This window comes from Cynocephalus volans, chromosome 8, assembly GCF_027409185.1.
Source record: "Cynocephalus volans isolate mCynVol1 chromosome 8, mCynVol1.pri, whole genome shotgun sequence".
In the NCBI taxonomy this organism is placed as follows: Eukaryota; Metazoa; Chordata; class Mammalia; order Dermoptera; family Cynocephalidae; genus Cynocephalus; species Cynocephalus volans.
The window spans coordinates 36,515,469-36,639,163 of NC_084467.1; the positions used below are offsets into that span (position 1 = coordinate 36,515,469).

The following is a 123,695-nucleotide window of genomic DNA, read 5'->3' on the forward strand; positions in this document are numbered from 1 at the left end:
TGGCCTTGGTGTTTTCAGCACCACACTCTCCCAAGTGAGCCATGGGCCAGCCCTCAAAAAGCTAAAATTTAGGGCCAACCGCATGGCGTGGCGCACTCAGGAGAGTGCGGCGCTGGGAGCGCAGCTGCACTCCCGCCATGCAGGTTCGGATCCTACATAGGGATGGCCGGTACGCTCACTGGCTGAGCACGGTGCGGACGACACCAAGCTAAGGATTGCGATCCCCTTACTGGTCACAAAAAGGACAAAAAAAAAAAAAAAAAAAAAAGCTAAAATTTAAAGAGCAGACATTTACTACCTGGTTATTCTTAATTCCATTATAACCCAGCTGGAGCCTCCTTTTTCAGGTAGCAGATGACCATGACCAGTCCTAGAGTGTTTTGCACATAACTACACCCATGTACAGGACAGAGACCCACCCTGCCTCCAGTTGATTGCTGGAAAAGTAAAACCCACAAAGTAATGGATTTGTGTGGTTCTAAACATTCTGGTAACCTGTCTGTTTTCCCTCCCTCTGTAGCCAACTTCAGGACTGATTGATCATGACTTCTATAAAGGAGCAGGCAGCAATTAGCAGGCTGTTAAGTTTTTTACAGGAGTGGGACAATGCTGGCAAAGTCGCAAGGAGTCACATCCTCAACAATTTCATTGAAACCAACCAAGGCAAGACTGCCCCTGAATTGGAGCAGGAGTTTTCCCAGGGAGGCAGCTTGTTCCTGGTACGCCTGACCACCTTTCTTAGGATCACGTATCCTTTGCTGAACAGAAAAAATTTATATCTTCAAAAAAGAAAAAGAGAGAAGATTGTCAAGGAGCTTTTTTCTTGATTCTCTCTTATATTTTAGAACTGGACATCTAATGATAAAAATTATCATCCCAAAAGTCAAGAACTCCCTCAACTTCCTGTCTTCCCCACCTATTGTTGCGTCCTCATTCTCACCCCTAACCTTTTTCACTCCCATCAGAGTTCAAGTGGGTATTCCTTCTGTCTAGGGCTAATCCTCTGTTTGTACTACACTTGAATCCCCTCCCATCTAGTTATTCTTTCCCTCCTATCGCTTTCACCTTTGCCTCATTTACCAGCTTTTTCCATCAGCATTTGTATATGCTAAAATCTCTTCTACCTTAAAAATAAAATTAAATCCCCATCTCAAACCTCTATTCCACCCAGCTCCTGCCCTTCGTGGTGAAGCTCCTTGAAAAGGTTGTTGACTCTCTTTGTTTCCACTTCCTCTTCCCCCTTTTCTCCTCCACCCACATAGTCTGGTGCCGGAGACCAGCTCCGCAGGATTCGCTGGACCTGAATAGGTGGTGTGGCATCGGCAAGGAAAGAAAGAGACGGACCACACATGTCTAGTGCAAGTGTGGACACCAACCACAAAAATCTTGCTTTATTTATATTTTTTACTTAACCTTTTACATGATGATTTATCTTTTAATCAAAACATTTATTATTTTATCTCTATAGAAAAAGAAAAATCAGAATGTTCCAAAGCACTCATGCTGTGATAAAAGCACCCTCACATGCATCAATAGTTCACCCCAAAGCCTGTGGCTTGTGGCCAGGAAACTATACAATAGCAGCATGCTTGGCATTAAAGAGCGTCAGACTTTTAGTTTAAACTATAATTCTTAACCTTCTTAACTTACAATTTAACCCTTTTAAAATCTTACTTATACTTACTACTCTTAATTTTAATAACATTGATTAGTTATGGTTAATAATTTAATATTGCTTATACCCTATATTGATCATTTTAATTTAAAATCAAAATCACAATGTTTAGGGCCGGCCCGTGGCTCACTCGGTAGAGTGCGGTGCTGATAACACCAAGGCCGTGGGTTCGGATCCTATATAGGGATGGCCGGTTTGCTCACTGGCTGAGCGTGGTGCTGACAACACCAAGCCAAGGGTTGAGATCCCCTTACTGGTCATCCTTTTAAAAAAAAAAAAAAAAAAAAAAATCACAATGTTTATACCTTTTATTTCCCTGCCAATAGACTCTGGGAACAGCACAGGGGACAAAGTGAAAAGTTAAATGATCCTACTCAAACTAACAAAAACACACTATATCATTCTTATTATTACTAAGGAAACCACATGTTCTTGGTAAATCAAGTGAAACTGTGGGAGTGGGAGAAACAAAGAAATCTGTAACTGGTTGATGATCAATTAGTTATAAACATTACTGCACCGAGACCCACCGTCTTCCTGGGGGAATACGGATAGAAATCTAACATAACAACTTCATTCCACACGTACAAGAGCATGACCACAGCCACAATGAGTTAATGCACATATCACTGACAAGGAAGATTAATAACAAAATTAAATGGAGCCAACCCATACCGGGAACATGCATCAAAAACACCTTTAGTACTGACGATGCCTTTTTAAATAAACCAATTAATTTTGATGTATTATTAACGTGTCCTTTGAGAAATTCTAGGGAATTTCCCAAAGCCATACTAAGCCAAAAGGTTAGGCTGTTTAATTCTGGGAAGCCGTGTCAAGCAATCAAAGGTGAACAAACAAGAACTTCCATGGAGCCGCGCCACACACACAGGACCCCCTGTAGCCTGCAGAACAAGCAGTATCTCCTCAGCCTCCCATGCCGTTCCCTATAGCAGGATGGCTCACGGCAGTCTGGCTTCTTTTTTTTTTTTTTTTTTAAAAGATGACCGGTAAGGGGATCTTAACCCTTGACTTGGTGTTGTCAGCACCACGCTCAGCCAGTGAGCGAACCGGCCATCCGTATATGGGAACCGAACCCGGGGCCTTGGTGTTATCAGCACCGCACTCTACCGAGTGAGCCACGGGCCGGCCCGTCGGCAATCTGGCTTCTGTTCCTCCCACTCCACTGATGCAGATCTTGCTAAGGTGACCAATGGTTGTCCAGTTGCAAAACCCAGTAGTCCTTATATGTGAACTCTCAGTGGAATTTGTCAATCTTTCCCATTTCTCAAAACATTCTTCCCTTGGTTTCTATGATACCCATTCTCTTGGTGTTCTTTCTTTCTGTGTGCTCCTTTTCTTCTTCAGCCATCCCTTAAATATTTGTGTTCCTTGGGACTCCATCAACATCCTTCTTCTCTGCTCACTCTCAGGTTCTCCCTGAGTGATCTAACCCATTGTCATGATGTCAACACCACTCCAATTTGAAGACTGTCAAAGGTATATTCCTGCCCCAGTTTCTCTCTGGAATCTGAGTTCCATACCTATATATCCAACTACCATCTCCACTCATATGCCACAGGATGACTCTCACATTTCTGACTTGGTAAACTCGGGGAATAGGGTGCCATTATGTGAGAAGAGGAGCAAGCTTTCGTGTAGATAAGTTTGGTTTGGGACATGTTGAGTTTGCAATGCCTACTGCTCAGGAGCTCTGGAGGCAGATAAGGGCTGAAGACAGATTTGGTTATCTCAGAGGTGATAGTTCAAGTTATAGGTAGATTTGAGGATATTCCGGCTCTGTGTGCCTATAGCACTCTATGGATTCATCTCAGACACGTTTATCATATGTTTTTCTCCTTGCCTGAACCCTCTTTCCTTCCCTAAACTCCCTCCTTATTTGATCAACTTCTAATCCATTATTCAAGTCTCAATTTATTTTATTTATTTATTTATTTTTTTTTAAAGATGACTGGTAAGGGGATCTTAACCCTTGACTTGGTGTTGTCAGCACCATGCTCACCCAGTGAGCTAACCAGCCATCACTATATGGGATCCGAACCCGCGGCCTTGGTGTTATCAGCACCGCACTCTCCCGAGTGAGCCACGGGCCGGCCCCAGGTCTCAATTTAAACATCGCTTTTTCAAGAAGCCCTTTTCTAAGCCCCAGACAGTTTATGTTCCCCTCTTATATATACTCATAGCACTTCCTCTATCTTTATTTTCATAATATTTATCACCTGCTTAATATCTCTCTTTCCCCCACTGGATCACAAGATCTATGAGGGCAGGCATTGTATCTGTTCTACTCATCTCTGTGTTTCTGACACCCAGGACAATGCTTGGTGCATGTTTGCTAAATAAAAGAATGAATGAACTAGAAAGTCTGCAGCTAGTCAGAACTGAAGGTTTAAGTAAACACAGCTCCCTTTTTCTTACATTCAAGTCATTGATAAAATTACTAATCAGAATCAAGCCTAGGACACAGGCCAAAGGGATACCACTGAATATATCTCTAGGTTCATCCTCATGTTTCTCAGACATTATTGTGCATAAAAGAGGTTTAAAACACATATTAACAGTCTACCTCCCCACCCCAACCCCCACAGTTCTGATTTAGTAGATTGAGGGTGGGGCCCTGGGCTCTTCTTTTCTGACAAGCACCCTGGGTGACTCTGATGCCAGTAGTCCACAGATAAGATTTAAGAAACACTGGCGCCTATAATCTGGCTCTTGTCCCCTCAACTCATGACACTAACCTCACCAAGGTTATCAGCAGCCTCTTTGTTGCCAAATCTAAAGTTCCCTTTTCCTTCCTTGTCTTACTTGACAACATTTTCCATTTGACCACAGGGTGAGAGGAGTGAGGCTGGGTCATATGGGCACAGGGTCAGATCCTGTCTTTATTTAAAACATTGATATTTTATTTATGATGGATTTTTATATTAATTTTGATTTTTTTAAATGAAATATTATTTAATTACTGAGTTTTTTTGGTGCCCTTTTCAATTTCAGACCCAAAGCAAGTGCTCCCTAGCCTCACCCTGCTTGGCCACTGCCCCTTCTTAAGCTCTCCTACCATCACTGTTGCAGGATCTTTCCTGCCCACCCCTTAAATGTCGGTGTTGCCAAGAATTCTGTGTTTGGCCCACTCTTTTCTTATCAGTCATTGCACTTATTACAATAGTCTTTGTATCATTCTTCTCCCTCTCTCAAGTGCCAATCCTAGTGCCTGACATTTAGTGGACACTCAGTCCATGCTTATTGAATGACTGAATGAACCATGCTTTTAATAAACAGTTGTAGATTCAGTTTCTACACCTAGAATTATTCATAATTTCCTAACTTTTTGTTACCTTGTCATACAGAGAAAATAGAATGGCTGATAGGGCTGGCTGGTTAGCTCACTTGGTTAGAGCATGGTGTTGGTGACACCAAGGTCAAGGGTTTGGACAATTTGGATACCCTTACTGGCCAGCTGTCAAAAAAAAGGGGATCCTCTTACCGGCCCGCCACACCCCCTCCAAAAAATTTGACAGGCTGAAGTGATATAGTGTTTTTAATTAGCAGTTCCACTCCTCCTCCCCAGCCCTCCATTTATGGAGGATTTGAGAGAAAAACAGATCAATCTAACATCATTATCCTTCCCCCCCCCCCCCCCCCCCGCTGGCTGGTACAGGGATCCAAACCCTTGACCTTGGTTTTATCAGCACCATGCTCTAACCAACAAACCGAGCTAACTGGACAGCCCCTGGTATTATCCCATTTTATAAATAAGAAAGATGAGCCTTTGGGCCAGCCCATGGCTCACTCGGGAGAGTGCGGTGTTGAGAATACCAAGGCCCCGGGTTCGGATCCCATATAGGGATGGCCGGTTAGCTCACTGGCTGAGCGTGGTGCTGACAACACCAAGCCAAGGGTTAAGATCCCCTTACCGGTCATCTTTTAAAAAAAAAAAAAAAAAGAAAGATGAGCCTTGAAAAGGTTGAGTAACTTACTAGTAAGTGTCAGAGGTAAGGTTTGGGCTGGGTCTGTCTGGCCCAATGCCTATTTGCCATCCACTGTACTTCAGTGTCTCCCACTCAGTGGACAGTGCAGACCCCCAGCTCCACCTGCAGCACCGTACAGAGGGGCCATCTGCATAAATATCCCCACCCCCTCCACTTGTCTACAAGCAGGAAGGCCTGATAGGGATAGCTCAGACTCTAAGCCAGACTGCCCTGGTTCAAATCCTGGTTCATCAGTTCACTTTGAGACCTTGGGCAGGTCACTAACCTGTCAGAGATTGTTACCTCATGTGACCCATGAAGCAAATGGAAATACTAACAGCACCCACTGGAGGGCCATGGTGAGGACTATATGAGACAATGCAAGCCAAGCAGTCAACACAGTGCATGGCACACAACAAATGCTGGTACTTGTTAGCCTCTACCCATAGTGGTAACCTTCTGGAACTAATTGCTGGAAACAGTAGACAGAAATGTGTATAGTAACTATGAAAACAAGATTACTGGCCAGCTGCAAAAAAAAAAAGAAAGAAAACAAGACTAGCCCTAGGACAGAGGAAAAAGAAGGTGACAAAAGTTGGTCATCCTAGCTAGTATCTGAAGAAAGGGGAGAGAATGCACTGAGGCAGGAACAGGGGCAGGGTTGGGGGGAGGAGGGGAGGGACAATGTACAAATAAAGAGACTACCATGTGGGCTGTTAGCCTGGCCCCCAGCTATGGTGGCAACAGGCAGGGGAGCCTGGCTCCAGAGCAAACGTTGTCTTTGCAGTAAAGAGCCTTTCCTAATGAGCCAATCTGTCTCTACGTCTATTGGCATCCTGGGAACCAGGGTGCAGCAAAGATAATTTGTCTCACACATCCCCTCCCCAACAAAGCACCATTACCTCCAACCCATTACATTAGCCTTTATCAGTCTTGGAAGCTCTCAGTCATCCTCCATGAGCTGCAATAATTTCAGCTAATTTCTTAAGTGTTCTAAGAGCCTGTGATGTGTTATGAGCCTAGTAATTGTTGACTGGTTCCTTTTCTGTTGTGGCTTGATTTCATACCTTGTATCCGAGCTGATGCATGCTCTGGGTGCTTTATTACAGTGAAGCTTTTTGCAAAGGCTCACATTAAAAAATAACATTAAATACTGAGGTTGTTTTAAATCAGAGTTTAATTTTTCCACCATCTCCTATTATTCTTATTAGGAAGCTGCACAATTCTTCATAAGGATAGTGACCTCCAGTGTAAAACTTTGAGCAAGTACAAAATTGAGAATTAATGATGAAGCTGATTCTTTTTAGAGAAGTCTAAGAGTGAGGCATAAAGTAATGAACTGTGCTGAGACCAAGGGTGTAATGGGCATGGCTTAGAGAGGCTTGGGAAATTGACCTCCAGGTTTCTCCATGTATCTTTGATTTTTCAGAGCCTCCTTGCTCCCTGGGGCGCCTGTCAGAGCCAAGGTGGCTGAATTACCCCAGAGGAGCTTCCTGGAGAACAACCAACAAGCCAGCACCCCCACTGCCCCCACCCCACATATGTTGTCATTTCCCCTTCAGCTAGTGGCCCTTCTCAGGGTAAAGGGCACAATGCAGCTGCTTGGTCATCTTGGGCCGTAGGTGGTACCAGGAATCAGGCACAGGGTCTGGCTTCTGTGTGAAAAACTACCCTGAAACTTCCTCTTTAACTTGTCACACAGCTATATGACTGGTGCATGTTTAGAAAAGCTTCTAAGGTCCATTGGCATCTTCTTATCAGCTGTAAGCAGGTAAGTTCTGTTCTAGAGAGATTCTGGGTTCTCAGTGGCATGTCAGGCTCGTGGTGTCCTTGGCATTCACACCATAGGGGACCATGGATTCTAGTTACCAGTGGGTGCCCAGTAGCCCTTGGGATGGGCCCAGAGGTAGTGTCGGGCACAATCCTGTTCTCCTTGCTCCTCCATCCCATGTTCTTCATTGGCACTTCACTGGTCAGCACCTCCTTGTTTGTGAATTACAGAAAACAAACTCATACTAGACTCAGGAAAGGAAATTTACTGGCTCACTAAACTAAAAAATCCAGATGTGGAAATACATATCTCAGGCCTGACTAGATCCAGGGGCTCAAACAATGTCATCATTACTCTCTCTCTTTTCCTCCATTTCTCAGTCTTCCCTTCTGTATTCATAGGCCTCTGTGTGCTGTGGTCCTCAGGAGCTCCAGACATGCAGCCTTATAGCTCAGCCATACTGAAAACAGAGTGTATCTTTTCCACGGGCTCCCAAGAAAGCCCTAGGGTTTGAGCCTTATTGGGCCAACTTAGTTCACATGCTGAGCCCCGAACCAATTTCTATAGTCCAAATGATGACACCCTGTCACCTTCTCACCCCACCAAAACCACATGGCCCACGAGCAGCAGAGTGGTGATTCCCCAAAGAACACTTGAGGTGCTATGACAAGAAGAAGGGGAATGGATGCTGGAAAGCCAAAAACAAGAAGTGTCGCTGTATTTAATTCCAGTATTTCCTGCTGGAAGGAAGAATTTCCAAACTCTTGTGTCACTTTATCTACAGACAGTTCCCGGATAGGAGGGCAAAGTATGTGAAGAAAGGACCTTGGGATCCTTTAGAATTATCAATGCCAATGAACTTGACAAGTGTTTTATTTTTACTCTTCTATCCCTCTGGTCAGCAATCGGTACCTTATAGAATTTCTTGAGGTTGGAGGTGTCCTAACACTCTTGGAAATACTTGGGCTGGAGAAGACCAAGGAGGAGGACAAGAAGGAAGCTGTCAAGCTACTTCAGGTTATTGCAAACTCCGGCAGGAAGTACAAGGAGCTCATTTGTGAAAGCTACGGTGGGTACCGTATATGGCAAGCCTGTCCATTCCCATGTTCCCCTCGGGGCCTGGGTGAAATGGTGGCAGCACCCACCACTGCCAGAGGAAAAAGCAGTATAGAACTGGTGGCACAGGAAGCATTTTGTACAGTGGACTCAATTAGCTCCCGTCTGTGTCACCACTGGAAGACCTGGATTTATGATTTTCCTGATTCATCATTTGCTCAAAGTTTTCAATGGTGGTCTTAGAAATACTTCTCCATTTAAATATATCCTCTTTCATGCACCCATTCAACAAAGACCTATTGAGCTTTGACTAAAATATTTGTGAAACTGAGTTATAAATAACTCTAGAAATAAATTTGAAATAAAATTATTTATTTTTTTTTTCTAAAAGATGACCGGTAAGGGGATCTTAACCCTTGACTTGGTGTTGTCAGCACCATGTTTTACCAAGTGAGCTAACCGGCCATCCCTATATAGGGATCTGAACCCGTGGCCTTAGTGTTATCAGCACCACACTCTCCCAAAGTGAGCCACGGGCTGGCCCATGAAATAAAATTATTGAATACCTACTGTGTGCTAGGTATATGCTATGGTGCTAAGAACATATGGATGAATAAAATACAGTCCCTGTCCCACGAAGAGCTTAGTCTTCTGAGAAAGGTAAATAATCCAGTATTTCTGGTATAATCTATCAAGTGCTCTGACTGAGGCATGTAAAGGAGACGCCGTCCCCCACACCTCCCTTTTGCAAAGCACTTCCCACCCTGCACTTTCATCATGGCTCTCCTCTCTGTCTCCCCATGGCCTCTCTGAGCCTCAGTGTCTTCATCCATAAAATGGGACTAACACCTCCCTCTCAGTATAGTTTCTGGGATTAAATGAGGTGGTATTTGTCAAAACATTTTGTAAACTGCTGAGCACTATACAAGTGTTATCATATAGCAATAAAAAAATGCATATTTGGGAGCTGGCCAATTAGCTCACTTGGGAGAGTGTGGTAACACCAAGGTCATGGGTTTGGATCCCCATACTGGCCAGCTGCCAAAAACAAACAAAAAATGTGTGTTTCATTTGTACGTTTTGCAGAGTAATTTTATTTTATTTATTTATTTATTTTTTTTTATTTTTTTATTTTTTCAAAAGATGACCGGTAAGGGGATCTTAACCCTTGACTTGGTGTTGTCAGCACCACGCTCAGCCAGTGAGCGAACCGGCCATCCGTATATGGGATCCGAACCCGGGGCCTTGGTGTTATCAGCACCACACTCTCCCGAGTGAGCCACGGGCCGGCCCTTGCAGAGTAATTTTAAAACACAAGTTTTGACATGCCCATGTTGACACAAAATCTTCTGGCCACATAAGGTGAACAAGACAGTGATGCATCATGAGAACAAAGCCTCAGTTTTGCTTTGATTGAAGAGGCTTGGTTAAAGAGATCTTAATTCTATTCATATTATGTAATCTTGAATGGAGATTGTTTTCATAAATCCTTTTCAGTCCAACATTTCCTCTCTTCTTCATTCAGGTGTACGATCCATAGCAGAATTTTTGGCAAAGTCTAAGTCGGAAGAGACCCAGGAAGAAGTGCAGATTCTATTGGATTCTTTGGTCCATGGTAATCCCAAGTACCAGAATCAAGTATATAAAGGTCTAATAGCTTTGCTGCCTTTTGCATCCCCCAAAGCTCAACAGCTGTCCCTGCAGACTCTCAGGACTGCCCAGGTGAGCCAAGCTTGCGTGCTCCTGTGGTTCTGATTCAAGTGCAGTAATCTCACAATTACCTTCCACAGTTGCACTCCACACAGGCATGAGAAACAGCTCAGCCTCCTACTGCATGTCTCCTGTTCAATCAGCGTTACTTCCAGAAGGCCACAGCAGGGCAGAGAGTTCATGTCTCCCAGCAGAGTGATTTGTCCTGTTTACTTAAGGATCAGAAAGATGCTGGCAGGCTTAAAAGTGGTTGAGACAAGCAACAAGGATGATCAAAGGATTGTAGAAACGATTAAAGGAGTCAATGTGATAGGGAAAGAATCATGGTGCATCTGTAGACAGCATGTAAGTGAAGAGGCCAGATCTCCAGTGCTTGAGAAAGCTCCTTTTTTCTTGTTGGCTTCTGCCCTTCTCTCAGACAGTGCCTTAAAATGCAAGCAAAGGGGCTGGCCCGTGGCTCACTCGGGAGAGTGCGGTGCTGAGAACACCAAGGCCCCGGGTTCGGATCCCATATACGGATGGCCGGTTCGCTCACTGGCTGAGCGTGGTGCTCACAACACCAAGTCAAGGGTTAAGATCCCCTTACCGGTCATCTTTAGAAAAAAAAAAAAAAAAAAAAAATGCAAGCAAAGTCAGATTTGGGGCATGGTGACCATACGAAGACATCATGTGTAGTGAGGAGGGGATAGAAGCTCAAAAAGTGGTTTTAAGCTGAGCCATCAAATGCCTTCAGAACAGCTCCAGAGGATGGCCTGGAGGCAGGGAGGCAGCTAAGAAATCAAAGAAATGATAAGGCCTGAACGGTGGTAGTGGCAGTGGGAATAGAGGCAACCAGGTTGGACAGACATTTCTGAGGCAGAAGGCCTGGGACTTAGGGCAGTAAAAGAAAAGGAATCAAAGATGACATACAGCTTTGGACTTAACCAGCAGGATGAATTGTGCACCACCAAGGAGAGCAAGAATAAAGAGGAGAAATCAGTTTGATTTGAGAGGAGTTAGGTTTTGACCCAATAAACTTGATGGGCCTTGCTCCAGGTTCCCAAGTGCCCAACTGAGGAGCAGGCCAAACTGGTTGCAGAAGATATAATCGGGTGACTTGTTTAAAGAATACTGAATCCCCAGCCTCCCTCCCGTGGAACCTGACAGTTCTCAGGTGGCCCTTGGTAATACAAGAGTAATTCAGAAAGTTCATGGAAAGATTCTCATATTACCTTTCAATTCTACTTTTCCACATTTTTTTTTTCTTTGTGGCTAGCCTGTACAGGAAATGAACCCTGGACCTAGATGTTATCAACATCATGCTCTAACCAACTGAGCTAACCAGCCAGCCCTCCATGAACTTTCTGAATTACCTTCATACTTTTTCCTTTTAAGCTCCCCAAGTGATTCTGATTCCCAGCTTGATTGAGGAATCACTGCTCAACACAGCTAGTAGAGATAACCATTGGACAATAGAAAATAAAAGTACAAGGAGAGGCCCAAGATGAAGACATCAGTTGTATTTCACAAGGAGAGAAGCAATAACTAAATAAGATCACCAGGTAGAATGTGCGGAGCAAGAAGGGAAGAGAAGGAATACCTCCAACACTTAAGAGATGAGCTGAGGAAGAAGATCCAACAAAACAGATCTGATTGTCATTATTATTTCCACAGTATCCATTTATGAAGTGCCTCCTGCATGTCAGGCACTGTGTTAGGGCTTATTTTCATTATCTCTTTTAGTCTAAACAGTAGCAGATGGAGGCAGATATTATTATCCCTATTTTAAAGATGATCGAACTGAGCCTCAGGGAGGTGTGTTAAGTGACATATCCAAGGCCATACACTAAGTAAAGGTATTACCAAGTGGGGATTTAAATCCAGCTCTCTGTAACTTTAAAGTTCTTATTCTTTCCACATACCACTCAGCCTCTTTGAAAAAGATTAATGAAAGTGATAGAAGGAAAGTAGAAAATATGGGGCTGTAAAAATCAAGGGAAAAGCGTTTCAGTAAGGAGGACATGATCATCTGAGTCAAATACAACAAAGAGATTAAGTAAGGGTGAAATAGAAAGACGATCCCTGCAGGAAAAGTTTTGGTGAATTAGGGCACTGTCCTATGGCAGGAAAAATTAAATTGCAGCAGCCTGTCAAAGGATGAATGGGGAATGAAGAAGTGGCTTCTCTTGGGAAGCTTAGATGTTGTATTATTCTGTTTCTATTGCTTATAACAAAATACATGGAACTGGGTAATTTATAAAGAAAACAAAATTTATTGCTTACAGTTTGGGAGGCTGGGAAGTCCTAAGGCCAGGGAACACGTGCGGTGAGAGCCTTCTTTGATGGTGATGCAGGGGTCTCACATGGCAGAATGGTGGGGCAGAGAAAGAGACTCTCACTTGCTCGACTTTTAAAGTCCTCAGAAACACAACCCTGACCACTGTTATCAATCCATTCACTATGCCATGGTCTTACAATCTAATCACCTCTTCAATTACCCCATCTTTCAATTACTATAACAGATTTCCCACCCTCAACAGTTACAGTGGGGGGCCGGCCTGTGGCTCACTTGGAAGAGTATGGTGCTGACAACACCAAGTCAAGGGTTAAGATCCCCTTACTGGTCATCTTTAAAAAAAAAAAAAAAACCAAACAGACAAACAAAAAAAAACAGTTACAGTGGGAATTAAGCTTCTGATGTATGAACTTTGGAAGGTACAATTAAATCAATCCACAGCAGATGTAAAGGAGGAAAAAAGGAGCAATAACAAAGGAGAAAACAGAGTTGAAGGGTAACTTTCTTAAATATGGGTGAGCTTGAGGATGTTTAATGCTAAAGGAGAGGAACCAATACATGGGAAAAATCTGAAAAGGTAAGAAAGAGGAATTGACCGCTGGGGTGGGGTTCCTGAGGAAGAGAAGATTTTACAATCTGGGATGAGTTCCACTTCCCTGCCCAGTGTCCTTCCTCCCCCCAACCAAGATAGACCTTGTTCTGGCACCTCTAGCAGGTGACCAAGTAGCATTGACTTAATGCCTCCAGAGCCTGAAGTTTCAGAGGCAACCTCGGCAGATTCCCAGTCAGATTTTTGGCCACCCATCTCTGCCCCTCCTCTCTAGGGGGTGGGTTCCAGGCCCAGTGACTCACCACTGCTCTCCCGCCCTCCCTCTTCCCATTCACCTGGGTGCCTAGCTGTTGGAAGTCTGCATTTCATTTCTTCCTGGTGGACAAGATCTAAAGAGTAACCACCTTGTCCTGTTGTCTGTCTTGTCAGTCGATCATTGGAACCACACACCCCAGCATCGTGGACTGCGTGCTAAAGGTACTGGACACGATGCACCTGGAAGTCCAGTATGAAGGTAGGGAGACCTACTCCAGATCAAGGAAGGTGGCAGCGAGCACCAGGCAGATTAAATCTCAGAAGTTTTCTCTTAGTCACAAAAAGCCTTGTTGTTGAGTGTCCTGGATGGATGGCCTTAGCAGATAGAAGATGCTGGTTCAGTATCCATCAGTGAGTTATTCAGAAAGTGACAGTCGTGTTCCGTGCTTCCAGTCAGCCACATGGTGCTTTAACAGTTATTACAATGCTTCTCCTCTACACAGAAATCATCCAGAGGAATGTCCTTCTAAGAAACTAAGATAATGGTAGTATTAATAAGTTTTCATTTATTGAGTGCCCCTATGTGCAACCGCTTTTTATACATCATTTCATTTAATTCTCAAAATAACCATGAGAGTACAAAGCCTAGTACATATTAGGTATTCAAATATTTAAATGAATGAGTGATGGAGATAGATATTTTTATGCTTTATGTATTTCAAGATAAAACGTTGAAGCACAGAGAGATTAAGTATGCTTCCCAGGGATGCACAGCTAGTTTGATTCAAACCAGATTTGTCTGACTTTAAAGCTTATGCTTTTAACATAAAGAACGTGGCAGGTATTTAAAGGATGTATTTCCTTCGCTTTTCCCATAATAGTTCAGAGAAGGGAGATTCTATTTTCAACAGGAGGGATCAAGCAAGGGTTCACCGAGGTGGTGTCTGAACTGAGCCTTGGAGAATGGGAAGGATTTTGGACGGTAGAAAGGAGCAGAGGGGAATGGTTCAGATCCCTGTACCAGCCAGCTGCCAAAAAAGAAAAAGAAAGGAGCAGAGGGGACATTCTGGAAACAGGAATTGTAAAAAAAACGAAGACATAGACATAGGGAAGTACAAGATGTGTCTGGGGAATGACGAGTAGCTCATTTGGTGGAGGTTTGGCAGAGGTCTAGTTTTAGGAAAACCTAGAAAGGGAAGCTAGGGCCAGATTGAGGAGCATTTTGGATGCCAGGTACAGTACTGGCACTCTCTCCAGTAGGCAGCATGGAGCCACTGAAAAGTGAACTAACTTTTCAGTGCCCGGGGAGGGCAGAGGGAACACAGTGCTTCAGGAAGATTGCCCGGTAGCACTGTGCCAGCTGGGATAGAGCCACAGGGAGGCTGGAGGCTGGAGGCCAGTTGGGAGGCCTTTTGGGTTGTTCAGACAACGAAATAAGAATGTACTGGTCTAGCTGGATACATAGACCCTGGGAAGAGAGAATTGACAGGACAGGGAACTGCCTGGGTATGGAGAATAAAGTGGCATATGGAAGTGGAAATGGGCAGGGCCGAGGAGACCAGGACAGAGTGGCCCATTAAGGCAGGAATGGGCTGGGTACTGGTGCATATAGGGACTCCTATGTCCAGGACGACAGGCTGAGCTCCAGGTCCAGGAAGCCTGGGAGGGGTGGAAGAAGCAGACAGGTACTGGAGTTCGGACGTGCAAGTGAGGTCCTGGGGAAGATCAACAAAGGTCTGGAGACTCACTTTCAACTTAGATTCATTTTTGGCAGCAGTATTTAAACTGAATGTCAATCAGGTTATTCCTTCAGCAGCATTATCAATTTTGTATTTGTTTGTGCCCAGACATGTGTGCAGATATGGGCCTTGTATGTCGAGAAGTAAAGCTATGTTGACATCTATGGGTTACCAGCTGCAGCAGAGGTCCTAGCTGAGGAAGTGCTGCCAGTGAGGGGTGGAGTGGTAGCAGGACCTACCTAAAGCTCAGACCCAGTGGCAGAGAGTTGTTGCTGGCACTGGAGCAAGGGGTGACCTGGCAGTAGAATCATGTTGGGAAGCTTAATCAAACAATCCCAAAGAGACTAGGTTGGGTAGCATTGAGACCTTCCTCGCCCTGTCCCACCTCCGTGTCGCACACATGGCCACTCTTACTCACCCATGGCTTCTCAGCTTAAGCATTTCTTCCCTGACCTTGCCTTCAACCCCTGCCCAAATGTCAGTCCTCCTTCCTTTGAGCCACCCTGTCCCCACCCCCCTCCAGTACCTCCTCCATGTATAGACTGTACACAACTTCAGTGCAGCTATGGTGGTTTTTATCCTTATATCTTCAGCACGATCCCTAGCATATGTTAGGTCATCATTGCATGTTTGTTGAGTGAGTGAGCGAGTGAGTGAATACTGCTCATACCCACTGCACTAGTGAGTACTTAGCTGTGTGCCTTTCTCCTCCAGACCTCTGAGCAACTCCAGGGCAGAGAGATGGCCTGATTCATCTCTTTTTCCAACACAGGACCTAGAACATGATGGGTGCTCTGTACAAGTTCACTGAATAAGTTTACAGGAAAAAAAAAAAAGACTTATGCTGATGAACTCCTCCAGAGTTGGAACTAGCCCCAGCTTCTTCCAGTATTGGCCTAGTTTAGGGTCCCTCTGAACTTATTCAGTCAGAGCTAACACTATGGCAGAGGCAGCAGGAACATGACACTTTGTCACTGCCTTTTTGTTTTGATGTCTGTTCATGTGATAACAGTGAAACTGCGCCTCAAAACAATTTCAGATATGCCACACTCATAACAGGTGCTCAAGAAATGTCTCTTGCTTTTTGTTTTTTGGTGGGATTTTTTTTTTTTTTGGTGGTCGGCCAATAAGGGGCTCCAAACCCTTGACCTTGGTGTTGTAACACCACACTCTAACCAGCTGAGCGAACTGGCCAGCCCCAGGAAATGTCTCTTGAATGGATGAATTATTCTCTTTTTACCAGGCATTTCAAAAATAGTCTCCACATAATTCCAAATGTACAGAATGCGTATGTAATGTTTGTCCACTAGGGGGAACTGTTTCACATGATTAGTGCAGAATTGAAGTGAAGGGAGAGAATAAGGTATTCGTTCCCCCTGAAATTCCTTCCAAGGCAGGAGTGGGAAAGACTGACAGGCCTTAGGTGTGGTCCTAACAGTGGGTGACCAGAGAGGACCAGAGAAGAATCTCTTCGAGTTTGAGAACACCAAATTGCAAATTGCACAACGAGGGATGGTGGCAACAGAGTAGAGGGGAAGCCTGTGACTGAGAGAATCTGGATGAGAGTGATGAGTTAGCAGGGAATATGGTTTGCACGGACTGACCTTAAAAGGGTGGGGCTTGTTTGTCATTTTAAACAAGTATTTATTGATTGTCTGTGGTGTGCCAGGAACTATGCAAGATACTGGGTTTATTTGTGTTGGCTGGTATTGAGGAGGAGAAGAACAGATGGTTTGGAAGGGGAGAGTCTGGGCTCCCTCCCATGCTGCGTGGGGGTTAGGGGGAGATTGACATCCTTCCCCTGAGAAGGCTACAGGGAAAATGGAATTCTCAGGGAACAGGCCAGTGAAAACAGGAGAAGAGGCTTAGAGTGCCTGGTGATTGTTAACCTTGCAGCAGGTGACCGTAATGGAAGGGCCAGCTGATGGCCTCACCTCCTCCCCACCCCCACATCCTCCAACCTACCTGACCGGTCAGCTATGTTCTCTGCCCTCCTTCCCATCACAACAGAGAGTCCCTGTTCCTGTCACAGTCCCCCCTCTTCTACTTCTGCTTGTTCTCCAAAGCACATCCCTCAAAGACTTCTCTTCTATAGCTAACCTCTTCCTTTTCTCTGTTGGATCATCTCCAGTGACATGAAAATATGCTCTGTATCGCCCACCTTAAAAAAGAGCCTATATTAGTCTTTTTGTGTTGCTATAACAGAAATACCTGAGACCAGGTAATTTATAAAGAACAGAGGTTTATTTGGTTTATGATTCTGGGACAGCTGCATCTGGCATGGGCCTCAGGCTGCTTCTATCCATGGTGGAAAGTGGCAGGCAGCCAGTGGGTACAAGCAGATCACATGGCGACAGGAAGCAAGAGAGAGAGGGGAGGTGCCAGGGTCTATTAAACAACCAGCTCTCGTGGGAAATAACAGAGCGAGATCTCACTCAGGCCCCCACCCCCAGGGAGAGCATTAATCCATTCATGAGGGATCCGCCCCCATGACTCAATCAGTTTCCAACACTGCCACATTGGAGATCAAATTTCCACATGAGTTTTGGAGGGGACAAAACATCCAAACTCCATCAGAGCCCTTCCTTGGGAATCTGTGGATTAAAAGAGACTTAAAAGACATATCTTTAAAAAAAGACAAAATTGTAGTATTAGGAATGCATACCTGCTTGACCCTAGGTTCTCCTCCAGCTTCTTATTTTTTCATTTTCTTCCTTCTTGACCTCTCAGCTGCTTTTGACCCAGCTAACCACTGCCTCGCCTTCTCTTGGCCTCTGTGATGCTACTTTCTTTGAGTTGTCCTCCTGCCCACTGGTTTCACCATAGTCTCCTTTGCTAATTTCTCTTGTTTCTCTCCCAGACTGTTGGGTCAGCCCATTCTCATCTCTTTATCTATATTTTCTCCCTAAATGATTTTCTCTGGTGCCATAGCTTTAAATTATGTATACACACACAAACACACATACTGTTACAGGGCACACTCAGCTCCAGCTGAGGCTCCCGCAAATTGATACCAAACTCACAGGTCCAACTGCCTGCCTCCAGACAAAAACAAACCACTCAAAAGTCGAACGTTGGTAAAAATGGAAGTCAGCTTTTATTCGGGAATACTGGTGACCTGAGGAGAGATGTCAGGCTCACCCATCTCTCCAGTAAACCTGAAGGAGAATGGCCAGGCTAAAGCCATCTCAAAGACTCAGGTTTGCTGAGGGGTTTTTAAAGAGGGGAATGAGGGGATGAGACATGGGAAATGAAAAGCAGGAGGTAGGGACACATGAGCAGTGAGGGCTTCATGCAAGGCCTCAGGTGCAAGGTCTCACCAAGACTCCATCTGGTTTCTGCTACCATCCTTACTTCAGGGTCTGGGTAGTACCTGCAAGTCTGCAGATCTAGGCTGGCTGGAAAACAACTTTACATTCATGTAAATAATGTCATCTTGCCCCATAACCAGTGTCTAGCTAAACAACCATGCTAGTTGTGGAGCTAGGCTAACGTCAGAATCCTGCCGACTATGCCAAATTGTGGTGGTCTGCTAATGTCTGGAATCCTGTCAACATTGCCAATTGTGGCACTCTTAATCCTGTTCATGACATCGATTGTAAAGCTAGGTGACCACGCCAGTTGTCGGGCTCTTTTACCTGCCGGTAATCCTGTACCAACTGGGCCAATTGCCAAGCTCGGGCTGGTCTGGAGCTCACAGACCCCTCAAGCCCATTCACAGACTGGGTCACAAACCCTTCACAGGCCAGGCTGGGTCACCAGACCCCTTACATGCAAGTCTATGAGCTAGGTAACTCGCAAAAAGGTCCTTGGAAGCTGTAGGTTGGAAAGCATGGCCGCGCAAGGCAGGTGCCTGAGGGAGATGCCTGCCCACCTGCTTCACTAAAACTCCTCCTCTGTCTCTTCTCTCTCTCTCTTTGAAGAACACAAGAATAGCAACAAAACTAAAAAGATACATTGGCGCACATGCGCACTAACTCCACACACACACACACACATAGACACACGCACAATTTGCTTACAAAGGGCATGCTAGAACCACACCCGACTAGACCCGAGGCGAGGGCCCTGACCAAACTATTCTATTTTCCCAACAACCAGGTTCAAAATATTAAATAACCATGGGGAAAGAGGGAACTCAGAGAAATGCATGCCAAGAAAAAAAACTGTCTTTTTAAAATTTGTCTACAGCCCATTCGGTTTTAGGTCCCAACATGGCTTCGGTCCTGCTCACTCCAACAATACACATAACAAATCTGTATCTCTGGCCCTGATCTCTCCCTGAAATCTCCATGTGGTTGTCTAAGAGTCTTATGGCCAAAACAAATCTCTTGATGTTCTTCCCAAAACCTGTTCTTTCTCCTATTTCCTCTATCTCAGTAAAGGGTACCATCACCAACCCAACTGCTCAAGTGAAAAGTGTAAGACTAATACCAGATTAACTTTCTCTCATCTCCCACCCCATTCCATGCTTACCAAGTCTTCTAGGCTTTATCTCCACTTACCTTCTCTGTCCCCACTGTGATTACCCTAGTCTAATCCACTGTCCTGTCTTCTAATTTATCTTCCTGGTTCCAATCTATCCCTCTGTAATCCATTCTCCCACTGCAGCCAGAATGATTGTTTTTGTCTTTCTTTTCCAAGAATGATGAATTTTTAAAATATACATTACACAATATCACTCCTTAGCTTCCCATTGCATCTAGACTGAAATCACCAGGTACTTGCCATTGCCTGCAAAACATGGAAGGCTCTTCCCCTGGACCTTGGACTGATGGATTATTTGTCCAATTTCAAGTGTGAGCTCAGATGTCACCTGTGAGAGAGGCCCTCTCTGACCACCCTTTCTAAAGCCTCCCCACTCCCTCCCACCACCCGCCTCAGTCTATCTCCATTATATTACATCATAACACTTATCTCCTTTGGATATCACCTTGTTTGTTTGTTTTTTTCTCACTTATTTATTGGCTGTCCTCTGCTAGAAGAGTTGGGACCACGTCTTTTAGTTTATCTTTGTATGACAGAGCCTAAACAGTATTGTACTAGCAAAAGTAGGCCCTTAAATATTTGCTGAATGAATTGGGATGAATGAATTGTGTATACCCTAATTTACACTGACAATTGTCACACTGGGAGTAGAATTTGGAATTCTTAGTATTTTCAGCCCAGATGTCCAACCATAGTCCTAATGGCTAGGGTGAGGCTGTGTCTTCCAATTACCTATTGCTTGTGACAAACAACCCCAAATTTAGTGCCACAAAACCACCGCTATTTTATTATGCTCATATATTCTGTGGATCAGAAAATTGAACAGGACACAGTGGAGATGGATTGCCTCTGCTCTGTGACGCCTGGGGCCTCATCTGGGGAGGAGCTGGCCACAGCTAGGACTGGAGCAAAGCTAGTGAGGATCAGGATCGTGGATTTTTCCTTTTGCTTGACAGCACTCTCACTAATCTTGTCTTCACTTAACATTTTGATATGTTGTTCATATGGAAACTTTTTGCATTAATTTTTGATTTTTTTGAAAAGATTGCCTTAAAATAGTATTTATTTTCATTTCTGAGTTTCTTGCCCCCCCTGAATTTTGCACCCGAGGCACATGCCTCTTTTGTCTCACCTTAGGCCCCGCCTGGGGGCCTGGGATCACTTGGGGGCTTGGAAGCAGGATTCAGCTGGGCCTGTCAACTGCAGCACCTTCACAGAGTCTCTTTATGTAGCCTTGGCTTGCACAGCTTGGTGGCCAGGTTTCAAAAGGGGCAGCCAAGAGCAAGCTTCCAAGATATTCTAGATCAAAGATGCATGGCCTTTACTGACCAAGCCACATGAGTCACACAGCATCGCTTCCTGACCAGATTCAAGGAACACTCATAGACCCCACACCTCAATGGGAAGAGGGGTGAATAAAACTTCTGGCCAAGTTTCAAAACCACTACAATGGGATGTGTGGGACCTTGGGGACATACGAGTGGTAGTGGCTCTATCTGTCCAAGTGGGATAGGTTTCTCTCTCTTCCTCTTCCTCCCCTTTCTCAATATTTTAATGCAGTTTGCTGAAATATGTTTGTCTGCCAGAGCAGGGTTTATAAAATTATATCTCCGTCTCACCTGTGCAGTGCCCCTGGAGGACGGGTGGGGACAAGAGCGCCATGTTAAATGCCGTGGAAAATGCCCTGCTTCTGTGTCCCCACTGCAGGAGATTCTAATTGTCCACTCTTGTCGCATTCTTCACTTTGAAGTAAAAATAACTAGGGAAAGGGGACTAACTCGTATGTCTGCTAATTGCTTAGGTTTTTAATCACAGAGTTAGGGTTTTAGAATTTCTTTTAATGATGATCCCATTTAACCTAAGAAAGCCAAAATCAAAATTGAGGGAGGACTTCAGAGCAGTCCCTGCCTGGAATTTATCTCCCTTTATAATTGCTTTGAAGTGTAAAATGGCAGTTTCCTCCCAGGGAGGATTGCTGTTCCAGGAATTAGTGGCAGGCAGTGACTTAATCAGAACTAGCAGTCTAAAACTGCACAAGTAGTCACTCGTTGGTCTCCCTCTCTAGAGAAGAGAAATGTCAAAGCCATAGAAAGTTTTTTGGAAGAAGAAATTAATTCTGTTGGCAATTTGAAATGTGTGTGTGTGTGTGTGTGTGTGTAAATATATTAGTATCTTTTACAAGTAAATTATTACCTTAGGAACATAAAAATTGCTCTGTGTGAAAGCAGACCAATTATTCACTGTAAATTAATTTGCCAAATGCACATTTGCCAAAAATCAATTGTTCGAATGACTAATTTGTTGTGTGGCCAATTCACTAAATTCCCAATTTACTGAAAACATGTTTCCTTTAAGTATTTGTGAAGTTTATAGCAGTTTATGTTGGTTGTATTAGTAGGGCCTAAGAGAGCTGGGAAAAGCTGGGACTTCAGAGTTCTTAGGGACTTCACACTGTCCTCTGCCCCTCAGTACCCTCTTTCTGCCCCTCTTCGGCCCCTTCATCTCCCTTTGCCTGCCCCACCCTCTTTCCATGCCCTCTTCTCCAGGATAGATGTCTAGGCCATGCAGTATGGTGACCTCCAGCAGGTTACCTCTCCAGGTCCCCTCTCCCTGCTCCCACTCCCTGCCACTGTAACTACAGAGAGCTCGGTCAGAGACAAATGAAGAGTCCTTAAAATGCTGCTGTGACGACGAAATGGAAGCCATTATATTCAAACTTCGCATAAATCTACAAAAACTGTTATATCAGTCCATCTGTATTAGTTACCTGTTGCTGTATAACAAATTACCACAAAACTTAGTAGCTAAAAAACAGTAAACATTTATTATCTCACGCGGTGTTTGTGGGGGAGGAATCTGGGAGCAGCTTAGCTGAGGGATTCTTTCTTTCATGAGGTTGCAATCAACATGTCAGCTGGGGCTTCAGTCGTGGGAAGGCTTGACTGGGCCTGGAGGATCGGCTTCCAGTGTGGTTCATTCACACCCCTGGCTGGTTACTGGCAGGAGGCCTCAGTTCTTCTCCACATGGACCTCTCCACAGGGCTGATTGAGTGTCCTCACAACATGGCAGCTGGCTTCTCCCAGAGCAAGTGATCCAAAAGAGAGAGCAAGGAGGGAACCCCAATATCTTTTATAATCTAATATCAGAAGTTGTACACTGTCACTTCTGCCTTATTCTATTAATTAGAAGCCAGTCACTAAGTCCAGCCCACAGTTGAGGGGAATTAGGCTCTACCTCTTGAGAGAGAGCATACTAAAAACTTTGTGGACATATTTTCAAACCACCATACCCTCAAATAAAAATTGCTGGAAAATTAACAAATACACATAAGAGACAAGTTTATGGTAAAATGGAACTGTTTATGAATTTGGAAATTGGTCATTTGGAGAATAAAATTTTGTCCGATTGACCCAGAGCCTGGAATTAACTTGACTTGCTAATAAAATGATCATGTTTCATAGAGGGAGGTTGAAAGTATGGCTTATCAACCCCTAGTACATCAACGGCGTTATGGCTGAGCAAACTACTGCGGTAACATAGTGGAATCCTCTAAAGATGCCAGTGCAGGGAAACAGCAGCCCTAAGTAACCAAACAGGACAGACACGGGCAAGTCTTTGGATGTGTGACATCTCTTCCCCCACCTCCCAAAGACCTGAAGAGACTGGCAGTGGGCAAGAATCTCACTGTTAAGTTTCCTTAGGTTCTTAGTTTTGTAAAGTTACTTAGGTTCCTAATTCTTTTTTTATTTTTTTTAAAGATGACCGGTAAGGGGATCTTAACCCCTGACTTGGTGTTGTCAGCACCACGCTCTCCCAAGTGAGCCATGGGCTGGCCTCTTAGGTTCCTAATTCTCAGCAGCATGATTTATTTAGAAATTAATCACAGATTTGGTTCATTTCTTTCTTATTCATGAAAGTACTTTCTTAATTGAGGTGAGATTCCCATAACATAAAATTAACCATTTAAAAATAAACAATTGAGTGGCATTAAGTGTACACTCACAGTGTTGTGCAACTACCACCTCTGTGTGTTTCCAAAACATTTTCATCCCCCTGAAAGGAAATCCTGTACCAATTAAGCACTTATTCCCCTTCCGCTCCCCTCAGCCCCTGGGAACCATCAATCTTCACTCCATCGCTATGGATTTACCTATTTTGGATATTTCACATAAATAGAACCATATAATATGTGACTTCTGTGTCTAGCTTCTTTCACTTACCGTAATGATTTAGAGGTTCATCCACATTGTAGCATGTATCAGTATTTCATTCCTTTCTTTGGCTGAATAATAGTCTATATATGAATATACCACAATTTGTTTATCCGTTCATCCGTTGATGGACATTAGGGCTATTTCCACCTTCTGGCTATTGTTAATAATGCTGCTGTGAACATGCATGTATACATATTTGGGTGCTTCAAAAAGTTTGTGGAAAAAATGGAATTGAAAGATAATGTGAGTCTTTCCATGAACTCTTGTGTTTTTGTGGTGGCTGGCCAGTATGGGGATCTGAACCCATGACCTTGGTGTCGCCAGGCTGTGCTATATAATCAACTGAACTAATGGGCCAGCCCCCTCCATGAGCTTTTATGAAGTCCCCTCAAATTTGTTTGAGTACCTGTTTTCAATTCTTTGGGGTATACATCTAGGAGTAGAATTGCTGGATCATTTGGTAATTCTGTTTAACTTGTTGAGGAATCCGCAAAACTGTGTCCACAGTCGCTGCACCATTTTACATTCCCACCAGCAATGTGTGAGGGTTCCACTTTCTCCATATCCTGATCAACACTTGTTACCTTCTGGGGATTTTAAAATTATAGCCATCCTAGTGATGTGAAGTGCATTTCCCTCATGACTAAGGATGCTGAGCATCTTTTCATGAGCTTGTTGGTCATTCATATTTCTTCTTTGAAGAAATGTCAATTTAAGTTATTTTTCCATTTATTAAATTATGTTGTTGGGCCGGCCCGTGGCTCACTCGGGAGAGTGTGGTGCTGAGAACACCAAGGCCCCGGGTTCGGATCCCATATAGGGATGGCCGGTTCGCTCACTGGCTGAGCGTGGTGCTGACAACACCAAGTCAAGGGTTAAGATCCCCTTACCGGTCATCTTTTAAAAAAAAAGAAAAAAAAAAATTATGTTGTTAGTCTTTTTGTTGTTGAGTTGTAAGAGTTATTTATATAGACCCTTATCGGTTACATGGTTGCTCCCACTCTGTAAGTTGTCTTTTCACTTTCTTGATAATGTCTTTTGTTGGCTTACATTTAAGTGATTGCAGTTTCTCATTCAATTCATTTATTTATTCAGCAAAAGCAGGCACTGGGCTGAGCACTGAGTGTATAGTAACAAATGAAATAAAGTCCCTGCTCTCGTAGAGCTTTGTCACACAGTAATAATAATAGTAATGATAGCTAGTAATTGCTACTAGTGACTGACAATGACTATAACAGCCAGGCACTGTTCTAAGCTCTTTAACCATCAGATGTAATCCTTAGAACAACTCTGTAAAGTAGGTACTATTTTCATGCCCAGTTTATACATGAGGAAACTGAGGCACAGAGCAATTAAATAACCTATCTAAAGTCTTGAAATGATAACTGGGAAAGTTGTGGGTTGAACCTAGGCAGCCCCACTCCTGTGCGCATCCCCTCGCCACTGCACTATCCTGTCTCTCCAGCATTAAGACAAGACTTTCTTAATTTTTACTGGTTTTGAAAAGCAGACAAAACCTATGGACAGACATCATTAATATTACAGTAAACCATATTTTTAAAATTATGTTTTCTTAGGCCGGCCCGTGGCTCACTCGGTAGAGTGCGGTGCTGATAACACCAAGGCCATGGGTTCGGATCCTATATAGGGATGGCCGGTTTGCTCACTGGCTGAGCGTGGTGCTGACAACACCAAGCCAAGGGTTGAGATTCCCTTACCAGTCATCTTTTTAAAAAAAAAAAAAAAAAATTATGTTTTCTTAGCTTCATACCCTTCACAGATCTAAGCAAATATTACAAAAGGTAATTGTTAAAACTACAACTCTTGGGGCTGGCCGGTTAGTTCAGTTGGTTAGAGTGCAGTGTTATACACCAAGGTCACAGGTTCAGATCCCTGCACCAGCCAGCCATCGAAACAAAAAAAACAACGCTTGCTTCACAGAACCTTGCGTCTTAGATTTGCTCTTCTCAGCTGGCATAGGCAGTAGTTTCAGCCTTTCCAGCTATATAAGAAGCCACCTGTCCTACGTAACTTCACTGAACAGAAATCACAGGATTCTGACACTAAAGGAGAGTGTCAAGTGAAAATCTGCTATCTTTTTTGTGTGTGTGTGTCAGCTGACTGGCATAGGGATCCAAACTCTTGATCTTGGTGTTATCAACACCAGGCTCTAACCAACAGAGCTAACTGGCCAGCCTGCTGACTACTTTTAAACGATGCATTACTTCCTCCAAAATTATATGAGCACTTCAACTGTGAAAGTTTATTCAGCATTTATAAAGTTTTATAATACAGTCTTCTAGGGGAGGTTTAAGTAGAAAATTTTGGAGCAAAACTTTTTTCTAATTTCTCCATTTGCCTGGCCCTCATAACATCTGTGTCCCATCCTTGCCTGATACTGTCCCCCCTTTGGGGAAAGTGGTGCTTGACTCAGGTCTCAGGGTTACTTCAAAGCACCAGCTAATGGGCTGGTTGGCCCAATTGAAACTTACCTGAAAGAGCAGATAACAATGAAAGATACCCATAGTAATTCTTGATCCAGCAATATATATATATATATATATTTATATATATATATATATATATATACACACACCATCATAGCACATAACATTAATTTTGTTGCCTGGCTTTTAGGAAAAATAGTGCATAAAATATATTTTTAATGTTTCAACGTTGGGCTTTGAACAGGATGTGGTAAAACAGGTAGCAGAATGTACAGGAATCAGGGGCCGGCCCGTGGCTCACTCGGTAGAGTGCGGTGCTGATAACACCAAGGCCACGGGTTCGGATCCTATATAGGGATGGCCGGTTCGCTCACTGGCTGAGCGTGGTGCTGACAACACCAAGCCAAGGGTTGAGATCCCCTTACCGGTCATCTTTAAAAAAAAAAAAAAAAAAAAAAAAAGAATGTACAGGAATCAGACAATGTCAGAGCTGGCCAGTTAGCTCAGTTGGTTAAAGTGCTGATAACAGCAAGGTCAAGGGTTCGGATCCCCCAACCGGCCAACTGCCAAAAAAGAGAGACAGACAGAATGTAATTTGTCAGGAAGATGCCTGACACTGGTCTCTTCCTTACACGGTGCAACATGCCACACACAGTCATACTGGCGCCCTTCTGGAAAAGGAAGCAAACCCGTCTGGGGAAGTGACTTCTCAGATGTGGCCAGTAGGTGGCAGCCTTGTCTGGAAGTACAGAGAAAGAACTGGGGCACTGGTTTTCCAAGGTTGTGGGAGCAAATTGTAAAACAAATCTCATCAGTGCTGTGAACGCCTTGGAAATGGTGGCATGGAATAGCCACAGTCCCCATTTCTAAGGTTCCTTCTGCCAAAGGAATACTAACTCTGCTGCTACAGCTCTGTACCCTATTCACTGTGATTCCCTGGGCAAGTCATTTGTTCTTGGTTTCTTATTCAATGAGGTCATCGGACAGATTTCTTCTGATCATCGAGGTTTCTTCTGGTGCTGACAGGCTTTGAATTCTACAGTTCCTCTTTGGATTGGAGGAATGAATTTTTTTCTCTTACACTAAAGTTTCCATGGAGTGTGAGTGGCAAGCACCTTGCGTCTTGTTCACCACTGTTCCGTCAGCACTAGCCCTGTACCTAGCACGTGCTCAATCAATATCTGTCACATGAATGAGGACGGGCCCCGCTGAGCTGCTTCTCAGCTTCATTGGGCATAAATTCTCAAGCGCTCAAACCCTCCTGATCACACCCTCCTCCTTGAATATTTTCATCTCTTCCTTCCCAGATCCCATACTCTCCTGTCTTCCTCTGATCTTGCTGGAAATGGCTTCTCAGTCTTTTTTGTTTTTGTTTTTTTTTGAAGATAACCGGTAAGAGGATCTTAACCCCTGACTTGGTGTTGTCAGCACGATGCTCTCCCAAGTGAGCTAACTAGCCATCCCTATATGGGATCCGAACCTGTGGCCTTGGTGTTATCAGCACCACACTCTCCCAAGTGAGCCACAGCTGGCCCTGTCTTCTCAGTCTTTTACACATTCCTATTCCTCCCTGAGGTGTTGATTTTTTTTTTTTTTTTTTTTTTCTCTCTCAGCATTCAACCCCAGGTGCTTTTCTCTTCTCTTTCTTTGCTGTCTGTGGTACCTCATCCACTCCCATGGGCTTATAATTTTATCATCCTATAATGATAGACAACCTTTATGAAGTATTTACTATATAGGTATTGCTCTTGCTCTTTACTCATTTAATCCTCACAATGAGCTCATGATGTAGGCACTATTAGTCCCATTTTATGGAGGAAGGACAGAGTGGTTGAGTGACCTCTCTTCAGCTCAGACCACTCTCCTGAGCTCCAGACCCATGTTTCCATTTGCCTTCTGAACATCTCCCCTTGGATGTCACCAGCTTTGTTCAGAACTGGACTCCTGATATTCCAGCTCCAAAGCTTTCCTTCTCCAAGGTCCCAATCTCAGTGAAAAATACCCAGCCACCCAGAATAGAAATCTCTTCCTGCTTCCCACCTTTGACGAACTTCTAACAAGACCAGTCAATCCTAGCTCTTCAATATTCAGACCCGTTTCCTCTTCTCCATTCTGTCTCCACTGCTGTAATTCAGGTCTTCCTATTTCCACCTGTACTGGCCTCTAACCCAGTCTCCATCTCCCCGGGATGGTGCCCACACACAGTCTGTTTTCCCAGTCCACCACAGAGTGGAGGCAGAAGAGAGCAGGTAGTGGTGAAGATTATGGGCTTTGGAGTCAGTCGTTCTTTTTTTTTTTGGTAGCTGGCCAATACAGGAATCGGAACCTTGACCTTGGTGTTACAACATCACACTCTAACCAACTGAGCTAACCAGGCAGCCTCATATCATTCTTATTAGCTGTTTGATCTTGGGCAAGCTACTCCACCTTTTTGTTTTTGTTTTTGTTTTCGCATAATATATATTTTATTTATTTTTTTTTTTTAAAAGATGACCGGTAAGGGGATCTTAACCCTTGACTTGGTGTTGTCAGCACCACACTCCAGTGAGCAACGGGCCATCCCTATATGGGATCCGAACCCGTGGCCTTGGTGTTATCAGCACCACACTCTCCCAAGTGAGCCATGGGCCGGCCCTATATTTTATTTTTAATCACTTAAATTTCTATGAAGGTCATAAAAAATTTTTAAAGAATATGAAATTTTATTAATATTTTTTTTACATTCTAGGATGTTGTTGCAGAGCAGTTGGGAGGGAGGGGGAGAGGAGAAAAGGGAAGGAAATGGGATGGAAGGAGGAGGGAGGAGGTGGGATTGAAGCCTGTGGTACCCCCCTCATTCCCATAGGGGAGACTGGGGAGAGGGGAAAAGGGAAGGAAATGGGATGGAAGGAGGAGGGAGGAGGTGGGATTGAAGCCTGTGGTACCCCCCTCATTCCCATAGGGGAGACTGGGGAGCTTCCAGAGGTGGCTTGGTCATTGCTGGGCTGGGTGCAGATGTCAGGGGGGTGTGGAAAAGCTCTCTCCCCACACTGTCCCAGCTCAGGAACTGGGGTACTTCTTGCTGCAGCTTAGTGGTCGTTCCTGGGCTGGTTGCACTTGGGGGGCGGGGAAGGGCATGGCTGAGGCCCAAGGACTCCCACTGCCCCTACTTGGGAGAGCCCAGGGCACTTCCTGCAACATCTTGGTGGTTGCTGCTGGGCTGGCTGCACATGTCGGGGGGGCATGGCCAAGTCCCTCATCCCCCACCTTCGGCATTGGTTGCAGGTGTCAGGGGGCATTGCTGAGGCCCTTGGCCTTACCCACTTTCTGGCTTGGTAGCCCGGGGGACTTCTGGTCCCTCTACGTGTTATAAGTGTTCTTTTGTGAAATGAAACCTTTACTGGTTAATATGAAACTTTGTCTCTGGTTGCAGGTGCTTTGTTTTTTCTTTCAGTTCTGTGTTGGATTATTTGCTGTTCCCACTACTTAAACTCTGTGCTGGAACTAATGTGTTGTCCTTTGCTTACTTCTAAAATGGGGGAACTTCCTGTGGGGACCAGTACTTGAGCTGTGCAGTTGAGCTAAATTGCCGCTTTGCTGCTGATTCCCTAGGGAAGGCTTTTTGTGCAGCTCAGGTTTTAATGGTTGACTTTACAGGTACTTCCGGCTCTCTAGAGATCTGAAACTCTGGTCTGGGCCTGAGTCTTTTCATCAAACTGAACCCCATGCAACTCTATATTCCTGACCAGGCTCCTCTGAGTGGTCCTGTGCTGATTAGGGTGCAGATCGGCTGTCCTTGCTGTGCCCCAGTGTTCCCCCACAGGCCTGTCTCCCCCACTGCCCGTGCTGCAAACACTTCCCATGGGAAGGGCCATGCACCAGTCCCTTGCAATGACTCACCAGCCTCTAGGTGGCTCCTTTTCTTCAGTTGTTGTGGCTCCCCACTCCTGTGTGAGTCCACGGGAACCGTATTAGTGGCCTTGCTGCCCTGGGGGTCATCAAGGCCCCCTTCTCCCCTGCCGCCTCCAAGCAACTTTATCCAAAGGGCACAGCTGCAGCTTTTGCCAGCTCCTTCTCTGAGCACTCAGCAGCTCCAGGATGCAGCCAGGGCTCAAAACAGTCCAAGCAGTTTTTTCTTTCTCTCATTGTGGCTTCTCCTGCTTTCATGCACTCTGTAGGTCTCTCCTCTTCCCCTGACCTCTAGTGACCCCAGCTTGGCTGTCGTTGCTTTTTTATAGTTGTAAATTGGTTGATTTGTGGGGAAAAGTGATGCCGGGGATCGTCTATTCCACCATCTTGACCAGAACTCCTACTCCACCTTTTTGAGTCTTAGTTTTCTCTGGAATGAAGGATGAGAAGATGCCTGCTGTATAGGGTGGTTTGCAATGGAAAGTCCTTCAGAAGCTGGGGCTGTCCTAACTCCACAGGCTTAGCTCTCTCACTCGTGACCCAACACCCTATGTCCCATCCAGACCTCCCTTGCTCACCTGGCTGCAAATGTGACATGGCAGTATCCAATATGGCACCTGCCACATTCTACATTCCAACCCTTCCCTTTCGCCATGGCTTTGTCAACTCATGTGTCACCTTCCCCAAGCCTTTCCCTGATTCTCTATCCCCACCCCCTTAACCCTATCCACCTGCCTGTCCTCCATGGCTCTTATAACACTACATCATAAATGTCGGTCTCCTTGTTGGAACCACCCTCCCACCCCCACTAGACTGTATGTCCTTAAGGGGAGGGATTATATTTTAATCTTCCTCATAGCCCTAACACAGGGGCCTGGCACAGAAAAGATGCTCAATAAGTATTTTGTTAGATAAATGAATTAATCAATGAATAGATCAGTGACTGTTTACATTTGGAACAGTTGGGTGTCATCAGCACCACAGGCTTCAGGAAGAACTGCCAGAGATGGTTGTCTCTTATTGCCCCTTGCTTTCTGAATGAATCTGCTATGCTCAGTAACTAGCACAATGTATGAGGAGTTGTAACTACTGTGGTTCTTGTGGAGGTATTTGGGCAGGGACTGGCACTTTAGCTTTGGGTGTAAAAGGTGGCAACTGTGAATTTTAAAACTCAATCAAAAATGATTCAGTGAATAAATCTTCACTTTTCCAAGGAGCTCCAAGTGTTGCAGATACATAATTAATGAGAGATCAAACATTTAGTGTAAAGTGAGTAGGCAGAACTAGATACCTGTATCCTGGAGTACTTGGTCTTACATGGGCAAAAAAATGCTATTTGCGGTCAGGGAAATTTTATAAAAATATTTCCATCCATTCATTTCTACCCTGAATGTCCACCAAGTCATTTCTTGTCACAGGAAGAGCTCTCTTAGGCACAGGCAGACATTTTCCCAGGGTGTCCTGGCACTAAGGTACAACCAGCTTGTGCCTGGAAAGAGCCCAGCTGCTAATGAGAGATGCAGTGCAGCTGATAAAGCCAAGCTTGAGAGCAGTCGGATACCAGGAGGAACCAAACCACTCACATCCAAAATATGAGCTGCACTCAAGAAGAGGGAAGAAAGGTTTTCATAACCAAAAAGTAGGGGAACAAGTGAGAAAGACTTGGGGGTTTCAGGCACCAGTCCACACAGGCTATGGCTGCCAAGTAGCCTGAGATATCTCAGGCTGCAATTTTGTCCAGATAAGAGTGTTTGAGGATGGCAGGGAGGCTCGGCGTACTTTGTAACTACCCAGGGCTGGTTCCTTTCCCCCCATGATGTTGCTGGATCTGTGACTCCAAATCAGAACCACCTCTGGGCAATCAGAGACTGCAGGGGGTGGGCAGCTGGGATGGCAGGAGCTGGTCGAAAGGGGCCGACCAGAAGTGGTGGCTGGGTGGTCAGAGGAAGTGTTTCTGAATGAAGCAGCTGTTTCTGAATGAGGGAGGTGCCTAGAGAAAAGGGTCTGCCCCAGGAGGTCTGTCCCCAGAGTGCTGATGAGCACTGGAAGGGGTAGCTCAGGATGCCCTTGAGGATATTCCACATGGGAGTGAATCTTTGCTTCTGTGACTGGGAAAAACAGGCTGAGAAGACGGCCCGTGGCTCACTTGGGACAGTGTGGTGCTGATAACACCAAGGCCACGGGTTCGGATCCCATATAGGGATGGCCAGTTCACTCACTGGCTGAGCGTGGTGCTAACAACACCAAGTCAAGGGTTAAGATCCCCTTACCGGTCATCTTTAAAAAAAAACAAACAAACAAAAACAAGCTGAGACAGAACAGGCTTCATGTGGGCTTAAGGACTGTGCCCTCTGCTGTGCCCCATGGCTCTAGAGCCAGGGGATGACGCCTCCAGGATCTGGCACAAGGGCAATTTGGGGGGGTGGGCTCGTTCTCTCCATTCGTAGCCTTTCCAGACCTTTCCTTGGATTGATGCACCAGCGAAATCTGGTTCTCTCATTCCCACTGGAGGGCACTCTGAGGCCTGGACTGAAGAAGTCAGCTCCCTCTCCCTGTGGCTGCGTTTGTAGCCAATTCTGCTCAGCAGCCAGGCAGGAGAGAATGCACTGTGCACTACACAGGGACATAGGGCGGGCCTGCTGACTCTCTCCCCAGCCTCTCCTTCCCAGACCACTCCTCTCTTGGTAATTGTCAATTGCAGCTTTCTGACAAGGTTCTGAATCATAAGCACATGTTCATTGTCAGGCAGCATAAGTTTGTTTGGAATTAAGCAGGTGAAGATTCCAAGAGCTTAAGGCAGTCTCTTATGGAGACCCATCTGTGTGCCCTATAGATCCATGCAGTCCCTTTCACTGGTGACTTCACCAGGTGCCCCGTGTCACCCTCTGCGGAGGAAAGACCACATACATCCACCTTTCTATCGTGCCTGGCTCATACGAAGTGAGCATTCATGGAGTGTTGCTTGGTTCTGGGCTGGCCAGGAAAAATAAGATTTAGGCTTCAAAGAGTTCTCTCAAACTTGGCTGTGGGGGCTAGAGGGACAGAGCTGCAGTGGTTCTGGCTTTCCAGCCTGAAGAAGATTCAGAGCTGGTAATGGGCTGCAGTGGCCAGTGCAGAGCCTCCTCTGGGACCATCTACCACCAGGATGCTGCAGTTGCCAAGTGCAGTCCTAGGCTGTCATGACTCAAGTGGTCATTAGCCTGTGGGAATGCAGGATCCAGTCAGTTCTTTTCAACAACATTTATAGAGCATGCATGTGTGCCTGGAATGGTTTGAGGCCTCAGATAAACAGAGATGTGTTACCGATGTTCACTGGGGTTCACACACTAGTAGAGAGACAGACTGTTACTTACTGGATGATACCAGCATACCAGCAAGAAAACAGTGCTACGGGGTCAGAGAGGCAGGACATCTGCTCCTGACTGGAGAGTGGAGGCAGAGGGAGAACAGGCTGGAGACAGCTTCCTGAAAGCTAATTTTTGAGCTGAGTCTAGAAGAATGAGTAGCAATAGCAGCTAAAGAAGACGTGTTTCTGATCATGGTGGGCTAGTAGTTCCCCCTCCTGGGAACTACTAAAATATCTAAAAGAAGAAAAAATTATAGAAATTGAGACAGTTCAGACCTCAAGCCCCTTCTCGGTCTGTGATGCTGGAAACGTATGATTTGTTGAGCAGCGTGAGGAGCATGGAAGAGAAAGTACATAGGGCAGCAAAGGCAAGGTCTCCTGTTTAGAACTGGCTTTGTGCCGACAGGGAAAGATTATGTAAATTCTAAATATTTAGAGAGCAACTACAACCAAAAAAAAAAGTTTGCAATTACAGCAAATCTGTGTACCAAGGCTTTAAAACATCATTGAGATTGGCACTATACCTCTTGATTTGAGGAGAAACTAAAATTCTAAAAAATAAGAAACTTGGATAACTGGACAAGAAGTAACCATCCACTAAAAATAGCAAAATAATTACTTTAGTTGTAATTGGATACCAACAAAATTGCTAAAGATCTAACGAGGAATTAGAATAGTGATTGGGCCTTTCTAACTACTCTTTCTAAGAGTAACAGTGACTCTGTAAAATGAGGATAATATATGGACCTAATAGAGTTGTGAAGATCAAATTAAATAATGTTGTAAAATGCTTGGATAGTGCCTTAAACAGTTAATGCTCACTTTTTTTTAAAAAACAAATTAATGAGATGCTGGCCAGTTAGCTCAGTTGATTATGGCATTAGTGCTGATAACAGCAAGGTCAATCCCTGTACTGACTAACAAAAAGAAGGGGAAAAAAAATTAATGAGAATAATAGATTTTTTTTTTTTAATTTTTAACTGACACATAATAATTGTATATATTTATGGGGTACTGAGTTATATTTCAGTACATGAATACAATATGTGATGATCAAATCAGGTAATTATCATATTCTTCATCACAAAAATGTATCATTGAGAATAATAGATGTTAAACAGTTATCCAAATACACCTTTCCAGGTTCAGATCTCCATTCGCCATCACTTCAAACTTAACATGACTCGTGTAAATCTCACCCCATACCCCATCCCATTCCCCGAAAGTTCCTGGGTTTTCAACGCCTGCCATATTTGCTAAGGAGCCTATCAGTTAGCTACTGTATCTTTCCAAGTCTGATGGTGTCTATTTATTCCTGGGCTACAGCCACTGTGCCAGAAAACCCAAGGCTCTGGGTGGAAGTGGACCCAAAACAATTGCTAAGATGCTTTGGGGTGCTAAAGAGCCCTTGTTAGGAAAAGTCAGGCTGTGTTTTGGAAGGCCATGTTTTCTACAAGAAGGGAGACATTTATTGAGTTGCCTGTTTTTTAAACATGGACCAACTTATGTCTTGATAAGTCAAACACCAAATATTTAGCCTTGCCTAAGCAAGTCTTCAAAAAATTTGATTACCAACTCCTAACTGTTCCTCTCCACAGAAATCCTTAGTAAAAAACAAAAGATTGATCTGCTCTCAGGAGAAAGCAGAGTATACCTAACGGTTGTGCTGTCTTCCCCGATACTGGCCAGTCCCCCAGTACTTACAGTGCTTTTGTACCTACCAAAAAAAGGTTTCTTCTATTGAAGAGATGTCATTGCACAGAGTGACCCTAAAAGGGCAGGGTTGGTTTGTTTAAACAAGCATTTATTTATTGACTATCTGTGATGTGCTGAAAACTATGCCAGAGAATTACCTCAAATATGCTCTTTCTGGGTAAAATCTGACAGGGAAATAAAAAGTTAATTGTCGTTATTCAAACAGATAACACTGCTAATAGTTCTCATGTGTCTACATTGCATTCTGGGATGCACATGAGCTAAGCAGGAACAAGAACTTTGCCTAAATCCTGTCTAGCCTAGGAATAAATGGAGAGAGATAAGCCTCGATTCCTGAGCTGGGGGGAGCATGTGCCCAAATCCTGTCTTCCATGTAGCAAGCACGTGTGTTCAAGGTAGCAGACCCTGCCGTTTCACGGCCTTACCATCTCACCCTGCCCCCTTCCAGCTCTGCTTCTCTGTGGTTCCCTCCTCTTTACAAACTATTCAGTCCTCTCTTATCATCCCAGGTGCTCCCAAAGCCCCTATACTGACCTCTTTTATAGCACTTGTCACCATATTGTCACTGTCTGTTTGTGCATGCTCAAGGAAAATTGATCAAATGAATGACTTTACCCTTGTATTCCCAACACCTAGTGCAGAGCCTGGCACAACAGGCATTCAAGTGCAGGTTTGCCGAAAGGCTGAGTGAATGCTGGCTTGAATGAGCGGCTGGAAAGTTTCTACAGAAAAGCCCTGCAGGAAATGCCCCTCAATAAATTCCCTCCTCCTTCCTAACCAAATCTTTCCCCTCTTTTGTTTCCACCACTTCTTCACTGTGTACCTTAGACAAAGTGCTTTACTTCTCTGTGCTTCATTTCCTCAAATGTAACATGGGGGAGGCTAACCTCATTTGGCCGCGGAGAACTTCAGTGGGATACTGGATGGAACCTTAGCACAGTGCCTGGGCAAAGAAGGGCTCAGTCCTGTTCGTCAGAAAGAACATTTCTGCTGACTGCGGTCTACCTGCTTCCTCCCCTTCCCATTTCCCACCACACGTCCCACCCTCTCGCTCTGTTTCCCTCTCACTCCTTGTCTTTCTCCAGCCTGTCTCCCTTTAAAGACCCAGCCCTTCTCTGCTCCGCCAAACCTTCCGGATTGCCCCAAGCCGGCCCAGCGCTGACGTCCTATGGCTTCTTGGTGGGTGGGCTCACCATCCGACCCTTCCTCCTCCCCGTTCGGCTGGTTCTCTGAGCCCCCCGGGCCTCGGCAGCTCCTCCTCTTTAATCGCCAGCCCCGGGAGGGCAGGACTGAGGTGCTGAGCAGCAGAGCGCTTGGCGGGGTCGATGACGAGGACAGCGTGAAGAGAGCGACTCGGTGCAAGGGGCCCTCGGCTTCGCGGGCGGGTGTGGAGCTTCAGGCCTCCCAGGATCTCTGCCCTTCCACAGCCATCGAGCTGATGAAGGACCTGGTCAACTACGACGTGCGCCTGCCGCTGCTCAAGGGTCTCGTGGCACTGCTGACACCGCCGGTCGAGGAGACCTCCAGACTGCAGTCCAAGATCCTCAACGGTAGGTACCTGCTCAACCCGGGCTGCCCGGGCGGAAGGGGGCCCTGCCTCACGGCCGCTCCATCCCCCAGACTCCTCGGCACTGCAGCTCACCGCCCACCTGCCCGTGTTTCTGCAGCAGGCCGCGGCCGCCAAGGCCATCAGGTAAGCCGGCGGGGGTCGTGGGTGGCAGCAGCCAGCCCGGAAGCTTCGGGCGGGCGCGGGAGAGTCCCCAGGCGTCACCGGAGCCTGAATGCCCGGTCCAAGGATCCTGGCGCGCAGCCACTTGAGCATCGCCGAGGAGATGCTGCACCTGCGCGTGGTGCACAGCCTGATGGCCGCCATGGGCAACACGGACCACAGCAACAGCCAGCGGCAGGCCAGCCTCACGCTGGAGGTGCGCGGGCGGCGGGCGCCGGGCTGGGGTTGCAGGGCGCGGGGCGGCGCGGGCAGTCACACCGCCCCGGCCCGCCCCGCCCCGCCTACAGTACTTCGTGCAGGTGTTCCCGGTGGTGGAGGAGCACGTGCGCCGGTCCATGGGGGAGGAACTCTACCAGCTCTTCCTGGTAAGTGCCCCCTCCCCGTCCTGCCGCAGCTGCTGGCTGGGACGGATGGTGCCCGTCCACACCGTCCTACCGTGGCACACCCCGCACACAGAATGGGCCCGGCAACCAGCTGCAGCTGCAGCTGCAGGAGGGACCGCCCTAGCTTGGGCTCCTCCACGTACCGAACTCCCTTTCCCTTTCCTATCGTCGTCCCCGCCTCCCCCCGCCCCCCGCAACCACCCTCTGCCCAACTCCAAGTCCAGACTGCCCTGGCACCCCAGCCGGGTTCCCCTTGCTCCTGTCCTCAGAGCAACGCTGAGGATTTGTACATGAAAATAGATAGCATTCAGGCGGACATCTTGGCAGCCAACAAAGTCAATGTTACCAGAAGTGAGTAGGGAGTGAGGGGACCTGGAGGGCAGGCGCAGCCAGCCCCAGACTCATGCTGGCCTTTCCTGCCTGCAGCATTACAGCTCTGTGGCAGGACCTACAGCAGCATGAGCTCTTTCACTTTCCCTGTTGATCCGGGTCTGCTGGCCTACATCACACACTTGGAGAAGGAAGACATGGAATCAAAGGAGTAGCACAGCCCCAAAGGCAGACCAGGAAAGCCAAGGCTGTGTGACAGAGAAGCCTGGCAGAAGGAGCGAGCCTGGAGCAAGCTCCGGGTAACTCCACTTGGTCCTAGGTGGGATGCTGGGGGTTCCTCAGGCCAATGGGAGAAAAGGAGAGCTGCTGGCTGGGAAGAGTTCAATAAACAGTCTTGATATCTATCTGTTCTTTGTGTGTGCAGACAGGGAAGGTAGATCAAAAGAGAACTATGGTGGTAGGTTGGGGTGCCTCTGCTCACCAAATTAAAAAGCAGGTTCCAAGGAAAGGGTCACCAACACCTGGAAGGTTCAAGGGCATAGCCTGAATAGAGGGCCTCACCGCAGCTCCCGGCTGGCCCCTGCACTCCCTTCTCCAGCACACCATGCCTACCTAGTTTTTCTTCTACCTCTCCTGTTGCTTCTCATTCTCTTTTGTTGATTTCTCCTCTTCGGTCCAAACTGTTTCAAATTGGAGTGGGGCAGGACCTTAAGCCTCTTCTCTACTTTTACTCCCTAGTGATCTCATCCCTTCTCAGAGCTTTAAATACCATTTGTATGCCAATGACTCCCCCATTTCTATTTCCAGCTAAGCACTTCCACTTCATTGTGTCTAAAATTGAACTCCTATTTCTGTGCCACGTTCCCCAATCAACTGATGGCAACTAATCCTTCCTGTAACTCAACACAAAATAGTGGCATGCTCCTTGATGTCTCTCTTTAACATCCATTTCTATTCTGTTGACTCTACCTTGCAAATATATCCAGAATCCAAGCATATCTCACTAACTCCATTGCTAACACCATCGGCTGAGCTACCATCATCTCTATGTTACTCTGCTGTTCTCCCCTGTGTTCTCTTTTCAATACAGCACCCAGAGTGCGGTGCTGATAACACCAAGGCCACGGGTTCGGATCCTATATAGGGATGGCCGGTTTGCTCACTGGCTGAGCATGGTGCTGACAACACCAAGCCAAGGGTTGAGATCCCCTTACCGGTCATCTTTTAAATAAATAAATAAATAAATAAATAAAGATGACCAGTAAGGGGATCTTAACCCTTGACTTGGTGTTGTCAGCACCACACTCTCCCAAGTGAGCTAACCGGCCATCCCTATATAGGGATCCAAACCCATGGCCTTGGTGTTATCAGCAACACTCTTCCAAATGAGGCACAGGCCGGCCCTCAGAGTGGTCTTTTTAAACTTCAGATTCTATCATTCTGCTCAAAACCTTGCAGGGCTCTTTTTATTGTCTGTCTTTCCACCTGACTGTAAGCTCCACTTAGGGTAGGGATTTTTTGTTTGTTTGTTTACTCATATGTATACCAAACCCTTAAGACAACACCTGGCATGCTTGAATGAATTGCTGAGGTACTACTGGGAGGGAACTGTCCCTCCAGGTCAGAGGAAGTGAAGTCAGATGGCAGTAATTCTCCAGGCTGCCACAAGAGGGCATCACCAGCCCTGATATTGTTGGTCTAAGGCAGCCCAGCTTTTCCCCAAACTGATCTTGAGCCTCAGCTTTCCTCTATTTGGACTTAGGAAGGAGAGAAAAGTTAAATATAGTTATATTTTCCATAAAGCTTAATGGGTTTCCTATTTTAAAGAAGTGTTCTTTACGTTCAGATCAAGTCATTCTTACTGTTTTTAGTCTCGAAATGTCTTTTGTTTTGTACAAATGATGGTAAAAAATAGTACCCCAGAATTTTTTTGGAAATTTTAATAATTGGAAAACCCAAAAATCTGGAAACCACTGGTCTAATCATAGTTTAATAAAAACAATGGAACTGTTTCTGGCTGGTTCACTCAATTGGTTAAGAGTGTGGTGCTGATAACACCAAGGTCCAGGTTTCCATCACTGTGGCCAGCCACAAAAAAAACAAACATACATACACACAAAAAAACCAGTGGAACTTTATTTTTTATTTTTTTTAAAAATATTTTTTTTTAAAAATGGTGCTGGGAGAACTGGATATCAATATGCAGGAGAATGAAACTAGACCCATACCTTTCACCATACACTAAAGTCAACTCAAAATGGATTAAAGAATTAAATATACACCCTGAAACAATAAAACTTCTTAAAGAAAATATAGGAGAAACACTTCAGGAAGTAGGACTGGACACAGACTTCATGAATATGACCCCAAAAGCACGGGCAACCAAAGGAAAAATAAACAAATGGGATTATATCAAACTAAAGCTTCTGCACAGCAAAAGAAACAATTAACAGAGTTAAAAGACAACCAACATAGGGCCGGCCCGTGGCTCACTCGGTAGAGTGCGGTGCTGATAACACCAAGGCCGCGGGTTCGGATCCTATATAGGGATGGCCAGTTTGCTCACTGGCTGAGCATGGTGCTGACAACACCAAGCCAAGGGTTGAGATCCCCTTACCGGTCATCCTTTAAAAAAAAAAAAAAAAAGACAACCAACAGAGTAGGAGAAAATATTTGCAAAATATACATCCGACAAAGGATTAATATCCAGAATATACAAGGAACTCAAACAACTTTACAAGAAAAAAACAAGCAACCCAATTAAAAAATGGGCAAAAGAGCTAAATAGGCATTTCTCTAAGGAAGATATACAAATGGCCAACAGACATATGAAAAAGCGCTCAACATCACTCAGCGTCCGGGAAATGCAAATCAAAACCACACTGAGATACCATCTCACCCCAGTTAGGATGGCTAAAATCCAAAAGACTCTATGGAAAATGGTATGGAGGTTCCTCAAACAATTGCAGATAGATCTACCATATGACCCAGTTATCCCACTGCTGGGAATATACCCAGAGGAATGGAAATCATCAAGTCCAAGGTATACCTGTTCCCCAATGTTCATCGCAGCACTCTTTACAATAGCCAAGAGTTGGAACCAGCCCAAATGTCCATCATCAGATGAGTGGATACGGAAAATGTGGTATATCTACACGATGGAATACTACTCAGGTATAAAAAAGAATGAAATACTGCCATTTGCAATGACATTGATGGACCTAGAGAGAATTATATTAAGTGAAACAAGTCAGGCACAGAAAGAGAAATACCACGTTTTCACTTATTGGTGGGAGCTAAAAATAAATAAATAAATTCACACACACACACACACACAAAAATGGGGGTGGAAGAAGACATAACAATTGCAATTCCTTGAAGTTGATACGACAAGCGAACAGAAAGGACATTGTTGGGAGGGAGGGGGGAGAGGGAGGAGGGAGGGAGGTTTCGGTGATGGGCTACAATAATCAACCAAATTGTATATCGACAAAATAAAATAAAATAAAATAAATAAAAAATAAAACCAATATCAGAGAAAAAAAAAAAGATGACCTGTAAGGGGATCTTAACCCTTGACTTGATGGTGTCAGCACCACACTCTCCCAAGTGAGCTATAGGCTGGCCCCTAACAGTGGAACTTTAAAAAAGGAAATCTGAAGTATAATACAAATATCTAAACTATATAGTACATGGAGCTTGCTAATATATATTTATTTTCCCCAAATTTTTATTTTGAAAAATTCAAAGCTACAAAAATGTTGAAATAATACAATAAATACTTATATACCTTTTGACACATTTGCTTTCTCTGTGTGTGTGTTTTCTGAGCTATTTGAAAGATTCAGATATCATAATCAAACTAAATACTTACATTATCTTTCTATAAAGAATAAGGACATTCTCCTACAAATTTACAACACTATCATGTGGTAGTCTGAGTAATGGCCTCCAAATATGTCCACACCCTGATACCTGGAACCTATGAATATGTTACTTTATGTGGTAAAAGGAACATTGCCGATGTGATTATGGATCTTGAAATGGGGAGATTATTCTGGATTATATGGGTGAACACAAAGTAATAACAACGGTCCTTACAAGAGGGATGCAGGAAGATCCTGAGTTAGTGAAACGAGATGACAGAACAGAGGCAAGAGGGTTGCAGTGATGCAAGGAAGTAGTCATGAGCCGGGGAATGCAGGCAGCTTCTAGAAGCTAAAAAGGCAAGGAAACAGATTCTCCCCTGAAGCCCCCACAAGGAACACAGCCCTGCCTATAACTTCTGACCACCACAACTGTAGAATAAATGTGTTGTTTAAGCCACTAAGTTTGTGGCAATTTGTTACAGCAGTAACAAGAAAACTAATAGAATTATTAATTCAATAATATCATCTAAAATACAGTACATATTAAAATTTCCCCAATTGTCCCAAAAATGTACCTTTTGTGTTCTTCCTTCCTTTTTTTTTTAATTTATTTTTTTGTTGTTGTTGTTTTGTTTAGGATCCAGTTAAGGTTTGTATATTGCATTTTTGCATTTGGTTGTCAAGTACCATATATAAAGTTACTCTTCTGTTTTTGTTTTTTTGGCAGCTGCCCAGTACCGGGATGGCACCCTGGACCTTGGTGTTATCAGCACCACACTTTAACCAACTGAGCTAACTGACCAGCCCTCCTTATAAGTTTATTCTTAAAGTTAAAACTTATAATAATTACTTGCTATCTTCATACACACAAAAATTTGAAATCACAGATAAACCTGACATTTGCAGTCATATATCCATCTCATCCCTGAGTTTATTTATATTACTTTGCTTGAACAGAAAGAGAAAATGTTGATTTGCACAGTTTTTAACAGCTTGCTTTATCTCAGGGTACCCCATTAGCCTGATCTAGAGGTACAAATGGGAAAGAGGAAATGAGTTTCACAGCTGCATCAATAACAGTATCAAACACCAGATCCTATTCATTTACTAGGCAGGTTTTATCGATGATGCCAAATGACAAATGCCTATCATTAGACTTTGTCTTCGGTGACTGTAACAGCTTTTGGCAATAAGTAATTCTGTCACCAGTTCGTGTGAGTATAGTTGACCCTAGCCAAGAGTGGTTAGATAATTCACTTCACTTTGAGTTTACCAAACCATTATAATAATCATCAAATGTATTTCTCAAATTTTCTATTTTTAATGTTAAAATGTTCCCCAACAGACCAGACCAAGTGGGCTCCCTGTGGCTAAAAGTCTAAAACTCTCTTTGTTTTTTGGCAGCTGGCTGGTTCCAGGATCCAAACTCTTGACCTTGGTGTTATCAGCACCATGCTCTCCCGTGAAACTCTCAAACAGAACCAGACAGCGGTAGCAGAATGAGGGGTTAGACACGCGTCCCCCCCCCCACCGCCCCCAACTCTTTTACAACATATACGTATGTTACTGTTATGAAGCTTTTCTTTCCTGTAACTAAGCAGAAACCAGCTCTTGGAAGATAATGTCAAAGCAGTTACAGCTAGAAGCTTCCCAACTGACCTTCAACAGGCCACCAGGCACCAGCCAACTGACCCCCTTTATTTTGTGGCTCTGCTATAGCTCCTATGGGACATAAAATTGACAAACATTCCTTCTGATAAGCTGCTGCAACCTCCAAACCAGCTTTGGCCTGTTTAAAGAGACTGCAGAGTGTCTTGTGCCCTATAGTTACCTTTTGACATCAGGAACCAAATTTCTACCTCACTTTAATACTGAATCTCCACCCTAAAGTTAATATGGGGGTATGTGACATGTATGTTTACCTATTGCTCATGTACATGCCTTCCCTCATAAATATTGAGATTCCCCACATAAATATTCATAGACTCCCCCCAACATGCTAAATATGTATGTAAAGCTGACCCAGCAAGATAGAAATACCCCACCCCACCCCCCCACCCCACCCCCATGCCTTCAGAGCAGTACTTTCGGATTTCCCCGGTGGCTTCGTTCCCCGTGCAGATTACCTTTTCCCAGGAAATAAAGTTTCTCCTTTTCTTATCTCATGGTCTTTTATTAATATTAGCAAATGATCTATTTCTAGTTTTAAGGCTACATTACTATATCAAGAAAAAAATATATAAGCAGAAGTATCATACAAAAGTAGCCACTAATACTTCAATCTTTATTTTATTTTTTCGTTTTTTAAAAAGCAGTCAAACCTCCATGAGTGCAACACTTAGAGCCAGGGCCCCCGAGTAGTGTCTGGGCCTTGTCTGAGGTTCTCAGAAACTTCCTTGAAAACCGTTCGTGAACAGATATGCCCACGCTTGCACTTTAAAAACGTTTCAGGCAGGAGGTCTAGACAAAAGCAGGTTAACGGGCCGAGCCTGTGGCGCACTCGGGAGAGTGCGGCGCTGGGAGCGCGGCGACGCTCCCGCCGCGGGTTCGGATCCTATATAGGACCGGCCTGGCTGAGTGCCGGTCACGAAAAAGGCAAAAAAAAAAAAAAAAAAAAAAAAAAGCAGGTTAACGGGATAGGCTGATGGGATATTCCACAGGCGGCAAACATCGACCGGGCGGCCGTTCGGCGCCAGGCCCCCTGCGAGCCACAGGAGGCGGGTCAAATTAATGCTGGGAGTGTCCAACGTGTGAGCCTTTACTACAGGACAAAGCCGAAGCCTTCGGAACGAAGTGTGTCGGCCACCTCTTCTGAGTGCACATTCAGTGCTTGTAACCGTGCGGTTGCTACGGGCTGAAGCCTCACTTGGTGCCGCCGACCGGGCAGCCCCGGGCGAGCAGGCGGCTCCCCCGGGCCGAGTGAGAGCGCTCCTCCCTGCCGGTCCTCCGTCCTCCTCCTCCCTGAAGTCCTCCCCATCCTCCCTCAAGTCCTCCGTCTCCGTCCTCTCTGCCGGTCCTCTCTCTCCGTCCTCCCCTCGCGGTCCTCCATCCTTGTCCTCCCTCCCGTCCTCTCTCTTCATCTTCCCTCTCTGTCCTCCCTTCCGGTCCTCCGTCCTCCTCCTCCCTCTCCCTCCTCCCTCTCCCTCCTCCCTCTCCCTCGTCCTCCCCCCTCGTCCTCCCCCCTCGTCCTCCCCCCTCGTCCTCCCCCCTCGTCCTCCCCCCTCGTCCTCCCCCCTCGTCCTCCCCCCTCGTCCTCCCCCTTCTCCCGATTGAAGGCTCTCTTCTCTACCGCCTCCAGCGGGGGTCAACTCTCCCCACTCGGCGAGAACGAACTGCACAATCCCAAACACGCTAAAGTTAAACGAGAATACTTTTCTAGAGACCACCCAGTCGGCAGGACCGCAACACAACGCGCCGTGGGCGACCTCCAATGTCACGCAGAGAAGTCTACCCCCTCGAGCAGGAAGAAGCGCCCCCTCCACTCACGTCACTCGCTAGCAAACCTCTTTTGTTGGAAATGAGAGCCAACAAACGAATAAAAGAATTATGACCCTTTATTTAGAAAACACGGGAAACAAGCAGAACCCAAACCGCGAAAAAGCTAAGCAAAAAAGCAGAACAAAAACGTGGACACGTACGAAGGTCATAACTTTAACCAAGGTCGCGAATAATACCTAAAACTCGTCTTCTTTTTACTTACTTATAGCAGTCTTGCACAAGCAAGACCTCAAAAAATTAGGTTATGACTCAGAATTGTTCCTCTCCACGGAAATCTTTAGTAAAAGGCGAAAGATTTATACGATCTGAAGAGAAACCAGAGTGTACGAATAAGAGGTCTCATACGGTTCTCCAGTAACTGTAACTACTATAACAGCAATGGTAATTATTTACTCAAAAGAGCTAGTGACTTCTGCTCTTATCTCAGACAATTCTGTGATAACCGTTTCCATTTTTAGGTGGGAAAAAAAGGGAGAAACAAAAAGAAGACTCCATCCGTGTAAAGTGGGAAAGGTCCTGTGTGCACTGCATTGTGGGTAGGTAAATAGCGTTGAGTCACCAACCCCCGGTTTCCAGAAATACTTAAATAGTTCATTAGTTTCCCCGCTAGAGGTCAGGCTACCACGAGGGGCCAGAGCCAGGTTCACAGTAATATAGACGCCGGTCCAATTAGAAAGTCTGAGTTAGTTTTATAATTGGCACTCCAGATAAAAATTCTCTTGAATTTAAAAAAATATATAGCCTTGATAGCTCACCTGGTTAGAGCGCGGTGATGATAACACCAATGTCAGTGATTCGGATCCCCCTGCCGGCCAGCAGCCAAACAAAACAAAACAAAACAAAAAAAGGCTTGAAAATAATTTTCATTCATTCAACAAAAATTGGTTGAGCACTAGCTGTGTCAAACTCTGTGCTAGGCCCTAGGAGACAGGTATGTGTGATGAGCATTCATAGAATGTTCGGTTACAGAAGTACCAAGCATTAAAGGATCCAAAGAAGTAGGGCGGTGAGAGCATTCTAGACACAAAGGGACCCTACGTAGTGCGACCTGAGTGGCTGAATGGCAGGCATCACGGCCTGATGGGTCTTCCATGCCCAGCTAAGAACTTGGATTTACCTTGAGGGCAATGAGGAGCCAACTGAAAATCTTTGAAGGAGAATAAAATCAGATTTGTGGGGGTTTTTTGTTTGTTTGTTTTGTTTTTTTTCAAAAGATGACCGGTAAGGGGATCTTAACCCTTGACTTGGTGTTGTCAGCACCACGCTCACCCAGTGAGCTAACTGGCCCTCCCTATATGGGATCCGAACCCGTGGCCTTGGAGTTATCAGCACCACACTCTCCTGAGTGAACCACCAGCCAGCCCTAGATTTGTGTTTTAAAGCAGCAGCAGCACCTGGTGTTATAGCTAAATTGTGCCCCCCCTCCAAAAAAAAAATCATATGTCAAAGTCCTAATCTCCAGTACCTTAGAATGTGACTTTATTTAGAAACAGGGTTATTGCAGATGTAATCTGTTCAGATGAAGGCTCCAGACATGTGAGAATAAATTTCTGTTATTTAAGCCACCCAGTTCATGGTACTTTGTTAATGCAACCCTAGAAAATACATCTAATACACCTGGGCACTTCTTAGAAATGCAAATTATTGGGCCCCACACCAGACCAGATGAATCAGAAACTTGAGCGATCTGAGTTTTAATAAGTCCTCTAGGCGATTTTGAAGGAGGCTAAGTTGAGAACCACTGGACAACCATTCTGGCTAAAGTATGGAGGCTGTATATGGCGAGCAAGAAGTTTGGCAGATAACTTAGGAGATTGAGCAGTAAAGCCACAGAGGAATAAGTGTTGGCCTGACCAGAGGATGGCCTGGATTGTATAAGGTGAGAAGAGAAAAAGGCTAGGACAGGTCCTAGAGAACAGTGACAGAAAGAAGGGGTGCGGCAGGAGGCACGTGTGGATGAGAGTAGGAAGGCAGGAGGAAAACAGCACAGGAACCAACGGTAGAAAAGAAGTTTCAAGAAGGAAGTGGTCAGCCGTATCAAATGAGCAGTCAAGGGAGATGGAGACCGCGGAATTATTTTTTAACAAAAGGGCAGTCACTGGTGGCCTTGGCCAAGCTGTCTCCATGTAGTGGGAGATGATGAAAAGCCCCCCCTGCAGGGCGTTGGAGAGGGGGTGAGCAGGAGGTAGAGCATGTAACAGACAGTGGAGGCTACTCTTGAAAAGTTTGACTCTGAGAAATTGAACAGAGACTGCAGCTGGAAGGAGTGTGGGATTATAGGCAGTGTTTTCTCTTTTGTCTTTAATATTAGGAGAGTGTTAACGTGTTTAAATGCTGATGGGAAGGAGCCAATAGAGAAGGAGAAAGTGAAGATCCAGGAGAGGAAATAAACAATAGATGGGGCTGGTTGGGGAGTGGAGATGTGGGTGTTCCACTTTAGGTAAGAGGAAGGTCCCTGTGTCCCACTGACAAGTGGGAAGAGGGGAAGGTGGGAGCACAGGTCACCATAATGACGATCATTTATGAAGCTGATCCTCCATTCTGTCACTCCCCTGATGTTCCTCCTTCTCTGGCCCCTCTTTTCCTCCATCTTTCTTGCTTTGCAAAGCCCCAACCCTCTACCTTTTCAGCATCTGCCCTATGGCAACTGAACTGCCAGGAAAAATCAGACAACTGAGCCACACCTCTGGTGCAGGCCGCGGTGTTGCTTGGCATGTCTCTGGTTGTCCTCATCTCCCACTGCAGAGGCACTTTGTACCTTCTGCTCTCACCGAAACTATCCCGCCCCTCCTCGCTAGCTCTCACTGTCAGCTGATGGCCTCGTGATAGATCTCCTAGAGAAAGCAGAAACCATTCCCTCATCTTCCCACCCCAGACCTACCTTCTGCCCTCCTCCCGTCGAAGGCTTGTGGTGCCCCCAACCCCACAAAGACTTCCTAGCTTCCACCAGTTGCCCCTCAGCAGCAGCACCTGCTTCTCCCCTCTGCTAGTTTATCTAGGAAGACCAAGTCAGCTTCCAACAGAATGAGCAAGGGAGAAGGAAGGAAGAGAGCAGAGGGAAGGAACTTGCTAGACCCTCCAATCAAGGTGCTTTAATGAGAGAGCAGTCAACCACAAGGAAGAAAAAACTTTACTTCTGTTTTTGTTTCAGATAAAAATTCTGACCGAAATCTCTTGACCTTGGTATTATCAGCACCACACTAACCAGGTAAGCGAACCGGCCAGCCTTTGAGTCTTCATTCTGAAAGTTCCTGTGTCACATAAAATTTATTTATTTATTTATTTATTTATTTTATTTATTTTATTTTTTAAAGATGACTGGTAAGGGGATCTTAACCCTTGGCTTGGTGTTGTCAGCACCATGCTCTCCCAAGTGAGCTAACCGGCCATCCCTATATAGGGATCCAAACCCGTGGCCTTGGTGTTATCAGCACCACACTCTCCCAAGTGAGCCACAGGCTGGCCCTCATAAAATTTATATTAAATAAATTTGTTATGCTTTTCTCTTGTTAATCTGTCTTTTGTTATAGGAGTCTCAGCCATGAATCTTGCAGAGGGTGAGAAGATACTACTTTTTCTCCCCTACAGAGGCTCCGTGATGTCCCAGACCAGGCTGTTCTCTTGTGGCTGCTCATGCCACCTGCTCATAGCTGAAGCCAACTTCACATGTGTGTCTCTTCCCAACTCCATCTGCAGTGACTTTGAGGCCTGAAATCAGCCATGGTGTGAGTATTTATACCACAGAAATCAGCAGATAATATAAATCAGGGCTTCCTCTCCCCATCGCCGTGAAGAATTTGTTAAACTAACTTTTTTTTTTTTTTTTTGATGACCGGTAAGTGGATCTTAACCCTTGACTTGCTGTTGTCAGCACCACGCTGTCCCAACTGAGCTAACCGGCCATCCCTATATACGGATCTGAACCCGTGGCTTTGGTGTTATCAGCACCGCACTCTCCCAAGTGAGCCACGGGCCAGCCCTACAATTCTCTTTTTCTTTACCTTTGGATCATTTGACTACAGTGTGTCTTGGAAATGACCTATCTGGGTTGAATCTATTTGGGCACCTTTGACCTTCCTGGATTTGAATGTTCACGTTTTCCCCAAAACTAGGGAAATTTTTTTTCTTTCTTTTTTTTTTTAAGATGACCGGTAAGGGGATCTTAACCCTTGACTTGATGTTGCCAGCACCACGCTCACCCAGTGAACTAACCGGCCATCCCTGTATAGGGATACGAACCCGTGGCCTTGATGTTATCAGCACCACACTCTCCTGAGTGAGCCACGGGCCGGCCTGGATGAAAATTTTTTGATTATCATTTCAATTCCTTCATTGGTATTAGTCTATTCAAGTTTACTCTTTTTTCTTGAGCCACTTTTGGCATTTCATATTTTTTTCTCGAAATATGTCCATTTTTTTCTAGGTTTTTAAATTTATTGGTATAAAATTTAATTTAAAAAATTTTAATCCATGTTATGTGTGTTTTGATCTCTTTTTTATTTTCTGTTCTGTTCATTTGCATATTTTTTCCTTTTTATGACTTTTACCAGATTTGTCTAGCTTATTAATACTTTCAAACAGCTATGTTTTAAAAATCTTTTAAAGGGCCGGCCCGTGGCTCACTTAGGAGAGTGCGGTGTTGATAACACCAAGGCCACAGGTTCGGATCCCTATATAGGGATGGCCGGTTAGCTCACTTGGGAGAGCGTGGTGCTGACAACACCAAGTCAAGGGTTAAGATCCCCTTAGTGGTCATCTTTTAAAAATAAATAAATAAATAGATAGATAGATAGATAGATAGATAGATAGATAAACAAATAAAATAAAAATCTCTTAAAAATCTTTTTCACTGATGTCTGCCTTTATTTTTTCAACTCCCTTTTTTCTCTGGATCTCAACTTTGTAGCTGTTTCCCAAATAATGGAACAGAACATCAGTTAGGAATGTTTTCAGTTAAAGAGAACTGAACAAAGATAGCTTAAACAAATAGGTGGGTTTTCGTTTTGTTTTGTTTTATATTCACATGAGAAGTATGGATGTAGGTAGCTGTCAAGACTGATTCAACTGCTAGACTATCAAGAACCATCTTGGGTTCTTCCTGCTTTTCAACTTAGCTGTCCTGAGCATGTTGGCTTTTTAACCTGATGACTATCACCTACCTCACAACTCCAGAAAGAACATCCATGTCCGAGGGAGGAAAAAAGAGATGACACAAGCGAAGCATCTTCTATGTCATTCCCTTCTATTAGAAAACAACATATCTGCCCACTACCCCCCAGAACACTCCTGCTTCATCTCATTGGCCAGAGCTGTGTCACATGGCCAGCTCTAACTGCACAGGGGTCTGGGAAAGCAAGTACCGTATGAGGCTTTTTCAGTCTCTAATGTGGAGTAAGGAAGAAGGGAGTTGGAAATGGCTGCTGGATTAGCCACCAACAGTGTGTGTCAGAAATGATTGGCTCATTTCTTTTCAGTCTTCCTTGGTTTTTTTAAATCCCTTCCTGATGCCTTTTGGATTAATCCTCACCCTGATCTTATTGCTCACCATTTCATTTCAGCTGTAAACATTCTATTTGATCCATGTAAGGATTTCACCTATTAAATTTTTCAAACTCAGTGTTTCCTATTGATTATTCTGGCTTGTTCCTACCTGATGTTAGCTATATCCTTCTTTATCATTTGAAGATATTTATTATACTTATTTTAAACTGTCAGATCTGTTAATTCTGCTTCATCTAATATTAATTTCTCAGTTCATTGTTTTTCTGTTATTGCAAATGTGTTCCCCTAGGAGTTCATATTACCTTGGGTGTATTAGTGAACTTGTCAGGGGAAGGCTAAAACCCAGACCCTGGGAAATATAGGAGGAGGTAGGGAGGTAATGTTTATGGTCTAGTGGTCTGGCCCTGGGCTGGAGTGCAGGGATAGTGTTGCTGGTTTTCCGTCTCACCGTGGCAATGGGGCAGATAATGATCCTACCAGAGCCTTGGGGGGTGAGGATGCAGTGTGGTGGGGAAACAGTGAGCACAATGAAAAAGCTCTCTCTCCATCAGCCTCGCCCCCATCTCAAGGTGCCACACTTCCACTCTGGCTGCAGTAACTGTCTCCCCACAATTGGCTCCCAACTACCTTCTGTCTCCTCATGGGTTTCTCAGCTTTTACCTCGGATTTTCATATGCTTAACCTCTCTTCAGTTCTTTTTCTTTTTCAGTGTTGTGATTGTTAAACGGAAAACCTCCAGCAAACAAAAGTTGAGTTCAATCGACCCCATTTTCCATCACACGGCAACTATTATCATCAACTCTGGCCTCTGTTACAGTATTTCATCTATCCTCGTCCCTCACCTCTGGCCTATTGGATTATTGGATTATTTTTAAACAAATCCCAGACTTATTTCTGAGGCATCTCCAGGATTTGGAAGAGGTAGCTAGTACTAGCAGTCTGTCCTGTCTGTATTAGTTCACCACCTTTTTGTGTGTGTGTGTGACTGGCGGTACTGGGATCTGGACCCTTGACCTTACAACACCGCATTCTAACCAACTGAGCTAACCAGCTAGCCCTAGTTCACCATTGTAGTGAATTGAATAATGTCCCCCCAAAATTCATTGAAGCTTGAATGTGTCCCCCAAGTTTTATGTATTAGAAACTTAGCCCCCACTGTGACTGTTAAGAGGGTGGGAACTCCTATTATGGTAATTGAAAGGTGGAGCCTTGAAGAGGTGATTGGATTGTAGGACCATGCCATGGTGAATGGATTAAAAATGGTGGTCAGTGGCGTGGTTCTGAGTGCTTTAAAAGAAGAGAGAGGAGAGGCTGTCTTGCTCTCTCTTTTGCTGATCTCTCTGCTTCTGCCACCTTGAAATGTGAGACCCCTGAGTCACTGTCACCACCACCAAATGGACTTTGGAATTCTCAGCCTCAAAACCTGTAAGCAATAAATTTCATTTTCTTTATAAATCACCCAGTTCGATGTACTTTGTTTTATCTTATCTGCTCCATTTAGTAATTTCCCCCCAACTTTATTATAAAAAATTTCAAACACACAATAAAGTTATCCACCAGCCAGATTCAACATCTGGCCATATTTGTTTAACTTATATTACTGTTATATTTTTGTGAACTATTGGAAAATTCCAAACATTCAGATGCTTTAGCTTTAAGTATTTCAGCATGCATCTCTCAAGAATGGGAACATTTTCTCACATAATCACAGTATCGTTATTATAGTTCAGTAAATTAGAAGTATTTCCATAAAAGCCTTTCACTTCTAATCCGTACTCAAATTTCCTCAATTAAACTGTGATTTAATCAAGATTCATGGTTTGCATTTAGTTGTTTTTTATATTCTCTTTGAATCTAGAACAGTCTTTGTGCTTCTTGATATTGACTTTGTGATGAGATTAGGCCAGATGTCTGGCAGAGTGTCCTGCACCCTAAATTTGCCTAGTTATTTCTTTTCTTTTCTTTTTTTTTTTTTAAAGATGACTGGTAAGGGGATCTTAACCCTTGGCTTGGTATTGTCAGCACCATGCTCAGCCAGTGAGTGAACCAGCCATCCCTATATATAGAGATCTGAACCCATGGCCTTGGTGTTATCAGCACCGCACTCTCCCGAGTGAGCCACGAGCCGGCCCATTGTCTAGTTATTTCTGATGGTGTCTTTTGGTGTGTTCTTCCATCCCTGTAAAGTTAAGTCCAGAGGCTGGATTGGATTCCGGTTACATGTTTTTGGCAATATCATCTCCTGGATGATGCTGTGTACTTCATATTGTAACCTATCAGGAGACACATAATGTCAGGCTGTGGGTTGACCTACTACTGATGATGCTGTTTGATCACTTGGTGACTGCCACATTTTTGCAGGTAAGGGTATGCTTTCCCTTTGCGTAACTGCTAATGCAAATAATCTGTGGTGCAATATCTGGCACTATAAAAACATCTTGTACTCAGTAACCTATCATCTAGCATCCACTGAATCATTTATTTCATTGGGATTATAGTATAGTTAATTCCACAGAGTTTTTTTATATTGGTTACTATATTTTTCAGTTTTTTGTTTTTCTAGTTTTTAAAATGTCTTTTTAAAAACATATTGTTCTGTTCTTTCACAATGACATATTTGTTTTTACACCTTGCTATCTTTTTTATTTCAAGCATACTAATTAAATAGACTATTATTTTTATTACCAGTTCAGGGTGGGGAAAGCTATTTCTCATTCTCTCTCATGGTGATGTGTCTGTGGTAATGCGCTGGAGTCCCTGGCCTATGTTAGTGTCCTTGCCTAATGGTCTTGGGTTTGTTAAGGTCCTAGGGGTTTCACTATTCCTGAACCATGGGCCATTCAGGGGTCAACTCCCACTGCTGCCCTGACTTCTCTCTTCATTTTTGGCACAAGAGGAATTTTCACTTTGGGTTTCCTGTGGCTTTTGCTGTTTTGAGACCACTTGATGTTAATTTCTTGACTTCTGTTTCCTGTAACAGGAAGGTATTGGAATCAGAAACAATTTATGAGGTCTGGAGCTTTATCACCCATGCACAGCCAGAATAAATTCACTGGAATCTGCCCAAAGTTGAGGAAGTGGAAATAACCCCCCCTGCAAAAATCCATGTGCCCAAGAGTTCCCTCATTGGCCTAGGGGCCTTGGCACATACTATTCTCAGATTAGTCTGGAAAGCTCTCCACCTCCTTGCTCTCCATTTTGGCATACATGGCTCCTTTAAGTTCTCTAAACTTAAGTTACATACTACTTCACAGATTCTTCCCTGCCACTTTATCAAAAGTAGGTTCCTCCATTATTCTCTTATGCCAGCTCTCAGTTTTCCTCAGGGCAGTGACCACAATTCCTAATTTACTTATTATTTACTTCTTTTTGTCCCGCTCGTGTTAGAAATGCTTGGTGGAGGACAGGAACTTTGTGTCTATTTCACTACTACCTCCACCGCCCTAGCACCATGCCTGGCACGTGGTAGACACTCAATAACTATTTGATGAATCAGTGTCTGGAAGGCACCTTATCCTTAACCTCTCGAGTGAAGAAACATTCTCCCCTGTAATGCAAATACGGAAACCAGGAGTGAAGTTTCTAGCTTGTCCAAGGCCACTGAGCTAGACACTGAAGACAAGAATCGAACCGAGTTGAACCTACAGACGTAGGACCCCGGAGCCCTCACCCTCAAACACCACAAAGAAGTTTTCCAGTTTTCGGGAACCCGACAGTACCAGGAGTACCGGGTACAAAGGCGGAACTGAGGAGCTCCCAGCCTGCCGGGCTGGCGAACTTCCCAGCAGGCCCAGCGCTCGGGGGTGTGGCCAGACGAGTAGGCGGTCCTGGAGGCCAGAAGACTAGGCGGAGACTACGTATCCCACAAGGCTCCGCAGGACGCCGCTGACTGGCGGAAGCGAGGCCGGCGGCAGCGTGGTGACGTTGCCAGGGTCGCTGGCGCGCGGGATTTAAACTGCGGCGGTTTACGCGGCGTTAAGACTTCGTGGAGTCGGTGAAGTTGTGGTTTCTTGGCGTTTCGTGTTTTTCTTCCCGGAGCACCCTCCGAATGCCCATGGACGCGTCGCTTCAGGCCTGCCTGTTTCCTGGTCTCGTTATCAAGATCCAACGCAGTAATGGTGAGGGGCGGGGTCCCGAGGCCAAGGGGACGAGGGCGCGGTGAGACGACAGAAATTACTGTCCCGCCCCCAAACGGCAAAGCTCTGCAACACTGTTGGGGATTCCTCCATATAGGATCCGGGTCTCTGTACTGGCAGTCAGTCATCTCTACACAGTGGTAGGGACCTCTGCGCTGGCTGTGAGTCCCTTTCCCGCCCTCGTGAGTGAGGGGAGCTTCTCTGCGGTCATTAGACCTCCCAGGGAAGTTAGGGCTGCTAGGTTCACTTCTCTTCCAAAATTCTTCCCTGAAACTGCCCTACTCTTGTAGGGACCTCGGCCTCCTGTCCCCTCTACTCTCCAATAAATATTGCGCATTTGCAATATGTCAGGCTCTGAAATTCAGAGAAAACTAGACAGACCAGATCCCTGCTCTCGAGGAGATTGTAATTCAGTCCTTTTCTCTCCCCCTCCCCCTTTTCCTTTTCTGTCCTCTGTAGGCCAGGACAGTCCTCTCTTTTGGTTAAGCAGCTACTGCAGCTGTGGCACGTCATTGCCTGTGTCGTTAGGAGAATGGTCAGACGTGACTGCCAGAAGCAAGTTAGGGAAACCCAAGGGGGCCAGATCCTCAGTGCTGTGTTGAGGAACATTTCGCCTAAGTACTATAGTGACTACCCTGCTGAAACATACCTTCTTTCCCTTGTAGGCTCTCTTTTGAGTGGGTGTGAATCCTTATCCCATGTAGCTCTGTTTTAAGACCTGTCCCCTTCCCACCTTAATGTGGGATGTTCTAAGAGGGAAACCCCAGGAGGTTTATTTGTCTCTCTCAGTGTTTAAAAAAAATTTAAAAATTAAATAATAATAATAATAATAAACATCAGTCCCTTTGTTCAGGTAAACTCCACAATGGTTGCCTCCAAGGGATCCTAAAAGTGAAGCCCTCAGGAAACAGATGGATAACTCTGGTCTTTTCATACTATAGGCTTAATTCACAGTGCCAACGTAAGCACTGTGAACTTGGAGAAATCCTGCGTTTCAGTGGAATGGATAGAAGGAGGTGCCACGAAAGGTAAAGAGGTAGGTTCTATGAGAATGCCTCTACCACCTTTAACATCTTCCTACGTAAAGGATCTGTGTGGAAATGGAAACTGTAAGAGCCTAATTTCTTATGCAATGCTGTCTTCCCTAATCTTTTTAAAAATTTTTTTAAAGATGGCCAGTGAGGGGATTTTAACCCTTGACTTGGAGTTGTCAGCACCACACTCTCCCAAGTGAGCCAACTGGCCATCCCTACATAGGGATCCGAACCCGTAGCCTTGGTGTTATCAGCACCACACTCTCCCAAGTGAGCCACGGACCCACCCCATTCCTCCTTAATCTTAAAAATGGTCCACTTGGGTGCATTGGGATTTTATTTAGTCAGGCCTGTTCTAAATTGAAGCAATCAGCAGTTTCTGGTGTGCCTGTAGAAAGCAAAATGCACAGAATCCTAAAACCTTGCTCACCCAAGCTAGGTTCCGAGTGCACACTACCTGTGATATCAGTTTGGGGGGCAAAATTGATAACCCAGTTGAGGAGACAATAGTGTGTTTCTCAAACACCAAATAACAGAAGGCAACATGTGATGAATGGCAGAGATGAGTAATGCTGGAGCAGCTCAGAGGTGGAAACTCACTGAGGATGGGCTGGGCTTGAAGGGTGGAGAGTGAAGGCTTAGCTGAAGCAGCAAGATGGCACACATGAGGACTAGTGAAGAAACTGGCCACAGGCAGTGGAGGACTCAGGGTGCTTGGCAGTAGCAAAAAGGCTGAAAAAGGAGGGTCTTCAACTCTGGCACTAAGATGTTTAGGTTTTCTTCTGCAGGCAGTAGGGAGCCTTGGAAGAATTTTGGGAAGAGGAGAGATGTGACTAAGGCATTTATATTCCAGAGGCATTATGGTGTAGTGAAAAGATTACTGGGCTGGATTCTAGTCTGGCTCTGCCACTACTTTGTGTTATCAGACATGTTTCTGCCCCTCTCAGAAGTTTAGTTTTCTCATCTATAAAGTGAGGATGATTGTAATACCTACCTCATAGGGTTGTTGCAAGGACTAACTCTACAAATCCTTTTGGACTTGTTCCAAAATGCTAAACATTGTGTTGGGTGCTAGAGATACAGAGTTGAATAAAACAGACCCCTGGGGCCTCTTTCATGGAGCTGACTAAATGAGATAACATGTAAAGTGCTTGCTTATCATAGTCCCTGTAGTAGGTATGCAGATATTTAAGTGGTATATCTGAGAAATAAAGGATTGAATGCTCTCCATTATCTGCCCCTAAAGAATCAAGAGGTTCCTAAAATTCCTTTCAACCAGCAGCTCCTTGTGATTTATATTTTGTTTGTGTAGTTTGTTTAGAAATATATCTTGTCTTGGGTCTCACCTCAGATCAAATGTTGCCTTTGGAATAAGGTCCAAACTTCTTAGTGGGGCATTTAGAGCCTTTTCAAGATCTGACACTGATCAGGCTTTTTTTTTTTTTTTTTTTAAAGATGACCGGTAAGGGGATCTTAACCCTTGACGTGGTGTTGTCAGCACCACGCTCTACCAAGTGAGCTAACCGGCCATCCCTATGTAGGGATCCAAACCTGTAGCCTTGGTGTTATCAACACCACACTCTCCCGAGTGAGCCACGGGCCAGCCCAGCCTTTTTCTTTGTACCACTCTTCTTCCAAAGTATCCTGTGTCCTCGCAAATGGTGCAGCTCGCTACTCTGTGACCATGTCTAGTGCCTTTCTGCCTCTCACTCTTCCTGATAAGTTCACCCTGAATTATCAATATGAGAATCAGTTAATGTCAGAGCTAGGGTTAGATATTTTTCTGAATTTTTATGCTCTCTGTAGTTTGTGGGTTGGAAATGGAGGAGATATGTGTACTAAGTCTTTAGCTATCCAAGAAATGTGGACAGAAGTGTGGTTACTGAAGTACTTGCCAGCTTTTGCATTAAGTGATACCATCCTTGTCTATTCCATCCTACTCTGTTTTCTACCCCTTCGTGTATGTGACTTCTCTTCCCCATTAGAATTTGAGCTCACTGAGGGCAAGGGTGATATATGTCTTAATTCATCTTTGAATACCTTCTGCCAGAGACCAGCTCTGCAGGATTCGTTGGACCTGAACTGGGTGGTGTGGCGTCGATGAGGAAAGAAAGAGACGGACCACAGATGTCTAGTGCAAGTGTGGACAACAACCACAAGAATCTTGTTTTATTTATATGCTTTTACCTAATCTTTTACATATTGATTTATTTTTTAATCAAAACATTTTTTATTTTGTTTCTATTGAAAAAGAAAGGTCAAAACGTTCCAAGGCACTCATGTTGTGACAAGAACATCTACTCATGCGTCAGTAGTTCACCCCAAAGCCTGTGGCCAAGAAACTATACAGTAGCAGCATGCTTGGCATTAGAGAGCGTCAGACTTTTGGTCTGAATCACAATTCTTGACCTTTTAAACTTACACAAACTTATATTCTAAATTTTTATAAAATCTTACTTATATTTAACAATTTAATGTCTTATGTTTATATTTATTATTTTAATTTATGACCAAAATCACAATATATACAAAATGATTTTATATAATAAAACTTGATTATAACGTCCTATTATATTTTATACTACTATTAAAAACAATTATACTATAAACTAATCTAAACATAATCTATTAATATCAAAAACTTTTTAATATTTTTATTATTTTAGCTATTCATCTTTATAGTAAAACTTTCTAATTTTTTTACCAATTGACTCTGGGAACAGTACAAGGAACAAAGTGAAAAGTTAAATGATCCTACTCAAACTAACAAAAACGCAATATATCATTCTTATTATTACTAGGGAAACAACATGTTCTTGGTAAATCAAGTGTAACTATGGGAGTGGGGAAAAACAAAGAAATCTGTAACTGGTTGATGATCAATTAGTTATAAACATTACTGCACTCGGACCCACCATCTCCCTAGGGGAATGTAAATAGAAACCTAACATAATAGCTTCATTCCACAGGTACAAGAGCATGACCACAGCCACAATGGGTCCATGCACACATCACTAACAAGGAAGATTAATGACAAAATTGAATGGAGCCAACCCATACCTGGAACATGCACCAAAAACACCTTTAGTACTGACAGTATCTTTTAAATAAACCAGTTAATTTTGATGTATTTTAACATGTCCTTTGAGAAACTCCAGGGAATTTCCCAAAGCCATACTAAGCCAAAAGGTTAGGCTGTTTAATTCTGGGAAGCCGTGTCAAGCAACCAAAGGTGAACAAACAAGAACTTCCATGGAACCGTACCACACACATGGGACCCCCTTGTAGCCTGCAAAACAAGCGGTATCACTCCTCAGCCTTCCATGCCTTTCCCTATAGCAGGACGGCTGACAGCAACCTTCCCCCTGCATGCTACTGTCTTACTCGTACTTAATAAATGTTTGAATAGGCCAGTTAATAAATAGAAGTTGCATAAAACCCTCACCCTGTAGTACACAATTCAGCTCTGTCACATTCTGAAATACATATAACCAAGTTGGGACTAATTTGGTGTGTTTGAACCTGCTGTGAAGTTATGCTGGTGAACTTTTGAGTTATTCCTAGAGGGTTGCAGGGCACTGATGATGTAAATCTAGAATTGTGACCTCACTGTGGGCATGAGCAGGAAATAGGGAAGGCATGAGCAGGAAGCTGTGACTGGGGAAGAAGTTTCTGGGCCCAACAGAAAATGTAGGTAGACTTAGGGTTAGGTAGCATCTGTCGGGAACTTGTCCCTGCCCATAAGATCCTGAAGGGCCCTCCATTTTAAATATCACCAGACAATTAGAACTCAGTTCCTCCTTTGTGTCAGCTAGCAAGAGGTGCTTAGGGGGCTGTGCCCAGCAGTACTCCACTGCCCAGCAGAACAGTTCGGGAGCCAAGTGGCCTAGATCTACCGTGAACTACCTGCCTGTTTGCCTGCCTGTTTGCCTTCCTCTTCACCTCATTCTCATCACTGACATCTACCATTGGCTTGGAAATTAGAAACATCCATCTAGATGGTAAACCATTACTAAGGAATAATTATTTGTTTTATAGCTATTAGTTCTTAGTGGAACTTAAAGTTGGTAAGTCTGAATCTAGGGGTAGCGTTGGTTTTAGAGATGCATTTGGGTTTTTTTCATTTGTTTTGGTGACTGTCCAAAGGGGATCTGAACCCTTGACCTTGACCTTGGTGTTATAACACCATGCTCTAACCAACACCAGTCCCTAGAGATGCATTTGAGTTGAACAAACTGTTTCACTGAAACTTTTACTTGCTCCTTGCAGGTTGATTTTGATGATGTGGCTGCAATAAACCCAGAGCTCTTACAGCTACTTCCCTTACACCCAAAAGACAATCTGCCCCTGCAGGAAAATGTAACAGTCCAGGTAGGTGCCTGTCATTTGGCTGCAGCCAGTGCTACTTTGCTTGTTGGCTCTTTGCTGATTTGTTTTCTGGGACTACCTGGGACTTCAGCACAGCACCTGGGCCCAGAATAGGCCTGTGAGCATTGATAAGAGCCATATATTGTCGTTTGTTTTGTTTTTCAGAAACAAAAACGCAGATCAGTCAACTCCAAAATTCCTGCTCCAAAAGAAGGTAAATGGATTTCCACTGGCTTCTTGTCATAGAGCTTGTGCCAGGAATGATATTCCTGGTGCTCAAAGTTGTGGAAGCTGTGAAGTAGACTCACTGGTCCACTTTAGCAGGTGGCTTCTATATGGGCCGAATCCTACCCTGTGTTCCAAGAATCTTTCTCAGTGAGAAAGAATCCAACCTACAGCTATTGGCCAACCTCTAAGGGACCTGGTGCATTTGGGAAATTTGCTCACCGGCCTAGAAGCCTTTCCTGTAGACTCCAGAGCCTGGTGTTAGGAGAATCAGCTACTGGCAGGCTTGTTTTCTTTCCTCAGGGCTCAGCCTCCTCAGGGGAGCAGTGTGCCTTGGAGTGAGGCTGTGAAGAAAGCAGACATCTAGGTCTGGGCTGTTTGGAAGTGCAGTTGATGGTGCTGTGGAGACCAGGGGGGCAGAGGGGCTGAGGAGAATAACGGCAATGCCTCATGGTCTAGGGGAGGGTTGGCTTTCCCTGCAGAAGTAGTAAGTGTAAACCTACTTTGGCTACGGTAGACTGTGACTACAGTCCCAGACCTGGCTTTGTAAAGCATCTTAGAACAGTGAAGAAAGTCCAGGCTTTGTAATCTGACAGCCCTGGGTTCACATCCCAGCTCTGGCACTTCCCAGGGTGGAAGGTGGTGCCATTGTGAGCTTGATTTGGGCCTGGGTGGTGGGGTATTGGCCCTCTCTTGATGGTTGTAGCATATGGGCCTGCAGGAGAGATGGAAATGGCAGTGGCTCCATTTCACATTCCTGTCCCCAAGGGATATTGCCACAGCTCCTTTATTTTTATTTTTTGGTGGCTAGTGGGTAAGGAGATCCGAACTCTTGACCTTGGTGTTATCAGCACCTCACTCTAACTAACTGAGCTAACCAGCCAGCCCTTCACAGCTCCTTTTAATGGAAAAAAATCTTCATAAATGTGCATGCTATTCAACAGTAGAAATGAAACACAACATTACAAATCATTTGGGAAATATGAAAATTATAATAATTCATGCTCTTTATGAAAGACATGAATTATATAGAGCCATCAACTTAAACCTCTGATGCTCAGAAATTCAGTACAAGTTGATGTTTGCCTATGTGACGCTATGTTCTGTTTCCAAATTTATGACTTGATGTATTTCATAGGTGACAAATTGTCTCTCCCTTATGGAGAGGAATTACATAGATGGATAGAAATTGACAAGAATTAAAGTATAAATTGTTTCTCTCACTTTAGCATTCTTTAAGAGTCCAGAAAATCAGTATAGCTGATCCCATGGGTTTCTGCTGATGTGGCCCAGACCTGGCTTTGTAAAGCATCTTGGAACAATGAAGAAAGTCCAGGCTTTGTAATCTGACAGCCCTGGGTTCACATCCTGGCTCTGGCACTTACCAGTTGAGTGATATTGGACAAGTTACTTAATGTCTCTGAGCCTTAATGTCCTCTTCCATGAAATGAGGGTACCAATATTTACCTTATGTTGTTTTGAGACACAGGAAGATTTTACAATGGTAGATACTGATGTTGTTAAGATTAATAAGCTGGCAGGTTAGCTCAGTTGGTTAGAGCATGGGGTGATAACACCAAGGTCAAGGGTTCAGATTCCCTTACTGGTCAGTTGCCAAAAAAAATAAAAATATTAATAATACTTTTTCTCAAGGACTTGGATTAGGTCTGTCTCTCCAGAAATTATTTCAGATTGGCTGTAGTTCCCTCCATTTACTCAAGATATCTTTGCCCTCAGGAGCTCTTGGATTTGCAGGATTTGAACAAATAAGTTTTGAGGTCACTGGTACTTGGTTTAGTTTTTTCCTTTCCCTGGATGGAAGGAAAGGGGTGTTGGTTGGCTCCTTTTTTGGCGGCTGGGTCCCATCTCAGCTTGTGCAGAACCTTGGAGGTTTGCCCCTGTCCACTCTCCTCCTGCCCGTGTCAGCCCTCCTATCATGCAGCACTGATTGGCTGCTGCCCTTGGTTCTTCAGGTCTTCGAAGCCGCTCCAGTCGCATGTCCACCCTCTCAGAGATTCACATCAGCACTCGGGAGAATAATATGGAGGTGGAGCTGCCTGCACCTGCAAACTCCCGCAGGCAGTTTTCAGTTCCCAGTGAGTAATGAATGTGTTCTCCTTGTTTGAGGCCCTAGAGCAGGCTCCATATATATCGCCTGTCTCTGTGCTAGAAGGTCCAAGGATTCCCCCACTCCCCTGGCTTCAGTACTATTCTGTTCTGCCCCAGCCATGATTTCCTTAGATGGAAATGTCACTGAACCTTTTTTTTTTTTTTGGCAGCTGGCTCGTTTGGGGATCCAAACCCTTGACCCTGGTTAGAACACCATGCTCTCACCAACTGAGCTATCCAGCCAGCCCTACATTTTACCTTCTTTAAAACTTAATTGAAACATAATATATATATACAGAAAAGCGCACATATCATTGAGTACATAGTTCAATGAATTTTCAAAAACTGAACACATTCATATAATAGCCAAATCAGAGCATTACCAGCACCCCAAAAGTCCCACTCAGGCATACTTCCAGGTCCTAGGCCCCTACAATTTTTGTGGGGTACCTACAATCCTGACTTCTTTTTTTTAAAAAAAGGTGACCGGTAAGGGGATCTTAACCCTGGACTTGGTGTTGTCAGCACCACACTCTCCCAAGTAAGCCACGGGCTGGCCCTTACAATCCTGACTTCTTACAGCTTTTTCTTTTTGTGTACTTTATATAAATGGAATTTCAAAAATATTTTTAAGTGAATTATTAACCTTTAGTAAATATGTAAAGTGTGTGCAGATTTTATAAGATATACAGTCATTACACTTTACGCGTATCAAACTCAACTCTAATAAGATGAAGGTAAATAAATGAAAGGATCATTTCATTTCTCTAGGTATGGGAATTAATGAGGTGATATGGATTGTACTTTTCCACTGAATCAATACAGTTAATTGTTGCCCAAGTTTCCTGTCATCCCTGGCTTTTCAGTCTTTGCTCCTATTAACCACCTGGGTTTCCGAGGCTTTGGAGAAGTCAGAAAGTTCTGGCTTTTCTCCTAAATGGGTAGAAAGGCTTGGCCTGGCCTGAGAACCTACGCTTGGATAAGTCTGGAAAGTTCAGGCCTCCAAAGGCTTTTCCCTTCATGGCAAAGCCCATACTGTACTATTTACACACCTTTTAAGATACCTGACCCCTGGAGCCAGCCCTTGCAAAGAGGGTGGTTGACTTCAGGCTGTGGGCTAAGGTGAAGGGAAAAGCCCAAGCTCTGCTCATACCTGCTCAAAAGTCTGAGCCCTGGCCAAGCTGGCAGGCAGTAGCCCTCCTCCCGGCCCATGACCCACTAGGGCTCAGATGAGGACAGCTGCAAAATACCTGTTTGCTTCTCCAGTGACTCTTATTCCCCCACAGCTGGCCCCCCTAGGCCCTCCTGCCCTGCTGTGGCTGAAATACCATTGACGGTGGTCAGCGAGGAGGTGGAAGAGAAAGTCCATTCCATCCGAGGCAGCTCTTCTGCAAACCCTGTGAGCTCAGGTAGACATGCTGGGCTGCCTGCTATTCTGCTCCTAGCACAGGACAAGTGGTTAACATCCTGTCCCAAACCTAGCCTGCCTTAGCTGAGTTCAAACCCTGTTTGTCACATGGGGCATGTTTTCCTGTGACCATGGAATCAATCTTTCACAAGAGGTGAAAGATTGGGCAGAAGCCCTCTGACATAGTTGAGGTATTGTCACAGGTAAGATCTTGGCCAACACCTGAAGATCAGCCTAGAGTGACTATCAAGACCAAGCAGGGACTGTCTTACCTCTTTATGGTGTTGAGAAAAAAGCCACAGAGGCATACAGAGAGTTCAGGTTAGAACTGGAGTGCTATTATCACTACTCTGATCTCATATTAGTCAAGCCATTACTTTGTGGACTTGTTCATCCCAAGAGTCACATCTATTGCTGCTTCTCCTTGTATATATTCATTTAGTGATTTAAGAGCAAGGATCTAGAGAAGACCTGTTCCTGGGAAAGGCCCAGGACTCAATAAAACTGCCAGAGAAGAGAAGGCTGGCCTAGACAGGGAAAAGAATGGGCTTTTTTTTTTTTATTTTAAATCACCTAGTTCGGAGGAAATCATGTATTGTGAAGGAAATGGAAAAAATGAAGAACAAGAGAGAAGAGAAGAGGGCCCAGAACTCTGAAATGAGAATGAAGCGAGCTCAGGTACCTTTCTTGGGAGATTTGGGTAGGGGTTTTTAGAAAGGCATCCTTAACTGAAACCCTACAGGCAACAGAGACACAGTGGGGCCCCAACATGTCTGAGGCTCCAATTCTGATATCCAGGAAGTTTAACTGTTTTCTCATCATGATTCAGAGAACAAATTAGAAAATTTTCTGAAGGCCTTCAGATGAGGAATATATAATGCTTATTGTCTAGTACCCGGACCTATTACATGCTCTCAGGATGCAACAGCCAGAGGGGCTGCTGGGCACAGCTGCCTGCTTACCCCCACTCTCCTCACAGTTGTGTATATTGCCAGGGGCAGGATATGGGGGGAAATTGCAATAGAGTCCCCATAGTTGGGTTAATTGCTCTGGGGAAGCCCAGCCTGCTGCTGTGGCTCTTAAGATGTGGAACAGTGGCAATAGTCCTCGTTCCCAGGGTGGTTTGGTGCATGCCTAGGCCCTCCTGCTAATCTCTGTTCCCCAGGGCTTTGTACCTGGGTTCTCAGCCCAGAGCCAAGGTGGGGGTTTTGTCAGCTATGAGGGGTCCTGTGCATACAAAGAACTGTTGCTACCACTTAGCACTGAGACCTGAGAGCACTTACATCTTAACAGTCTTTTATACTTTGGTCTTTTTTACTCTGTCTCAAATAGGAGTATGAAAGCAGCTTTCCAAACTGGGAATTTGCCCGAATGATTAAAGAATTTCGGGCTACTTTGGAGTGTCATCCACTTACTATGACTGATCCTGTAAGTAAATCCAGAGGACCTCTACCTCTCTTCCTTGAGTAAGTATACAGTTGAGAGACAGAAAACTTCCCTTTACAGGAATGAGAGCATGCAGAAATCTTCACTCACCCTTGAGTTTGTTTTTGATACTCTTTGGTGGGCTGGAGCTAGTGAGGCCAAGATTGAGAAGGTCTGATCTTTACAAACTGTGCCCCACTCCCACTACATAGGTTGGCTAGATTCTTACTAATAATCTCGAAAGTGGTGCTGAACTTCCTGGAGGCAGCAAAGTGAGAAAACTGGGGGAAAAAATCAGAGTTACTTTCTTGTGCTCTGGAGTAGCTAAGGGGAGGGAATGTTGGTCCCTGACTGGGCCAGATATAGGATTGGAAGGGGAGGGGTCTAGACAAGCTCTTGACATTGTTCTGACTCTTTGCTGGTTGGTTGTCTCCTCTTGTCCTTTTGCAGACTGAAGAACACAGGATATGTGTCTGTGTTAGAAAACGTCCACTGAATAAACAAGGTAAGCCCTGTTCAATCAGACAGACTTCCCATTGAGGGTCCCTCTGTATCCAGAGAGCACTCCTTGTACTACTCTCCTTCTGCAGAACTGGCCAAGAAAGAAACTGATGTGATCTCCATTCCTAGCAAGTGTCTTCTCTTGGTACATGAACCCAAATTAAAAGTGGACTTAACAAAGTATCTGGAGAACCAAGTGTTCTGCTTTGACTTTGCATTTGATGAAACAGCTTCAAATGAAGTCGTTTACAGGTTAGTCCCTTGCCTCTTTTTTTCTTCTTCTTGTCTCCCTCCTGCCCACCTACTCCTTTTTGATGCAGGACACTACTCACAGACATGCTGAGTTCTGAGGCCCTTCCTGGCCTCCTCTTGTGTTTTCTATGGGTCAGCCATCAGAGTTCAGAGCTCTGGCTCCTAGCACAAGGAAGGCCTCATTTGGGGCCTGCCACATCCCCTTTTGCAGCATTAGCAGCCCATTCTAGAGTGGATCACAAGTGAGTTATTACCCTCTACGCTCTGAAGCAGGGCTGGGCAGGCTCCAGTGTCTTATGCAGCCACCTCTGTAGCCCCTGCGCTTAGAAGACAGGGAACTCTAGATATGCTTTGTCCAATATGGCACCCTCTAGTCTCATATGGCTCTAAATAAAAGTTAAATAAAATTAAAAATTGAGGGCTGGCCGGTTAGCTTAGTTGGTTAGAGCATGCTGTTATAACACCAAGGTCAAGGGTTTGGATCCCCATATCAGCCAGCTACCAAAAAATTAAAAATTCAGTTCCTCAGTCACACTGGCCACATTTCAAGTGATCAGTAGGCAGTTGGACAGCACAGTAAGGAACACTTCTATCACAGAAAATTCTATTGGACAACACTGCTCTAGAGCAGAGGTTGACAAACTATGGCCAGTAGGCCAAATCTGGCTCATGACTCCGTTTTTGTTTTGTTTTTTTTTAAAAAAGATGACCGGTAAGGGGATCTTAACCCTTGGCTTTGTGTTGTCAGCACCATGCTCAGCCAGTGAGTGAACCGGCCATCCCTATATAGGATCCGAACCCTTGGCCTTGGTGTTATCAGCACAGCACTCTCCTGAGTGAGCCACAGGCTGGCCCATGACTCCTTTTTATATGGCTCTCAAACCAAGAATAGTTTTTATGTTTCTAAAGGGTTATTTAAAAAAAGAAAAAAGTAACAGAGACCTATGTGGTCCACAAAGCCTAAAATATTTTAGGCCCCCAGACTTTCATCTTGTGTCTCCAGGGTCAGAGAAAGGGCTGCATGCATGGCTTAGAGTGTGGGCCATCAGCTTGCTCCTGGCAGGTCAGTGCAGCAACCCCCCACACACATACCAGTTGTATAAGAGTATTTGAGATTTGTAAATGGGTTGGGGTCAGGTGGTACCATTGAGTCAGGAGAACAGTGCTGTGCTTGGAAGGAGGAATCAAGGACCCTGGGAGCTCTGCAGTGGAAGGGCAGCAGGACCGTGTTCCAAGGAGCACATTTTCAGAACAGATACAAATAGTTCTCCCCTTATTCTCCATCCTTTCACCTAGGTTCACTGCAAGGCCACTGGTACAGACAATCTTTGAAGGTGGGAAGGCAACTTGTTTTGCATATGGCCAGACAGGAAGTGGCAAGACACATGTGAGTATTCAGGGCTGGCATGGAGAACCTTCTCTTGGTGCAACACTGGGTCCCTGAAAAGGAAGAGAACAGAAAGTCCCCTCAGTGCAGATGCCTTGTCACCAGATTCTCTCACCCTGCCAGATGCAGGGAGGGGCCTTAGTGGGTCCAGCCTCCTGGCTTTGATGTGGCCCACCATGAAGATGGAGTCAGCAATGCTCTGGCTTAGACCAAGGGTCCTTTATCATGGTCTTCTACCCCTTCTTTCTGCAGACTATGGGCGGAGACCTCTCTGGGAAAGCCCAGAATGCATCCAAAGGGATCTATGCCATGGCCTGTAAGTAATGTGTTCTGCTGCATCAGGGTTGGGCACAGAAAGGCAGGTTGCTTACTTATCTAGGCTCTCTCCCTCAGCCCAGGATGTCTTTCTCCTGAAGAAGCAGCCCCGCTACCGGAATCTGGGCCTGGAAGTCTATGTTACGTTCTTTGAGATCTACAATGGGAAGGTAGTGGGCAGGGACTTCCCATTCATGCTGTTGGGGCCCCTGAACTTTCTGAAATCATGAAGTTGGCTAGAAGTTGTAGAAGCCAAATAACCTGTTAGCTGTCAAGCACATGGCCCTGGCCTGTGTAGGAGGTTTCATCTGATGGTGAGCTAGCACTCAAGCTCAGCAAGTACAGCAGGAATACTGCTCGGGGCTCCCTCTCAGATGCAAGGTCTGCCTCCCTCGACCCACCTCTTTCATAACCTTCTTCTCCTAGTTGTGCATGTCCATTCTCATATTCATTATTTCCCTCTGTCCTCAGACCCCATCTCTCTCTCTCTTTCTGTCTGTATTCTCTGTATGATTTTGCAAAGTTACCTTCCCTAGAGTGGAATCTACATAATAAAAATAGCTAGTATTTATCATTAATAGCATATAACACGTGCTAAGCACTATTCTAATCATTTATCTCAACTTTACAGATGAGAAATAAGGCTAAAGTGGTTAAGTAACTTGTCCAGGCTCACACAGTTAGTAAAGTAGCAGAGTTGCACCATACTAGGGCAGCTCAATTCAGATCCCATTTCTGTCAGCTTGTGTTCTGTCTGCTGGCCCTTGTCTAAGCTGGGGCAGGCTTGGTAGGAGGGAGGAGTCAGGTGGAGTGCCCAGTGCCTGGTGGCCTTAGCTTTATGCCCCCTGCCTGGCACAGCTGTTCGACTTGCTCAACAAGAAGGCCAAGCTGCGTGTGCTGGAGGATGGCAAGCAACAGGTGCAGGTGGTGGGGCTGCAGGAACACCTGGTAAACTCTGCTGATGATGTCATCAAGATGATCGACACGGGCAGCGCCTGCAGGTCAGAGTTCTATCCAGGGGAAGGGACCACCTTCTAATGCCTGCTTCAGTTTTGTTTCCACAGAGCACTGCTTCTCCACAGCTTGGTAAGGGCTGTGAAAGCCTCTGCTTGAAGGGTCTCAATGGGGCAGATGACTCGGGGCCAGAGGCTCATCAGAACCAAATCAAAGCATCTTAAATCTAACCCAGGCAGGCTTTATTCACAGGCTGTTAGCCCAAAGACATGCTTCCTGGCTTATCTGGGATTCTCCTTATTCTTCCTTCCCTTTGTGGTAAAAGTCAGGAGCTCTGGGTCTGTTCTGGCTGGAAGTATTGGGGCTGTAGCTCCTCTGCACAGAAGTAGGGAAGCACTCTTCTATCAGGGCCCTAGGTGTGGTGCAGTGGGGTGTGGGCAGCTATGGAGGCCCAAGGAGGGGCTGTCCTCTGCCAGGCCCCTCTCCCTTCCCTGTGTGCCTTTGTAGCAGAGGCAGCTCATCCTTCTCCATATCCTTATGGGCCCCCAGGTCTGGCCAAGGCCCTAGCACAGAATCCAGTACTAATTTGGCCACCAGGAAAATATATTAGGTTCAGAGCTGGAGGGAGATCTGCTGCCCAGGAAGGGAAGAATGGAAGTCTGGTGACAGGAACACAGGACTTCTTAGCATCCTGACCTGTGTCCCTCTCTTACCAAAGAACCTATTGCTATGGACTGAGGTGGTTTGGACTCTGGGGTGCCATGGGGGCTGTTGACCCCAAAAGCTCATAAACTTTCTCTGCCCTCCTTTGCCACAGGACTTCTGGGCAGACGTTTGCCAACTCCAACTCTTCCCGCTCCCACGCCTGCTTCCAGATTCTTCTTCGAGCCAAAGGGAGAATGCATGGCAAGTTCTCTTTGGTGGACCTGGCAGGGAACGAGCGAGGTGCAGACACTTCCAGTGCTGACCGGCAGACCCGCATGGAGGGCGCAGAAATCAACAAGAGTCTCCTGGCCCTGAAGGTAGCAGGAATTAGGTGTAGGTAGTGGTCCTGCGAGCTGCTGGAAAGGGAGGGAGTGGTCAGCACAAGAGGAAGGAAGGGGCCTCAGTTGTTCCTGCTGCCCCCCACAGGAGTGCATCAGGGCTCTGGGCCAGAACAAGGCCCACACCCCATTCCGTGAGAGCAAGCTGACACAGGTGCTGAGGGACTCCTTTATTGGGGAGAACTCAAGGACTTGCATGGTGAGTATGCACTTTGGAGGTGATGGTGTAGGAGGAAACGGTTATTTTCCAAGGAGACATTTAATCCTGGCCCTGGGCAGGAGGCTTGGCACCTTTAGCTTCCTGGATTTCTAGGCTCTAAATTGGCCGGGCTTCTACACCCTGCTATTCAGCACTGGCCTCCTCATGGCCTACCCAAGCAGGAGGAAAGCATCTACTCCCTTTACTAAGTGTAGGTACAGCTTTTGGCTTGAGGGATGTCATTTGTCCCTTACCTGGTGAAAAGGGGGTTCCAGTATTCAGAAGGTGGACCTTTGGGTAAGCAGGCGAGGGAAGTCCTTGTCTCTTCCATGGCTTCCCTCAGGTTCATTGGCTCCCACCCTAGGAAATAAGCTGGAGCATGAGGCTACAGCCTTGAATGACTTTTTACCTCTTTCCCTATTTTGTCTCCTACCCCTTCTAGGTGAGGTCTGGCATCCCTCACCTCCAGGGAATATCCTCTTCCCTACCGTTTGGGGAGGGGCCTTTTCATGAGGAAGGTAGATTTTCTGACTAAGCTCTAAATCCTTCTCCCTGAGGCATCATCCCTTGGCCTGGGTGAACTGAAGTTTCCAGCAGGAGCCACAGAGATTTGAGATGTGACCTTGGTAGCAGGAATGTCTCAATAAAGGGATAAAGAAGCAAAAAATAATTATGTACCTTTACAAGCAGGGAACCAATTTTTAAGGCACCTTAATTTGTAGTGCCCATGGATCAAGCTGCCTAGCACACGTGGATGCTAAATGAGTCTCCCACCAATCCCATGTGAGTCTCAGTGGCTTGAAGAGACTCCTCCTGGAGGCCACTCCAGAAGCAGGCTGTCTAGTGCCCTTACCCTGTGATTCTCAGCCTTTAACCACCCATTATCTCTTTTGCAGATTGCCATGATCTCGCCAGGCATAAGCTCCTGTGAATACACTTTAAACACACTAAGATATGCGGACAGGTACTAGTACCTTCAGCCAGGTGTGATAGAGGGAAGGACAGGGGAAAGGAATGGCAGTGGGATGATAGGTGTGGAGGCTCTGGGGCCACAGTGCCTACTGTATCTCTGTGACTCAGTGAATCTGAGGCTTGGGAGTTCAGCCAAGCTAGGTCTGTTCCCATCCCCTTCAGGGCTTGGTGGGGAGTTAGCAGTGCAAAGGGGTCTTTTCCAGTCCAGCTCCAGTTTATGCCACCTCTCCTTGGCCAGAGGCAAAGCTGCTACTCCCTCCCCTTGGAGCCTGAAGGCTTGCAGCCTGAGTGGCACTGCACTCTTGTGGTGAGTGCCCAAAGGGCTGTTGTGGGATCTGAGACTTTCTTGTTTCCTCAGGGTCAAGGAGCTGAGTCCCCACAGTGGGCCCAGTGGAGAGCAGCCAATTCAAATGGAAACAGAAGAGATGGAAGCCAGCTCTAATGGGGCCCTGATCACAGACAATGTAAGGAGGCAGGGTGGGGCCACGCAAGACAAATGTGGCCTGCTGAGGTGTGAACCAAGCCATACTGTTGTGTCTCTCCTCTTGGCCCCTTAGTTCTCCAAGGAAGAGGAGGAACTGTCTTCCCAGATGTCCAGCTTTAACGAAGCCATGACTCAGATCAGGGAGCTGGAGGAGAGGGCCATGGAAGAGCTCAAGGAGATCATCCAGGTGGGGCATGGCTCTGACTCTGGCCAGAGTGCTCAGCACCATTCCTAGAACAGGAGTTGGGCCTTGCTCCCATGTACTTCAGGTTGGGGTGGCAAGAGGCAGCCCTCTACACTAGCATTTCTTAATTCTCTGCCTGTTAATCCAGCTGTACTTCTAGGGCAGCTAATTATCACACATCCTTCTCCAGCCTGGCATACATAGGCTTCCCTACATCCTCCTAGCTGGAGCCAGTCTCTCTCCTCCATGTTCCTGATTGAGGGTTAGAGGGTGATTCATATGCAGGAATCTTATCTTTATTTGGTGAATGTTCCAGCCTGCACTCAAACCAAGGACCAGAAACATCAAGTATAGGTAGTAGCCCTAAAGTAAGACTTGAGATCAATACTGACTCTTCTGTTTACAAGCTGATTTCCCTGTGAAAGTCATTTTAGCCTCACTGGGCCTGGTTTCTTCATCCCTAAAATAGGCAAGACAAGATGGTTGTATTTGAGGCCTAAGTAATATGCTTATAAAGCATCAGCACAGTGCCCAGCATGTGGTCAGTGTTTAAGTGGTAGATCTACAATCTACTGCCGCTACAATCCTGCTGTGGAAGAAATGAGGGTAGGCACGAAAGTACATCCTAACAGGGGGCACTCAGAGGATTGCAGAGCAGAAAGGAAGAACTTGGGGCACTTGTAACTGAGGAGGGAGTGTGAAGGATAAGTACTTAGGCAAGTCCTCCCCTGCCTGGAGTGCTCAGGGGTACAGAGGTTTGAAAGGACATGGCACTTTCAGTACAAATGAGAGGCTCACTATGGTCAGAGCAAAAGGTGTGAGCAGATAACAGGGAGGTTAAGGCTGTATACAGATCAGTAGGGACCTGATGCTAAAGAGCCTTGTATATAGTTTATACCAAAGGCCTGGACTTCATGAAAGCAACAGAAGCCTTTGAAGGGAGTAAGCACAATGGTGACAAAGTTATATCAGACATTTAGATATGCCACTGTGGGCACAGTGTGGAGCCTGGTTTGGGGGCTTAGAAAGAGAAAAGGTAGAGGCAGGAGGTTGTTGGAAAGAGTTCAAGAAAGATGTTGCCTAAACTGAGGTGTGCCCATGGCCATGGGATTGGAGTGAGGGCATGAATTTCAAGCACCATTTAGAGAGTGGAACTGGCAGGATTTGATGACAAGCGGGGGGAAAGAATAACATTGTCGCTCAGATTTCTGGCTTGGGCATCAGGACCAATGATGTCATTCATTTGACATAGGGGATAGAGACAACTTTAGGGTAGGAAGAGGATGAATTTGAGCCAAGGATTTCCCCTGGGAGAGTGTCAGGAGACAAGGCATGTGCCATGGATAGAGGTATGGGATCTTGCATAGGCATCTGCACTGCAGTGGGTAGGGTCCCAGGAATGATTTACTAAAGTGATTTGGTCATTACTGAACTGACAAGGTCCTCCCTGTGTTGTTGCAGCAAGGTCCAGGCTGGCTTGAGCTCTCTGAGATGACCGAGCAGCCAGACTATGACCTAGAGACCTTTGTGAACAAGGCAGAATCTGCCCTGGCTCAGCAAGCCAAGCACTTCTCAACCTTGCAAGGTGGGTGTGGCTGGACCAGATATGGGTGACAGTGGTGGTCTCTGCTGACTCCTAGGCAAGCGGGTGCTGACAGCTCTGTGAGTGAATGGGTAGCCTCTGAGACTCCAATTAATGCTACGTGTACGACCACTTTTTCCTCCCAGATGTCATCAAGGCCTTGCGCCTGGCCATGCAGCTGGAAGAGCAGGCTAGCAAACAAATAAGCAGCAAGAAACGGCCCCAGTGACAACTGCAAATAAAGATCTGTTCGGTTTCACGCCCAGCCTCTTACCCTCCCCCAGTGAACTTTGGGCATCTGGAAGGTCTGTTCAGGGTCTGAGCTGGGATAGGCTTTGATAAATGTCAAGTATGGAAGCATCTGGTCCCAGAGCAGCTGGGGAGGAAGTCAGAGTGACATGAGACACTATTTTCCTTTCCCTCAATTGTCGCTGTCAAGAGAGCAAGGAGAAAGCTTTCAGTTACCCTTCTGTGTTGCCCTTCTTTCCAGCAAGAGGGGAATGCTTTCTGGTGTGGAGTTTTCCCTGGGGCAGCATCTTGCCTGTGTGGACTGGCTGCTGGGCAAGGGCTCCCTGGGGTTGTCTTGGCCCTGGGGAGAGAGAAAGAGCCTTTAGTCCATCTCTCTGCTGGCTCTGGCCTGCCTTCCACACATTTAGTCCAAGTGCTGATATATCTTGTACTTTAAAAAGTTTCTGGTACCTCTTCCTTCCTTGCTGTTTTATGAGGCCCAAGAGGATCCCTACTGCTTTCTGTTTTATGTGTTTATACATCGTGTGTAACAATAAAGAAAAAAAAATAAAATCAGCCTTTTGAGTGGTATGGGGGAAGGGTCTGAGCCTTCTGGGACTAAGGACATTACTGTAACTTTGGCCACAGTGGTGCTGATTCTGTACTCTTCCATGGAGGCCAAATCTATGCCTACAGTTTCAGTGACATGCTGAAGACTCCAACCTGTGACTTATTCAATGTTTATTACTGTACTGTTTATTACTTACTAGGCCCCAGGCTCTCTCTTGGGGACAGGAACTATAAGTAAAAAGGAGATGGCACTCTATTACAGTTTGCTCGAGGCATGTTATTTTATTTTTATTTTATTTTATATTTTTAAAAAGATGACCAGTAAGGAGATCTTAACTCTTGACTTGGTGTTGTCAGCACCACGCTCTCCGAAGTGAGCGAACTGGCCATCCCTATATAGAGATCCGAACCCGTGACCTTGGTGTTATCAGCACCACCATGGGCTGGCCCTGCTCAAGGCATGTTAAAAGATTCTGCAGAGGTCAGCAAAGGGTAGGTTTGAGATGTTTGGGTGGGTGAAGTGGGCATTTTGACAACATGGCTTCTCCTTTGGCATGTTTAATTGTGATGTTTAATGGACATCCTTGCAGTTTATTTTTTCTTTTCTTTTCTTTTTTTTTAAAGATGACCAGTAAGGGGATCTCAACCCTTGGCTTGGTGTTGTCAGCACCACGCTCAGCCAGTGAGCAAACCAGCCATCCCTACATAGGGTCCGAACCCGTGGCCTTGGTGTTATCAGCACCGCACTCTACCGAGTGAGCCACGGGCCAGCCTGACATCCTTGCAGTTTAAGATGACACTTTTAAAATAAAATTCTCTCCTAATGAAGACTTGAGCCATGCCACTCAATGAGAGAATCAGCAGAACCTGTAGGATCTTATTTGGAATTGACATTTTTTTTTTTTTTTTTTTTAAAGATGACCGGTAAGGGGATCTTAACCCTTGACTTGGTGTTGTCAGCACCACGCTCAGCCAGTGAGCGAACCGGCCATCCATATATGGGATCCGAACCCGGGGCCTTGGTGTTATCAGCACCGCACTCTCCCGAGTGAGCCACGGGCCGGCCCCGGAATTGACATTTTTTATTGTAATTTTGTTCCTGTTTATTTTTCTTTGTTTCACTGGAAAGGAAAGATGATGTACAAGTTGCTTTGTTACAATAAAACTAAATGTGTACACACTAAAAAAAAAAAAAGATTCTGTGGAAACACTGACAAGAAAGCACTGACTTGCTGGACAGGAAAGGATCTGAACGTCAACACCAATTTGGTCTTGAAAAATTAGAAGTTTGCCAGGTAGACTGAGGGACCAAGCATAGTGCATGGACGGTTTGGGAAATGAATAACTCTAGATTCCATGTCATAGAGCATGAATTATCTGAATGGTTAATGAAATGCCACTAAAAGGTTTTAAGCTTAGGGACCAGGTAATCAGACATGTGTTAGGAAGGCCTCTGACAGGGAGATGGGCAGGAAGCTTGGGGCATGTAGGCTATTGCAGAAACTCCAGAGAACCATGGGGTCGGATGGACTAGGTTCTAGAACTCTCAACCTCAGTTTCTTCGTTTGTAAAATAGAGGCATTCTCTACCTCATGAGAGAATTGCCTGAGTTTGAGGTGCCACTAAATTCTGAATTTCTGGATGCTGAAACAGTAGTTTGACATACATGGCACTAGCTCTGTGGCCTTGAAAAAACTTCTAGGTACTTGAATTTTTCCTCTCATCTGTAAAATGAAGCCACCAACACCCACCTGACAGAATTTTGAGGATTAAAAGAAAGAATGCCACCATCCTGGACCTGACGACCTCACCCAAAATACTATATGAGTGCATAACCAGCCTCCCTGCTTGAATTCTTGACTCCCAGTGACCCATTCTCCCCAGTCAGCCAGATGAATCCTTATAAATTAATCTCCAGCTTGGAACCCTTTGATAACCTCCCCTTGCCCAAAGTTTAAATTCTGAATGCCCTACTGTGTGTGACCCATTAGGCCCTGCCTGGTCGGCTCATCTCTGTTGCTCCAGTTGGAATACAATTTAAGCAGAACAGTTTGGCGGCTAACAGCCCAGCTTCTTTTTTTTGGCAGCTAGCTGGCAATGGGGATCTGAACTTGCTGACCTTGGTGTTACAACACCATGCTCTAACCAACTGAGCTCACCAGCCAGCCCCAGCCCAGCTTCTGAAGCCACACTGTGGGGTGAGATCCTAACTCTGTGACTGCTGAACCTTTAGTGGGTTGTGTAATTTCTCTGTGCTAGCTGTGAAATGAGCATAATACTTGTATATAGAGTTGTCAGGGAAATTGAGTTAATATACACACAGCAGTGAGTACAATGTCTCACATTTAATAAGCATGATATAAGTGCTAGATATTTAAGCACATAAGGATAAGGATTTTTGTTTTATTCAATACTGTATCCAGTGTCTAAAACACGATAAGCTCACATATATGCAGTATTTTTGAACGAATGAAAAACTGCATCTCCTACCACTCACTGTTCTCCAACCACACTGGTCTTTACTTCTTGAATACGCCACGACTTTTTATTTTTTTTATTTTTTTTGTGGCTGGCTGTTTCGGATCCCCATACCTGTGACCTTGGGGTTATAAAGCTGTGCTGTAAGCAACTGAGCTAACTGGCCAGCCGGTTTGACTTTTCTTTCATAACAACTTTATTGAGATATGATTTACATACCATAAAATTCATTTAAAGTGTACAGTTCAGTGGTTTTTAGTATACTTGACTGGGCTACCATCATCACTATCTAATTCAAGAACATTTTCATCATCCAGAAATAAACCTCATATCCATCAGCAGTTATTCCTCAATCCTATTTCCCCCCAGCCCTGGGCAACCACTTATCTTTCTTTCTCCATGGATTTGATTTGGCTTTTCTGGACATTTCATATAAATGGAGTCATACAACATGTGGTCTTCTGTGTCTGGCTTCTTTCATTTAGCATATATTTTCAAGGTCCATGTTGTAGCGTGTATCAGTACTTCATTACTTTTTATGGTCAAATATTTCATTGTACGGACATATTGTTTATCCATCAGATGCTGAACAACTTGCTGATGAACATTTGGTTGGATTGTTTCTACTTTTTGACTATTATGAATAATGCTGCTGTGAACATTCATATACAAATTTTTGTCTGGGCACATGTTTTCAATTCTCTCGGGTATATTCAAGTCCTTTCCTTTTTTTTTTTTGGCAGATGGCTGGTATAGGGATCGAACCCTTGACCTTGGTGTTATCAGCACCACGCTCTAACCAACTGAACTAACTGGCCAGCCCCTTTGCCCATTTTTAAGTTTGGTTGTCTTTTCATTGTTGACTTGTAAGAGTTATTTTATATATTCTGGACACGAAACCTTTATCAAATATATAATTTGCAAATATTTTCCCTTATGTGAGTTGTCTTTTCACTTTTTCGATGATGTTCTTTTGAGGCATAAGTTTTTAATTTTTATGATGTCCAATTTGTCTTTTTTTTTCATTTTCGGGGTTTTTGGTGTCATATCTAATAATCCATTGACAAATCCAAGGCTGTGAAGATTTACCCCTATTTTGGGCCGGCCCATGGCTCACTCAGGAGAGTGCAGTGGTGATAACACCAAGGCCGTGGGTTCGGATCCCTATATAGGGATGGCCGGTTAGCTCACTTGGGAGAGCGTGGTGCTGACAACAACAAGTCAAGGGTTATGATCCCCTTACCAGTCATCTTCCTAAAAAAAAAAAAAAGAAATACAGGCAGTGAACAACACAAAATGTCTACCCCCATGTGTACTATATTTTAGTGGACAAGACAGATAACCAGCATGTAAAAACAATGTTACGCAGTATGAAGTGGGTAGAGAAAGATGAGGAAGTGTTGCTACCTTAGAAGAGGTCTCCCAGTGTATGGGGGTGTGTGACGTTTTGAGCGGAGACTTGAGTGAAGTGAAGGATGGATCCATGCCATTCTCTGGGAGAATAGCATTTGCTGCCCAAGCATGAGGGCCTGAGACAGAGCATGAAGGTAGGAAAAGCAAGATCAGAGTGACTGGAGTTGAGTGAGGGGGAGTGAAGACACAGAAGAAAGAAGGGATAATGTTGAGAGAATGTCTTCCTAGAGATGGGATTCCATCTGGAGTCAAGTGTAGGAGGGCCTACTCGACAGTTTACCTTCTTAAAATACTACCTTTCTGCTCCACATTCCTCTCCAGCCACCAGTCTAATTCTCTTTTCCGCTTTAAATTAAGTCATACTTCTCAAAAGAATTGTCTGCATATACTATATATATATATATATATATATTTTTTTTTTTTTTTAGCAGCTGGTCAAACCCAGTGATCAAACCCTGGACCTTGGGCCAGCACTATGTTCTAACTGCTTTAACCAACTGAGCCTTCTTGAGCATTCATTTTTTTTTTTTTTTAATGTTTCAAGTTATTGAAAAATCAAGTTTTTTCCCACTTCACAGCACAGAAACGACTCTTGCCAATGTTGCCAAGGACTTTCAGATTACTAAGTCCATTTATCACTTTTTAGTCTTCTTTTCAACTAGACTTCACAGCAGCGTTAGATCATGACAACACCCTGCACTGGCTTTCCTGGTGCCACTCTAATTGCTCCTTCTGTCTCCTTTGCCAGCTTCTTTTCTCTACCTGGCCTTGAAGTGTTGACATTCCTCAAGCCTTGGACCTCGGCCTCCTTCTTGCTTTTTTTTTTTATGCCAGGGGTTGACAAACTATTGTGTGCTGACTTGGCCCATGAGCTAAGAATGGTTTTTACATTTTTAAGTGCTTTTTAAAAACCCAAAAGCATATTTCATGACAAGTGAAAATAATTATATAAAACTCAAATCCCAATAGCCACAAATAAAATGTTATTAGAACATAGCCACACCCATTCATTTATAAGAGTATTTCATACTCTGATTTCTCTTCAGATCATATAAATCTTTCATCTTTTACCAGGGTATTTCAAAATGTTTGTGGAAAAATAGAATCGAAAGATAATTCGAATCTTTCCATGAACTTTTTGGTACCTGGTACTATTGTCTACGGCTGCTTTCACACTAGGTTGAGAGAGGTGAGTGGTTGTGACAGACCCTATAGGCAACAAAGACTAAACTAATTTCTTACTTTTTTTCTTCCTCATTTTATTTGTTTACGGCTGGCCAGTACCAGGATTCGAACCTCTTTTTCATCTTATTTTTATTTTATTTTTTTAAAAAGATGACCAGTAAGGGGATCCAAACCCGTGGCCTTGGTGTTATCAGCACCACACTTTCCCAAGTGAGCCACGGGCCGGCCCCCTTCATTTTATTCTTATTAAGCACTACATAACTTACAGCATAGCCTTCTAGCAGGGATAGATGACTGACCATAAGTGGGTTATTTTTCAGGGCCGGCCCGTGGCTCACTCGGGAGAGTGCGGTGCTAATAACACCAAGGCCCCGGGTTCGGATCCCATATACGGATGGCCGGTTCGCTCACTGGGTGAGCGTGGTGCTGACCACACCAAGTCAAGGGTTAAGATCCCCTTACCGGTCATCTTTTGAAAAAAAAAAAAAAAAAAAAAAAGTGGGTTATTTTTCCATTAGGAAAAGGCTCCCTTAATGGACATTCTTCAAACTTTTTGACATATAGTAACGATTAACTCCAGAGGCGCTCTGATCTCTTTCCATCAAACTCCACAGGTATGAAGAATGGGCAACCCTTTTTTCCTTGCCCATCAGTGAACCTATAGATGTACGCAGTGGCCATTCCCAGGAAGAACAAGCACGCTCCCATGAGGGCGATTCCAGGGAGAACCTCGAACCACATTTCAGCATGGTTACCTAGGCCAAAACCCTACTTCAAGGTCCCCTTACTTTCTTAATTTTTATAAGAAAAGTTTGTGTCCCTTTATGCTCTCCCTCGGTTCCGTTCATTCTGGTGGCTTTAGCTACCCTATATACCAACGACTCCCAAAATAACATCTGTCCAGATCTCTTCTATAAGGATGACCAGACATGAATATCCAGCTGCCCACCTGTCATCCCACTTACGTGACTCACCAAGATCTCAAAAGAACGTGTCCGGGGGGCGGACTGTCAGCTCAGTTGGTTAGAGCGCGGTGCTGGTAACACCAAGCTCCAGGGTTCATTCCCTGTACCAGCCAGCCTCCGCGAAACAGGAAAAAAAAAGTTGGGCTGGCCGCTTAGCTCAATTGGTTAGAACGACGTGTTTACAACACCAAGGTCAAGGGTTCGACCCATACCGGCCAGCCGTGAAAAAAAAACGGAAAAAGAACATGTCCAGAACAAATTCCGACTTTAGCTTACTCCATCTCAGTAAATAGCAACAATGTTCATCCAACCGATCAAGTGAGAAACGTAGGAATCAATGACACCACCCTCCTCCTCAACCCCATGTCGTCTATCACCAGACCCTGGAAAACAAAACCCACGTCCACCACCCTTTTCCAACGCACCCGCACCCACACCTCTCATCGTGGACTGCAGCACCCTCTGGAACGAGTCTTTCAAAACGTAAATAAATGAAACCGTACCGCCCCCCTGGCTGAGCCCTGAGTCCCTGCACCGTTACCGAAAGCGTGCATCTCGGGGGCCGCCGGCCGGGGGGCGCCCCCTCCCCGGCCAGCGGCGGCCGGCAGCGCCCAGGCCCGGGGCGCCGCAGAACCGTAAGTCACGCCGGCCGCTGGTTCGCAGGCTCGAATCCACGGCGCGACTCGCAAACGACGTAAAGGGGGCGGGGCAGCGTTTTAGAAGCCGGACCGAGAGGCCTTGCGTTTTCTCTTTCTAGCCAGCACCTAGCGATGGGTGAGTGTCGCTCTGCGCTGGGGCCAGGGGAGGTGGGTGCGCTCCATCCGTCGCCATCCTGCCTCGCCGCCAGGTTAGGGGTGCGGGCGCCCCTACCCCCGGCCACGAACAGCGATGAAGAGGGGAGGCCTTCGGGTTCTGGCCGCTGATTCCCGCTTCCGGGGGGTGCGAGGGCTCCGGGCTGCCGGCAGCACCAACATGGCTGCCGCGGGGAGAAGGTCGGGCGGGCCGCACGTGTATGATGACACCTCGGTAATGCTGCAGACTCCCGAGTACGCGGTGGGGAAGCCTACCTTGGAGAGCTGAGCGTGCGGCCCGCCCGGCGCGGGGTCTGGTGCTGGCCAGCCACGGGCACCGTATCCCAGTGGCTTAAGCTTCCGTCTCTGCACCCACATACAGGTATCTCTCGGGACAACTGGCACAAACGCCGCAAAACCGGGGGCAAGAGAAAGCCCTACCACAAAAAGCGGAAGTATGAGCTGGGACGGCCCGCTGCCAACACTAAGGTGGGTGCGTGCGCGGGCCTCGCTGCCCGGACGCTGTCCTCCCCTCCTCTCCAGCGTCGTCGGATCTCTATGTGTGCCTGTTGTGGGTCTTTTCCTGGGCCCTGTGCTTCCTTTGTATGGGGGCCTGGGCAGCCTCCCTACCTTTACGTGTTGGGTGAATGCTAAAGAGATAGCTGAGTCTCTGCTCTCATTCCTCTCCAGAGTTTAGGGTCTAAACGGAGACAGGTGCTGTGCGCTAGGACTTGAAGGGCTCCTGGAGGGGTGGGCTCTTCTCTGGAAACTCAGAAGCCTGGTATTTTTGTTGCATAGAGATTTAATTTTCAGGTCAGGTTTTTCCTCCCGGAGGTAGCAAGAGTGATGAAAAAGTATCCTTAGGCGTGGTCGTGGCCGTCTTGGTCACTTGTGTGCCACTTGCCAATGCAAGGACCTGTCATAGTTACACTGACTGTTGCCTCCATCCAACCCAGGTTCCCCTCCCTCTCTTGTCTTTCTCTCCCTTATAATGCAATTTCTGTCTCCTCGTGTTTTCCAGATTGGCCCCCGGCGCATACACACGGTCCGTGTGCGAGGAGGCAACAAGAAGTATCGTGCCCTGAGGCTGGACGTGGGGAACTTCTCCTGGGGCTCTGAGTGTAAGTGAGGCCCTTCAGGAATGGGTGGGAACTTGGCACCTAAACCTTTCTAAGCTTCCATAAGTGCTTTTAGCAGGAAGTCCGTGGCATAGACCAAGGTACTTGAAGTTTCTCCATGCTGAAAGACCTTTAGGTACCTAGAGAGTTCACTCCACCCAGACTGTCCTTCTCTGGTTTCTTAACTCTTGCAGATGTGGGATTAGGGCTGATTCTAGAGACTATGTGTGGTTGCTAAGCACCTGGAAAGATGAGTTTGGTGTTTGTGGAAGACTCTGATGCTCAGTTCCCTTGCCTCTCCTTAAGGACCCACTAGGGCAGAAGGACCTGGGGAAGTACAGTAAGCCTAGCTGGTCTCTGGTTTACATTATTTGATTGTGAATTTCTCCCATGAGCAGGTTGTACTCGGAAAACAAGGATTATCGATGTTGTCTACAATGCGTCCAATAATGAGCTGGTCCGCACCAAGACCTTGGTGAAGAACTGCATTGTGCTCATTGATAGCACACCGTACCGACAGTGGTACGAGTCTCACTATGCACTGCCCCTAGGCCGCAAGAAGGGGGCCAAGCTGGTGCGTGGTACTTCCCTGTAGGGGTTGGGGGGAGGGCAGCCTGACTCCAGCCTTCTTGTGATGAAAACTCTGTCCAGTTCTGCTGCTGAAGGGAGAGATGAAAGCCTGTAGTGCTGAGGAGGGCAGGCGTTGGAGTATGCAGGGTTTAAGAAGGTTCTAATGATCTTCCTTCCCTGAGCTAATACATCTGTATCCCCTTTATTCAGACACCTGAGGAGGAAGAGATTTTAAACAAAAAACGATCAAAGAAAATTCAGAAGAAGTATGATGAAAGGAAAAAGAATGCCAAAATCAGCAGTCTTCTGGAGGAGCAATTCCAGCAAGGAAAGCTTCTTGGTGAGATGGTTGGTGTGTTGGGGGAGGGGGTGTCACAAAGATATGGTGTACCCTCTGCATTCTACTCTTGCCTCAATTCATTGATGGCCGGCCATGTGGTCTAGAGGGTCCACCAGGAGAGCTTAATGACAACAGGATACAAGCACAAATGGGAACATTTGGTCACCCTGTTGGTGTGATACTGAAATGGGAAATATTGGGAGAGCATAGGTCCCCACTTGGGGCTTGGCCTCTGTGTTTCTTTTCTTTTTTTTTTTTTTTTTTTTTTTCTTAAAAGATGACCGGTAAAGGGATCTCTTAACCCTTGGCTTGGTGTTGTCAGCACCATGCTCAGCCAGTGAGCCAACCAGCCATCCCTATATAGGATCCAAACCCGTGGCCTTGGTGTTATCAGCTCCACACTCTCCCGAGTGAGCCACTGGCCGGCCCTTTGGCCTCTGTGTTTCAAGAGCATTTTGGGAAGTCCATTCCCAGGCTGAGGGGGCTGTCTCAGTGATGAAAACTGTGTCCAGTTCTGCTACTGAATTTTTAGTGATGAGAAAGTATGTCTGAGGAGACAGTGGGCTTCATGCTTGCCCCCAGGGTACCTGAACCAATATGGACTTATAAGGACAGAGAGGCTTGAGTGGGGGCATTTTGCTAAAGACCACTACTCTCTTGCAGCGTGCATTGCATCAAGACCTGGCCAGTGTGGCCGAGCAGATGGCTATGTGCTAGAGGGCAAGGAGTTGGAGTTCTACCTGAGGAAAATCAAGGCACGGAAAGGCAAATAAATCCTCCTCCTCCCTGTCTTAGCTCATGTAATAAAGGTGTTTATTGTTCTGTGTCCATGTTTTCTGAAATATTTGTTCCTCTGCTGTCTGGTTCTCTGTACTGAGCAAAACTGGTGAGGTGATGGCTGGGACTTCTTCCCTACCTCCTACAGTCCTGTCCAAGCTCGCCCCATTGGCCTCAATTCCCACCGCCCTCAAGGCCAGGCCCATTACGTGGGCTGTGCCTTTCTGTAGTGGGAATATTCTCACCAGGTGTCAGGGGGAACCAGGATTTTAATAGTTAAGTTTTTAACCTGGGTCCACGAGTGATCTGGAAATCTTAAGCAGGTTATACACATATTTATCATATCAGTGTCTTGTCAGCTTTGAAAGTCAAGTGTGGATATCTTTTTTCATTTGAACTCTGTAATTCCTAATTCCTCTCACCACCCAAAATTAATATTGTCAGTGACTTCTGCATTGCTGAATCTTCAAGGGTGGGTTCTTTGTTCTCAGCTTGCCCTGTCATCAGCCCATTCGTACTTGATATCTGCACATGGATATTACAATAGGACAACAGTCAACCTATTCAAAACTGATTCTATCTGCTCCCCCTGCCCCAGTGTTCCTCAGCTTTTCCAATTGCAGTAAATAGTTATCCTCATATAACTGCTTAAATCAAAATCTTGAGTCAACCCTAACCCTTATTCTTGCCCTCTGCATCTCGTTACCAGATCTCGTTTGTTCAGTGTCCAGTGCCACCTCTACCATTCTGCCCACTTTTTGGCCTAGATTATTTGCAGTAGCATCCTGCCCAGTGCTGTGGAACTTGATGTGACCTGGCCTTACTGAATATCATGTTCACTTACTACTCCCTGTGTTGGGAACACTTCAAATATCCATGTGGTTTATTCTCTCCAGGTCTTTAATTCTGTCCCCCCAGTGAGTTCTTGTCTGATGACAGTATTTTAAATTGCGGTCACCCCCTACATACTGTCCTACACTTTGTTCATTTTTCCTCTTTATCCCTTAACCTGACACAAATTTTGTTCATTTTATTTGCTTGTCTATTTTATCCCCAAATAGAATGTAACTGAGCGAATGCTGGCCAATTAGCTCAGATGGTTAGAACACAGCCTTACAACACCAAGGTCTCAGGTTCAGACCCCTTACTGGCCAGCTGCTGCCCCCCCCAAAATAGTAGCTTAGGGAAACAAGGATATTTGTTTCCTACTGTGTCCCCAGCACCTGGAAAAATGTATTAGGCACTCAAGATGTGAAAATTAACTGGGGGCGGGGGGGTCTTGAGATTTCATCAAATTTAAAATTGATGGAAACTACAATATATATAAGAGCTAAAGAAGTGCAAAGTCTAAGTGGATCATCAACTTGACTAAATCGCAGACAAATGGGAAAGGTGTTAGATCAACCCCTTTTTTGAGTACAAACACTGCTCTCAAGGACAAACGTTAACCCTCTAACACTTTACCATTGGCTCTGGCTCCTGCTTTCCCCACCCACATTGATCTTCCTTCACCACCTTGGTATTAGCTAATGTTTCCTGAGTTTTTCACGTTTGCTTTGTGCCGACCCTAGCAAAGCAATACTCAGCACCTTGCCTTTGTTTTCTAATTTAAGCTCTACAAGGCATCGATCTTTATTCCTCCTCGTCCCTCACTTCTGCTTTAGTTCTTTAGAAACTTGAAACCCATCCACTCCACTGCTTTCACAGATGACTTTCCTCGCCCTGGAGCAAGACTGTCTCCCCGTGTAAAACCTCAACTACCTTCTAAACAAATGGCTATCCTTGTGGAGTGCTACCGTCTCCATATTATAGATTTGGAAACTTAGGTTCAGTACTCCGTGGTCACACAGATGGAAAGAAGCAAGGCCAGCATTAGAATCCAGTCAGTTGACAATGCCAGAGGCTGCAGTCTACACTATAGTGGCTCCCGTCCTGTCTTCCTTCTTTGTTCTGGCATTTGTTATCCTTTGGCCTTAACATTCTATTTTGTTGTTAAATTTCTTTAGGTAGAGGATGGATCTTAGAAGGCAGGAATCTTGAAAGGATCTCAGTTTTACAACTCCCAGCTAGTGCTCTGTGGGGCTGTTTCCACAAGGCACTTCTACCCTCAGTGAGTGCTCCCTGCACTTCAGGCTCAACTTGGAGACAGACCTGTTCTGCCCCTGAAACTGTCCTTTCTCCCTATTTGGTTGGAGGGAAATAGAGAAGGGAAATAGTTTGGCATACTGAAGTGCAAATGCTAAAAGTCTAGGGTTGGTAGCATATGACTGCCTTCATGTCAGTTTAATAAGCCTCCAGGACAGATTCCCAAACCCCTCATCTTTGCTCTACTGTATACATTCCAATTCGATTTTATTTATTTAGCTTTTTTGTGTGTGTGTGTGGCTAGGGAGTACGGGGATCTGAACCCGTGACCTTGATGTTACCAAGACCACGCTCTCCCAAATGAGCTAACCAGCCAGCCCAATTTTATTTTATTTACATATATATATATTTTTGGCAGCTGGCCAGGTACAGGAATCTGAACCCTTGACCTTGGTGTTTATAACCAATTCAATTTTAAACAATTATAACTGCACAAGTAATAAATGAATATATTCACACTGTAAACAAAAACTTGTACATTACAGACAAAGCAAAAATCCCCCAGAACACACGCCCCTCTTCCAAGTAAGGTTATCAGGGTAAGGTACATCATTCCATTTTTCATGCTTGATTCAAACTGTGATCCCAACTAGCTGCACAGCATCACCTGGGAACTTGTTGGAAATGCACACTTTTGAGCTCCGTCCCAAATCTAATGCATCAGAAACAGTGGGAGTGGTGCCCAGCACTTGACAAGACCTTCAGTGCTGCTGCTCCCTCCAGTTTGGGAACCACCGGCCTAGCTCCCCGCTGCCGAGGAAGCTGCTGTGCACCTGGGCTCCAGTCCTCTGCCCGGCCTCCCTCCCTCCTAGCTTCTCCTCCCCCAAGTTTCCCATCCTACCTTTTCTCCCGCCAAAGTGGACACCCTCCCAGCCCCGGCTCAGGCCCTTCCCGCCATCTTCTCCTTCAAGGTCCGCCCTAAGTGCTCCGGCTTAAGGCGCACGGGGAAAGCCGCTCTAACGACGCTGGCGGGTGGGACCGGGCACGGCCGGGAGGTGGGCGGTGGGTGGAGGGAAGCAGGCAGGGGCAGCCCCCGGGGCAGGCACGACCTCAGGGCTCCAGGGCCTCCTCCCCGGACTCCGCCGCCGCCTCCTCGATGTCGCCGCCCTCCTCGGCCCGGAAGCGCAGCGGATGCGGCGTGCGCGGGGCGCCACGTGCGCGCCCGAAATCCCGGAGGCTGAAGGCGGGCGAGGGCGCTCGTAGGCCCAGGAAGCGGCCGAGCAGCGGGGTCTGGGCGGCGGGCACGGGCCGAGCCGTCGCCGGGGACGCGTCCACCTGCCGGCTCTGCTCCGGGTCGTCGCTCACGCTGCGGGCGGGAGGGCGGGCTGAGCGAGACTCGGCTCCGGGCACGGCCGGGGCCGGGGCGGGGCCGGGGAGGTGGCTCTTGGGGAGGGACCGAGTCTCTGGCGCCCCAGAGGGTGGACAGGGACTTGGCGCCTGCGTGCCTGGTCAAGTCCGGCCTCCGCCAGCGCGAGCCACTCACCGCAGGTTGAAGGTGGAGCCCAGGAAGGAAGGCCGCAGCGACTCGCCGGCCGTGGCCACAGTGTAAGGCGGCTGTGGCTGGTCCTCGTCCCAGTACGGGTCCTTCTCGGCGGGGGGCAGGTTCTGGTACATGTCATCCACGGACAACAGGGACACCTGGGCCAGCAGAGGAGCGGGCAGCGGGTCGCAAGGATCCTCCTCTCCTCACTTCTCTCCACGGCAGGGCTGAGAGCTGGAGGGGAGAGGGAGTCAAGGAGCTGTGCCCAGACCCCTGACCCCACTCACCTGCAAGTTGCGGTCTATGAGCTGGTTAGTCTCAAAGTCGTCATCATCCTCACCAAAGGGGTTGATGATTTGTTCAGCCACCTATAGGTTGCAGAGGCGGTGTCTTCTCAGAGCCCCACTCTTGGTCCCCATAGCTGGGGTGGACCCTGTGCCCATGTCTCTACAGAGCAGGCTGGCATGACCATCTGAAGTGCCCACCTTGAGCCAGCCAGCATAGAAGAAGAACTGCAGCAGAGTGGTGAGAGGCACGTACATGTCCAGGTCTCCCAGGGCTGATGCTGGCTCCTGGCCTAGCTCTCGAGGCTCCTGAGGTTTGGCAGCCCCTACCTCAGGCTCCACAAACTGGCGACCAACCAGGGAGAGGGCAAAGAAGGAGTATACGGCTATGGTCACCACCTGCAGAAGGGAAAGCCAGGCTCAGAGTATGATGCAGTGGGACAGGGAGAAATGCCATCCCTGCCTCTGAGGACTTGTGGGAGGTCTGACAAGTAATTAAACATGTATCAGGGTGTGGCAGCTCATGGGGAAGTGTCATCTCGGTGGGGGCAGGGGGGGGTTGAGGATGAAATCTTGGCTGTTCAGTGCCTCACTGGACTGAACTAGCCCAGGGCAAGTACCATCTCTACTTCTCAATAGCTCACACACAGCACAGGACATGCAGTAGGCACTGGGACTGGGAAGGTGAGAGGCAGTTACTTGGGTGTAGACGAGAGGGATGCTGATCCAGTCATAGTGGAACAGCATGCTGCACTTGGCACGGTACTTGTTCAGCTCCTGGTGGAACAGCAGGAATAGGACGTCAGAGGAGGTGAGGAAGGAAAAATGGGAAGAGAACAGGGGAACCCAGCACAAACTAAGCCTGGGGCAGGCCTTGATGCTCATTCTGCTCTCAGAGGTGTTATCAGGCTGGGAAGCAGTTTGGCAAAGTAGCTGCAAGCACGGACCCTGGAGCCAGAATGTCTGAGTGTGAATCCCAGCTCCACTAACTAGCTGTGTGACGTGGGCAAATTCTTCTTCTACTCTGTGCCTCAGTATCCATCTGTGAAAGGGGGATGATAAGGGGCTGGCTGGTTAGCTCAGTTAGTTAGAGCACAGCCTTATAACCCCAAGATCACAGGTTCAATTCCCCTTACCGGCCAGCCACCAAAAACAAAAAGCAAAGCAAACGAAAAATCCAAAGGCAATTTAAAATAAATTCTTTAGGGCCGGCCCGTGGCTCACTCGGGAGAGTGCGGTGCTGATAACACCAAGGCCCCGGGTTCGGATCCCATATACGGATGGCCGGTTCGCTCACTGGCTGAGCGTGGTGCTGACAACACCAAGTCAAGGGTTAAGATCCCCTTACCGGTCATCTTTAAAAAAAATTTAAATAGGGGCCGGCCCGTGGCTCACTTGGGAGAGTGCGGTGCTGATAACACCAAGGCCCCGGGTTCGGATCCCATATACGGATGGCCGGTTCGCTCACTGGCTGAGCGTGGTGCTCACAACACCAAGTCAAGGGTTAAGATCCCCTTATCGGTCATCTTTAAAAAAAAAAAAAAAAAAAAAAAAAAAAATTTAAATAAAAATAAATAAATAAATAAATAAATAAATTCTTTAGAAAGGGGGATGATAATAATAGTACCTATCTCAAGGGTTGTTGTAAGGGTTGAATGAGTTAATAAGGTACAGTGCTTCCAAAAGTGCGTGGTTCATAGTTGACACCATATAAGTGTTAAGTACTAAAATTATTCGTTTACAAATCTAGACGGAGGAGGGCAACTGGGCCTGGGCCTGGGCTAACTCACTTCCAGAAGTAGGCAGAGAGCGATGTCATCACGGATTCTCCCATCCCTCCGGGCTTGGGCCGCCAGGTTGGTGAACCAGACGCACGGGACCCAGTACTTGTTGAAGTCGGATTTCAGGATATCGAACTTTTCCCTCTTCCTGGGACATGAAACCTGCGGGGATAAGGCGTGTGGGGTGTAGATGCAGCCTCTGCCGCCAGGGGAAGCTGCTGCTCCACCACACGGCTGCTCTGCCTTGCACCCACCGGCAGTCCCGGGACTCGCCGCTCTGGGACACTGGAGCGCCCCCTGGAGGTTAGATCTCCACTTCCCACGAGTCCCCGGACCCGGGCGTGCCCCAGCGCGGACGTGCATCCGCGGTGGGCCGAGCCCCAGGAGCTCCCCACACCGCGCACCTGCGTCCACCACGTGCTCCATGGTGGGGAAGCGCTTGAGCACGCGGGTGCTGACCGAGCGCAGCACCAGCACGGACGCCAGGTTGGCGTAGCGGATGAGGGTGCGGCGCAGCAGGCGGCCGCGCTGGTCCACACCGTGCACGCTGGCCGAGATGACGCACATCAGCTGGTCCGGCAGCGGGATGCTTATGTACTGGGACCACCAGCGGTTCACCACCAGAGTCACGTAGAAACCTGGTCGGCCACCGTGGGTAGTGGGAACCGGAAAAGTGGATGGAGAGTCTGGGAGTCAGAGCGCCCCCAGCCAGAGGGCCTAGTCCAGGCCAAGCTGAACCATCAGGGGAAGGACACATTCGGCTCCAGGGCCCTGCCTCTTCCTCTGGTCTCGACAGCCAGGAGGAGAGAGGAATGCAAACTTCCGCAGGCAGTGGCCATGTAATGGTTAACGCTGAGATCTGCTTCCCAGAAGGTAGGGAAAGGACTGTCACCTCCCTCCAGTACCCAGAGTGGGGTTGTGAGGCCAGCAGGTGTCTCGTGCCTTGTGTGAGTGAGGGTCCAACAAGTGATGGGTAGAGCCTAGCCCTCTGGAAATTCTGGACCAGCACCCAGCTCCTGTGCCTGCTGTGCCTGCTCTGGTTGACCTCCAGGCTGTGCCTCTAGGTTGGGTAGTTTGGACCTTCAGAGCTGTGAACCCAAGCCAAAGGTCAGGGAGAACTAGAAGCAGGCCTTACCCAGTACAAAGGACAAGGGGATGAGGTCCGCAGAGCGGTTGCAGTATCGGGCCACCTTAGCATACACTTGTCTCTGCTCCGGGGTCAGCAGCAGCCTGGGGAAGGTCAGGTGTAGGCCTGAGTTAGAGGGACGTGGACAGCGGCAGCTTCCGTCCGGCAGGCCAGCCCTGAGACCCCGCGCTCACCGGTAGGTGATGCTGAGCAGCGTGTACAGGGCGGTGAAGAGCAGGAACTCCTTGTAGAGGAGTTTGTAGATACTTCCCCTCCAACGGAGAAGCAGGCCAGAGAAGCCTCCGAAGCGGGCTTCCGCCACTTTGAGAGTGTATGAAACTGTCATGGTGCTGGGACCTGGGGCAGGAGGTCACAAGAGCTGTTCCTCTCCTTCGCTTGTCTTCACACACACCCCAGCCTTCACCCTGTGTCAGTAGACAAGAGGGGAGGAAGCCGCAGAGAGGACAAAGCACACCCCACAGAACTCAGTTGTCCATGGGAGAAGCCAGGATGGAGTTGGGTCAGGGGAGGATGGGATCTATGTCCCTTCATGCACGAGGCTTCCCCAAGCTTCTCTATAACCTGATCCTGAACTGCCAAGGACAAAAGCCCCAAATCCAGTCCAGACCCACCGCTATTCCTTGGGGCCTTGCTCTGGAAACTGATTAGCTGGTCTCCTAAGGCCCAGGGCACTCTTACCCCCACCCCATTCCTGCCTACCTGCTCTGGGCAGCAGCCTGTGTTGATGAAGAACTGGGCTAGCCTTTGCCCCCCACCAACTTAAGTACCTCCTGGGTCCACGAAGTTAGGCTGGACTGAGGCTATCATTGATGGATTGAGGCTGTCACCCAGCTTCCCCTGGTCCTGGGAACTAGGTGTGTCTCTCTATCTCTGCAGGGCTGGGCTGGCCTCTGAGCGGCAAAAGTGCCATCTGCACTGACCCCACAGCTCACACAGATGTCACCATGTGCTGCAAGCTAGGATGAAAGGGATTACTGTCTCACGCTCCAGATGAGAAGATAGATGCCTGACACACGGTTATAATAATACCAGCTGCTGATCACAGACTGCTGACTAGTGACAGGCACTGCGCCAAGGGTACTGCTATATCATTCTCATCACAACCCCGAGGTAGGAATCATCCCCATTTCACAGATGAGGCTCCAAGAGGTAAATGACTTGCCCATGGTCACACAGCTAGGACATGGAGGCAGGATTCAAAACCAGAGCAGATGGACTTCAAAGGCTGGAAGTGGCCTAACTGGGCCTAGTGACAAGGATCCTGTGCACTGGCCACACTATCAGGCCTGTAGTCCAGTCCCTAGGGGTCCTGGCCAGGCCCTTCCCCATCCCCATGCCACAAGGCTGACAGCCACAGATGTGGGAGCTCAGGCCTAGGGATGCAGACTCCTCTAAGCCCTGTGTCCAACATCCTGGCTCCTAGGGGTGCCCAGGATCTTGAGTGGCCACTTCCACCTCTGGGCTTCAATTCTCTTCATCTGTCAAACAGAGGAAATAATATCAAAGGCACTGATTGAGTTAGAAATAGAACCTCAAAGCAGGAAGAGAACTGGGTAGCTCAATTCCCCACCCACACCAAAGTCAAGGGTTGGGATCTCCGTACCAGCCAGCTGCCAAACAAACAAAAATATTACCCACCTAGTGCTCAGGTCTCTGAAAAACCCGGGGAATGGTGGTCCTGCCTCTGACCTGTCCTGGGAAGCTGCTTCCCTCAGCACCGGGCTGGTTCTCACCTGCAAGTGTTTAAGCATGGAGAGGTGGTTGTGAGCATGGCTTGTGAGTCAGACAAACCTGGGTCTGAATGCCAGCTCTCTATAGCTTTGTACAAGTTACCTAGTTTCTCTGAAACTCAGTTTCCTCTTCTGCAATTGTGAGTGTTCACAGAAACAGTGCCTAGAGCCTGGACCACTACCGTAGGCATTTAGCTCAGGCGACTACTACTGTGAAAAGCCAGATGTGCTCCCCGTGGTTTCCATCAACTGGATCACTGTTGCCTCCCGGGCCTTCCAGAACCAGACGGTCCTTCGGAGATGAGGAGGCAGAGACCTTTGCCTCGCCTAATACCCTGCCCGTCTGTCCCCAGGCCAAACAGTGCCAGGTCCTGGCTTTTCTTTTTTCTTTTGACAGCTGGTACAGGGAACCAAACTCCTGACCTTGGTGTTATAAGGCCACGCTCTAACCAACTGAGCTAAGTGGCCAGCCCAAGGTCCTGGCTTTTAAGCTGGATACACAAGGTCCCCTGAGACTCCCCTGTCTGTACCCCATCACCAGCCTCTGGCCAAGCTCATTTGTCACTGCTTCTTCAAGGTCCCGCCTGCCGTGATATTCCCCAGGTCACTCCTCAGTGTTCTCTAGGTTTTCTCTCTTGTAGCAGTTAATCTCACTGGTCTATGATCTGTTTACAGGGAGGTCTCCCCTCTAGCCCGGGCGACACTTGAGGACAGGACTGAATCTGATTCATCTCAGTGAAGCTCGGGAGGACTTGAAGCCAGGCGAGCTTCTTTTCATTTTCTTTTTCTTTTGCTCTCTTCTCCCCCTCTTCCTTCCTTCCTTCTTTCCTTCCTTCCTCCCTCCCTCCTCCCTTCTTCCCTCTACCCATGTCTCTTTCTCCCTTCTTCCCTCTCCCTTTCTCTTTTTCCCTTTTAACATGAAAGACATCTAGTCCTGCTCCCCACTGCCTTTTATTTCTTTTTGCCCACCACCCTTTTGGTGAGAGTTCCCAGAAGAACCAAGGTCTGGAAACCCTCTCATGGCCTGACTAGAGTTACATCCTCCTTTGTGTGTGTGTATGTGTTTGTGTCCTGCAGTGTGTGTGTGTGTGTGTGTGTGTGTCCTGCAGTGTGTGTATGTGTGTGTCCTGCAGTGTGTGTGTGTGTGTGTGTGTGTGTGTGTGTGTGTGTGTGTGTGTGTCCTGCAGGTCTGGAAGACCCAGGACCTGACCTGGGGAGGAAGAGATACCAGCTCTGGGTCTTGGCCATCAAGGCTGTGCAGCCTCTTCCCAGGCTCTGATCTGCGGCTTTTCTAGAGCATCTGGGCTGCTTACCACTTGAAGATGTTCTAGTATGTGGGAAGCCCTGGGTTGGAGGAGCTCAGGCCCTGTCTCCCTGATGGCTCCCCCCACCCACTGCCACAGCTGCCCCTCTGGCTGTGTTCCATTCCCGCGCCCCGCCCCCAGCCGTGGCCCTCACACTCTGCCTGTCACCAGCATTCCGGATCCCTGAGCTGTGAGTTTCCCACAGAGCCAGGATTATGGGTGCATGACCTGAAACCTCTGCTCGAGGACGGGTCGTCCCCAGGCCTGCCCAGCCTCTCCCTCCTGAATCACCTTATCTCCCTCCTAACTGCTGACAGGTGCCCTTGGATTATGGTCTAGGAGAGGGAACCATTCCACCCATAAATCAACTGTCCCACCCTTCTTTATCCTCCTCCAGCTTTGCCTCTCCCTCTCTACTGGTCCTGCCTCCCCACACCCCTTTCCCCTGCTCACAGCTCAGAGCTGGGCATGTGGCTTGGCAGTTAACAGCATGGAGTCTGGAGCCAGACTGCCCAGGTTTCTGGAATCTGAACTTCCCCATGATCACCAAGGTCACGAAGCTTCATGACCCTGGGCAAGTTGTTTAACCTCTCTGTGCTTAATTTTCCCATGGGGAAATGGGGGTGATAATACCTATTTCATAGAGTTGTTGTGAATAATAAACGAGTTAGTAGTGTAAGGCGCCCAGAATAGCACATGGTAAGCGTGAGCGCGACTGTAGCTGTTGGCACATCTCTTATCTCTGGTCAGGCTTTAGTGCCACCACCTCTGCCCCCACTAAGAACACCTGAATTCAGTAGCCACTCCCCAGTCCTAAATTTGGCATCTCTCATTTTTTTCTTCTTTTGGGGGGATGAGGTGGGGCAGCTGGCCAGTACAGGGAGGCATCTCTCATTCTTGAAAGACTTTCCTCCCTCAGGCTCTGCGACCTGGCACTGTCAGTAGAGTCTGACCCTGAGCTGCCAAGGGGGCAGGCCTGACAGCATCCTCTGGGGGATGGAGACCTAGAGAGCTTGGAAAAAACCTCAGCATGAGCACAACCCCAGGTTGTGAGAGTAGTGGGGGGAAGAAAATGGGTGGTAATGAGAGGGACATGGAGCAGTGTAGGAGGAGGACAGGTGCAAGGACAGGGAATCAGTGACTGCCAGAAGAGTCAAACATTGGTGAATAGTGGAGTCGGTCTTGGGCTTAGATTGTGGCTCTGCTCCTTGGGAGCTGTATGTGACTTTGGGCAAGTTGTTTAATAATGTGAGCCTCAGTTTCCTCATCTGTAAAATGGGGATGATAACCACGTCCACATCATAAGGTTACTGTGAGCGATCAATAAGAGAAATGCCTACCCAGTGCCTGGTACATGGCAGAAGCATAAGATCCCTCGATGGGGAGCATATGTTATGCAGAGGGAGGAGGCAGAGGGGGCTGTCAGGCCATTTTGATGACAGCATCCATCTCCTGCTGTCCTGGCTCCCAGAGGAGGGCTCAAGAACCTTGTTAACTTCCAAAGGGGAGATGACAGGACAGTAGACCTCAAAAAAGGACAGGGACTTTCCCTGTCCCCTTACCAGCCAGCTGCCAAAAAAAAAAAAAAAAAAGGGAGACAGGGAGTTGGCTTAGAGCCCCAGCCTGGGTCAGAGGCCACCCAGCCAGTCAAGGAAGGCATAGAAAGAGAGCAGAAAGGCCCAGATGTGATTTCTTTTTATTCCTGAGTGCTGCCCCTTGGCCACAGTCCTCTGTGGTAGAGATTAGAAAGGTAACACCAGCAGGGTCAGGTAGCCCAAGCTCAACTTTAAAGTCTAAGAGTAGGGAACCTAAACTAGTCCCAGGTTCAGCGCCTATGTGCTTGGCAGGAGCTCCTCAGTTTAGGGGAGGAGGCTCTAGAGAACCAGCCTGGGGAGCAAATCAGCTTTCTCTCCAGAGGAGCCTGTCCTGCCCCTCCCCATTTCCCAGAACCCACACCCTGGCTATATTGTCAGACTCTGTTCTGGGTTCATTTATTATTATTATTATTACTGTAACAGTTAATCAGACTCCATTCTGAGCCCATCAGGTTCAAAATTGTTTCCCCTGGGAAGCCAGGCAGGGCCTAGCAGCCAGGGCAGCTTGGAAACTTTGCAAATCGGGGAAGGGGCAGGTAGAACTTTGACTCCTCCTCACACCTTTCAAAGCCTTTTTGGGTCTGGCCCCAGGACCGTTCCAGCTGCCTCTCCTCCTTTGCCTGCAGCTACTCAGAACTTTGGGTTCTTTCAAGAACACTCCTCAGCCCTCAGGTCTCAGCTTAGAAATCTCAGCCTAACTTGATGCCCCATCTGGGTGAGGTCCCACCTCTGGGTTCCCATAGGCCACCTATACCCACACATACCCTTCCCCCTACCCCACTGTAGCTCCAATTATAGTACAGCTTAGTTGTCAGCTTAGTTGCACAGGACCTGACATGTAGTGATTGCTCAGGAAAATGTCTGTTGAAAGAATGGAAGACTGAGTCCATGGCTAAACTCCAGTCCCTGTGCCCAGGATCAATCAACTCCTTTCTAGCTGAGACTGCTTGGGGGAGGAGAAGCCTTGATAAACTGCCATTGTGGATCTTTGGCTAAACCTGGCCTGATTGGAGCATGGATGGAGAGTGTCAAGACTGAGAAAGAACCAATTTGTCATTGGTAGAGATAGAGGTAGGAATTTTGGATAACTTTTCAACCATACCCCACAAGGACCTGTGCTTCGTGCAAGGGGACAGCAGATCCTGTGACTTCTGTGTACAAGTGCTTCAGCATATAATTGGAGCTGAACTTAAACAAGCTGTCTTAGTGAGCTGGGCCACTGGAGAAAGGATTTTCTAGGTGTGGGAACACAGGATTCTGAGCTGGCCAGAGAGGCCCTCTCAACCTAACGTAGCAGGCCTTCTGCCAATCCTCTCAGCCAAAAGACAGTGTGTTGGATCTTGCTAAACTTTGTTATAAAATTAAGAGGCTGTTATGGCCTGAACTGTGTTCAACTTATAAAAAAATTTATAAGTTGAAGTCCTAACCCCCAGTTGTTTGGTTTTAGTTTTGGCAGCTGCCCAGTACTCTTGACCTTGGTGTTATCGGCACCACACTCTAACCAAGTGAGCTAACTGGCCAGCCTGTGACTGTATTTGAATAGGGCAATTAGAGAGGTAACTAAGTTAAAATGAGGCCATTAGGGCGGACCCTAATCCAATATGACTGGTGTCCTTGTGAGAAGAGATTAGGACAAGAGAGGTGATACCACGCATGTACACAGAGACTAAAAGACCATGTGAAGTCAGAAGGAGAAGACCACCATCTACAAGCCAGGAAGACCGACCTCAGAAGAAATCAACCCTGCTGACATTTTTTTTTTTTCAGCATCTGGCTGGTGCAGGGACTTGAACCCTTGACTTTGGTTTTATAACACTATGATCTAACCAACTGATCTAACCGGCCAGCCCCTTGCTGACTTCTTGATCTTGGGCCTCCAGCCTCCAGAACCATGAGAAAATAAATTTCTCTTGCTTAAGCCACCCAGTCTGTGGTATTTTGTCACGGCAGCTCTAGCAAAGCAAGACACATTCTGCTTTCTTTTCCAGATATAAAATTGCAATATTGAGGGGTTGGGTGGTTAGCTCACTTGGTTAGGGTGTGGTGTTGGTAACACTAAGGTCAAGGGTTTGGATCCCCGCACTGACCAGCTGCCAAAAAAAAAAAAAAAAAAAAATGACAGTATTGAATGTGCCTTTTGAAGCTCTACGTGCCTCTGACCCATTTACCCTGGTGATTTGTCCTTACTAGCCCTGCCACTGCCATCTCCCCCCTGGAAAGTTGCTGCCCTGGAGGTATAAAGGTCAAACTCCTGAGCGTGGCACTTCAGGCCTTCCTGCCCACCCCCATCCCCCACTCCCCCTCTCTCATCAGCGCTACTAGGATTTCTTCACATCTCAGGCTGTTTTGGGTCTCTCTTCACTGGCTGTGAAGCGCAAGGTTGGAGAAGTAGGCCCTTGTGGGTCTGAAGAGGGATTGGGTGGGATCCCTCTGACAGCATATGCAGCGGGGATGACATGGAGATGAGACCAAAGGCTGGGAGACCAGCAAGGTGCGGTGGCAATAATCCCAATGAGAGAGACTGACCCAGACCAGGATGTGAGGGGAAGATGTACCCAAGTGGCTACATATCAGAGATATTTGGGAGATAGGACTTCACAGGAATGAGGTACTCAATAAATATTTGTTGTCTTTTCTTTCTAAAGTAAGCTCTTCATTTACTCTTCTGTTTACTTCCTTCACAGCACTTTTCACAGCCTGCAATTACATCGTTTGGTTCTTGCCTAGTGTCTGTTTCCATCAGCAGAATGTAAACGAAATGTGGGCTACAACTGACGAGTGTTCTTCAAGACAGTGCCTAGCACTTAGCAGGTGCTCTCAATAATTTTTTTTTTTGGTGGCTGGCCATCCCAGGATCCAAACCCTTGACCTTGTTAGTATAACATCAATAAATTTTTAAGGACTGAATGGCTTAGTAATTGATTGAATAATACAGAGGGAGGGCAGAGAGGTGAGACAGACGAGATCAGGAGGAGGCCTGTGATCCCGGGACAAACACTCCAGAGGAATTATGACCCCACCACTGTCTCTGGCTCTGGGAAGGGTGGACATTGAGCAGGGGTCTAGGGAACTAAATGGCCCCAGGACTAGCTGTCCAATTGCCCATCATTAGCAATTGAGAAAACCCAATTCCCATTCTTCACTTTCTGGCCTTCTGTCTGCTGACCCAGGGCAGTGGGTATTTTCAGGGGAGGGGAACATGGACTTCGCAGGAGCCCGAGTTCCCGCCCCTCAAGAGTGAGGAAGTGGGTAGCGGAAGATGCTGCCTGGCGCATGGGAAAAGCCTTGAATACCAGTCTGACCCCTAAGCCCAGCCTGGCAGCCCCAGGGAGGGCCAAGCAAGCCAGGCTGGGGAGTGTGCCATTCCACCCAGGCCCTAAAGGGGGCAGCACTGGGATGGGCCTGGGGGCTCCTGCCGAGGACGTAGGACACGCACAGTATCCCGCGCATTTAAAAGGGAGTGTCGGTGACGCGCCCAGGCAAAAGCGAGCGCCGCCCCTTCCTCTCCACTTCTGTCGGAACGCTAATCCATTTAGTTGCTGGGGAGACTCCCCCCACCGATGCCCGGCCCCCACTAGGACTTCAGCATACGCCCCGAAAGATGGGGAAAGAAAGGGGCCCCCACTAGCTGGACCAGCAGCCACCAAGACATGGTGGGTGGAGGTACAGGGATCAATCGGCCCTTACGTTCTGGTCCCACCTGCACGGTGACTAGCTGTACGGCTGTATCTTTAAGGCGTGACCAGGAGGCGGGGCCTCGAAGTGTGTTTGGTGGGAGGAGGAGCTTCTGGGTGACGTAAGGCCTGGGAGGGGACGTGGCTTCTTCGTGACTCACCGCCAGGAAGGGGGCGGGGCCCTCTGTGACGAGTGGACGGGGAGGGGGCAGGAGTTCATTGATAAAAACGCCGGGCTCCCTCGGGCGGGAACGCGGCATAGCAAATCCGGGCAGCTCCACGCGCGGCCGGGGCCTGGCGGAACCTAGAACAAGCCGGGTCCGCGCTGCGACGCGCCGCCCGCATGGAACCCGCCGCCGGCTTCCTGTCCCCGCGCCCCTTTCAGCGTGCGGCCGTCCCGCCCGCGCCACCCGCGGGGCCCGGGCCGCCTCAGAGTGCCCTGCCGGGACCTGAGCTGGAGATGCTGGCCGGGCCGCCGGTGCCGGACCCTGTGCGCCTCATCACGGACCCGCGCAGCGGCCGCACTTACTTCAAAGGCCGCTTGTTGGGCAAGGTGGGCCGGGGGCCGTCCGGGGGATGATGCCAGCGGGGGCGGAGGGGGGCCCGGCCAGCCTCCTTTCCGGCGCCGGGCCGGGCGGGGGCGCTTGACCCCGACGCGGGGACGTCTGAGGGCCAGACCCGGCCTCCCTCGGAACGCCCGGCCTGATGCCCCTTCCTCGCAGGGGGGCTTCGCCCGCTGCTACGAGGCCACTGACACAGAGACCGGCAGCGCCTACGCGGTCAAAGTCATCCCGCAGAGCCGCGTCTCCAAGCCGCATCAGCGCGAGAAGGTGGGTCTAGTCCCAGCGGACTAGGGGCAGGGTGGGGACGGTGGCGTGGGAAGCCTGGAAGGATGACAACCCCGCGCCCCCGTCGCAGATCCTAAACGAAATTGAGCTTCACCGAGACCTGCAGCACCGCCACATCGTGCGTTTTTCGCACTACTTCGAGGATGCTGACAACATATACATTTTCCTGGAGCTCTGCAGCCGAAAGGTGAGGGATGGTGATTGGGGCAGGGATGGGGATGGGGGAGAGAAGGGGGAAGTGTCTTAAGACCCAAAGCTGTGGCCCTGTCCCTTGTTCAGAGAGCGCAGATAGGGAGGGTCAGGGAGGGTGGAACAAGGGCTGAGGCAGTGGCTCTCTGCAGTCCCTGGCCCACATCTGGAAGGCCCGGCACACCCTTTTGGAGCCTGAGGTGCGCTACTTCATGCGACAGATCCTCTCCGGCCTCAAGTACTTGCACCAGCGGGGCATCTTGCACCGGGACCTCAAGCTGGGTGAGACTCCTGGGCCAGCAAGATGAGGGGGTGGGGAGGGAGAGAGGGAGGAAAGAATGTGACACACCTCTCTGTCCCCATCCAGGAAATTTTTTCATCACTGAGAACATGGAACTGAAGGTGGGGGATTTTGGGCTGGCAGCCCGGTTGGAGCCCCCGGAGCAGAGGAAGAAGTGAGTGTTTGAGGAAAGGGGTGGTGGCCATAGTCTGTGTGACACAGGCGATGTGCGTGACAGACAGTGAGTATGTGGGAGGTGAGTGCCTGATGTGTGCATGTGATAAGTGGGGAAGGGGTGATGGGCTGTTCATGTATGTGTGAAAGTGAAGGTGACAGCTGGGTTACTGGGACTGGTGGAGAAGGTTACATGGGTGTGTGACGCAGATGGGGTAGGTTACCTGAGTCCCTGAGACAATTGGGGGTGGAAGGATTCTTGGAGGTGTGTGACTGACACCATGTATGGATGGGGAAGGTGACATAGGCAGGTGTGTGTGTGTGTGTGTGTGTGTGTGTAAGAGACAGACTGAGAGTGTGGGAGTGGTGGGACAAGACCCGTGTACGTGTAAGAAGACCCTGCTGTGGCCAATGTGACTGGGTGTGTGTGACACAGATGAATGGTTATGGGGTATGTGACAGCTGGTGTTGGGGTGTGTGTGGCACAAACCATGGGAGGTGAGAGACAGCCTGATGGGTGTCTGACAGACGGGAATGGGGGAAGGGATCAGCGATCCACCGTGTGTTGACCCTGGAGGAGGGGGCTGGGCTGGGGGTCAGGGCCTCCCCCTGTCCTGCAGAGCAGCTGAGCAGCTGGGCCAGGCGGGTGGGCGGAGACTCAGCTGCCATCCCTGGCATCCATTGTCCCAGAACAAGCATGAGCTCTCTGGCCTTTGGTGACAGGCAGATGCTTTGTCTGGAGTCACAGCAGGGGTAGTGAAGGGGGTGCTGCTGGGCTGGGTCTGAGCCTTCCCTTCTTTCTCCCTACCCTCTTTAAGGACCATCTGTGGCACCCCCAACTATGTCGCTCCAGAAGTGCTACTGAGACAGGGCCATGGCCCCGAGGCAGATGTGTGGTCACTGGGCTGTGTCATGTGAGTCCGAGTCAGTGGCAGACAGATTGTGGGTATGTGGGTGGGGCATACCCTCCACTTTACTCCTGACCCCCTTATCTCTGCCCCACAGGTACACACTGCTCTGTGGGAGGCCCCCTTTTGAGACGGCTGACCTGAAGGAGACATACCGCTGCATCAAGCAGGTTCACTACACGCTGCCTGCCAGCCTCTCACTGCCTGCCCGCCAGCTCCTGGCTGCCATCCTTCGGGCCTCACCCCGAGACCGCCCCTCGATTGACCAGATCCTGCGCCATGACTTCTTTACTAAGGTCTGTGGCTCCCCCCGACATCCAAGTCCAGTCTGCATATTCCCAGGGGATTGAATGGGGGCAGGAGACAGGATCCCAGGGGCCTCTCTTCTCTGTTCACATGGTTGCACTCCCCAGGGCTACACCCCTGACCGGCTCCCTGTCAGCAGCTGTGTGACAGTCCCAGACCTGACACCCCCCAACCCGGCTAAGAGTCTGTTCGCCAAAGTGACCAAGAGCCTCTTTGGCAGGAAGAAGAAGAGTGAGTCTGGGTGTCAGTGGGTTGAGGGTGCAGAGGGGACGCGAGAGCGCAGGTGCCTGTGCACTCCTGGGGGGCGTGAGTGCTACACAGGCACCTGGGACGGCCTGGCTCTTTCAGCCCTGTGGGAATCAAGTGGGCTGGGCAGGATACTGAGGGCTACATCATCCCTCACCTCCAGGTAAGAACCATCCCGAGGAGCGGGATGAAGTCTCCTGCTTGGTGAGCGGCCTCATGCGCACGTCCATTGGCCATCGGGATGCCAGGCCTGAGGTGAGGTGCTCACGTGGGCACTGTTGCCCTGACTCACCCCCACCCTAGCAGCTGAGGGAAGCCCGGATAAAAGAGGCTGGTGAAGCATCCAACCTCGTGGTGGCCTAATTGGCTGTCTCATTAGCCAGGCGGGGCTGACCTGGGGTGCCCTGGGAGCCAGGGCAGGGCCGGGCCATGGACTCTCAAGGATTTGGGTTTCGGGGCCTATCTCACTCTCCCCTTCTTCTTAATCCTCCAGGCTCCAGCAGCTTCTGGTCCAGCCCTTGTCAGCCTGGTAGAGACAGCACCTGAAGACAGCTCTCCCCGTGGGACACTGGCGAGCAGTGGAGATGGTGAGGAGCCAGGGAGGATGACAGGTGCTAGAGGTTGCTGGGGCTGAGATTAAGGGCCAGAGGGCAGAAGTGGGCAGAGGGACATGTCTAGGTCCTGGGGAGCTAATGCCTAAATTCCAGTGCCTGGTCCTCTTCAGGGTTTGAAGAAGGTCTGACTGTGGCCACAGTGGTGGAGTCAGCCCTCTGTGCTCTGAGAAACTGCGTGGCCTTCATGCCCCCAGGTGAGGTTGGGGTCCGGTACATGTGAATGGTGGTGGGAGTTCTTTGGCTGGGAGGCCAGGAACAGGTCCTCACCCCCTACTCTCCTGTGACAGCGGAACAGAACCCGGCCCCCCTGGCACAGCCAGAGCCTCTGGTGTGGGTCAGCAAGTGGGTTGACTACTCCAACAAGTTTGGATTTGGATATCAACTGTCCAGCCACCGTGTAGCTGTGCTGTTCAACGATGGCACGCACATGGCCCTGTCGGCTAATAGGAAGTAAGTGCTATTATGGGGTGCCTTGGATCCAGGCTCTTGTACCCAGCAGGGCTGCACCTTGCTTTGTTCTCCTGGGCTCGGGGACCTGGGGTTTCTCAGGGGAGGGACATTGGTGCAGGGCTCCCTCTGACCTCTGCCTCCGCACTTCCAGGACTGTGCACTACAACCCCACCAGCACAAAGCACTTCTCCTTCTCTGTGGGTTCTGTGCCCCGGGCCCTGCAGCCTCAGCTGGGCGTCCTGCGGTATTTCACCTCCTACATGGAGCAGCACCTCATGAAGGTGTGTGGGCTGGGGTGGGGCACACTGAGGACCAGCACATCCTGATCCTTTCTGATTCCTTTTTTTTGGGGGGGGGGCTCAAAGCTAGAGGCTGAACCTGTAAGGGGACATCAATAGGGAGGGGGTTTGACTCATATCAGTGACCTATCCTGCCCCTGTTCCCAGGGTGGAGATCTACCCAGTGTAGAAGAGGTGGAGGTGCCTGCCCCACCCTTGCTGCTGCAGTGGGTCAAGACTGATCAGGCCCTACTCATGCTGTTTAGTGATGGCACTGTCCAGGTAAGTAAGAGCCCGTCCTGGAGTGCTGGGTGGAAGGTCTGGGAGGCCCAGGGTGCTGGGGAGGAAATTAGTCCTGAGGCCTAGGCCCTGATCAGTGTCACCCTCCTGTGCACAGGTGAACTTCTATGGGGACCACACCAAACTGATCCTCAGTGGCTGGGAGCCCCTCCTTGTGACCTTTGTGGCCCGGAATCGCCATGCTTGTACTTACCTCGCTTCCCACCTTCGGCAGCTGGGCTGCTCCCCAGACCTGCGGCAGCGGCTCCGTTATGCTCTGTGCCTACTCCGGGACCATAGCCCAGCCTAGACCCTAACCTGCAGAGCAGACGACAACCCAAACCCTCAGGCCTGAGGCCTGTGCCAGTGAGGCTATGGCCCTTGCCTTTGTGGCCCTCCATGTCCCTTTGGTGCCTCACTGGGGGCTCTGTGCCTAGTCCCCCAGGGAATCAGGGACCAGCTTTACTGGAGTTGGGGGCGGCTGGAACTCGCTGTCACCTACCTTGTCTCCGAGATAAGCCTGAGCCTTAGCCTCCAGCTCGGGGGCATTATTTATGGACCACTTTTATTTATTAACAGACTTTTATTTATTGGGATGTGAGCCCCAGGGGGGCCTCCTCCTGGGATAATAAACCGTTTTGCAGAACTTGGAGGCCTGCTCACTCGCAGTAGAGCCCGTGCACCGTGGCCACCGCGAAGAGCGAGGAATTGGTGAAGGCGGCAGAGGCGAGCCCGTCGCGTGCAGTGTCCCAGAGCGCGCGGCTGACCACGCGCACGCCCTGGCCGCTACGTGGCCCCAGCACCACGCTGCACACCAGCTTGTAGCGCGGTGGGCTGAGCTCGCGCAGGCGCACGCGCACCTGCTCGCACAGCTCCTGCGCCAGCCGCCCGGCTTCGGCACCCGAGTAGCATGTGTTGCGCAGCCCCGCGGCCAGCGCCGCCTCCAGGGCCTGCTGTGCGCGCGCTGCTTCCCAGCGCTGCCCCGGCGCCGGCTCAGTGCGGTACGAGGGCGCCGCCCGACGGGCGGGCGCCAGGGGCAACCCTGAAAAGCTGATCCGCGAGCCTGTAGGGGGCAATGGGCCCAGGGAGGGTCGGCGACTCCCAGGAGCCACGCCCGGCCCTGCCAGTGAGTTGCGGCGTGAAAAGGACGTGGCTAGGCCCAGCACAGAGCCACGGCGGGAGGCCAGGGCTAGGCCTGTGGGTCGGGTCTCATCGATGCCGGGCAGGCGGCCTGCGGGTCGCACTGGTGATAGTTTGGGCCCAGGGTCTTTGGCAGTCTCCTCCTGGTGTCCGGGGAGCAGAGGCCGACCAGCCATGGACCTGCTGGCTGGAAGACACGCACTCAGACAGGGTGGCCTTCTCTAGCCATCTTTCTACACAACGTAGTCTCTTGCTTGAGGGTGTTCACGGTTTTTACCCCCTAATCCCTTCTTACCTGTGTTTGTGGAACACGTGGATCAATAGTCAGGGGCCACGGGGGTTCCTGGGTGCTTAGAGGGTTAAGGGCTGTTAGGGACAAAAGCAGGGAAAAGGATGCTGCTCACACTGTGATCGAGGGCTAGTCCCTGCCCCCATGAACTCCTTTCCTAGGTGAGCTCTAAGTATACTTCCTTTTCTCCCTTCCACCTGACTTCACCAGCAGGAGAAGGGGGAGGTGTAGCTGGCCTCTGCCTCAGCCTGGACAGTGGAAGTGGGGCCTTCAACCCCTAACCAGGAGGCAGGGACAGGCCCAACTCCTTCAACCCCACAAATCCTTCTAGCCCTCCGGGGACTGAGTCCAATCATCTTCCACCCTCATCTGCTCTATGGTGGCTGTCACAATGATCTCCCTCACAACTGGTGCAGGCTGGGGAAAGGCAACTCGTGAAGTTTCTTCTGCCTTCTGCTTTTGGCCTCTGACCCCTCCTCCCCCAGAATCAGTTATGGGATGGCTACCCTCTTCTCCCGAAACTCCCTCAGGCACCTGAGTCACCTGCAGCCTTTGGCCTCTGAGTTCTCTCCTGGCTCCACAGCCCTTGCCTGGCTGGCCTGACCGCCAGGTGGGAGGGGAAGGGCCTGTGTTGTGGAGTTGCCATGGCTGCTGGGGCAAGCATTCCTCCCTCCCAGAGTCCCTCCTGCCAGTCCGTCTCTGGCTTAACCTAAGTGTTACTGCTGTGAGCATGTGCTGGGTGTGGGGTACCCCTGAGTCATCAGGGAATAGGGGCCATTCTACCACAGCGGGGACAACTGAGGGGGCAGATGCTGTAGAGGTGCTCTGGTCAGAAAAGTGTCCCCCTCCCCCAGAGCTCTTGAGCCACTGTCCATTTCTCCCCTTGTGAAATGGCCAGATGACCAGCCACTTGTGATCAAGTCACAGAGGCCTAAGATGTGGGGAGACCTTGAGGCTGCGGGGGTGGCTGCTCAGGAATCTAGGATCCGGGCCCACAGGAAGGAGGCCCACACGTCATGGCTCTATCGTCTCCCCATCGGCCTCGGCAAGGACAAACATTTCCGCTCCAGACGCAGAGCTAGGGTGTGGCTTGGACGACTTCCTTAATTCAGGGCGGTGTGCAGGGGAGGGGAGCCCACTGACTCAGCTCTTAGGAGCCTGGCCTGATGCAGCAGCAGCAGTGACTTGGTGGTGAACCCTTGTCCAGCCTCCTGACCCTCACTGACCTAAGTGCCCTGGGGCCTGTCCACAGCTGGCCACACCTCTTGTGTGCCCCAGTACGTAGATTGCCACCCGCCCCCCCCCCCCCCCGTTTGCATTTCAGGGATGCCAGAGGCTGTGACGCCTCTTAGAGCTGACACCTCCTCACCTGACTCCCCTCTGGGAGGGCTTGGATTGCCTCCTCCCAAACAAGCCAGGTCTGGGCCCTAAAAACCATCCATGGGGGCCAGGATTTTCCCTGTTGAGTGAGGATTCCCCCGGCCTGGCAAACTTGATCCAGACCCTTTGTGCCTGTGAGGTAGGAAAGGATTAGGAGGGTGGGGAGTTTGAACTCTGAACCCAGGGCAGGCAGGGGCCAGGGTGCTAGGACCCTTGGACTCTGCCTAGGGCCGCTCTAAGGGCTGAAGTTTTCCCTGGGCCTTCGGGTAGGTGGGCGGGGCCTCCTCTCAGACCAGGCTCCAGTTTCCATGGAAACTCACAGGCTTTCCACCCGGCGCTGCCTGGGCAGGCTCCCAGCCAGGGCCTTGTCTGCCGCCAGCCTCTCTCGGACTACAGGCCACTCCAGCCTTGTCCTCAACTGGCCCCTCCCTGTGTCTGTTCCTATTCCTGAGCCTTTGGCTTCTGATGCCTTCTTCAGGAACCGGGGCCTCCTACTCCATCACTAAACTTTACTTAGCAAACCAGCCTTCCAAGCCCCTGCCCCTCCCTGTCAGGCCTAAGTCTCCTCACCAGCACTAGGGCCTTGCCCGGGCCTCCCTGGCCACTCCACCCACTTTCTCCCCCTGCCCCACCCTGCCCATGGAGACCCCAGGACTGGTTGTGCGTGGGGAGGCTGCGCCCTTTTCCACAGCACTCCGAAGCCTCATCAACAACCCCCGATACAGGTGAGGATGTCTGTGGGTTTTCTTTAGCTGGCTCTGCTGGGCCTTAGGACTCTGAGGAGGCCCTTGGTGAAGAAGAGGCTGGGAATTAGAATGTGGTCCTCCTCCCTGGTGAACTCGGTCTGTGGGGAAGTCATGTGTAGAGGATGCCCCTGGCTCCTCAGTGTCCATGATACCCTGAGAGGCAGAGATGAGGGGCGGTAGAGGCTAGAGCTGCTGGGCAAGCTTAGGCAAAGCCCTTCCTTCTCTGGATCTTGAGCTCCCTGCAGATGAGGAAAGAGCCCTAAGCCCCCAGGATCCTAAGGGATGGGATGTAACTTGATCTCCCTCCCCAATGCTCCATTTGGTGTTGGGACCTCCCTCCTTGAAGAGGTAAAGGACACATGAACTGTTCTGGGAACTGGGAATTCACATGAGGAACTAAGCTCAAAAGATTGAGCCAGAGTTCCAGACAAGAATTAGCTCAACGGTGCTGACCACTCACTGCTTGCTCAGGATGCTAGTGGTGTCTGAAACTAGGGATAGAGTTTATAGGGGCCAGGACTGGTCAGGAGAACAAGAATGCAGCTTTCTGTTCCCACTGTCTCAGATCTGGGCTCATCCCCAAGAGTTGGTGACTCCCATAACCCTACTTTTTGGGGATCACAGTCTGGCCTGTAAAATGGGAACCCCAGGACTTGGACCTGGGGCTGGGAGGCTCCAGGAAGCCAAAGTTTCATCTCCTACCTCTTATTCCAAACCTTGTTCAGAGGCCCAGGGGCTGGGGCCGGAAGTGATGATGAGGATGGAAAATGTGGTCTGGCCTCATGATGGTGCATCACTGTTGTGTCTGTTTGCAGTCAATGCTCACCCTGCACCCCACACCCCCACACCATCCTGCCTAGAGGAGGGCTGAAAAAAGCTGAGTTTGCAGCTATTGGAGGAGGAGCCAAGAGGAGATTTTCTGCCCCCAAGACTCAGGCTAGGGAGGAGAGGGATGGGTAGGATCAATCTTGCTTGCAGCAGCCTTGGTGACCCCTAAGTGATCAAACATAGTCACCTCCTCTGAGACCTGAGCTTTAGGATTACCGTCCCATTTCATGGGTGAGAAACCTGAGATCCAAAGATAAGAAGTCACTTGCCTGTGGTACCACAGGGTGGAGCTGGTACTAGAACTCAGGCCTGTGTGTCTCAGGCCTTCTATGGGAAGGACTAAGCCCTATGTCTTACATTACAGATAAAAAAACTAAGGCTCAGAGTAGGCAAAGGCAAAGCTCAAGTTGAACTCTAGACTCTGGCCTCCTTTCCCCTGGCTCTCTGCCCCTCTCTCCCACAGTGATGTTCGCTTTGTAGTCGGTCAAGAACGGCAAGAGGTATTTGCCCATCGGTGCTTGTTGGCCTGCAGATGCAACTTTTTCCAGCGACTTCTGGGAGCAGAGCCGGGCCCTGGTGTGCCTAGTCCTGTCGTGCTAAGCACCATTCCAGCTGAGGCCTTCCTGGCGGTGCTGGAGTTCCTCTATACCAACAGTGTCAAGCTGCACCGCCACTCTGTGAGCCTACTGAGCAGGGGCCTGGGTGGGAAAGGCTAGGGGTGCAAGAGGCAGGAGTTTGCCCATCACACTGTGGGCTGAGGGCAGGGGAAACTCCCTTCTGCTCCCCAACTACCCACTTGGCAGGTGCTGGAGGTGCTGACAGCGGCTGTGGAGTACGGGCTGGAGGAACTGCGAGAGGTGGGTTTTTGTGCCAGGCTCATCTCGTTTCCCTTGCTTCTCATGGGTTCAGTTCACACCCTGCTTCACACTCACTCTGGCCTGCTTCACTCTCACGTGTGTCCACACAGAGAGAAGTATGGGTATCTCTCCATGTAAGTAGGATGTGTGTGTGGCTGTGTACAAAAGGATCCATGCATGCCCTGTGTGTGCTGTGGGGGCCTAGGAGGTGTTTATGGCTGGTGCTGTTTATACAAGGATAAGACCCTTGATCCCTGTTCTCCAGAGAGGAGATAGACACATGAAAACATTTAACTAGGTGGCGTAAGAAGTGTGAGAGATGAGGGTAATCGGGGCTGAGACTGTACGGAGGGCCTCTCTAGTCCTGCCACCAGGGAGAGGAGACTTCCTGGAGGAGGAAACATGTTGCTTTGCCTCCCATGGATTTATCACCCCTTTTCCCCTGGGTGATGGAGCCGCCAAAGATTACTCAAAGCCCATCTCTTCTGAGCAGTGAGAAGCCCCAAAAAGGGTTAATCTCCCAGAACCCTCAAGAGAGAGGCATTCCTTCCATTTGGGAAATTAACCTCGAATTGGGGATCTCTTCCTGCATTTATTCTCCAGACCAAGAAGTTACAGGAAGAGAGCATAAGTGGGGTTTTTGCTAAGTATAGTTTAACAAGTTTAACAAAAGAAGCTGGTAACATTCAGTAAGACAAGCAAGGAGACATTCCATAATGCAATTTGCAGGAAGTCAAGTTGATCCAGCAACAAAAGCTTGATCTTAGCAAATATTCTCTTCTTACAGCAATTTCCCAGTATCTTCACATATCAATCAGTAACCTGTCTGTCTTTGAACCAGCAATCTTGCTGTGTTACATTTCTTTATCTTACAACAGAGACGATAGCTTGGGGAAAATTTCCTGTCCTTTGCAAGTTTAACATTTGAAACTGCAAGGCTTTGGAAAACCAGGCCCTGTGAAATACATCTGCTTTATGTATACTCCACAGAAACACTTCTGTTGGACCTGATGAAACAAATAGGATTTTAATGAGAGGGGGACTGGGAAAGATGGCATTCTAGTCACAGAGGCACCAAAAGAGCTAGTGAGACACTTGGTGTGGATGGACTAAGAGTCTGCAAAGAGGGAAAGGCAAAATGAGACTGGAGGGGGTGCCAGGGCCAGTTCACGCAGGGCCTTCAAGAATTGGACCTTTTTTTTTTTTTTTTTTTTTTTTTTTTTAACCAGATGGCAGTGTAGATTCACTGAAGGTTTTAGGTAAGGGAGTGAAGATTTGGAAGCTTAGGGAGAAGCGACTGGGAGGAAAGACTTGCTGGTCCAGTCAGGAGGCTAGTGTAGCACTCAAGTCAAGAGATGATGTGGGGACTGACCAGTTAGCTCAGTTGGTTAAAGTGCAGCTTTATAACACCAAGGTCATACCGAACAGCCACCAAAAAAAAAAAAAAAAATTATAAAGAGATGACATGGTCAGGATATGGGTGGCAGGGGAAGCCCAAGAGACAGGTGGATGGCTCTGAGAGAGGAGGTGAAACTGGCGTGACCCAGTGCTTTTCTGGTGTGAGGATGAGAGGGAGAGGTCACAGATAAAATTCAAGTTTCTGGTAAAAACAAGTGTCCTTGAGTCAGGAAGGAACAAGTGGACGAAGATTGAGAGAGTTGTTTTTTGCATGGCTCTTATCTGGTCTTATTAGTGGCAAATGTGGTAGAAGGTGGGCTGCTGGGCTTAGCTTTGCTAGTCTCCAGTCCCTCTAGGCTTGCCAAGTCTCAGGCCCTGGCAATTCCCTGCCTCCCCTGGCCTGGGAGGTCAGGATGGGCCTGAGGGACTGCTAGGAGTCTGGGTGACTTACTGCTCCAAGCCTGCTCACTGCTTCTAGGGTATGACTGGGGTCTTGGAGCAGGGACATCTCCACATAACATACATTCATTTCTGTTCCTAGCTGTGCCTGGAGTTTGTGGTGAAGGTGCTGGATGTGGAGTTGGTTTGTGAGGCCCTGCAGGTGGGTGTTTGCTGAACAGCCTGGGAGGAGTCTGGCTTTCAGTGTGGGACTGGGCTCCCAGGTGACAGTAGCCTAGACCTCCTGTCTGGCTTGGAACAACTGGGGTACATGGGGTGGAGGTCAGAAGAGGTATTCCAAGGATGTTTATAGGATGAATTCTGTGCCAAGATCTGTGGGATCCTGAGTACATCAGCAGGGTGAGGTGCAGGAGTTGAAGGGGCTGAGGTCTTTGCTTCTCTTCTTTCTATCAGGGTTGGGGACTGGTTCTCAGATGGACTTGGGGCAGGGGGGAAGAGTGGGATGTGGAGTTTAGAAGCCAAGCCTAGGCCCCCAGCTGGGGTTTGAAGGACACAGCATGGTCTCCTGTAGTGAAGAGCAGGTTGCTGAGTGAGTCCATCAGCATGTAAGTCCACCAGCATGTGCATGAGAACGAGGCCCTGCACTGGGCCCAGTTTCCTGGCAGACCATGGGCCCTGTCAGCCTTCCCTACTAGTGCTAGGGTCAGCCGTGCAATGGTAGTCCCCAGTGTGGAGGGCTGGCTACATTGCCTCTCCAGTCTCCAACCTGACCTCCCTCATTCTGCCCCTAGGTGGCCGTAACCTTTGGCCTGGGGCCGCTGCAGGAGCGTTGCATAGCCTTCATAGAGGCCCACAGCCAGGTACAGCTCCCCATCGTCATACTCTTAACCCACACTCCGTTCTGCTCCTCACTGACCCACACACCGGCCCGCAGGAGGCGCTCCGCACCCGCGGCTTCCTGGAGCTGTCGGCGGTCGCGCTGTTGCCCCTGCTGCGCAGCGACAAGCTCTGCGTGGACGAGGCTGAGCTTGTCCGGGCGGCCAGGAGCTGGGCGCGCGTGGGCGCGGTGAGTTGGGGCTGGGGGAGCGCGAGGGCGCTGAAGGCTGCGCGGGCCGCAGGAGTCCAGCAAGCGGGCAGCGGGGCAGGTGCCCCCGTCCCGCCCGGGCTCAGAGCTGGCGTTCGCAGGCGGTGCTGGAGAAACCTGTGGCCGAGGTGGCAGCCCCGGTGGTTCGAGAGCTGAGACTGGCCTTGCTGGCCCCGGCGGAGCTGAGCGCTCTGGAAGAGCAGAACAGGCGGGAGCCGCTTATCCCGGTGCGGACGCGGAACTAGGCTCACATCCATTCAGCAGCGTGGGGACAAAGCGCGGGGGGCGCGGCCCGGCCTAGGCTCTGCGGGGCGAGGGCATTGCGGTACTCCGCGGTGACCGGCCTTCCCCTGCAGGCGGAGCAGATCGTGGAGGCGTGGAAGTGCCACGCCCTGCAGAGAGGGGATGCGGCCCGGGGCGCCCCGTGCCGCCGCCGGAGGGGCACCCTGCCCCGGGAACATCACCGCTTTCTGGACCTGCCCTTCAAGTGACCCAACTCCAGGACTTGCGAGGACTCCTGGGCCTGCCTGAAACTACAGCTCCCGAAGTGCTCGGCGCCCGGAACCGGCTTCCGCTCCCAGCATGCGCGTCGGGGCGCGGCGCCAGGAAAACGCTTTCTGCCATGCGGGTGGGGCGCGCGGGGTGGGGCGGGGCGCGGGACGGGGAGGACGGGACTTACACCGGGCAGCCCGGCGAGGGCGGCGCCCGAAAAACAGGGTTTCCTTCTCTCCACGCCCTCACTGTACACCCTGTAGCCGGGCACCTTCGTCCACCGGTCTCTTCTGATGACTCATACCTTTTCAGCTTAGCTCTCTCTTTACTTCCACACCTGCCTCCTGGAGCTCCCTCCCTGAATGCCCCACGGACACCTCAGGCTCAGTGCAAAATCGAGCTTCCCGTCTTTCCCCAGCTCTGCCCCCTATCCTGTTTCTCATTTCGGTGGGTGCCTACGCCAGAAACCTGGATGTCATTCCTGGCTTATCCCTCTTCCTCACACCTGCCTCAGGCTGCTTCTATCTTCTTTTTTTTTTTTTTAAAAAGATGACCGGTAAGGGGATCTCAACCCTTGGCTTGGTGTTGTCAGCACCACACCCAGCCAGTGAGCGAACCGGCCATCCCTATATGGGATCCGAACCCGTGGCCCCGGTGCTACCAGCACCGCACTCTCCCGAGCGAGCCACAGGCTGGCCCATGCTTCTATCCTCTAAGATACCTTTCCAGTTGGTTCAGTTCTCCAGCCCTTGCTTCAGCCTATCCTGCCTGTCACATTTTATTAATCTTCATGCCTTCACTCCAGCGGCCCCTCAGGCCATTTCTCACCTAGCCAGACCTATCTTAAGACTGCCAGTCCTACTTCCCTTAAGTCCCTTAACATCCCCATTGCGCTCCAGGACAAAATACAATTTATTTCACTTTTAGGGCACTCAAAACTGCTAGTGGTTTCACAGCGCAGTAAGGCAAGAGAAAATAATAAAGGGCATTCAAATCGGAAAGGAGGAAGTCAAACTATTCCTATTTGCAGGTGACATGATCATATACATAGAAAACCCTAAAGACTACAGTATAGTGGCAGGATACAAAATCAACACACGAAAATCGACAGGCCTTCCTACACACCAATAATGAAATAGCTGAATAAGAAATTGAGAAAGTAATCCCATTCACAATAGCTACAGAAAGAAAAGAAAGAATAGAAAAGAAAAAAAAAAAAAAAACCTAGGGGTAAATTTAACGAAGGAGGTGAAAGACCTCTGCAATGGAAACTAAAACATTGGTGAAAAATATTGAGGACACAAATAAATGGACAGCTATCCCATGTTCATGGGTTGGGAGAATTAACATAATCAAAATGTCCACATTACCCAAAGCAATCTATACATTCAATGAAATCCCTTTCAAAATACCAATGACATTCTTCACAGAAATAGAAAATAATCTTAAAATCTGTACAGAACCACAAAAGACCTCATATAGCTAAAGCAATCTTGAACAAAAAGAACAAAGTTGGAGGCATCATGCTTCCAGACTTCAAAATATACTATAACACTATGGTAAACAAAACAGCATGGTATTGGCATAAAAACAGACCAATTATCCAATGGAATAGAATAGAGTCCCAATATAAACCCACACATTTACAGCCAACTGCCAAAACTATACACTGGGGAAAGGACAGCCTCTTCAATAAATGGTGCTTGGGAAAACTGGATATCCATATGCAGAAAATTGAAACTAGATCCCTATCTCTCACCCTATACAAAAATCAACTCCAAATGGATCACAGACCTAAATTTAAGACATGAAGCTATAAAACTACTAGAAGAAAACAGGAAACACTACACAAAAAGGGAGTGGGCAGCACTTTTTTGAGTGAGACAGCAAAGACGCAGGCAACTAAAGCAAAAATACACAAATGGGACTACATCAAACTAAAAAGCTTCTGCACAACAAGGGACACTATAAGCAGTAAAAATACAACTTACAGAATGAGAGAAAGTGTTTGCAAGCAACACAGACAAGGGGCTAATATCCAGGATACATAAGGAACTCAACTCAACAGCAAAAAACCAAATAATCCAATTAAAAAATGGGCAAAGGACCTGAACAGACATTTTTTTTTTTTTTTTTTTTTTAAAAGATGACCGGTAAGGGGATCTTAACCTTTGACTTGGTGTGGTCAGCACCACGCTCACCCAGTGAGCGAACCAGCCATCCGTATATGGGATCCGAACCCGGGGCCTTGGTGTTATTAGCACCACACTCTCCCGAGTGAGCCACGGGCCGGCCCCAGACATTTCTGAAAACAAGACATACAACAACTGGCCAACAAAAACATGAAAAATGCTCAACATTACTAATTATCAGGGAAATGCAAATCAAAACCACAATGAGATATCTCCAGTTAGAATGGCTATTATCAACAAGACAAACAAATGCTGGTGAGGGTGCAGAGAAAAGGGAGCCCTCCTACACTGTTGGTTGGAATGTAAATTGGTACAGCCATTGTGGAAAACAGCATGGAGTTTCCACAGAGAACAAAATAGATCTACTTTATGACCCAGCTATCCCACTACTGGGTATATACCCAAAGGAAATAAAATCAGTATATCAAAAAGACACCTGTACTCCATGTTCATCGCAGCATTACTCACAACAGCCAAGAGATGGAATCAACATAAATGCCCATCAACAAATGAATGGCTTAAAAAAAACTGGGATAGATACAGAATGGAATACTACTCAGCTATAAAAAAATATGGTATCATTTGCAACAGCATGGATGGAAGTGGAAACCATCATGTTAAGTGAAGTTAGGCACAGAAAGATAAATGCTGCTTGGTATCACTCATATGTCAAATCTGAAAGAAAAAAAAAGTTCTCATAGAAGTAGAGAGTAGGATAATGGTTATGGGGGGGGGAGTGAAGAGGAGAAGTAGTGGACAAATAAGTACAAAACTATGCTATGTACCTTAAGTGAATCATTGTACAGTATATGCATGTATTGAAGTAACACACTGTATTCCACAAATATGTACAAGAAAGTGTTAAAATATTTGGACTTTATTTATTTATTTTAATTTATTTATTGAATCAAAATTGATTATACATATTTTGGGGGTTGAACATTGAGATATGTTGATCAAATCAATACTACTAGCATATATATTGTTACAAATCATAATTATTCTTTATGCCCCTTGTCTAATCTCTCCCTATCTCCCTTCCCCTCTCCCCTCGAGTTACCCTAGATTTCTTCTCTCCTTCAGAAAGAATTTCAGTTACTCTGTTGATTTGTTGCCTAGATGATCTGTCCAATGCTGAGAGGTGTGGTCAGGTCCACCAATATTATCATAGAGCAGATGCCTCTGTCACTCTGAAATGGGCTTTGTGGAGAGAGACATCCTCTTCTTTTCTTTACATCTGCTGGTGACTCTCCTTGTGTCAATGTACTCCAGTGGTTGGTGGACCATCTGTGTGGTGGCTGTGGCGTCTAGCTGCTTTTGCAGCAGCTATGGTTATAGTGGTGGCTGTGGTGGGCCACCCACATGGAGGTGATGTTTTTGACATGCTCCTTGGTGCTGGCAGTGTGCCTTGTTGTGGTGTGCACCTGGTCCCTGGCTCCATACCTCAGGTCCCCAGGCAGGCCCTGAGGTGCTGGTGCAGTGTACCTGGTTGTGGGGGGGGGGTGTCCAGTCCCCTTCTCCATGTCTTGGGTCCCCGGATGGGCCCCAAGGCACTGGCTTGGTGTGCCTGGTTGTGGGAGGAGGGTCTGGTCACCTTTTCCATGCCTTGGATCAAAATATTTTGAACTTAAAAAAAGAACCTGAGGGTGTAAAAAAAACAAAGCAAAACAACTAGTGGTTCCTGAATACTAGCAGCTATTCTCTCAACCACTGCCTTTGAATAAATTCACTCATCCTGAAGGTACTAGTCCTCAAGCTCCAGATTTACTCTTCTGGTTAAGTGTCCTCCTGCTACCTTTTTCATTTCATCATACATCTTGTCTTCCTGAGGACCTGAATCTCCCTGGAGAAAGATCCCTGGGGTCTGTAGTGGTGCCTTATTCATTTCTGCTTCCTCAGTCCCTGTCACATAATCAGTGCTCTATAAATATTAAGTGAATAACTTTATTTCCTTATTTAAATGCCACTTCATTCCATAAAGAGTTTTAAAGGAGCTGTAAAACAAGATATCATCAATCTAAAATGAGAGGCAATTGACTGTTTAGAAGAAAATAAAGTTTGGGCCGAGCCCGTGGCGCACTTGGTAGAGTGCTGCGCTGGCAGTGCGGCGACACTCCCGCCGCGGGTTCGGATCCTATATAGGACTGACCGGTGCACTCACTGGCTGAGTTCACTGGCTGAGTGCCGGTCATGAAAAAACGACAAAAAAAAAAAAAAAAAAAAAAGAAGAAAATAAAGTTAGATTTCTGTGTCAGGGACTTTATACAAAAATATATTGCAGATGGAGTAAAGATAATTATTTGGCATTATCTCAACTGAATATGTGGCTACCCTCTAGTACTGCTTCATGGCAGCAGTGTTTAGATAGTGAAAATTGAAAATAATCTATCTGTTAATTAACTGTGGTATAGTCCTACAATGATATAAAAAAAGATATCCGTGATCTTTGGTGAAAAAGTGTAGAGAGCACTAACAGTTATAAAGCATATGCATTTCACAGGGCCTATTTTCCAAAGCCCTGTAGTCTCAGGTTTAGCCTAACCTTTTGGAATTACATATAGAAATGTTAACCTTGCAAAAGACAGAAAACTTTCCTCAAGGCCGGCCCATGGCTCACTCGGTAGAGTGCGGTGCTGATAACACCAAGGCCATGGGTTCAGATCCTATATAGGGATGGCCGGTTTGCTCACTGGCTGAGCGTGGTGCTGACAACACCAAGCCAAGGGTTGAGATCCCCTTACCAGTCATCTTTTTAAAAAAAAAAAAAAAGAAAGAAAGAAAACTTTCCTCAGGCTAAAGTCTTTGTAACACAGCAGGGGGCCGGCCCGTGGCTCACTGGCTCACTCAGGAGAGTGCGGTGCTGATAACACCAAGGCCCCGGGTTCGGATCCCATATAGGGATGGCTGGTTAGCTCACTGGCTGAGCGTGGTGCTGACAACACCAAGCTAAGTGTTAAGATCCCCTTACCGGTCATCTTTTAAAATAAATAAATAAATAAATAAAAATAAAGTCTTTATAACACAGCAAAGTTGCTGGCTCAAGGACAGACAAGTCACTTGATATGTAGAAATACTAGGGAAATTGCTTCAGGGAAAAACAGTATTTGCTAAGATCAAGCTTTTGTCAGTGGATCAACTTAAGCTTTTGCAAATTGCATTACGGAGTGTCACTTTGCTTGTTTCACTGATGTTACTAGCCTCTATTGTTAAACCCCACCTATGTTCCTTTTCTGTAACTTCCTGGTCTGGAGAATAAACGTGGAGAGAGAACACCAGTTCGTGGCTAATTTCCAGAGGAAGGAATGCCTCTCTTTTGAGGGTTCCAGGAAATTAACCCCTTTGGGGTCTCTCACTGCTCAGAAGAGATGGGCTTTGAGTAATCCTTTTTGTGGTTCCATCACCCAAGGGAAGAGAGGTGACAAATCTGTGTGAAGCAAAGCAACAAAATGGTGCCCCATGTGAGGTGTTCTTGCTCCATGGATTGGAGACCGGCCTGCCAAGCCTTGGAAAGGAAAGGAAAGGAAAAGGGAATCCACCACTCATCAGACAAAAGGGAGGTCCCAGTAAGGGAGAATCGTCCCAGTAAAGGGGGTCCAGGCGGTTCTTGGTTAGGGGTCCATGCCTGCAGCAGGTCAAGTTAGGTCTTTTCAACCCCGAAGGTATTTTTGCCTTCTTTTTTCTCTTAAAATATGGATAATTCATTAACAAAAGGGGAGACTGAACATACATTACAACTCCAATGTCTCAAAGGAGCTAGCTGTAAAGTAACTGAATGGCAGCTTGTAAAACTGTTAGTGGATATTAAAGAACCATGTCCTTGATACCTCAAGGAAGGGAGCTTTAACATAAAAATTTGGGAAGAAATTGGTCACTGGTTAATTATGCGATGGGTCTCGTTAAGGCTTCCCACTTATCAACTTAGAATCTATGTCAAGTTGCTCTGAGACCTATCCAAGACCTTAACAAAAGGCAAAGACATGTTTATGTCACCAAAAAAGAATAAAACTTAATCTTTGCCAGTCACTGAGAGAACTTTAAATTGGACAATCTAAAGTAAAAGAAGTTAATATTTCTTTGCAATGTTGGTATTGTTTGAGCATGTTTTTCTTTTCTTTTTAAGATGACCGGTAAGGGGATTTTAACCCTTGACTTGGTGTTGTCAGCACCATGCTCACCCAAATGAGCTAACCTGCCATCCCTATATGGGATCTGAACCCATGGCCTTAGCGTTATCAGCACCACACTCTCCCTAGTGAGCCATGGACCAGCCCAGTTTGAGCATGTTTTTCTTTCTTATCTGACAATACTTCTCTACTCTCTTAAAAGCAGTGATTCTTTTCTTGGCTCTGAGGCTTTATGAGAAACACAGCCATGGCATGCCAACTACACCTCCTTTTGGGTATGTTGTTTTTCTCTATAAGCCCCAAGAGTCAAATGGCTTCATCTCTGATTGGTAACCCATTTGAGAAACAAAAATTAGACTAAAATCTACCTGTTTAATGAGATGGTCTCAAATTTTCTGGTATCCAGCTGGTTATCTTCTAAATTTTCTTCTAGGTTCATCTATGTATTTCTTCACAAAATCCTATGGTAGAGTTCTATGCTATTTTCTTAAAAAAGAAGAAAATCTTTCTCTGCATCTTCCTGAAAAGGCTTGCATACTTTGTTTTACAATGTAAATTCGTTACCTTGCTTACTCTAAAACAGGGTGAGGCCTCACTGATAAGCTCTGATATTCTTTAGAAACAATCTAAACCTGACTAGTTTTTTTTATTACATTTTAAACAAAACCTATAAGATCCTTATTTGTTTTTGTTGTTTATGTCTGTATATATATACATATGTAAGCTGTATGTTATGTCTATATGTTTATGTCTATATTTGTGTTTGTATTGTCTGCATGGTACCAAATTAGCTTATAATTAATGCATGCTCATTAAATAAATAAGTATACTTTTCAAGTTCATGTGACTTAAATTTTCTAAAGTTTCGATAAAATAAATATATCTTCAAAATTTGATTTAAACCTTTTACCTAAATTTGGCTCAAGGTCAATATGTCTCTTCCTTATCTCAGCTCTGCCTCCTGGCCATGCTGGGAGAAACAATATCTTTTAGACATTATCTTTGCTCCACATGGCCTCTCTGGATTCCACATAGCTCTAAATGCCACATGGAAACCTGGGACCCAGGTTGGCTAGTGAAAGGAGATCTATGCCCAATATCTCAAAGTCCCTAGTTAACATTATCTGATAAGGGTATAGATTTAATACACCAAGTTTTTGACTGGGAAACCATAAATATGTATTTCATAAAAATAGCTGAGACTCAAACTGGGCTTTGTGTAATCTGCTCTGACAAATGGATGCCAATTTACTAACCTGAATGTATAAAAATGTTCTTATCAGCATACATCATTGCCTGGGTTTACTTATCAAACAGGATTACATTTATCTTTGGTAGAGGTCTTTTAAGTTGTAAACCATGCCAAAACCAGAAAACCCTTTCTATATATAAATTTTAGACAAATCAGGTCAATTTATCATTCATAGAGAAAAAAACAAGTATATAAAAAAGAGATGATTTAAAGAAAACTATGGATATAAAAATGTGGCTGTGGTTTAAAAGACTAAAAAGAAAAAGAAAATAATTTTTATGTGAGAAAACTTCTGGTGCAACGTATTTTTGTCCTAGAGTAAAATAACTGGCTATTTCAAAAGTAGTAAGTGTAGAACAATAACTGAAATTCTGAGTAAGTCATGATTATGATTTGTATAGATAAATTTGTTAAAAGGGTTTCACAGTAGAAAGATTGACTGGATTTGGAAGGAAATTATGTGTGAGTTTTTCTAAAAATTAATATCAAAAGTATTCTGTTACAGATTTAGAGTTTGCTCTCCTGCAATGGAACAACCAGATTTCCTAAAAAGCACTTAACTGCTCTTAATACAAAATTGTAAAAGGTTTTTCTTTATTCTTTAGATAACTGGCCTAGAAAACTTATTTCATGTCTTATCATGATAATTTCTTGTGCTCTCTCCCTTTGAAATCCTTTGTCACTTTTTTTTTTTTTTTTTTAAGATGGCCGGTAAGGGAATCTTAACCCTTGATCTGGTGTTGTCAGCACCACGTTCAGCCAGCGAGCTAACCGGCCATCCCTATATGGGATCCGAACCCGGGGCCTTGGTGTTCTCAACACCGCACTCTCCCGAGTGAGCCACGGGCCGGCCCTTTTTTTTTTTTTTTTTTTTTAAAGATGACCAGTAAGGGTATCTTAACCCTTGACTTGGTGTTGTCAGCACCACACTCTCCCAAGTGAGCAAACCAGCCATCCCTATATAGGGATCCAAACCCGTGGCCTTGGCGTTACCAACACCACACTCTCCTAAGTGAGCCACGGGCCGGCCCAGAAAATATTCTTTATTTTTGATGGCTGGCTGGTCTGGATCCAAACCCTTGATTTTGGTGTTATCAGCACAGAAAATAAATATATTCTTAAGATCAAGGTCCAGGGTCCAATCCCTGTACCAACCAGCTGCAAATAAGTAAATAAGAAAATAAATATATTAATTCATTTGTCCCACACATATTTATTGAGTGTTCATGTGCTAGGAATTGATTTAGGGTCATGGAATAAATATGTCAGAGAACACGTCAAGTAAAGTCTCTTCCTCATGGAGCTTGCATTCTAGGGAACAAACAGTAAACAAATAAATGTATTTCACTTAATTTCAGGGAGTGGTTTGTGCTATGGAGAAAAATAAAACAGGTTAAAAGGGTAGCCAGTGACTGTGGGACTGTTTCATACAGGGTAGTGAGTGTGGACCTCTGTTAACATTTGACAAGAGATGTATCCTGGAGAAAGACATTGGAGGGATTTGTGCAGGAGAGTGGAGTGTGTGATCAGATTTACATTTTTAATAATAATTTGGCTGTTGTGTGGAGGATTGGAATGGTGGGGGAGGGTGGGAGAGAGGCAGGGGAAAGCAGGTAGGGGGCTATTGTAATATTCCAGCAAGAGATCTTGGACCAGGGTGGTAGCAGTGGAGTTGGTAAAATGTGGTTAAATGAAGCATATGTTTTGAAGGTGAGAGCCAATAGGACCTGCTGATGGCTGTAAATTTGGGGGTCACCAGCTATTAGATGGTATTTACTTAAAGCCATGGAACTAGATGAGCTCCCCTATGGAGAGGATATAGATAGGAAGACCTAGGACTAAATCCCACGGACACCCAACATCTGCTAAACCATTCTATCAGAATGCTCTTTTTCTGCATGGGACGTCTCACTGAGATTGTCATTTATACAACCTTTTGGTGTTTTGTTCCATTAGAAAAGTCCCATAAAGGAAGGAACCTTGTATCTTCATCTTGGAAAATTGTTTGGCATAGAATGAGTGCTCAGTATATACTCAGAGTTGAATGTGTGGAAAAATACAGAGCCTGGGAGGAGTCACACAGAACTGCCAACACCTCTGGAAATGGACCTAAGCAGAGAAGAACGGATGCAGATTTACTGACTCAATCTTCAAATTATAGCTTGGAATGCCCCAACTTTACTACGAAAACGTTAAATGCACAATGCTCATACTAACAACACGATGTAATAATAAAAGTGAACGAGACAGAAAAACATGAAAACCAAACAGTTTTTACATCGACATTAAAACAATTACACACGAACCTACCAGCCTCACTTAAAAAACGACACCTCAAAAAACTGGCTAAAGACTTATAACTGCTTTTACCCCATGGAAATGCTTAGTAAATCGCGAAAGACTTAAACCATTTGAATGGAAACCAGGCCCTGGCGGCGTTTTTCTCCTTCGAACCTCCTAGAGAGACAACGTTTCACACACTCACGGTCGTCGGTGCCTGAGCGCCGCGCGCTGCCTTCCTGCGGTTTGCATCTACACGTATTCCTCACAGGCACTGTGCCCTGCAACAGTGGGGACACACACCCGCGGGGATGGGATTCAAGCGTCTTGGAGGGGTCTTTTCGTGGTGCACCACGGATATGCAAATCGCAGGCGGCTCCGGGCTGCTCCTTGCTTGGTACCAGCCACAGGGACGAGGAGGGGCCACCGGGGCGCGACCGCGGGGACCCCAGGGCTGCTGCTTTCCCTTTTTTTCTCTACGGGTCCGCCTGAGACTTGCGCCCCGTTTGCCCGGAAAGGTGTGGGAGCTTCCTGCCGGTGCCGGGTGCCGGTTGCCGAGTCCCTTAAGCGGGCTGGGATTGGCAGGGCTTAATTCCAGTGATTCGTGATCAGTCCTGCCGTTCCTTACCCGCAGGGAGCCTCCAGCCCTAGGGAGACAGGAGCAGCAACGGCCAAGCAGACACTCGGGTGAAGTGGGACCACATAGGAGGCATGCCACCACGCCTCCTGCAGGAGATGGCATCCAATTCTTCTCCAAGGATGATTCGGGGTTAGGTCATGCGGAGGTGGAAAAGTGTTCTAGGTAGAAGAATTGGCGTGTGCGAAATTATGGAGGTGAAGGCCGATAGTAACAGAGCCTGTCCAGAGAGTGGAGTGTGGGTGTGTCTGAATGGGGGTTTGGTGGAGCCCCGTCTGGAGAGCGCTAATAGGCAAGGGTCTAGTCGGGCCTGGAAAGGGTTAGGTTTTATGGGGAGCCATGGAAGGGTGTTGAAGTCAGAGGACTGAGTAGTGTGAGGTGCCGCACAGAGTGGGCTGCTTTGCAAGTAGTGCTGGGACATGTCCCCCGAGACTGGGCATAGTCAGTGCCCAAAGACACTCCCGGGGCAGGAGTCTGCCCCAGGAATCCCTTTAGTTTCTGCCTCGCTAGGATGTCCTTCCAAGTTTCAGGATTGTTCCCCAAGCATGCAATCAGAGCAAAAACTCCCAGAGTAGTTAACATCTATGCAAACTACAAAAATAACAGAAAGCACGTATGAGATGCCAGGTCATTTCTTGTGTAATTGATTTCACTTAAAATCCCGAAAGAAAAATAAAAAGTACCCCACAGGATAGGCTCTAACCTTCACATTTTACAGATGAAGACGTTGAGGCTCACTGAGGTTAGCTAACTTGCCCAGGTTACTCAGCTGGTAAGTGCCACAGTGGGCTGACGTCTTTTGCACTATTCTTGCCTGGTGAGACCCTCCACAGTGACCAGAACACTACTGCACCCAAATCCAACTTCCATCCTCTGGGTGTGCTGGATGCACCTCCTACTCTTGGTTCTAGGCCAACTACCTGCTTCTCTTAAGTCTTTCTAGGCATTTTAGCGTTGATCCAAAGTAGGCTTTTTTGGGGTTTTTTTGTAACTTTTAGTCAGGACCTGATTTTCTGGCTTTTGTCCAGGTGGGGTGGGGTGTGAGAAGGTAGTGTTCTTTGGGTGGGATCACTCCTGGTGAGTAGGTGGTAGGAACCAGGGTATGTATGTGTATCAGTTAAGACTGAGTCCAGGGATAGTTGGGGAAGGGCAGTAGACCTCCCCCACCCCATTGGGTAAGTCTGTTCTCCAGCCCAGGGGTGTGGCCAGACTCTTCAAGGCCTATTCAGTGGGGCTGTTCAACCTTCACAGAACAAACAGCTTAAATTCAGTGGCCTCACTGGTTGCTAGCACCTCAGTTTCTAGACGGTTCCATCTGATTCATTGGCTAACTGGCTGAAGATGCCCCCGGGTGTCAGGCTGACTGCTGACTTGCAGAGGCGTCTGCTGTGGAGGTTGCTCTGGGCCATGGCTGCTTCCCTAGTCCACAAACCTCCTAAAA

General features: G+C 47.3%; 7 protein-coding genes, 1 long non-coding RNA gene, 6 other non-coding genes and 1 pseudogene across 16 annotated transcripts; 9 read left to right on the forward strand and 6 right to left on the reverse strand.

The window, feature by feature from the left end:
- The first annotated feature begins 542 nt into the window (after positions 1-542).
- On the forward strand, positions 543-37,777 carry ARMH1 (armadillo like helical domain containing 1). The gene is made up of 11 exons (XM_063107188.1): positions 543-748; positions 7,367-7,435; positions 8,338-8,504; positions 10,017-10,213; positions 13,456-13,540; positions 36,548-36,670; positions 36,741-36,813; positions 36,916-37,045; positions 37,137-37,214; positions 37,502-37,583; positions 37,659-37,777. Exons 1-11 carry the CDS (start codon positions 543-545, stop codon positions 37,775-37,777), a joined length of 1,329 nt encoding a protein of 442 aa, XP_062963258.1.
- LOC134385291 (U5 spliceosomal RNA) lies at positions 34,940-35,056 on the reverse strand. The gene has a single exon (XR_010024284.1). It is a non-coding gene; the product is annotated as a U5 spliceosomal RNA (small nuclear RNA).
- Positions 37,778-45,138: 7,361 nt separating the features above from the next.
- On the reverse strand, positions 45,139-45,254 carry LOC134385290 (U5 spliceosomal RNA). Its single transcript, XR_010024283.1, has one exon. It is a non-coding gene; the product is annotated as a U5 spliceosomal RNA (small nuclear RNA).
- An 8,736-nt stretch (positions 45,255-53,990) lies between these two features.
- Positions 53,991-73,719, forward strand: KIF2C (kinesin family member 2C). The gene is made up of 21 exons (XM_063106118.1): positions 53,991-54,549; positions 55,509-55,603; positions 59,871-59,972; positions 60,135-60,183; positions 62,168-62,290; positions 63,590-63,712; positions 64,289-64,389; positions 65,044-65,139; positions 65,587-65,641; positions 65,727-65,889; positions 67,186-67,276; positions 67,529-67,592; positions 67,670-67,761; positions 68,450-68,592; positions 69,363-69,567; positions 69,677-69,787; positions 70,684-70,751; positions 71,118-71,223; positions 71,317-71,430; positions 72,889-73,012; positions 73,156-73,719. Exons 1-21 carry the CDS (start codon positions 54,480-54,482, stop codon positions 73,236-73,238), a joined length of 2,178 nt encoding a protein of 725 aa, XP_062962188.1. The 5' UTR covers positions 53,991-54,479; the 3' UTR covers positions 73,239-73,719.
- On the reverse strand, positions 58,170-80,513 carry LOC134384550 (uncharacterized). 2 transcript variants are annotated; one of them, XR_010024245.1, is made up of 5 exons: positions 80,390-80,513; positions 73,475-73,598; positions 70,042-70,147; positions 69,259-69,606; positions 58,170-67,329 (listed from the first exon to the last, which is right to left on the reverse strand). It is a non-coding gene; the product is annotated as an uncharacterized LOC134384550 (long non-coding RNA). The 2 variants fall into 2 exon arrangements; XR_010024244.1 differs by lacking the exon at positions 69,259-69,606 and having other exon boundaries at positions 80,390-80,504.
- LOC134383233 (NADH dehydrogenase [ubiquinone] 1 alpha subcomplex subunit 1-like) lies at positions 79,414-79,624 on the reverse strand (annotated as a pseudogene).
- A 17-nt stretch (positions 80,514-80,530) lies between the features above and the next one.
- Positions 80,531-83,493, forward strand: RPS8 (ribosomal protein S8). Its single transcript, XM_063106119.1, has 6 exons — positions 80,531-80,622; positions 81,022-81,128; positions 81,661-81,760; positions 82,156-82,331; positions 82,538-82,667; positions 83,331-83,493. The coding sequence occupies exons 1-6, from the start codon at positions 80,619-80,621 to the stop codon at positions 83,438-83,440; spliced, it is 627 nt and encodes a 208-aa protein (XP_062962189.1). The 5' UTR covers positions 80,531-80,618; the 3' UTR covers positions 83,441-83,493.
- On the forward strand, positions 80,856-80,935 carry LOC134385364 (small nucleolar RNA SNORD55/SNORD39). The gene has a single exon (XR_010024344.1). It is a non-coding gene; the product is annotated as a small nucleolar RNA SNORD55/SNORD39 (small nucleolar RNA).
- LOC134385371 (small nucleolar RNA SNORD46) lies at positions 81,476-81,579 on the forward strand. The gene has a single exon (XR_010024351.1). It is a non-coding gene; the product is annotated as a small nucleolar RNA SNORD46 (small nucleolar RNA).
- Positions 82,385-82,453, forward strand: LOC134385370 (small nucleolar RNA SNORD38). Its single transcript, XR_010024350.1, has one exon. It is a non-coding gene; the product is annotated as a small nucleolar RNA SNORD38 (small nucleolar RNA).
- Positions 83,155-83,224, forward strand: LOC134385369 (small nucleolar RNA SNORD38). The gene has a single exon (XR_010024349.1). It is a non-coding gene; the product is annotated as a small nucleolar RNA SNORD38 (small nucleolar RNA).
- Positions 83,494-86,639: 3,146 nt separating the features above from the next.
- On the reverse strand, positions 86,640-90,606 carry BEST4 (bestrophin 4). Its single transcript, XM_063106757.1, has 9 exons — positions 90,455-90,606; positions 90,270-90,364; positions 89,523-89,772; positions 89,144-89,282; positions 88,053-88,130; positions 87,555-87,752; positions 87,357-87,437; positions 87,073-87,227; positions 86,640-86,895 (listed from the first exon to the last, which is right to left on the reverse strand). The coding sequence occupies exons 1-9, from the start codon at positions 90,604-90,606 to the stop codon at positions 86,640-86,642; spliced, it is 1,404 nt and encodes a 467-aa protein (XP_062962827.1).
- An 8,243-nt stretch (positions 90,607-98,849) lies between these two features.
- PLK3 (polo like kinase 3) lies at positions 98,850-103,754 on the forward strand. The gene is made up of 15 exons (XM_063105972.1): positions 98,850-99,137; positions 99,307-99,414; positions 99,503-99,619; positions 99,774-99,903; positions 99,989-100,076; positions 100,894-100,989; positions 101,081-101,279; positions 101,397-101,520; positions 101,699-101,790; positions 102,029-102,122; positions 102,260-102,343; positions 102,437-102,599; positions 102,751-102,880; positions 103,046-103,159; positions 103,275-103,754. Exons 1-15 carry the CDS (start codon positions 98,928-98,930, stop codon positions 103,464-103,466), a joined length of 1,941 nt encoding a protein of 646 aa, XP_062962042.1. The 5' UTR covers positions 98,850-98,927; the 3' UTR covers positions 103,467-103,754.
- Positions 103,755-103,815: 61 nt separating this feature from the next.
- On the reverse strand, positions 103,816-104,472 carry DYNLT4 (dynein light chain Tctex-type 4). The gene has a single exon (XM_063103999.1). The coding sequence runs from the start codon at positions 104,470-104,472 to the stop codon at positions 103,816-103,818; it is 657 nt and encodes a 218-aa protein (XP_062960069.1).
- A 2,132-nt stretch (positions 104,473-106,604) lies between these two features.
- On the forward strand, positions 106,605-111,768 carry BTBD19 (BTB domain containing 19). 2 transcript variants are annotated; one of them, XM_063105333.1, is made up of 8 exons: positions 106,605-106,690; positions 108,003-108,216; positions 108,343-108,396; positions 110,336-110,395; positions 110,985-111,053; positions 111,128-111,259; positions 111,379-111,504; positions 111,634-111,768. In XM_063105333.1, the coding sequence occupies exons 1-8, from the start codon at positions 106,605-106,607 to the stop codon at positions 111,766-111,768; spliced, it is 876 nt and encodes a 291-aa protein (XP_062961403.1). The 2 variants fall into 2 exon arrangements, with proteins under 2 accessions (XP_062961403.1, XP_062961404.1); XM_063105334.1 differs by lacking the exons at positions 108,343-108,396; positions 110,336-110,395.
- Positions 111,769-123,695: the final 11,927 nt, after the last annotated feature.

Coding starts and splice junctions, on each gene's coding strand:
- ARMH1 (XM_063107188.1), top strand. CDS start 543: ATGACTTCTATAAAGGAGCAGGCAGCAATTAGCAGGCTGTTAAGTTTT. Junction 8,505..10,016: donor GCTCATTTGTGAAAGCTACG/GTGGGTACCGTA, acceptor TTCTTCATTCAG/GTGTACGATCCATAGCAGAA. Junction 13,541..36,547: donor CCTGGAAGTCCAGTATGAAG/GTAGGGAGACCT, acceptor GCCCTTCCACAG/CCATCGAGCTGATGAAGGAC.
- KIF2C (XM_063106118.1), top strand. CDS start 54,480: ATGCCCATGGACGCGTCGCTTCAGGCCTGCCTGTTTCCTGGTCTCGTT. Junction 65,642..65,726: donor ACGTCCACTGAATAAACAAG/GTAAGCCCTGTT, acceptor CTCCTTCTGCAG/AACTGGCCAAGAAAGAAACT. Junction 67,593..67,669: donor AGGGATCTATGCCATGGCCT/GTAAGTAATGTG, acceptor TCTCTCCCTCAG/CCCAGGATGTCTTTCTCCTG.
- RPS8 (XM_063106119.1), top strand. Junction 81,129..81,660: donor GGCCCGCTGCCAACACTAAG/GTGGGTGCGTGC, acceptor CGTGTTTTCCAG/ATTGGCCCCCGGCGCATACA. Junction 82,668..83,330: donor CCAGCAAGGAAAGCTTCTTG/GTGAGATGGTTG, acceptor ACTCTCTTGCAG/CGTGCATTGCATCAAGACCT.
- BEST4 (XM_063106757.1), bottom strand. CDS start 90,606: ATGACAGTTTCATACACTCTCAAAGTGGCGGAAGCCCGCTTCGGAGGC. Junction 89,773..90,269: donor CCCCTTGTCCTTTGTACTGG/GTAAGGCCTGCT, acceptor GTGGCCGACCAG/GTTTCTACGTGACTCTGGTG. Junction 86,896..87,072: donor GGCTCCACCTTCAACCTGCG/GTGAGTGGCTCG, acceptor TCCCGCCCGCAG/CGTGAGCGACGACCCGGAGC.
- PLK3 (XM_063105972.1), top strand. CDS start 98,928: ATGGAACCCGCCGCCGGCTTCCTGTCCCCGCGCCCCTTTCAGCGTGCG. Junction 99,415..99,502: donor AGCCGCATCAGCGCGAGAAG/GTGGGTCTAGTC, acceptor CCCCCGTCGCAG/ATCCTAAACGAAATTGAGCT. Junction 99,620..99,773: donor TGGAGCTCTGCAGCCGAAAG/GTGAGGGATGGT, acceptor GGCTCTCTGCAG/TCCCTGGCCCACATCTGGAA.
- DYNLT4 (XM_063103999.1), bottom strand. CDS start 104,472: ATGGCTGGTCGGCCTCTGCTCCCCGGACACCAGGAGGAGACTGCCAAA.
- BTBD19 (XM_063105333.1), top strand. CDS start 106,605: ATGGAGACCCCAGGACTGGTTGTGCGTGGGGAGGCTGCGCCCTTTTCC. Junction 106,691..108,002: donor ATCAACAACCCCCGATACAG/GTGAGGATGTCT, acceptor TCTCTCCCACAG/TGATGTTCGCTTTGTAGTCG. Junction 111,054..111,127: donor TCATAGAGGCCCACAGCCAG/GTACAGCTCCCC, acceptor ACCGGCCCGCAG/GAGGCGCTCCGCACCCGCGG.